The sequence below is a fragment of the Prenolepis imparis genome, unplaced genomic scaffold (assembly GCF_030444845.1).
Source record: "Prenolepis imparis isolate NDT839.2.m4 unplaced genomic scaffold, iyPreImpa1.0 SCAF_3, whole genome shotgun sequence".
Taxonomy (NCBI): Eukaryota; Metazoa; Arthropoda; class Insecta; order Hymenoptera; family Formicidae; genus Prenolepis; species Prenolepis imparis.
The window spans coordinates 7,017,084-7,161,262 of record NW_028141161.1 but is presented as its reverse complement, the minus strand read 5'-3'; the positions used below and the strand labels follow the sequence as shown (position 1 = coordinate 7,161,262).

General features: G+C 31.2%; 6 protein-coding genes across 8 annotated transcripts; 4 read left to right on the top strand and 2 right to left on the bottom strand.

Moving 5' to 3' along the window:
* Nucleotides 1-34,763: 34,763 nt before the first annotated feature.
* LOC145934329 (cell division cycle protein 20 homolog) lies at nucleotides 34,764-43,953 on the bottom strand. The gene is made up of 9 exons (XM_083034691.1): nucleotides 43,708-43,953; nucleotides 41,945-42,202; nucleotides 41,795-41,867; nucleotides 39,807-39,995; nucleotides 39,560-39,712; nucleotides 38,165-38,333; nucleotides 37,111-37,318; nucleotides 36,122-36,434; nucleotides 34,764-35,156 (listed from the first exon to the last, which is right to left on the bottom strand). The coding sequence occupies exons 1-9, from the start codon at nucleotides 43,951-43,953 to the stop codon at nucleotides 35,014-35,016; spliced, it is 1,752 nt and encodes a 583-aa protein (XP_082890817.1). The 3' UTR covers nucleotides 34,764-35,013.
* A 2,813-nt stretch (nucleotides 43,954-46,766) lies between these two features.
* Nucleotides 46,767-89,426, top strand: LOC145933549 (uncharacterized). The gene is made up of 2 exons (XM_083033346.1): nucleotides 46,767-48,010; nucleotides 89,126-89,426. Exons 1-2 carry the CDS (start codon nucleotides 47,905-47,907, stop codon nucleotides 89,347-89,349), a joined length of 330 nt encoding a protein of 109 aa, XP_082889472.1. The 5' UTR covers nucleotides 46,767-47,904; the 3' UTR covers nucleotides 89,350-89,426.
* Nucleotides 89,427-91,998: 2,572 nt separating this feature from the next.
* On the bottom strand, nucleotides 91,999-99,925 carry LOC145934511 (poly(A)-specific ribonuclease PARN). Its single transcript, XM_083034984.1, has 12 exons — nucleotides 99,544-99,925; nucleotides 99,208-99,421; nucleotides 97,872-98,150; nucleotides 97,489-97,771; nucleotides 96,952-97,073; nucleotides 96,583-96,809; nucleotides 96,235-96,304; nucleotides 96,043-96,098; nucleotides 95,637-95,723; nucleotides 95,365-95,548; nucleotides 92,345-92,427; nucleotides 91,999-92,269 (listed from the first exon to the last, which is right to left on the bottom strand). The coding sequence occupies exons 1-12, from the start codon at nucleotides 99,560-99,562 to the stop codon at nucleotides 92,181-92,183; spliced, it is 1,713 nt and encodes a 570-aa protein (XP_082891110.1). The 5' UTR covers nucleotides 99,563-99,925; the 3' UTR covers nucleotides 91,999-92,180.
* A 25-nt stretch (nucleotides 99,926-99,950) lies between these two features.
* Nucleotides 99,951-102,302, top strand: LOC145934510 (uncharacterized). Of its 3 annotated transcripts, XM_083034983.1 has the most exons (3): nucleotides 99,951-100,264; nucleotides 100,349-101,724; nucleotides 101,844-102,009. In XM_083034983.1, the coding sequence occupies exons 1-3, from the start codon at nucleotides 100,207-100,209 to the stop codon at nucleotides 101,868-101,870; spliced, it is 1,461 nt and encodes a 486-aa protein (XP_082891109.1). In that variant the 5' UTR covers nucleotides 99,951-100,206; the 3' UTR covers nucleotides 101,871-102,009. The 3 variants fall into 3 exon arrangements, with proteins under 3 accessions (XP_082891109.1, XP_082891108.1, XP_082891107.1); XM_083034982.1 differs by having other exon boundaries at nucleotides 99,952-100,264; nucleotides 100,355-102,302; XM_083034981.1 differs by having other exon boundaries at nucleotides 99,954-100,264; nucleotides 100,349-102,302.
* Nucleotides 102,303-104,784: 2,482 nt separating this feature from the next.
* On the top strand, nucleotides 104,785-123,280 carry Amon (prohormone processing protease amontillado). The gene is made up of 12 exons (XM_083034979.1): nucleotides 104,785-105,660; nucleotides 111,682-111,786; nucleotides 112,407-112,674; nucleotides 113,142-113,179; nucleotides 114,085-114,161; nucleotides 114,666-114,930; nucleotides 117,089-117,301; nucleotides 117,849-117,949; nucleotides 118,107-118,340; nucleotides 119,433-119,597; nucleotides 119,770-119,887; nucleotides 119,952-123,280. Exons 1-12 carry the CDS (start codon nucleotides 105,505-105,507, stop codon nucleotides 120,114-120,116), a joined length of 1,905 nt encoding a protein of 634 aa, XP_082891105.1. The 5' UTR covers nucleotides 104,785-105,504; the 3' UTR covers nucleotides 120,117-123,280.
* A 3,842-nt stretch (nucleotides 123,281-127,122) lies between these two features.
* On the top strand, nucleotides 127,123-140,482 carry LOC145933956 (neprilysin-1). Its single transcript, XM_083034041.1, has 15 exons — nucleotides 127,123-127,433; nucleotides 130,781-131,000; nucleotides 133,464-133,571; nucleotides 133,749-133,963; nucleotides 134,478-134,609; nucleotides 134,685-134,783; nucleotides 135,009-135,181; nucleotides 135,926-136,112; nucleotides 136,307-136,483; nucleotides 136,620-136,723; nucleotides 136,824-136,879; nucleotides 137,962-138,251; nucleotides 138,374-138,532; nucleotides 139,791-139,864; nucleotides 139,951-140,482. Exons 1-15 carry the CDS (start codon nucleotides 127,227-127,229, stop codon nucleotides 140,048-140,050), a joined length of 2,301 nt encoding a protein of 766 aa, XP_082890167.1. The 5' UTR covers nucleotides 127,123-127,226; the 3' UTR covers nucleotides 140,051-140,482.
* Nucleotides 140,483-144,179: the final 3,697 nt, after the last annotated feature.

Here is a 144,179-nt window from a genome sequence, read left to right as displayed (position 1 = left end):
TGATCGATGTCTTCTTGGTAACTAAAGGATCCTTAAAATGACGGAGAAAAATCGCTCGATCTTAAGTTGAGCGCGGTTATAAAAGACCGGTTTCTTTGCTTTACGCTTTATATACGGTTTACGTTTCATTTACAGCAGCCTAACAGAGTTCTTAAAGAGAACTATTGAGAACTTTCCATTTCAAAATAATCTTCATTGACTAACATATTATGATATCATTTTGGATGATATTGATATTTATAGGATCACATTATTAGTAATTAATAATTAATTAGTATTTATATATGTCGATAAGAAATTTTATTATTATTACTTTGCAATATATGTTTAATAAAGGATGACAGACATCATTCTCAAATCGGTCACATATATACATACATATATCTCTGTCACTCACACGGTATGTGTAGTCTTAAATACTTCAATTATCGTCGAATCTCGATATGCGAGGTCGAAAACGAGAAATAAGAATTCCATTAAGTCAACTGGAATCCGCCCTCGCCTCGGGCACAATTTCTCTCGAATGATCCAGGTCGAAGTCGACAGGAGGAAGAGGGGGAGGAGGGGGACGAAAGAAAGGAAGTCGCGGGTTCGCCTTTCGTTCAACGAAATTCGCTTATCGCTTTTTTTAATATCGCGAGCGGTAGATCAGGTTGACCCCCCTTCCCTCCCCGTGAAACTTGAGAGGGGGGAGAAAAGAAATCACACTTTAAAAATTACGCCGATCTCATTAACGTAAAAAAAAAAAAGAAAAAAAAAATCCCAGAGCCTCTCGTCGTCGTTCGCAGACCTTGCTTCGGATCTCGCCCGAGATTATCGCGAGAATAATAATAGCCATCACTATCCATCCAGCAGCGTGAGGATTTTCAAACGCGTTGCCTGGTCGCGGCGCGTCAGCGTGAAAATGCTCCTTTCACCCGGATTCTGGCGCGAGAATGTCGTCATGAGACGAACGACGAACCCGAGGAACGATATTATAGGCGCATCGGCGAGCGCTCGATTCGTTTTCTCGAATTAAAATAATCGGCGTAAGATGACACGAGTTAATTCAAACTCGAATATTCACGATATTCCACGAATTTCTTTTTTTGTTTTGAATAAACGTAAAATCGTCCTCTTTTGCCTTCCTCGACTTATCGTTTTTACTATTAACGTGATAATATGCTTGGCCATTAACGAAATTGCCTGCGTTAATTTTTAATATGTATATGTCTTGTCTGCCCCCCCCTCTCCTCTCTCTTTTTTTCTCCCCTTGTTCCCCGCTGTCGGAGAAATCCAGCCTGCCGCGAGTTAATTGGACTACTTACGTATTCCGGTCCGCAGGAATTTTTCCCCGCTCGCACGCTCACGCGAAAGGTCACGCAAACGCGGATGTAAAGGCGAGCGAACGGAGAACGGAGAACGCTCTTGGGCGCACGCGCGCGACGCCATTTTTCTCGCTTCGATCCAGAAAAATTGGATCCGGAAAGTTATTTGCGCGAGCCGAGGCGATTTCTTTCGCCTATTATATTATATTTAATTATGACATCTCGGACAGAGATATGCTCTTTCTCTCGCTTTGTCGGCGATATATCATCCTTATTAAGACACGTGGAGACATTAATGTGGTTATTTTGACAATTAAACGGATGAAGAGAGAGAACTCTGTCGGGCAATTTTAAATTTATCTCTCTCTTTTTTTATTACATATATCTCTTACTGATTTTAAAACCTCTTTGAAAGCAAAGTAAAATATGTCTCGCGTTCCAATAAATCTCGATAGAGAAGGATTATTTCAATTTTATTTTTAAAAAAATGCGGATCCAAAAAAGCATTCTAAATTTTTCTAACTTTTAATGACTACGATAACAATATCATCCTTATTAAAACATGTGGAGACATTAATGTAATTTATTTTGACAATTAAGCAGATGTAAAAGTAAAGAGAGAAAACTCTCGGACAATTTTAAATTTATCTTTCTCTTTTTTTATATGACATATATCTCTTACTGATTTTAAAACCTCTTCGAAAGGAAAGTAAAATATGTCTCGCGTTCCAATAAATTTCGATAGAGAAGGATTATTTCAATTTTATTAAAAAAAAAATGCGGATCCAAAAAAGCATTCTAAATTTTTCTAACTTTTAATGACTACGATAACAATATCATCCTTATTAAGACATGTGGAGACATTAATGCAATAAAGAGAGAAAACTCTCGGGCAATTTTAAATTTATTTCTCTCTTTTTTTATATGACATATGTATATCTCTTACTGATTTTAAAACCTCTTTGAAAGGAAAGTAAAATATGTCTCGCGTTCCAATAAATCTCGATAGAGAAGGATTATTTCAATTTTATTTTTAAAAAAATGCGGATCCAAAAAAGCATTCTAAATTTTTCTAACTTTTAATGACTACGATAACAATATCATTCTTATTAAGACATGTGGAGACGTTAATGTAATTTATTTTGACAATTAAGCAGATGTAAAAGTAAAGAGAGAAAACTCTCGGACAATTTTAAATTTATCTTTCTCTTTTTTTATATGACATATATCTCTTACTGATTTTAAAACCTCTTCGAAAGGAAAGTAAAATATGTTTCGCGTTCCAATAAATCTCGATAGAGAAGGATTATTTCAATTTTATTAAAAAAAAAATGCGGATCCAAAAAAGCATTCTAAATTTTTCTAACTTTTAATGACTACGATAACAATATCATCCTTATTAAGACATGTGGAGACATTAATGCAATAAAGAGAGAAAACTCTCGGGCAATTTTAAATTTATTTCTCTCTTTTTTTATATGACATATGTATATCTCTTACTGATTTTAAAACCTCTTTGAAAGGAAAGTAAAATATGTCTCACGTTCCAATAAATCTCGATAGAGAAGGATTATTTCAATTTTATTTTTAAAAAAATGCGGATCCAAAAAAGCATTCTAAATTTTTCTAACTTTTAATGACTACGATAACAATATCATTCTTATTAAGACATGTGGAAACGTTAATGTAATTTATTTTGACAATTATTAAGCAGATGTAAAAGTAAAGAAAGAAAACTCTCGGACAATTTTAAATTTATCTCTCTTTTTTTATATGACATATATCTCTTACTGATTTTAAAACCTCTTCGAAAGGAAAGTAAAATATGTCTCGCGTTCCAATAAATTTCGATAGAGAAGGATTATTTCAAATTTTTTTTTACATAAAATGCGGATCCAGAAAAACAAATAAATCTCGATAAAGAAGGATTATTTCAATTTTTTTTACATAAAATGCAGATCCAAAAAACATTCTATAAATTTTTCTAACTTTTAATGACTACGTTAACAATAATATGAATTTTCTTCCGCGTCATTTCCTCACTGAGAAAAATGTCCAGCAATTTTAATCGGAAAAAACCGTTCAGCACTGTATCCGATCGATTTTCAATACTTTTCGATCGGATCTAAACCTATCCGATAAGATGATATCCGATGAAAGATTATTTCCGATGAAATGTGAACGGAAAATGAGCGTCATTTATTTATCCGTTCAAATATGATCGGATTAATATACAACTTGATCGGACATTGCACTTGATCGGATAAAATTAAAGTATTTTATCCGATCAAGTTCAATATCCGATCTAATATGTTATATCCGATCAAAAATATATCCGATAAAATAATAACCTATCAAATATAATAATATCCGATCAAATATTACCGGCGCAGAACGTATTGCGCAGAGCCGTAGAGACCCGTTTCTGGCATTAATCGCCGAGTCATTGCCTGCGACATCTTGCGATCTGCAACAATTGCGTCGTGTTACGAATATAATTCCGTATAATTTCTATATTAAGCTCTGTGCTTGTGCGAGTGAAGTTTTTTCCTTTTTGCAGTACATTGATAAATATATATTAATAAAATAAGCAGTGGAGTGATGAGATAAACGCCGGATTAAAAAAAAATATATATATACATATATATATATGCATTCATTTTACATCGGACAATTTTCATCAGAAATCCGTTCACGTGATATATATATATATATATATATATATATATATATTATATATGCGGCGACTGTTATATGATTTTGCGACTCCTACACAGTTGAAAAATTTGTGTTAAATTTAACAAATATCACCTGTCCCAAACGGTCCACAGAAATTTTTGTGTTAATTTAACATAATACGGATATGTTAAATGGTGACACGAATATTGTGTTAATATTTTAACATAAAATAAATGCAAACTTCAAATAAACTTAAAATAAATTTTGTGTAAAATTAACATAATTTTAATGTAAAAATTAACTAAAAAAATTGTTAATTTTACATTTTATCACCCCCACTTATATTATAAAGTAAAATTAACATTTTTTTTCTGTAAATTTTAACAGATAAATCTTGTCACTAATAATACGGAACATATTTATTGTGTAAAATTAAAAATAGATATACATTGTGTTATTTTTACACTTTTTTTTAGTTGTTTTAATAATTTAACATTTGAGTCCAATTAACATAACAGCAATATGTTAAATTAACACATGAATGTGTTAAATATTTAACACAAAAATTTTAACGGGGACCGTTTTTAACAAGAAAACACAAATTTTCCAACTGTGTAGTTCGCGAGCAGCGTCGAAACGTCGCGTTTCCGCATATGAAAATTGTCCGATGTAAAATGAATGCATATTTTATATATATATAATAGGAAATTTCCGATCAGGACTAAGAGATCTATTAATCGGATATGATGGGATCGGATTATCCGTTCAAAAAGTAACAAACGGATCTTTCCGATTAGATGTTTTTTAATCGGATATTTCTGATCGGATGTTTGCTAATCGGAATTTTCGAATCGGATATATTTGATCGGTCATTTTAACTTTGATCGGTTTTCTTTTCCGATTAAAAAGATCGGTAATATCCGTTTGTTACCTTTTGATCGGATTATCCGATCATTTTTAATCGGAAAAATCATGGATTTTTCTCTCAGTGCTTCCATCCGGCGTGAGTCGATTTTATTTCGTTCAGTTTTATAAAAGCGACATCGAGACGCGGGAAAAGTGCAACGCTTGGCCGTCTGGAATGTAGCTCCTTTGCCTTGGCGGGGAATATAATTAATAGTGAAGAAATGACTTTCCGTCTCTCTCTGCCGCTCGAATTACACACACACATGTGCATAAGCGTGCGTAAGCGTTTATTTTTTTCCTATTTTTTGTATTATAACACGTGTCTTTAAACACGTTCAAGGTGCGAACAGAATGTAAAATTTGCCCATTTTTTTAAAAGGGATAAAAATATGCCGTTCGATCGCGCCTATAAAGATATACAGTCGCGACTGAAGGAGAATTTTAATGGGCGATTCGAAAAATCGTGCGACCAAGAGTTATCTCTATCTGTCAGTCGTGAAACGATCGCGAATTTTAGTCGCGATGCACGACTTTCATAAAAAAAAAAAGAAATACTTCTATAAAAAATTTTATCGTCCTAGAACGATAAGCGTGCAAAAAACGCCTCTATTCGGAATAAGACATCTTTCGAACTAAAACTGTATAATTATATAGGACTTTACAAGTGCGAAAAATTTTGACAGTTCATCGGGAAGATCTTTATATAGAATGACAAATATCATTAAATAATCCTAATCTAAAATAATCGTAATTGACAGCTTTTGAAAGTTTTTATCAATGTTTAAGAAATTCCATTTTTTAATTAATATAGCGATTAATATTCGCTTATATTATAATTAATATTAATATATAAGCGAATATTGTTGTGAAACTATAACTGTAACGAAAAAATATTTCATAGAAAAGTTAAAAGATTTTGAGGTGGGGAAAAGTTGAAGTTAATCTCGAATTTTAATTGAGATTAAGATTATTATTCTTATTTCGAATTAAGATATAAGATTACTTGAAAGTCAACTTATTGTTAGTTTTTTTAAATAGTATCACTCTATTTATATATATATATATATATAATAAATCGATTCCTCGCAATATTTGACATAAAATTATGAGAATATAGGATGGCCAAAAAGTGAATAATTTACGAGACATTTTATACTCTTTAATGTGACATAATTGTACATAAATTATAAAATATCTCGTAAAATATTCATATTTCTTATCTCAATACATTTATGCACAAAATAATTAAAGGAACCAATTGGTCTAAAAAAAATACCTAATTGTTTTTATAAAAAAGTATATAATTTACAACTAACACAGTTACATATTTTTTCGTAAAAATAACTATAATGTGTTTCCCTTATCCCAATTGATTCCTCTCATCATAATCAAGATAATTTTCCCACAATGAGGAGATTGCCTTTTATGAAACGTCCTGCATTACTGCTCGAGATATACTTTATACGATATAATATACATATATAATTATATCCATGTCATGTCGCGCACCAAAAACCGACGTTTTTCGCACGGTTTGGAGGCGCTGAATTCCTCTTTTTCTCTTTCTTTTCTTCATTCAGCGATCGCGCGCGATCCACGGCGGCGTTGAAATCGCTCCAAGTCCTCGCTCTCGCACGATTTCTAAATCGCGGAGCGATCGAGCGCAGTAGGTGCACTTTCTCCGTGCCTTTCTCGCGGCATTAAAGACACCATCCATCCCCGGGGCTGCCGGGGCTCTGGAGGATACTCGATCCGATCCAGGTCGATTTGAGAGAATGGTCGCGTAATTGAATTTTTCGGAGAGTCCTCCCCCTCCTCCCGAAGAACACTCTCCTCCTCGGGAGAGACAGACGCCCGCCAGGCATATCCTCTCGTCCAGACACCGGCTGTTTTCTGCGCGTTGCGAAAGCGACGCGGACGAACGATCGGGAATCGTAGAATGATTGCAAGTAAGAGTGAATAACGGTTCTTACTGTTTTACTGTTACTAACGGTACAGATATGGCGGATATTTCGCTTCATGCTGGATAACTTTAATTGTATAAATGTGTCTTACTTTCGCGCCCTTTGCTCGACTGCTCGAGACTATATATAAAATTGTATATAGTAAATATATAGTATATATTTATAGTATATAGTAAATATATAGTATAGTATATATATAGTATATATATAAAAATATATAGTAAAAAATATATAGTAAATAAAAATTGAATCTTAATAATATTATATACAATTATATATTCTCTTTCTTTCTCTATATTATAAATATACATATATATAATTATATCAAATAAGTATAATTATATCTTAATATATATAGAATATAATTGAAGAAACATATATAAGGAGCACTTTATCAAATTCTCTAGCCAACTTGGACACGATTTTTCTTCAGTGAAAATGTCGCGACACCAATAATTTTCAAATTATAAATAATTGAAAAAAGAAGGGCTTTTTCACAAATTAAACTTTGTGAAATTAAAATATTAATAAAATTAAAATTTTTATTTAAAATATTAATAAAATTTAAATTTAAAATATTAATTAATTAAAATATTAAAATATTATAATAAAATTACATTCTTCAGTCAACTTCAGGTTTACTTTAATAGAATTTTAATTTAAGACTTTTAATTACAAAGATGGCAAAAGGGGGGGGGGGAGAAAGAATATACAATATTATTAATATTATTAAGTTATATATGTATATAATATTATTAAGATTCAATTTTATTATGCAATTAGATACAATACAATATAATTGAGTCTTAAATTGGGCAAATTTCACGCTGTATACCCTGCAAAGCGTAGAAGATAGGGTAAGATATACGATAGACAGACGGGTTACGGTATACGTGTCTTCTCTAGAATCTGCTTTCGTCGAGGCTATCGTGTGTATATGTGGGTGGGAATCTAAAAACTAGGCCTCGCGTAAGAACGCGCAGGTCTATTATAACGGGTGTCTTACTTCGCACGTGATTTCAATCATCATCATCATCATCATCATCACAATCATCTTCCGTACATCCCGGGAAGGATTTAAAACTTCAATACTATATAGAATATCGTTTGCGGTTGCTCGATTCGACAATTTGTATATCTCGAAAATTATTTCGCTAATGTGAAAAAAAATCTTAAATCACGTCACGATTCTCTCCATCGATTCTCCCCTGTATACTCGAGTTTAGCTGCGCGGCAAAACCTTTGAACGCGCAATATCCTTTCTAAAGCGACTCTCCCGGAGAGTTCGGTGGCTGATGATGATGATGATGATGATGAGGGCACACGATGATGGAAATAAAGGAGGCGATAATAAAAGGAATGGAAAGGAATATACAGGGTGTATATTCAGGGTGCGTATACTGGTATTCTCAGGGAATTTTGGTTTACCTTGAAAAATCAGGGAATTTTCATGGAATTCGATTGGGATTCAGGAAATTAAAAAAAAATTGCCCTTTTGATAATTTTACTCTTATTTAGCACTTAAGAAACATATCTTTGCAATATTTAAGTTTTTTCAAAATGTGATTTTTTTAATTGAAGATCTATATTTCAAGATATCAAGATCTTATATAAGTTTTATAGAAAATTGTTCAATTTTTTTTAATAGGTTATTTTTAAATAAATTAGTACTCCTTATTTATTTAATTAATAAATAAATAATAATTTAATAAATAATGTATATAAATAAATTAATATTCTTTAAGACACTTATATTAAATTGTTTTTTGTTTCATATATTTATCTTATATTTTTGCATATATTTTTAATGTTTAGATATAATGATACTTATTGTCCAAATTAATTTTACAATTAATAAATCAGTATTAAATGCTAGAAGAACTGAATAGAAAACACATTTTATATATAGAAAACGCATACAGCAATAAGGAAACTTATTAAAAAAAAACTGCATCTACAAATTTTCTTAATTTACCCACAGTTGAAAAATTTGTGTTAAATTTAACAAATATCACATGTCCCAAACGGTCCACAGAAATTTTTGTGTTAATTTAACATAATACGGATATGTTAAATGATGACACGAATATTGTGTTAATATTTTAACAAAAAATAAATGCAAACTTCAAGTAAACTTAAAATAAATTTTGTGTTAAATTAACATAGTTTTAATGTAAAAATTAACTTAAAAAATTGTTAATTTTACATTTTATCATCCCCACTTATATTATAAAGTAAAATTAACATTTTTTTCTGTAAATTTTAACAGATAAATCTTGTCACTAATAATATCGAACATATTTATTGTGTAAAATTAAAAGTAAATACACATTGTGTTATTTTTATACTTTTTTTCAGTTATTTCAATAATTTAACATTTGAGTTCAATTAACACAACAGCAATATGTTAATTTAACACATGAATGTGTTAAATATTTAACACAAAAATTTTTACGGGGACCGTTTTTAATAAGAAAACACAAATTTTCCAACTGTGCCTGGAAGATCAGGGAATTGTCAGGGAAGTTTTTTTACAAAATTTGAGTAGACACTGATATACAGCGCAGATTCGGGTGTATGTATATGTGTGTATATTCTCATACTCTACATATCCTACATACCCTACATACTGCGCGACACTAATGGACGCACACGTGACACAAGGCCGTGCAATCACCTTGGTGAGGCCTGGCTGAGACACCGGGACGCGCTCTTTTTTGCTCGGAGCCTAGCGGAACCGCCGTTTTACAGTTAGCTCGGAGAATCTCGGATGTATACGACCTTCTCTCTATCTCTCTCTCTCTCTCTCGCTCTTCGCGGACAGCAAAATTGCGACCGACAAATGCGCGATGGATCCGCGAACAACGAGGCCGAGGAGGCGGCTCTAAATATACGTACAGGAGTCTCCGCTTTTGTTCCGCGCGGCCAATTATTCGACACGATAATAGCGATCGTATTTTACGCGATGTGTGCGTCAAGTAAAAGAGAGAGAGAGAGACGGCGACGGTTCGTTGCCGTTTGCGTTATGAAATCGACGAAAGCGAGGGAAAGTGAGAGACTCCTACGTCGTATATTACTTGTCGACAATACTTGCCGCTTAACGGAATAGGAATATTTATAAGAAGTTTGTGTAATTGTCGTGCGATTCTTTCTCTATTCAGGCCTTTAACACGTAATGCGCGTGTTAAAGTATGCAGAGCAGGGTTTGACTAAGTGGGCCCAACCCAATAAAACCCGGTGGGTTTTATTGCGTTAAACCCACTTTAAAAAACTTACTTAAAAACCCATTTATAAAACCCATCCAAAAATGCTAAAAATTTAATAATATTATAAATGAAGTCTATACAGTGTATAGACTATAGACTATAGACTATGTATTATATACGTCTATTACATTAATAAATAAAAAAAATTAAATAAAAATTAATTCATATAATAAGGAATTGTGCCAATTAAATAGCCAATTTTCTTAATCATTAGCGAATTATAAAAAATAAAATTTAAAAAATTAAAAAACCTAACAAAATCCCAAAAAACTCAATAAAACCCAAAAAAACCCAATAAACCCCAAAGAACCCGGTTTAAAAAAAACCCACTGGGCTGGGCTTTTTAAAAAAAACCCGGGTTTTTTCAAACCCTGATGCAGAGTGTCATAACGAAATATGCCATAGCATATGAAATAGATATATTTATAGATTTATAGGAATATTTATTAACAAAATAGGAATATTTATAAGAAGTTTGTGTAATACTTTTATAAAATATGCAGAAAGTGTCAGAACGAAATACTACATCGTATAATGCGGAATAGGAATATTTATAGAAATATTGATTAAAAAATGAAATGTAGGAATATTTATAAGAAGCTTGTGTAATTGGAGTATAATACTATTTTTTCTCTATTCAGTTGTTTAATGCATAATTTATGTTTAAGTATATGCAAGAATATAAGTGTCATAATGAAATATGTCGTATAATACGAAATATAAATATTTATTAAAATGAAATAAAAATATTTATAAGAAGTTTGTGGAATTGGAGTGTGATACTTTTTTCTTTCTCTATTCAAGTTTTCAAGGCGTAATTTGTGGTAAAATATACAGGAAATATCATTAACGAAATATATCATACAATATGGACTAGAAATATTTATAGAAACAATTTATAGGAATTAATATTAACGGAATAGGAATATTTATAAGAAGTTTGTATATAATTACGTGTGATACTTTTTTCTTTCTATTAAATTTTTTAACAAGTAATGTATGCTAAAGTATACAGGAAGTATCATATATACCTATATGTATAACGAAAAATATATAATCTTTTCACATATAATCTTTCAAATTAATTTACGGAATTTTTAGAAAAATAGATTAATGTTTAGCGATTTTACATATGCAATAGTTCATTAAGATTATTTTTTCATGCCATTTTACATAAAATATAATAGAAGACGATTTATTCCAAAAATCGATCTAAAGAAGATAGACTGTTGTGTAAATTCTTATTGTAATACAGTTTCATATATAGTTTGATGTAACATTTTTTTCAAGAAAATATAGGCAAGAGAAGAAGATTCTATTACAATCTCCTTTGCTTTTAAAGTTTTGCCTTTCTTCTTTAAAGAAAGATATTATTTATTAAAAATGAAAGAAATAAATAAAAACACATTTATAAAATTTAAATAATAAAAAGCACTTTAACATAAAAAAAATTATATAAATCATGTAAATCATATAAAATACCATATAAAATATAAAAATCATATAATCATATAAAAAAATCACAAATCAATAGAAAATATATATAGTTTTTTTTTTTTTTTAATATTGTGCCGCAAAATTTTTTTCCGAAAAGGAGTATTTGATAATAAACAATTGTGAAAACTTTTTCTCTTTCTTCTAAGATAAATTTGTACAAATTTTTATATAGATACCAAGTGGTTTCTGAATCGGTCTCTTGAATCGACGCGACGTTTTACTATAAATACTTTTTCCCGACACTCGGAGCAGACTGGAATCATAAAAATCGAGAGAGAACCGGAATCTATATAATATATTATACGCTATAAATATATTGTGTATAAGCGAAAATTGCATAAGTGGGATCCGGACTATTCAGCCGATGTCGCGTCGCGAGACGCGAGTGGAGGATGATAAAGAACGCTTGATGTGTTCAAACACATAACAAAACAATAAACGTTACACACAACGATTGGTCTCCTGGACCACGCGCCCTCTTCTTCCTCCTCTCCCTCCTCTCGTCGACGGCGTCGACGTTAAAAGGAGCAACACGTAGACGTCCGCGACGTCAACGTCAGCATTTCACGATGCGACCTTGCCGATTACGACACACACTTGTTAACACACGCCCGCGCATCTGTACGTATATTTACACACGTGCGCGACCGCGGCGAGGTTCGCCGCTCGCGCGAGAGAAAGAGAGAAAGAGAGAAAGAGAAACGACGAAAAAGATGGGCGCAAATATTTGATGGCGAAGCCGCGCGGAAGCGATATAAGAGACACGGGACGGGATGTCTTATTTAATGTGCGATCTGCATCCACATAAGTTAGTTGCATCGGCAAATTCACTGAGTCAACAGAAAATATTTCGATTAATTAATTAATTATCGACATTCGTGAGTCTTCTCGCTCATTCTGAGAAATGCTGATTAAAAAAATAAAATAAAATGTAGAATATAAAAAATAAAATATAAAATAAAAATGACGATTTTCTCTCTCTCTTTATGGTTTCTCTTGAGGGGTGTCTTACTGTCGCAATACATGTACATTTTTTCTGGAATTACGCATTACTTTGCATTGATTTATAAGCATAAAACAATAATAACCCAGACAAGATTAAAACATCTTAAAAAGTAAAAATGATGTTGTTATGACATTTTTTAAATATATATTTTACTAAATATTATAATTTATGAAATCATTAATATTTGATATTCAATTTGTTCAGGTCTAATCTAATTTTATTTGTATTTTGTGTGTGTTCAAGTTTGTATAAAAAAAATTTTTATTAAAAATAATTTTTTAAATTGATTTTTAAAAATTTCTGAATTTTTTAATCACGAAGTTTAAAACAAGACATTTTTTTAAACTTATAATTGGGAACACGTAACTTTTTGTTATATCTTTATTATAATTTAATATTTTAATTTAGGTATATTTGCAATATTAATTAAAAAAAAAATATTAATTTAAAATTTTTTGCATAATACATTATTGGTACTATGATTTACAATAATATCTCACAAATTTATTTTTCTTAACATTTTTTTTCATAATCATTCTAATTACATTTTTCTTACTAAATTAAACAGTACTAATATTTAAATATTGTATTTTATTTTAAAAAAAGAATTAACATAATTACACGCATTCCGTCGCATTATATAGAATTATACGACGCATTACATGGGATTACTTAGAATTTTCGGTAATTCGCAATACTTGTACAAATTTTTGATGAGTGAGACACCTCTCGAAAATATAGAATATAAAAAATAAAAAATAAAATATAAAACAAAAAATAAAATAGAAAATAAAAATGACGATTTTCTTTCTCTCTCTCTCTCTCTCTCTCTCTCTCTTTATGGTTTCTCAAAGCTTGATTATCGAGATCGAATCTCGAAAAGGCTCATTGGCTCCTTGTCCAAAGTTGCTAAATCCCGTTCCATTAACCTCTTGATCGGCGATTACGGGGGGCAAGGAAAGGGGGGAAGGAGGTCGAACAGATAATGATCGACGATTCAGCGTCTCGCTCCAACAGCTCTTGATAAGTTCATTCGCGAAATTAGTCGCGAAATGCACGCTCGGTCCCCATCGATTGTCCAGTTTTTTTTTTATTACTGTTTCATTTTTTCTCTCTTTTTTTTTCTCGCACGTACGTCATAATACTTGGCGAGAAAGATACTCGAGATATAAATCTTTCTCGCGCCGCGATCGGTGAAACTCGTTAGAAACTCTCGAGACTCGACTCGGTTCGCTTGCAACGCGAGAAAGAAAGAAAGAAAAAAAAATACATTCCCCGAGAAATATATATCGTTAATCCTAATAAAATCAGCCGTCATAAAACGCGAATGAATTCAAAACATAATTTATGAAAGTAAGTGAAAAATGGTATCATTTACGATTATATCGATTCACCTATTTGACGCTTTGTTTGGCCAAGAAAAGGATTCTCGATTCAGGTTTCTTTTGCTCTTTAAGGCTCCTGGCTCCTTGCCGACCATGTCGAAATCGTGACGTCAGAGGCGAGAAAACACACGCTAAAATTTCTTAGATCCCATTTCGAAATAAAAAAATATTTCGATGAAACAGCACTTCAGATGGATTTAGCACATTCTTAAAAAACCCCGAAAACTATCCTTTCCCCTTTATAATCAATCAACAGCTGTAAAATGTAATATTATGAAGCCCAGTCCGTCTGGTCTTTGCACATGCGCAGTCATTCCGCATGTCAAAGTCTGATATCTCGATCATTTTACAGATGTTGATTGATTATAAAGGGAAAAGGATAGTTTTCGGGGGTTTTTAAGAGTGTGCTAAAGCCATCTGAAGTGCTGTTTAATCGAAATATCTTTTCATTAAAAAATGGCATCTAAGAATTTTCAGCATGTGCTTCTCGCCTCTGACGTCATAATCCAATATGGCCGCGGTGAGCACCCAGGAGCCTTAATACCTTTGTTCTTTATACATATAGTCTCGATATGCCTCTTCTTTCAATGAAATATTTATTTATTGGAAATGGAGTGAATAGAGAGTATAAAAATTCATTAAGAAAAATTTGTGCTTATTTAATTAACAAAATATATATACTTAATTTATATAAATATATTATATAAATATAATAATTTACGAGGGCAGTTCGATAAGTCAGTGACTTTTACAAGATATGGCACTCAAATCGCAATCTAATTTTATTTCTGATATTTACCATCTTATTTAAGTATACACACCAAGTTTCAAGTAGATCTGTCAAATAGAAATTTTTTCACAGCGTTCTAAAGCGGATAAGTTTGTGTTTTTTGCTAAAATGGAAAAAAGTGAATTTCGTGTGCTAATAAAACATTACTTTTTGCGTGGAAAAACCATTAAGGAAACTGAAGAAAAACTAAAAAAGTATTATGGGGACTCTGCTCCGTCGCATGGAATGGTTCACAAGTGGTTCACTGAATTTCGTTGTGGTTTTTGGTCGATTGTGAGCAAGCGCGGCACCCATTTGGCCGACAGCTTCTTCATGCCCAAATGTTTATGCAAGATATTAAAAACACGTTCGTTTGAGATGTTTACCATCTTGGTTATCTCGCGTATCTTCACTCGACGGTCGTCCAATACAATATCATGGATTTTATTGACTGTTTCTTCAGTTGTGACCTCATTCGGACGTCCCGGGCGCTCAGCATCATTCGTGCTTGTACGACCACAACGAAATTCAGTGAACCACTTGTGAACCATTCCATGCGACGGAGCAGAGTCCCCATAATACTTTTTTAGCTTTTCTTCAGTTTCCTTAATGGTTTTTCCACGCAAAAAGTAATGTTTTATTAGCACACGAAATTCACTTTTTTCCATTTTAGCAAAAAACACAAACTTATCCGCTTTAGAACGCTGTCAAAAAATTTCTATTTGACAGATCTACTTGAAACTTGGTGTGTATACTTAAATAAGATGGTAAATATCAGAAATAAAATTAGATTGCGATTTGAGTGCCATATCTTGTAAAAGTCACTGACTTATCGAACTGCCCTCGTATATAAGTACTTAAAAAAGTTGCTTTTTCTTTTTAAAGTGCCATATTAAATTTGAAAATGAACATTGTTTCAAATCACACAAATGGTTTATAATTTTCTCAAAAGAGGGATAGTTAAATAAATTGTTTTATTTATATTAAATAAAATATTATAATAAAATAATAAAATATAAAATATAATAAATTGAAAATGCAAAGCTTTCTTCTTCCTGTACAGAGATACATTTCTTCTTCAATATTTATATGTATATATCTTTCTTGAGAAGCGACCGATTTATTTTGCGACAATATCCACTTTTATACAACCGAAAGGTGAACGATGGGGAGCAATCGGGGTCAGAGGTAATCTGTGTATGCGTATGCACTGATAAAGATGGACTCGTTTCGCAGAGAGGAGGCTTTCGTGCGCGAAAAATTTGTAATAATTGCATCTTATGCCGAATAAAATCAGCCTCTTTACTGCTGCGCGTTTCAAAGAGGTGAGAGATTAATATCTCGCGGGCTAATTACGACGTATGTATACATATGTATATAATCGCGATTCGATTCGCTCGTCGCAACTCGATACTCGAGAGAGTCTACATTTCTTATTTTAAAGCCGATTTAAACTATTATTGCTTCCCGTTTCACTTGATATCGCGCGATTAAATCTCTTCTCGAGCGTATCGAATTTAAAGAGTTACCCTACCTATGTGATTTATTTTTCCTTCCAGCGTATAATAACTTGCGCTTTCGATAAACCCCCTGTCGAAAGCGTCCACGTCGACTCTAATAAAGCAATACGCACGATCGAATCGATCGATATCAAATCAATATATGGCATGTATTTTTCCTTTAATTTTGGAGATAAGATAAAGTCGCGCGCAATCATCGAGACTCTTCATCGGAATAATCGGCCATGAATGTTTTCTTTGTCAGTTTTATCACTCCTCTCTCTCTGCTTCCTCGCGATAAACATTACGTTTTTGCTAAACGTCTCGCCGCGATTATCGCGAACGCGGCGGATAATTCAGACTCGGAATTGCGTGAATAATGAAGCATACGCGTGGAAAAGCGTGCCTCATTACACGTGCCTCGCTTTTCTTTCGTTGCACACACTTGTTCCAGGCTTATCTCGACCTCGCTCTCGATCGCGACGCATCTATATACGGGCGTCCGTATGTCGTTGTGCGTTCCAAAAAATAATTGGCCTGTATCTATAGCTATATACAGGAGGTACACACGTTTTTCTCCTCTTCTCCTTTCGAATGCCCGCATAATCCCCTCGTTAATACCAGTTTACGTTTTCCCTATACAAGAAATAATATAATAATAATATATTGTAATATATAATAATTTATTCTTACAATATTATATTATATGTATACCAGGTGTCCCATTTTAAAGGACCCACTCAAATATCTCATTGCCAGAAACACTGCGTTAAATCGAAAAATGTTTCCTACAAAAGTTGTAGGGTTTCGAGGGGGACATAACATAGTAATATTCATTTGACCTTGGGCGGCGTCTCCAAGGTTAGTGAAGGTTAACCTTAAGTGAAGGTGAGAATGAATTTTGAAGAAAATAAAAAAATGCTTCAGATAAAAGTTGTTCAAATTAATTAGTAGAAAAAGATGTTATAATAAAAAATATGGGTTTCCATTTAAAAAATTTATTCTCACCTTCACTTGACCTTGGAGACGCCGCCCAAGGTCATATGAATATTACTATGTTATGTCCCCCTCGAAACCCTACAACTTTTGTAGGAAACATTTTTTGATTTAACGCAGTGTTTCTGAGATGTTTGAGTGGGTCCTTTAAAATGGGACACCCGGTATGTGTAATATTATATAATAATAATATAGTAAAATAATTATATAATATAATATATTATAATTATATATTAATATATATATAATATAATTATATAATATATTATTACTATATAAGAAATATAATAATAATATATTATATTAATATTAACAATATTATAAAACGTAATAATTATTCTTTCTCTTGCTTCGAGTCGAATTTTTATTTCAAAATAAATTCGAAATCTCTTTATTATATAATAATATATTGTAATGTAATGTATTATTCTTATTATATTATACTATTTATTTTATTAGACATATATTATATTATATTATATGTATAATATTATATGCATAGTAATAATATAGTAATAATTATCTTATATTTCTTATATAGTATAATATATTATTACTTACACAATATAATAATAATATACATATTATATTAATAGTATATTATTATTATATTATTTCTTATTAATATATGTATAATAATAATATAATATAATAATATAGAAATAAAAATATAATAATAATATATATTATATTAATTTTAACAATATTATAATATTTTAAAACGTAATATTTATTCCTTCTGTTGCCTCGAATCGAATTTTTGTTTCAAAAATAAATTCAAAATCTTTATTTATTTAAAGTGATAATTCTCAAAGTTCTTCAAAGAAAAATCAACATCAATTTGTATATTATGTCATTAAAACTATGTTCGCAAATTAACAAAACACTCTATGTTACGTAAAAGAGTAGGTATACAATGAAGAGATTGATGTTAACAAACATGCACGTGCGACATTTTTTTCTTCATTATTTCAGCGGCATAATAAATAATGTAAACTAAAAGCAAACAAATTGCATATACATCCATTGTTCCATGTAAATTATTCACGACACAATCGTTATCTTTTACAGGTGCGAACATTAGTCGTTTGTTAATGCGTACATTTTTATTAAAAGAAAAAAAAATCCGTGCTTAAATAGAAACGGAAATTATATTCCGGTGGTACCGTATTTTTTTCCGTCATTGTACCGTTGTTTTTACCGCAGAATCGCTCGATTATTTGGCCGCGTCGACTCTCCGCGATACAAATCTATAAGTACAAAACAAACAAACTCTTATTACATATTATACGCGTTACTTAATTAACGCCGCTGATTAGCCGCTGTAAAGTCTCGCATGTTGATAGAGCACGTGTGCTTGTAATTGTTATCGATGTTCCGTTCGGTATCTAATGTCATGAAAATTAAATAAGGGGAGGGGATTTTGCAACAAAGTTTAAGCGACGAATATACGCGACGAGAATATTATTCAATATGACGAAAGTAATTCCAATATTGCTGTAATGATAAGAAAATGCGTTATTCTCTCGCTTGCAATTTTTCATACAGGGTGGGCCATTTTATTGTCCCACTAAATATGTATCTTTTTTCCCACGTCTTTTATAAAAAAAATGTTTCGCATAAAAGTTGTTTCACTTTAAGGGGGACACAAGACCGATTAATTTTGTTTACTTTCGAGAAATTCAATTATTATTCTCAACATGTTTTGCGAAACACTAATATTTCAAAATTAAAAAATTGTATAACTCACGGAAAAATCAAGTTTCGAAAAGATCTACAACTTTTGTTTAAAAAAAACATCTTGTGACAATTAGTAAATTTCTCGTGCTCCCCTTAAAGTCAAACAACTTTTGTCCGAAATATGTTTTTGTAAAAGGCGTAAAAGGAAAGATATGTTTAGGATGGAATATTAAAATGATCCACCTTGTATATAGTTTAGCCTTCTCGTTAGAGACGAGCCTTCGTAAAACACACTTTTGCTCTTCGTTATTAGCGTCACGACGCTACTACGTCTGTTATCGAAATAAATGTTTGTTCTACGAACATTTATCATTTTTTTATTTGCGTGTTTTATAATTTTAACATTTATTTGTGCTTCGTGGCAGATTAAACGTTTATCGCGCGAGAGAAAAAAAAAAACGACGACGAATAATTACATCTCGCTGGCATCGACGCTTATATGTCCTTTCTTTTTGCGAGGTGAACCGAATTTTAATAGGCTTCGCTTGCATATATACATGCGTTTCACTTGCCAGAAGCAACCAGTTTCTCTTCGATTATGCGAGAGACATATCAAAGCGATTCGTAAAAAGAGAGACGAAGAGAAGGACCGAGAAAGAGAAAGAGACAGATTATAAAACGATCGGATACGATGACATTTTCATATCGACATAGCGTATATATTATATATTTACACATGTATGCTTACAATTTGCGAAAATATCGGTCAAGGATCGGATGCAGTTTCGAGAAATTCAGCAAACATCGATCACGAAATTTCATGGAAAGGTCCTTTCGTCATCTCGCGATGCCCGTTAGATCGCAAACGTCGTTTTAACACCAGCGACTCGTTGGAGAACGTCTGTCATTTCAAGGTGAAGGACTTCCCGAGTAGGAGTGAAGGGGGGAGAGGGAAAAATGACGTGGGATTATTTCGGTTGAATTTTATTCGCCATGCGTATATACACATTCGGATTCTAGGGAATCCGGTCGTTGGCAAAAATTATGAACCGTAAAGCGCAAAAGCGTATTTCTTTCGTCATAATAAAGCGCGCGATTCGACGGAGCGTGAAATAACTTGGAGTCGCGGCGGCGCTTCGCGCGATTATTAGCCGCTCTACTCTCGTTATGCAACCTGTCCTGTATTCGGAACGGTGATATTTGCGGGTTTCCGGGTATATACGTATATTGAGTGTTGTGTTGGCGGCGCGTCTAGAAAGATAGCTCGCTTCAATAATGCCGTATCTATTCGAAGTAGCGAATTGGCGGCGCGCGGCCGAGAAGCGGAAAGAAAAAAGCCGGAAATGATTTCTCCGGCGATAAGCAATTTCGCAGGTTTTATTGTTTCGACTATAGTCGGTGTCGAAAAGTAAAATCCCGCGCGTAGAAAGCTTTCTGGAATTTATTCACTTTAATCAAATCCAGATTTCTCGTAAGAATCGTGTGGATTTTTATTTAGGAAATTTATAAAAATTTAGGGATAAACTTCCGAAAAGCCCATACCTTCGATTGTTTTGAAATTTTGTATACTATTGTATTTTGTCGCGCTGATTACGAATATGATAATGAAAATTGGCGACAAGGTCATCTTCAAGGTCAAAATGGAGGAGTCGATAGAACACTCAAAATGTTAATTTGCGTTTTTATCGTAAAGTACTGCTTTTACATCAATAGCGTATAGAACATAAAAGTTACGTTTTTAATAGAAGTACAACTTTTATTTGAAACTTTTTCTACTAGAATCAATATTTATTAAGGTAATGAAATAAAATGTACAAAAAAGCCATCTTTCCTTTATTTTGACCTTGAAGATGACCTTGTCGCCAATTTTCATTGTCATATTCGTAATAAGCGCGTCAAAATACAATAGTATACGAAATTTCAAAACAATCGGAGGTATGGGCTTTTCGGAAGTACACCCAAATTTAGATCAGGTGCTTTCTCTAATATCTTCCCAAAATTGTTTTCTCATTTTTATTTCGCATTACAAAAAATTTTTAAAAACATTTAAAATATAAAACTATAAAAATATAAAAAGTTAAAAATATAAAAATTACCTAGATATAGAAATTTGCAATTACTATAATTTATAACTATAGCATTGATCGATATTTAATTTTTTGTGTTAATCAAATGGAGGCAAAAGAAATCAATTAAATATTCCGAATGACAAACTTTAATTCTATCTTCCTTTGGAGAGATGGAGATGAAATCAGATTTTAAAATGATAAGAATAGACATCACATTTTTTATTTTTAGTAACCGTGCTGTATATATTATATGTTTCATATTATACAATTCGTGACGAAAATTTGAATACGAGACTTGATATATGCCGCATAGTGAAATAAAAAAATTGATATAGTTTTATTTTTTATTCCATTGAGGGAATAGCTAGTATACAAATTTTCTATCCGATTCCATAGAAAAATACATGAATTTTATTAAAAAAAGACGCATATTTTCATACTTTATATTTTCTTCTTCGATTTTAGATCGAAAACCGATATTTGGATTAAATATAGTATTTTTATTTATATTAGTAATATGTATACACTGAAAAAAATTATTTAATTTTTATTCAAATAAATATTTATTTCAATACTTCTTTATACATCATTTATTTGAAACTAACAATATTGATTTGCCGTGAAAAAATATTTATTTGATGTAGGTAAGAAATCTTTCTTCAAAACAGATAAATATTTACTTGTTTCAAATAAATGTGTAAAGGGACCTATTAAATTATTTATTTGAATTTAATAGTTTTTTTTGTGTATATGTGTTTGGGACAAATTTGGGAATTCTAATCAAAATTATGATGTATCTGGAAAAATTTCTAGATTCACCAGATTCAGTAATTTCGTAAATCAAAAGCAATATTTTATATCGAGAAAATATTAAAATTTACTAATTTTTTAACACATCTTATCTGGAAATAAATTAATCTGTTAGAAATTCCTTGTTGAACGAGAGGAAAAAGCTTATATATTAGATAACATTTCGATAAGAGAGCAGCTGACCGATATTCATCATGATAAACAAGCCGGTGAAATAATTTGTGACTCGTTAGCAGAGCGCGTGCTTGCATCGAGCTCTAAGGATTCATTTAAATTATGTGACGGTCGATGCTCTCCGATCGATCGCTAGATACAGATGTTATATCGTTGCGCGCGCATGCGCCCGCGGAATCTGTTATGCGAATTACATATAGTTATCTCTCGCTATCGGTTTTTTTTCCTCCCCGAAACAAGTACGGCAACTGACATTTGTCTGGCATTCAGAGTCCGGAATGCGTCATTGAAGTCGAGCGACATTAAGTATATACGGGGTGTCTCAAACCCCGATTGAAAGAGAGTAAAGGACTTTTTTCTTCTGTTCTAGTTAAAAGCTTGACAAAATTATATTTTTTATTTAATTTCGGGAGGAATTTACTTTAAGAGAATTTTAATTTTAATTTTAATTTTAATTTTAATTTCTATTTATATAAAGATATATGATGGAAAAAAATGGCGAGAAATTACGCCATTTTTGCTGAGGAAAAATCGTCTTCGAGCCAGAGAATCTTTTATTAAAAGGACATCCGATGATTTTGGGACACCCTGTATATAACGCGTTAATCGGCTTTAGCTTTGCGTTTTCTAAATATCGCGACGAATCGAAATTTAACTCTCTCTTCTATACGCTTAAAGGAGAGTGCGGCAATATATATTTTCTTCAATAAATAAAAAGAGCAAAAGTGTATTTGATCTCTCTTTTTTTTTTCGTACGATTCTTTGACGTTTTTTTTTCTTCTTAAGACGTGACGCAATTCGTATTTAGATTCGTATTTGCGGTTTATAACGCGCACGGTTGATAAACGATGCGCGATGCAATCCTGTGTTGAAGCTAATCAGTTACGAAACGGATTTCTCGTATCGGTAGCGTTCGATGACATGCGCGACTCCAGATTCTAATTTTGTAATCTTTTTACTGACTTATAAATAAAAAAATAAGCGATACAAATATCTACGTGATATGCAAAGCACAGCGTTAAAGATACATAAACACGTTTACAGCGATATAATAATTCTATGCCGCGGAGAGATATGTAAAAGTCCGAAAAAATTCTGTCGAAAAAAAACTTCATTGCGAGACAAAGATTTTTTAGATAAATATGAATAAATTTAATTAGATTTAAATTTGTTCGTATTATTTAAAAGATTAGATTTTAATGACGTTTGTTGCTCAAACAGTTTTTATAACGCAATTTAAATGAATTAAAAATTTTGTAATTATAATTGAATATTTAATTGGATTTAAATTTGTTCATATTATATCTAAAAAGTTCGATATTAATGATGTTTGTTGCGTAAGCAGTTTTTGTAATTCAATTTTATTGGATATTTAATTATGGATTAAACTTTGTTCATATTTAATCTAAAAAATTCGATTTCAATTATGTTTATCTTAAATAATTTTTTTGTAATACAATTTATACAAAATTTAAAAATGACATATATAAATGTGTCAAAACCAATAAAACTTATTCTCTTGGGAATTATCGCATCGCGAATTTCGCACAGAGAGAATTTTCTCTTGGAATTTACCCTGAAAATCATAATAATCGTGCGGGACAAAATGGTATGGGAAGAATTTTAAAAATATGTTTGATTAACTTTACCATATATACTTTTAGTAAAATTATTATTACATTATTAAAATTATTATTAAATTAAATATTACTTAAACATATTTTATATTTTATTGTGATAGATACCTATTATTATTTTTTTATTGTGATCAATATTAATCAGAGAAATTCTCATAAAATTCTTTCCATACCATATTGTTCCACGATTACCATGATTTTCAGGGTAAATTCTAAGAGAAAATTCTCTTCATGATATAACATTTACGATTTTTCTGTATAATGTTTAAATATCAAGTACACAGTCGATACACATAGTAGCAAACAAGATGTTATATTGTTTCTTTTTTATTATAAAATCTCGAGATTATCTTTTTATTTTTTAAAGTAGAATGTTAAAAATATTTAATTTAAATTAATAACTAAATTTTATGTTTTAATAATCATTCTTTATCATTAATTATATTGAATTTATTAACACATATTTTTTCTGATAGTCACTTAATTGCAATTAATTTATTGATTCGCGAAACTCATAAAAAAATTTGACAAATAACTTCTTCCATATAACATTTATGATTTTTTTGTATATTTTTAACTATCAATTATACACAGTTAGAAAATGTGTGTTTTCTTGTTAAAAACGGTCCCCGTTAAAATTTTTGTGTTAAATATTTAACACATTCATGTGTTAATTTAACCTATTGCTGTTATGTTAATTGGACTCAAATGTTAAATTATTAAAACAACTAAAAAAAAGTGTAAAAATAACACAATGTATATCTATTTTTAATTTTACACAATAAATATGTTCCGTATTATTAGTGACAAGATTTATCTGTTAAAATTTACAGAAAAAAAATGTTAATTTTTAGACTTTATAATATAAGTGGGGGTGATAAAATGTAAAATTAACAATTTTTTTAGTTAATTTTTACATTAAAACTATGTTAATTTTACACAAAATTTATTTTAAGTTTATTTGAAGTTTGCATTATTTATTTTATGTTAAAATATTAACACAATATTCGTGTCACCATTTAACATATCCGTATTATGTTAAATTAACACAAAAATTTCTGTGGACCGTTTGGGACAGGTGATATTTGTTAAATTTAACACAAATTTTTCAACTGTGTAGTCCATACATAGTTACATTATTTTTCTTTCTTATTATAAAATCTCGAGATTATCTTTCTATTTTCTGAAATAGAATGTCACGTATTTAATTTAAATTATTAATTAATTTAATTTTGTTTATTAACTTAATTATTAATTTTATTTAATTCATTAATATATATTTTTTTCTGATAGCTATACTTTTGATTGAAATAAATTTTTAATTCGCGAAATCTTGTAAAAAAAATTGACAACTCCTCCGTAAAATACAGTTTAGTAAAATTAATCAAACATATATTATATATTTTATTGTGATAGATATTAATATATTTTTTATTGTGACGAATATCAATTCTCAAGAGAAATTCTCATAAAATTCTTTCCATACTATATTGTCCCACGATTACCATGATTCTCAGAGTAAAATCTAAGAGAAAATTCTCTCGGTGCGAAATTTTGGCAAAATTTTTCAAGCCTGCGAAGAATGTAATAATAAGGCAGAGATGTGTTTGCGCTTAAACGAGCTCGGTTTTCAGTTGAAAGGACGAGGGAGCGTTTATACGGGGCGAGTTGCACAAAGTCAGAAAATTACGAGAACGAGGCTGGCGGATATCGAATAATCGTCAGTGGTCGAACCAGTTCGGTCGGCGTTGTCGATACGACGATGTCGCAATCGCTCGACCGTAAACTGGACCCACTGGGCCAGTGGTCAACCGTGAATGGTCGACCACGCCCTCCGTTGCACCTTTCACACACGAGGCTCCTTTGCATTAAATGTTCCTTTATAAATTATCTATGTATATATCTGCGAAATCAATGCGCGAGGAGAAATATTTTATATTTTATGAGAGCCATCGAGGCCGATCTTTCTGTCGCGAATAACGCGTCATCTACGACGTCGATGATTTCATAGAGAAAAAAAAAGTAGGCGCAAATATAGAGTACATTCGCGATCTTTCAAAGCGATCTGCTGAATCATCATTTTTACTTTATTGTTCGACAGATTTTAAATATTCTTTAAGATCGTCGATTCGACAAATTCTTTTATGCTTTCCTGAACGGATTTTCAATCGAGCGGCTGTTGCTAGATGACAGAGATGTAACAGAGACTCGATCGATGTTACAGAATGTAAAGGCAGTTGTTCACTCGCGCCAGGAATCGAGATGACGAATTATTTACATCCGAAGCAGTCGGCAAAGATGGTGTCTGTGCTTTATATGATGTTATTGAATTATATGTAATTAATATTAATCGAGAGAGGAGAGAATCCAAATTATAGCAGATATAGTGAGGATTTTGCGATTTTCTCAAATTATATACTTTTAGGTATTTCTCAATTAAGAATAATTAAAAATTATTAATTATATGAACATACAAAAAACACACGATCTTTTCACACAAATTGTTTATTGCATCCAAATATTTCTCAGTTAAGGATAATTAAAAATTATCAATTATGTAAACACATAAAAAACAGAATTTTCTCACACGAATTATTTATTGCATTCAAATATATTTTTCAGTTAAAAGTAATTAAAAATTATCAATTATGTAAACATACACACATACATACACTTATATATATATCATAGGCGGAATATTAAATTATACAAGTATATTTTAAATATATTAATTTTTTATTAGATTTAGATGATTAATGTATCACGGAGTTTATATTGTTATATTAAATATTTGATTCTTCGATTTCATTGTTTTACTGCATGTTTTCCGAATTATATTTAGATTGTCAAAAAAGCATCGGACAAAATATATTTGAGATATTCTATAAGTATCTTTAAAGAAATAATTATTATCCGTTAAGATCGCAGCGAAGTGATAATAATTTATAATTTAAATTTCCGTCACTTCAACTCTTACTTGATTAAATAAATAAATTACGCGAAAAATGCGTTTCGAGACTTATCGTCACAATATATTATATGTATAATTACATTAAGGCTCCTGGCTCCTTTCCGACCATGTCGAAATCGTGACGTCAGAGGCGAGAAAACACACGCTAAAATTTCTTAGATGCCATTTCGAAATAAAAAAATATTTCGATGAAACAGCACTTCAGATGGCTTTAGCACACTCTTAAAAAACCCCGAAAACTATCCTTTCCCCTTTATAATCAATCAACAGCTGTAAAATGTAATATTATGAAGCCCAGTCCGTCTGGTCTTTGCACATGCGCAGTCATTCCGCATGTCAAAGTCTGACATCTCGATCATTTTACAGATGTTGATTGATTATAAAGGGAAAAGGATAGTTTTCGGGGGTTTTTAAGAGTGTGCTAAAGCCATCTGAAGTGCTGTTTAATCGAAATATCGTTTCATTAAAAAATGGCATTTAAAAATTTTCAGCGTGTGCTTTCTCGCCTCTGACGTCACAATCCAATATGGCCGCGGTGAGCACCCAGGAGCCTTAATTATAGAAGTTTGTTATTCATTAATCACATTATCACAGTAAATAGTTTTTCGATACCGAGCGCGATTGCGTTTAGAAATTCGGCGGAGTATCTATATAATATATACATATAATATACCGCGACGATCTCAAAACGCATTTTTCGCGTGATTTTTATTCATTTAATATTTAATCCAGTAGAAATCGAAGTGACAAAAATGCAAATTATAAATTATCATTTTGTTACGATCTTTACGGACAATAATTATTTCTTTAAAGATACTTAGAGTCAAATATATTTCGTTCGACGCGGCGCTTTATCGTTCGATTTTTCGATCTAAATATAATTCGAATTGAGAACAGTAAAACAATTAAATTACAGAGTCGAATATTTAACATAACAACAAGCTCCATAATATATTAATTTTTTGTCTAATATAAATAATTAATATCATATTTTAAAATATTCATATATAATTTAATATTTCGCGTATGTACATAATTTTTATAGTTATAATATTACAAGGTAAAAAAACAGTTTGCGATATAAAAGGCAGACTGTTATAGACAGATTCTGTCTCTATTTTGTCAATTTTTTGAAAAACTTTTCTCTACTTCTCTAACTTTTATCTGTGTAAAACGAGAAATCTTGTGGAAACTCTATTCGATATATACCTAATATTAGAAAGCAATAGTTTTTTAACTAAGTAATCAGCACACTGAGAGAATTTTCTCTTAGAATTTACACTGAAAATCATGGTAATCGTGGGACAATATATGGTATGGAAAGAATTTTATGAGAATTTCTCTGATTAATATTTATCACAATAAAAATAATAATATCTATATATGTATAATAATATGATATAATAATAATAATATATTACAATAAAATAAAAAATATATGTTTGATTAATTTTACTATGCAGTTTAGTAAAATTAATCAAACATGTTTTATATTATTATTTTTATTGTGATAAATATTAATTAGAAAAATTCTCATAAAATTCTTTCCATATACCATATATTGCCCCACGATTACCATGATTTTCAGGGTAAATTCAATTCTCTTTGCGTATAAGATATAGAATGTATGGCGTCAAACATGTTTTATTGTGATAAATATTAAGGCTCCTGGGTGCTCACCGCGGCCATATTGGAATCGTGACGTCAGAGGCGAGAAATAACACGTTGAGATTTCTTAGATGCCATTTCTAAATAAAAACATATTTGCATAAAATAACACTTAAGATCTCTTTAATACACTTGTAAAAAACGCCGAAAACTATTCTTTTCCCTTGACAGTCAATCAACAACCGTAAAATGATCGAGATATCAGACTTGTTGATTGACGCTGTTGATTGATTATAAAGGGAAAAGGATAGTTTTCGGCGTTTTTTACAAGTGTATTAAAGAGATCTTAAGTGTTATTTTATGCAAATATGTTTTTATTTAGAAATATTTTTATCTAAAAATTTTTAGCGTGTGTTTTCTCGCCTCTGACGTCACGATTCCGACATGGTCGGCAAGGTACCAGGAGCCTTAATCAGAAAAGTTCTCATAAAATTCTTTTCATACCATATTATCCCGCACGATTACCATGATTTTCATGGTAAATTCTAAGAGAAAATTTTCTTTGTGTATAAGATATAGAATGTAAAATGGTGCAAAGTTATTTCTTTTTCTTATGAATAATCGTTACCAGGAAGTGAACGGACGTTCCTTTAATTATAAACGACTAGACAAAGATCGAACGAGGAACGCCAACTATGTTCCGTACTAACGAACATCGATAGACGATAGCATGGCTGGAATGTTTGCTATCGTATCTGCCATTAGCGTGTCCGATCTCGCCACGTCAGATTTCATCCCGATTGGGAGGGCTTTTTCCAGAAAAAAGAAGTTCCGCAAAACTTGAGTGAACGAAAATTAAATTGAAACTCATTTCCGCAACGAAGTCGAATCTCGATAATACTCTTTAATGTTTTCTACTCTTTTTCTTCGTAAGGGAAAATATTCTTCATGTTTCAGTAAAACTGCTGCGGTTTTTATTTTATATACATGAAATAGAACACGTACGATCAATATGAATATTTTCAAAAATATTGAGATGAACAAGTATTTGATAAAAAATTGTAGTGTTTTAGAAACACATATCTTAGTCTTCAAATTTTTTTTTTTTTTTTTCTATACGAAACAGTTAACATAATTTTGATTCAATAATTTTTTATTCATGATTTTAATAAACATTGAATAAAATGATCGACTCTATAACTTGAATGAAAAGCGTGCCTCTTTTAAAACAATATACTGCCTGATACATTTTCGGACATATTTACATATTATATGTATATTTTGTCGGGCTCCCTTTACATGCCACATGTGTACTAGATTTTAGGCATAATTTCGATATAATTTTTCTCACCAATAGCTTTCGATACATATGTTCTTAGTTCGATAAACATATAATGTCGTAAAAGAATTTGTTCGTGGTTTCCGTTCGGAAGGCTGAGAAGGGAAGGGAAGGAATTGAAGGGGTGGCGAGGCAAGGAATACGAAGAAAGAGGCATTAGCGTGCTAAGCAGATGCAGATGAAACAAATGGATTCACTCGGTGACCGTCGTAAATTCACAGTATCGCGACACGATCCCTACGCTTCTTGCACGAACGAAGGTACACGAAGGCCATGAGGCTGTGAAATTTGCTCGGTATCTAGGAAGGCAAGAATATCTTATCTACGCATATATATATAAATGTTTAAAATTTATTATTCTATATATTTTCACTTATTTATATTATATGTATATATATAGGGTGTTTCTTAAACATATGTCAAAAATACAAGGGATGATTTCTGAGGTCATTTTATGAAAATTTATACCTCTGATAATTTTTCGAAAATCGCTTTGTTTCGAAGATACAGGGCGATAAAAATTTACAAGAAATACAATATTTTTAATATATTTTTATTTTTATTAATACAATATTTTCTGGCATCACTGATAACAACAATAAAGAAGTTCTTTGAACACTACATTAATAATTTTTACAGATATTAATTATTTTCTTATAAAGTTTTATCGCCTTGTATCTTCAAAACAAAACAATTTTCAAAAAATCATCAAAGATATAAATTTATTCGTAAAATGACCCAAGAAATCATCCCTTAAATTTTTGACATATGTTTAAGAAACACCCTGTATATACATATATATATATATATATATATATATATATATATATATATATGTATAATTATACATAGAGAAAATTTTCTCTTAGAATTTACCCTGAAAATCATGGTAATCGTGGGACAATATGGTATGGAAAGAATTTTATGAGAATTTCTCTGATTAATATTGATTACAAAAAATAATAATATCTATATCACAATAAAATATAAAATATGTTTGATTAATTTTACTAAAAGTATAGTAAAATTTACTAAAGTATGGTAAAATTAATCAAATATATTTTATATATTTGATATAATGTATATACAATACATATACACAATAGAATAATAATTTTAATTTGATTTTTTATGATTATTACATATACAATTATTATATATCGATTCAAATTCCTACATTTAAGTAGAACGTAAGAATTTTAAATACACATACATGTCATATATATATTGCATTATAAACTTACACATAAGAAACTAGGTAATTCTAATTGTGAAATTTATTTATTTAATTTTTGTACCTTTTTTAACGTTTATGAATGATGAAAAATTAATTTGAAAAAAGTAATGAGCCATATTTCTCTCTCGAACGATTCAATTCGAGTACTGCGAATGATACATTGCATTTATAATAAATGACAAATTCAAGCGATACCTTACGTTATGGACAATAATAATTTGTCGATCCTTCGTGATCGATGTTACATCCGTCCAAAAGCGTTTTATATTACCAGCGCCAGAGTTTATCGGTAAGATTATTAACGACGTGAATTATTATTTGCGCCTCTTATCGCGATCTGATGTATAACATACGCGACAGGAGCCACCATTCATTTCAGGATTCATAATTTGCGAGAAGAAGAACGCGTTAGGATCTTATGTATAATTTTTTTTACATATATATACCGCGAATCGCGAGTATATAATATTTGAAAAATCAATCGCACACACGGAGAAACGCAGAAAAAATAAAATATATATAGCGCGCGAGATTTTTTCTGCCCGCGCAACGGAGAGGAGGGTACTGGCTCCCATCCGGTCATCGATTCCTGCTAAAGTCATCGACACGTGACTGCGCGACCGGTCCTGCAATCCAGTTTCCGCGGCCCAATCAGGCGGAGGGCGATCAGCCGGAGAGGACGAGTGAGCGAACGTCGATCGGCCGAGGACGAGGAGTCTCTCGATCGCTATCGTCGCGGATCAAGGACGCGCGCGTCCGCCTACACCGTAGTCTCTTCCTGCGCCGTGTACCGTTATTATCGAATTCCGGTCTCTTCTTCCCCTCCGCGGAATCGAATTCGGAAATTCCGCGGCGTCTCGCTTCTGTCTCTCTTTCTCTCTCTCGCTCTCGGTCGATCTCGTGTGTGTATCATATGTACAGGGTGTTTCAGGACGAATAGTCAGCATTTTAAGATTGTACACAAACAAAAACGTTTATATAAACACGTGTCCTAGATGCAGTGTGTTCAATTTGACAAATAAACACATTTATTAACTTAGTAGAATTATATTCTATATGAATAAAAATTACATTAATTTTCAAGCTTAATATAAATTAATAATTTAAATTAATTAGTAATTTAAATTAATTAATGATTTAAATTAATTAGTAATTTAAATTAATTAATGATTTAAATTAATTAGTAATTTAAATTAATTAATGATTTAAATTAATTAGTAATTTAAATTAATTAATGATTTAAATTAATTAGTAATTTAAATTAATTAATGATTTAAATTAATTAGTAATTTAAATTAATTAATAATTTAAATTAATTAGTAATTTAAATTAATTAGTAATTTAAATTAATTAATAATTAATAATTCGTAACTATGGTGACAGGAAACGACGCTGTATCTTTATAATCATCCAGAAGGACACGTGTCTATATAAACTTTTTTGTTTAAAATGTACGTACAATCCTACTAGAATGCTGACCATTCCTCTTGAAACACCCTGTATATGTGTGTGTTTTATGTAGCTCGACGACCCCGGCTGCTTATCCGATTCGCTCTCTCGGGGTTTCCGTCCGTTGGAATCCGGATGCCGTGCGAGCAGCGAGTGACCCGCAGCTGCTGCACTCGCGGCATTCTTCGCGCATTGCGAAATCGCGCGTCGCGCATGTCAACGTGTAGGTGCGTGCGCACGTGTGTGTGGAGCTGTCAACGTGTTGAGATAGCGAGCGCGCCTAGTCATTGATGCGCTCTCGCGCGTCACGTGTGCGTATGTCCTTAGGAAGTATAAATTATCGAGGGAGGTTCACAAGAAAAGTAGAAAGTTAAACCCGAGGGGGGGTGTCTCACTGTCGCAATACATGTACATTTTTTCTGGAATTACGCATTACTTCGGATTACTTCGCATTGATTTACAAGCATAAAACAATAATAACCCAGACAAGATTAAAACGTCTTAAAAAGTAAAAATGATGTTATGACGTTTTTTAAATATATATTTTACTTAATATTAAAATTTATGAAATCATTAATATTTGATATTTAATTTGTTCAGATCTAATCTAATTTTATTTGTATTTTGTGTGTGTTCAAGTTTATATAAAAGAAGTTTTTATTAAAAATGGTTTTTTAAATTGATTTTTAAAAATTTCTGAATTTTTTAATTACAAAGTTTAAAACAAGACATTTTTTAATTTAACTTATAATTGGGAACACGTAACTTTTTGTTATATCTTTATTATAATATAATATTTTAATTTATTAAGCGTTCCAACAACTAAATATTTGCAATATTAATTTAAAAAATATTAATTTAAAATTTTTTGCGTAATACATTGGTACTATGTATAATTTACAATAATATCTTACAAATTATAAATAATAAATATTATTTTTCTTAACATTTCTTTTTATAATCATTCTAATTACATTTTTCTTACTAAATTAAATAGTATTAATATTTAAATATTGTATTTTATTTTTAAAAAAGAATTAACATAATTATACTCATTCCGTCACATTACTTAGAATTGTACGGCGCATTACATGGAATTACTTAGAATTCTCGGTAATTCGCAATACACGTATAAATTTTTGATGAGTAAGATACCCTTCGGTTAAACCGAATGAATAATGTGCTTAAACAACAAAAAAATTCGCACTTTATAGGAGTAAATGAGATAACTTGTGTCTTTTGTGTAAATGAATATACTTAAGTGTGTAACTAATAAAGTAGAAAAGAAATTATATTTTTTTTTTATAAAAATTAAATTATTATATAATTTGATTCTTTGAATATATTAGGAATGAAGAGAACAATTGTACAATTATGCTATTTTTTTTATAATACAAAAAACATATTTATTTTAATTACAATATATAATGGTACAGTTACATTAGAGATTACATATACAGCTTGCAATATAATGTTAATTAATTAGATATAAAACGTTTAAAAGAAGATTGGTTAAATACAAATTTGAAATCTTTGATTTTTAAGTGATATTAAACAAGGTGTTTCATGTATATAAAATAAAAAAAACCGATAGTATAACAGAATATTGTCAAGAAACAATCATGTATCATACTATAGCGATCTTTTTGTGGCACACCTTGTTTATATCACTTATACATGAAAAACTGCGTATTTTATTTTACTATCTTCTTTTTTTTTATATCTATAAATTAATATTATATATTGTCAGCTGTATTCTGATATAACTACATTACTATATGTATAAATAACATAATAAATTAAAATAGAACAATATAAAATAAATATAAATTATATTAGAATATTAAAATATTAATTATAATATGAATATACAGAGAGATATATTAATTATAATAGAATATACAGTTTGCATGTAACAGCCTGTTAATTATATCATTTATTACACGAAAGACTTCATATTTTTATCTTACCATATTCTTTTCAATTTTTACTTGCAAAATTGATATTAATCATATATTGCAAGCAATATATTCTAGTATAACTATATAGTATATATATAGTATATTATTGCGCGACTTGAAAAATCCGGAAGATTGGCCAAGGAAAACCAGACGGGGTTTTTTTATAATAGCTTAAATTCTTGACGCACGAGCTTTCCGGAGATTTAGATGAAAGATAAGCTAATCATTTACAAGCGTTGCTAAATCAAATGCTAAATCGATCTAAATAAATCTTAGCGCCATTAATTTTAACGAATGGAGCAATTATCCGCTCCGTATGTTGCATTAATTGTAACAGGAATGGTTAGTTACTCCGGAACATTTTTTTCTTTTATATATATTCGATACTCGTTTATAATTTTATGCGAAACATATACCTATATGATTTTAAGATATTCGATCAACTTTTATTTATGTAATGTATAATTTTATTTGTGTAATTTATATATATGTAATATTACCCCGTAAATCATTAAGGTAATATTGTTTACTTGATAAATCACACTATCTGGCAATATGAGAATTAAACGTATTAAAAATGTAATCATTGCGGTAAAATGACGCATTTTTTCATACGTTTTGAACTTGATGTTTGGAATTGCGAGGTATTATACATTTTTTACATTATATTATAAATTTTTTTCATATATACGTATATAAGACAAACGGATAACTTATGAGCTTAAAAAAAAAGTATTTAATGCTACTACCTCAAAAACAAATTTTAAAACTTATTACTACATATTATATAAGACAAGCATATAATTATCGAATCGAATGATGGAGAATTCCTTGCCTCCGTCGTGCCGAGTTATAGAGAGGTACGTTTCGTCCGTACTTGAATTTCTCGTTGCCAAAAAAATTCCATATCCAGAAGACATGTTCATCGCCGTCCTTGCCGTACCCTACTGTAATAGATACCAACTTGAATATGATCGAAGAGAGACGCGATTTGAGAAGCATTAGACAGACTGTTTCACATTTTTATTTTTTATTTTTAATATTTTTAATATTATAATATTTTTAATTTTAATATATAATATACATTTGTTATTTCTCGATTCATCGTAAAAAATTTGGTAATTCTGATTTATATATAATTAATATTTACATTTTTAATGAAATAAAACACTTGAAAAAATTTTATTTAAGACGACGTGAGACATAAAACTTTTCTTGTGGCAGCACAAAGTTCTTTCCGGCTCTGATATAAACAAAATAGACGTTAATATCTAAATGTAATATAAATATTAGATTTAATTATAACAGAATCACATATACATCAATATTTTTAAAAGAAAATATCAAAAGTTAAAAAAACATTCAATTTTTTAAATTAAATTACCACAAATAAAATGTGGACTTTAATATCATTAAAAATAAAAAATAATTTTTTTTATAAAATTTTTACTTTCGTTTTTATTCTCCCGAAATATTAAGATCAGACACTTCTTAAAAAAGAAATCAGCAATTTTTTGAAACGTGCACAGAGAGAATTTTCTTTTAGAATTTACCTTGAAAATTATGGTAATCATGATAAAGAATTTTATAAGAATTTCTCTGATTAATATTTATCACAATAAAAATAATATTTATTACAATAAAATATAAAATATGTTTGATTAATTTTACTATGCAGTTTAGTAAAATCAAACATGTTTTATTGTGGTAGATATTATTATTTTTATTGTGACAAATATTAATCAGAGAAATTCTTATAAAATTCTTTCCATACCATATAATTGTCCCACGATTATCATGATTTTCAGGATAAATTCTGAGAGAAAATTCTCTCATTGTGTTATAATCATCTCGCGGACTCTTTTGTGCGAATTAATTCTCAAAACAGAGAAGAAAGAAAAAACTGACATACTCAGCTGTTCGTGCGTGGCGTTGAATTTCAAGAAATATAGCTGCTCCTCGAAAAGTGGCAGCTCATCGACGATTCGATCGAAACTGGCGAGCACCGCGGCGACTGTTGAGGGCCTGTCTTCATTTTGCCATCTCCAATGTACAACCAACTCTCCGCTTAACTTGTTCCAAGCGAAATTTTCCAAGCGAAATCCCTCGCTTTTAATGTACACATTGGCTACGTTTTCCTTCGTGTTGATGTTCCATAACGAGAATTCTTTGTGGCTGTCACCTATGCAAAGTGTGCCAGACACCTGCGGATGCCAGGCGATCGCCTGTCAAAAGAAAGAGAGAGGGAGAGAGTACGAATATTTTATAAAAATTATAGAGATAATTAAAAATTAAAATATAGTATAATTAGAAACTGTAGATAATCAATCTCTCTATGATTGCAAACGAAAAATTGAAAGGTAGATTGAATCCCGATATTTCACTAATATTCTAATATTCATATTAGATATATTAATATCGTATATTTTGTTTATATCAGAGCCGGAAAGCACACTTTGTTGTTATAAGGAAAATTTTATGTCTTATGTCAATTCAAATAAAAAAAGTATTTTATTGTTATAAAAATGTAAATATTAATTGTATAAATCAGAGAGAGAGACAGAGAGAGAACTATCAAAATTTTTATACACGAAGAATCGAGAAATAGTAAACGCACTATATTAGCATATTAAAGAATAAAATATCTCGAAGACAATTTATCTATCTATCTACACTGAGAGAATTTTCTCTTAGAATTTACCCTGAAAATCATGGTAATTGTGGGACAATATGGTATGAAGAGAATTTTGAGAATTTTTCTGATTAATATTTATCACAATAAAAATAACATTATTTATCACAATAAAATATAAAACATGTTTGATTAATTTTACTAAACTGCATAGTTATCATTACCATGATTTTCAGGGTAAATTCTAAGAGAAAATTCTCTCTGTGTACCTTTATGTTTATGGGAAATGCGATTTGATAAAAAGGGGTCAATTCCGGCCAGATAAACACTCCGACGGTTTTGTCCTGTGCGACCGATACGAGATACCTGAAATTTGGCGAAAATTTCAGGATCGAGATATGATCCATGTGTTTGATATCGGTGCTCACCAATTTGCCCGTATCAGATGCGTTTACTGATATTGAGCCGTGGCATCCACTATACAAGGAAGAGAGAAAGATAATATTATTTTTTATTTATTACTTTTTTTATTGTTAAATAAAATACATTTCATATATGATTATAAAATTGTTATTTATTAATTTATTTTAATCTAGTCTTTTTCGATTATCCGCACTCAGGTTATCCGATCAAATTTATTATTTTAATTTATTTAATTTATTTTAATTATTTTATAATGTAATCGATAGTTCAGGTGATAAGTATTATTGCAATTACAGCTTATAGCGATAAGAGCGATAGAGTACAGAAAGCGAAAGATCAAAGTTTGATATATCGAATTTCATTATTTGCGCCCGATTAATTTTTATGGAATTATAATAGTATGTTATTATTGAAAAACCTAACTAAATGAACAATTATTAATGATTCTAGTTATAAGCATTGCAAATCAGTAAAATCTCACTGAAAAAATTAGTTTGAACAATTACACAAGACGATAAAAAAAATACGTCTTATATTAATATATTATATATGAGATATATAAATATAGCAATATATATTTTGTTAAAAAAATATTTAAGTTATCGACCAAGAGTCTTGTTTTTTTATCTTTACCACATCTTGAGAGTAAAAAAAATATAATATTGATATAATTTTGAATTTAAATATTAGAGTTATACGTGTCACATATGTATATGTATACGGTATAGTTTCTTTCAAAAAAATAGTAATCAAAATAAATAGAGAAAGTTCTAAAAAGTACACCTTGTAAATATGTACGATTATATTACTGATTTTTCAGAAATGTTACTACCGTAATCACGTACTTTAATCAGTAACATTTTCACTTATTCAATTTAAGAGATTAAAATCGATATTTACGTAACGATGTGACGGTCGCCAGGAGACCAGCAGATGCAACGAATCTTGCAGATATTAGATATAAAGTGGTTCACCAATAAACATTTACAAGAAGTCGTCCACATAGCTTTTTTCGTCTCTAAATTGTACATTACGATCTTGGAATTTGTACATACCGCCAATTTAGTACCTAAAATGTTATATGACTCACGTTACGACTCGATATATTAAAATAGGATGCGCATCTATAATTGGTTTTCGTTTATCTTAGGCATTAAACAATAAAATAAGATTTTCCATCCCATCTCTTTTGGGATTCTCGTTAATATTCGCTACAACGACAAAAAGAAAATCATAATTCTTAAAATCATACACAGAGAGAATTTTCTCTTAGAATTTACCCTGAAAATCATGGTAATCGTGGGACAATATGGTATGGAAAGAATTTTATGATAATTTCTCTGATTAATATTTATCACAATAAAAATAATAATATCTATTACAATAAAATATAAAATATGTTTGATTAATTTTACTATACAGTTTAGTAAAATTGATCAAACATGTTTGTGATCAATATTAATCAGAGAAATTCTCATAAAATTCTTTCCATACCATATTGTCCCACGATTATCATAATTTTCAGGGTAAATTCTAAGAGAAAATTCTCTCAGTGTAAATTCTTTAAAATACATGAGTCTTTTGTACAGATTATGTACTTGTAAAAAAATATATATATACAATATACAAGGTATTTCAAAAGGAATCATCAGTATTCTAGGACATGATTGTACACATTATTTTAAACAAAAAAGTGTATTATATAAACCTGTGTCCTATTCTAGACGGTTATAAAGATGCAGCGTGTTAAATTTTAAGAACGAATACATTTATTAACTTGTTGTTTAGTAAAACTATATTCTATGAAATAATTACGTTAAATTTTAAGCTTACAATAAATTTAATAATTAATAATAATTAAAAATAATAATTTAAATTAATTAATAATAATTTTGGCATGAGTGAATATGAGGCATTTTAATTACATCAGAGCCAAAAAAGTTCAAACTAACACACGACTTATCAAACGTGATCTAAGGTTTACTATAGTAACAGGAAACGACGATAATTTAAATGTTTTATAGAATTGTAATTTGTTGTAATGTTTCATAGAAAAAGTTAATAAATGTATTCGTTCTTAAGATTGAACACGCTGTATCTTTATAATTGTCCAGAATAGGACACATATTTATATAATCTTTTCGTTTAAAAGGATATGTAAAATTATATGTCGTAAAATGTTGACCTCCTCCTGAAACACCTTGCACATAAGTGGCATCTCACGTTTATCAGTATCGAATTATTCAGGACAATGTGCGCTGACGCGATAATTTTTTTTTTACTCATATATTTTACCGTCGTTGCTCCATTTCACTTCTCTAGGACGATGCTCTTCCCGCCAAGTCGCCAATACCGAGCCGTTATCATCGTATACCATCACGGAATTTCGACCGCCTATGCTGATCATGTCTTTGGAGCTCCAATCGATCAGATCGGCGACATTGTTACCTTCGATTATATAAAAGCGAGACTTGGAATTAATAGTAAACTACTACTTTCGCGGCCGACTTGCAGAATATATCGATATCGCGATAAGTCGTACCCTCCGGAGCGACGGAATCAGGTATGCTCAACAGTTTCGCGTCTTTGATCATAGTTTTCTTCCGCGGTTTGCACTTCCAGAGTCCCTCCTCCTTGTATCCCGCACCTTGTACCCATCCTGCATACTGCGGATTCTGCGATCGCTGTATCGTTGAATTGCTGTAGTGCAGAATCTTGTTTTGATTCAGACCTAAGTCGCGGATAGATGTATCAATTCGTATATATAAGCATTTTAATTCACGCTTAGAATGGGAAATAAAAAATTCTTTTTTACATATATAAAACTTTAAAGAATTTCAAACAAGAATACTTTTTTTTACAACTAGATTTTTTTTCATTTAGAAAATAAAACAATAAATAGAGAAATTATTTATTTACACTGAGAGAATTTTCTCTTAGAATTTACCCTGAAAATCATGGTAATTGTGGGACAATATATGGTATGGAAAGAATTTTATGAGAATTTCTCTGATTAATATTTATCACAAACATGATGTTTGATTAATTTGACTAAACTGCATAGTAAAATTAATCAAACATATTTTATATTTTATTGTAATAGATATTATTTTTATTATGATAAATATTAATCAGAGAAATTTTCATAAAATTTTTTCCATATCATATTGTTCCATGATTACCACCATCATTTTCAGGGTAAATTTTAAGAGAAAATCCTCTCTGTGTAGGTTTTTTTATTTAGAAAATAAAATAATAAATAGAGAAATTATTTATTTACACAGAGAATTTTATTTTAGAATTTACCCTGAAAATCATGGTAATTGTGGGACAATATATGGTATGGAAAGAATTTAATGAGAATTTTTCTAATTAATATTTATCACAATAAAAATAATAATATCTATCACAATAAAATATAAAACATGTTTGATTAATTTTACTAAACTGCATAGTAAAATTAATCAAACATATTTTATATTTTATTGTAATAGATATTATTATTTTTATTATGATAAATATTAATCAGAGAAATTTTCATAAAATTCTTTCCATACCATATTGTTCCATCATTACCATGATTTTCAGGGTAAATTTTAAGAGAAAATCCCCTCTGTGTAGGTTTTTTATTTAGAAAATAAAATAATAAATAGAGAAATTATTTATTTACACAGAGAATTTTATTTTAGAATTTACCCTGAAAATCATGGTAATTGTGGGACAATATATGGTATGGAAAGAATTTAATGAGAATTTTTCTAATTAATATTTATCACAATAAAAATAATAATATCTATCACAATAAAATATAAAACATGTTTGATTAATTTTACTAAACTGCATAGTAAAATTAATCAAACATATTTTATATTTTATTGTAATAGATATTATTATTTTTATTATGATAAATATTAATCAGAGAAATTTTCATAAAATTTTTTCCATACCATATTGTTCCATGATTACCACCATCATTTTCAGGGTAAGTTTTAAGAGAAAATCCTCTCTGTGTAGGTTTTTTTATTTAGAAAATAAAATAATAAATAGAGAAATTATTTATTTACACAGAGAATTTTATTTTAGAATTTACCCTGAATATCATGGTAATTGTGGGACAATATATGGTATGGAAAGAATTTAATGAGAATTTTTCTAATTAATATTTATCACAATAAAAATAATAATATCTATCACAATAAAATATAAACTGCATAGTAAAATTAATCAAACATATTTTATATTTTATTGTAATAGATATTATTATTTTTATTATGATAAATATTAATCAGAGAAATTTTCATAAAATTCTTTCCATACCATATTGTTCCATGATTACCATGATTTTCAGGGTAAATTTTAAGAGAAAATCCCCTCTGTGTAGGTTTTTTATTTAGAAAATAAAATAATAAATAGAGAAATTATTTATTTATCTTTATATATCTATAAAGAGAGAGAGAAAGAGAAAGAGAGAGAACGAAATAAAAAAAATATATACATATACATGTATATTTATTATAATTTAAAGATTACCGGGTGTGACAGCCTGCTTTATCATTATTGCGTGGAAAGCTTTGCGTTCATGCCTAACTGGCAGCCAATCGAGCTGGAGAGAGTCGAAAAATGCGATTGCGTAATTGGAGGTAACACATTATTTAGATGAACAATGTTTCTTGTGTGTACCTGTGCATGAACGTCTAATATGCTGCTGTCCATCTTGTTGAAGTTTCTGCTTAACAGGTAGTGAGCCGCTTCGAAATTGTAACCACGACGGCACGGTATAAATCTGTCCCCCGAATAGATTTGTCTCGGCTTGAAGTTACACGCTCTAATTTTCCCATCGTTTAACGAAATTGAAAAGTTTTGCGTGTTACGTTCCTCAGAATTCTCCGTAAGAGTCGCCTGAAAGATAGGCGCCAGGTGCCATTTCCGTTGAGTATCCTTTGACAGACACAAACATTATATTATATACCTATATATCAATTAATATTATATATATATCAAGACAAGACGCGAAAAATGGTAGAGACAGCGTGAATATAATTTTTGTAATAATTATCGATTGAAACGAAGAGATTTTGGGAAAAATTAAGCGACAATTAAGTAGGGATCTCGTAGGTCGATAGAGATCGGTTGTTGAAGTCTAGATTTTTCACCATCTAGGAAAAGATGACGAATTTTTCGGGTTTAACTCTATTGCTTTAATCGATTGTATAATGATTGATTAAACGGTTCAATCCTGACATGATATTGCGGCTTATTCCTTAAGGAGAGAGATGATATATTCTCGAGAAAGAGATACGTATGAGAATTTTATCTTAGAATTTACCGTGAAAGTCGTGGTAATCGTGGGACAATATGGTATGGAAAGAATTTTAAAACTATGTTTGATTAATTTTACCATACTTTTAGTCAATTTTACTATACTTTTAGTAAAATTAATGAAACATATTTTATATTTTATTGTGATAGATATTATTATTTTTTATTGCGATAAAAATATTAATCAAAGAAATTCTCATAAAATTCTTTCCATATCATATTGTCCCACGATTACCATGATTTTCAGGGTAAATTCTAAGAGAAAATTCTCTCTGTGTAGAGAACGATCGTATAGTTTTATTTAAATAGCGCTTTCCTCAACGTTGTATTTAGCTCAGAAAGTTTAGGAAATTCTTATTTACCTTTTTTTAATTCTTAAATTTTTCTAAATTTTTAAAAAAATTTTCTAATTATTCCAAATACATATATATGTATATATTTTTTCAAGTATGTCCAGGATGTCCGATAATAACCATATCATCTTTTGTGTGCTTAAATCGAGTAGGAAAATTCTTTATTGTTTTTTTCCAATTTTCGTAATGATTAATGAAAAATTAATTCCATTGTTATATATTTTCGCGGATTGATTGATTTTTTAAAAATTAATTTCTCATTAATTATATTGGAAAAATCGCAAAACGGTAGAGAACTTTCTTATTCCAGTTTAATCCGCTCTATCTTACAGATGAAACGATTATTACCGACACCCTGTATATGCACATATAATATATACACATTATATATTATACATATATATAATTATGTATTATATTTATTATTAATTAAATTATTAGATTATTAATTAAATAAGAATATTAAAAAAATGTATACCTATATAATTCTTATTTAACTATATTATTTAATTATATAGGTATATTTATTATAATTATACATATATTATTAAAATACTCTTATTTAATTAATAATCTAATAATTTAATTACTAACATACAAATAATATTTTGTATGTGTACATATAGGTATATATTTTTTGAATGAGATTAAATGAGAGAAAAAATCAACGATCGAAATTAGCAAGCGCGAGAAATTAAATCAAACACGAGAATGCAAAGTAAATTGATTCTCTCTTATGTCACCGGATTCGATCGAAGTTTTCCATCTTACGTCTTCTATTCGTGAATCGCAAATGCAATTTCCGCGATCTTCGTCTTCTCTTTTACGACGCAGACGGTTGCGCTGCTTTAACAGGAAGGAGAAAGGATTCCCGACACACGCACCCCAAACGTAAAATGCCAAAAATTTTCTACGTCTGTGCGGCCGTGCGGAGGGTGCTGCTGGATAATTTCTGCTAGCGGCATTATGCACGAAGGGGTAATACCTTATACCGACCATTGTACCCCCTGCGAACATCTGGCTGTCCGGGTTAGTGATGGATGGGACAAGTTACCGAACCTGATTCCCGTAGCTGGACCAATCTCACGTATATACACTTGAAAAATGCTCCTGTGCGTTCGCGCGTGCGTCTATATGTGCTTGCGCGCCTGCCTGCGTGTCTTATAAAATTTTAATTTATAAGACTAAACGAGCTTATGAGATATCGCACACCTGCGCTGTCGCACAGCGTGAAATTTCCCCAGTCTAGAGAAATAAAAAAGGATGTATTTTATCTGCTCGCGTATACGCGAATAAATAATATTTTATTCTATATAATTCATATGTTATGATATTATAGTTTAATATTTCTCTCTCTTGGTTTATAATATTATAATTGTTGGAATTTATTTATTAGGATGTCAGTACAAATATAAAGAAAAATATATCCTCTATATTTTATAAAAATCTACACAAGAAATTTAATTAATTAATTAAATTAAATAAAAAATTGAAATAATAATAATAAAATAAATACAAAAATTAAAATAAAATAAAATAATAAAACAATTTTAAAAATAAAAAAAAAAATTAATTAAATCTAAATATTTGATCTCTCGATTTGTTCACACGCGTGCGAAAAATTAAAATCCGAAACATCCAAGCGAATTGTTTTTTTCCTGAATGTTTCGAGAATAGAGAAGTAGTTCTCTAAAGAGACGGGATATCCGATTTGTGATTTGATATTGCTATTTGAGAGCTCCATAGAAGACGCAAGCGCGCGAGATGCGACGCGACAATAATCTAAATCGCTCCTGGACCCAAGCGACTCTGTAAAGCTGCGACGATCTCCCTTCCACTTTCGACACCCGTTACGAGCGAAGGTATTAGATCGTATGTTAGACACGCGATTGGCTCCCGTCGGACGCAAAGAGGTTGGGCCAGGTGGACCATCAGGGGGCACATGATGCGATTGGCAGCAGGAATAGCCGCGAAAGAAGGGGACAAACGAGTTAGCGAATCCACAGCTTCACTATAAACGAATTATTACGCCTATTTCATCAGTTCCCTTATTTATACAAACTTGTTTCATTCAGAAAACTGTTAATTAATTAATTAACACTCGTCTCTCGATCTGATTCATGAGGTAAATACACTGGCGGATCCTGGGGGTGGTTTTAGGGTTATCCTCCCCCCCCCTCTTTCCAAATAAAAAAAAATAATTATAATCCGATTTGCGAAAATTTTTCACTATTAAACCAAATAATTTTGTAGAACTCCCCCTCCCCTCCTATTATCGACTTCAGGATCCGCTAGTGGGTAAATATTTAGGATATCACGACATCGTGATTTATAATCAGTTAAAATGACAGACTACGATTTTTGTCAAAGAGAAAAAACTGTTTACTTTATACTTCTGTCAGAATCGCTGAAAAATCCACATCAAATTAATTAGTGATAATTCATCAGTGGAAGGCGGTTTATTAGATTTAGAATTTTTTCTAAACAGTCTTTTACATGTCAATTTTATTTTATTTTATTATTTTACTAATTACAAAAAACAGGAATCTCTTGTTCAATTATTCTGTACTTAAATTATTTTACACATAGTGTGATTAATCATATGAAATCATATTGAAATTCAAAATTAATTTTAAATTCTATTAAAAAATTAATACAACTTATGAAGGACAAATTTCAATTAAATTCATTTTAAATGTATAACACTAAATAATATTACATTTTTTTTATACCATGAAAAACAGCTGACTTTAATGTAAATATATTTTCTGGAGAAAAATCCTTCGAGAGAACTTAATCTCTTTCGCGATTAATCTCTATACTTGAACGAAATAATCTTAAAATAGAATTAAGGAAGAGATGTGCGAAAACAACCGCGGATAAAAAATGCTCTTGTTCTCACTGACATCTCGCGCTTTTTGTTACGTCACACGCCGGAAGATGCGAGCAATTTTCCCGGACGTGTTAATCTTGAGGGCGCGAAATGCGTGCAAGATCAGGTGGAGAAGATCGTCTCTCGGGGGGTGAAGGGGGAGAGGGGGGCGCAGGACGCGGAATGCGCGACGTAGGACATCGCTGCAGGAGGGGGAGAGGAGGGGGACAGAGGAGTCATAGATGCCAGATTTGCAGACGCAACAGCCAAATACAGTCAGCGGAGGGGGTAGGCTGACAATGCACTGTGCGTTGCCAGCCTACCCCCTCCACCGGCTGTATTTGGCTGTTGCGTCTGCAAATCTGGCATCTATGGGGCAAGAGTCCTCGCGGAGAGCACAGCGTACCCATATCCTTCCTTCGCAGCAGCAGCAGCAGCAGCAGCGGCGGCAAAGCGACCGAACTGGTCCTGAGACACTGCAGGGGGAGGGGGGGGGGCTCGAGAGGGCCCTCGGGGCCGTGGCGTGGCGGGCCCCGTTTCTGGGCCCGCTGTCTGCAGCCCTCAGTCGCTCGCTGATGCTTGGACGAGTAGGAGTGTCGAGTGTTAGCCTAGGACAGGGTTCGCCGCGATTCCGCTCGTCGCTTTTCGTTCCTTTTTCTTTTTTTTTTTCGAGGGGGACAATGATGACGCGTTCGTGAATCGAATTATGTCGTGTATTCTCGTTCCAGTGATCAGCGGAGGGAATAGTTGGGGTATAATTGTCAGTCATCATGAATAATCATACTCGAACTGCCACTTGTAGTGATCGAAAAAGTCTGAGATGGGTTTTTTCTTTCTCTTTTTCTCTGTCCACACTTATGAGACAGCAGGGGATCGATGTGATAATTCAATAATCGCTAATCAATCTTTGAGAATCTTCTGATTCTTACGTTTTGATCCCTGATCGACGATTATTCGCGGTCTTTTAAATAATCAGCTGATCTAAGTATGACATTGACAATCTTATACGGATATTTGTCGTCTAAAAGTGTTGATTAACCAGTGGAACTTTACCTGAATTTGTATTACTATGTCATCCTTGAGATGATCAAGTTATCGACGATATTCGATAAATGAATGATGATGAGAGATACCCTTTCCCCCTCTTTCCTCTTTCCGAAGAGACGAAATAAGTTAGGCAGTCGTGTTCGTATACATACATAGTGCGTTCGAGGATTCCGACGTGCGTGCCGAGAGTTGGATTATACGCCGCGGGGGTTTTACTCTACGAAGGAAGGTGATCGAGGAAGTGGGAGTCAGAGTCAGGCTGTGATCGCCGGCGGAATCGATCGAGCGGAAAGGCAAAAAATCATTCCGGCAAACGAGGATCCCGGAGGCCTCCTCGGCGTCGTTATAAGGATCAAGGATCAATGATCTCTCCGTGCGATGATTTTTCGAATTCTTGCGGGAGATACAGTTAGGTCTTTTAACATTTGCCATCGCTCTCCTTCTCTTTCTCTCTATCTTTGTATAGATATCGCGCAAAATTGACTGTTAACTGAGTATGAAACAAGATGTTATGTGGAACGAAAATCGTACTATTTTCGGAGGAAATGAAATTCTCAATGTGAGTCTTCATACATTTTTACAACACGGAAAAAAAGATGCGCAAAAAGCGCGATCACCTATAGAAGAGAGAAGAGGAGAGGCTGATAAAAAAGGGATTTGCCAATTTTCTGCGAGTTTAGCACGTGAAAGAAAGATCACTTCACCTCGGAGCGATAAACAGATAAACTTTCCTCGACTGCGAGAGAGCATAAGATGCGTCATCGAATTTTGGACGTCCAGAAGTTCCCTGTTCTTTGACAACCCCAAAAAGAGACCTCGAAAGCATCCGATCCATCATCTATCCCTCAGTCAAGCGGAAGAATCATCTCGTGTCCCGAGAGGAATAGTTTCACATAAATCCAACACGCATGTCTTAAAGGGGAATTTAAAGTGCCTATTCGAAGAGAATTCAGGAGCGATAAAGATTCAGATGAACACACACGCGGGATGCTGCGAACCGCGGGGAACCTGGACGAGCCGGCACGAGTGAAAGAATAATAAAGTATACGATGTCGTTTCTCTCCGGAAGCAGGCGCGAACGACTTCTCGCCTCGCCTTTGCCGAGAAGAAGGAAACCTCTCGAGAGACTTCGACGCGTGCACAGGAACATCGCGGGTAAGTCACTGTGACTTGCACCAAGATGCAATTAATAATTATATGTATAATAATAATTAATCATTTTATAGAACAGTATATAATAAATTAATAACAATATACAATAAATAATACAATAAATTAATAATTATATAATAATTATAATAATGTCCCGCCCTCAATCAATTCTCAAGAAATTATCAGATCACAATTATTGGATCGGATAAATATTTATCGTACGTAGATATTTTAGTATGAATTTTTTTCGTATAAGTCGCGCAAAGATGATAATTGTAGACATTAAAACAGAGAGGTCTTTTAAAAAGACTCTTTCATTTAATAATTATACAATATATAATAATGTAATAAATTAATATAATTATATAATAATTGTAATAAATTAATACTTATAGAATAATACAATGAATTAATAATTATATATAATAATATATATAATAATGATATAATAACCTCTTTTCGGCCTCGATCAATTTTCGAGAAATCGTCAGATCAACAATTATTTGAACGATGATGAAAAATATTTTTCGTACGTATATAAATATACACATATAAATTTTTCTAGTATAAGTAAAGATATAAGTAGACATTATTAAAATAGAATGATAGAAATCTTTTAGAAACTCGAATCTTTTAATTAAATGCGTTTTCGATAGGTATTTCAATTTAAGGCTCGATTAAGTGTGATGTAATAATTTTCCGTCTTTCTTTTCTTTTAAAGTTATCTCTGGATAATTTCCAGATAATAAGAAATTCTCACACAAACCACACATTGTTTCTAATAAGCTGCGATCAACAGCGGATCAACATGATTTTATCTTATTACTTTCTGGCAAAAACTCGTTAATTATCATTATTAATTTTCTTAGAATAATGGAAAGAAGATATTTCTCATGGCTGTTATTTACAAAAACAAATTTTGTAACGTTCATCTATAACAATTTTATATAGAACTCGGTAAAAATATTAATTGCATTAAAAGTACAAAACAAGAAACCGCAAGAAACTATAAATACGAAGAAAAAGAACAAGGATGACAAAAATACAGAATTTAAATTATTTGACAGGGGCTTCATAATTTTTCTCTAGCGAAAAACTCTAGTCAAGTACACATACATAGGACAAATTTTAGACACTTTCGATACATCGCGCAGGTTTATAAGATGCGATATACAATCATTATGAGAGCATATTATCATATGACGAGTATACTTAAAAGATTTTAAACGATTCATAATTCGCGACAAGATTCAAAATAGCAGAATTCTATCGTAATTTTATTTTATATGACGACATGTATCGTGTATCTTATATGTATACATATATTTTATATACATATGTATATTTTGTTAGTCTTTTTCTTTCTTTCTCTATTGTGTATTACATGACACAAAAAATTATAAACTAAAATATAAAATTATATAATCATAAATTAATAATTATATAATAATAAGATCATGTAATATTAATTACATATATTATAATATAATTACGAATATAATATAATTACAAAATAATATCATAATAATTATATAATAAAATTGTATAATGATTATATAACAAAATAAAATATAGAATTTTGTCCCCTGAATTATATAGAGCTATATCTGTCTATAACGAGATAACTCGTTAACGTCAACGAATGGCCTAGGAGCGAAGTGAGAGAAAAATCGCGCCTTATTTTAGACGAATCGGGAATATCGCATCGAGAATTCTCTCGGAAGAAATTTTCTCGCCTCGCGCGAGCTCGCGTTATCGCGGGTTATAAGACGAAAAATATCAAACGCCAAACTCGCTCGGTTATGGAGTTTAACTGCGACAGTAATTTACTCCAAGACGACTTCGTCGTCGACTTCTCTCGGCTGACGACGACCCTAACGAGTCGTCGTAGGCAACAACCTACGCAAGAGAGGTCTACACTCGAGATTTCACAACACTCTTTCTCCACCTACTTGCGCTCCTCCTCCTCGCCGATTGTAGAGGCGCGTCTCGATTGGAGTAGCGAGGGGCCCGCGGGTCCCTCTCCTTCCCCTACGACGGGGGACCACAAGGGTCCGCGAAGCCGTGCCAGGAGCCGAGCCGCTTCGATGGGCCCAACTAGTCTCAAATACCACGATTTAGAGCATAGCTTCGAACGTTTAACTGCGCAGTAACTTTGCGCGCTTTCTACGCGCTGATAACGTATCCCCGCGTCGCTATCTTATTCCGCTTTCCGAGAGCGTTAACCCGTTTAACGGTCCGACTCGAGATCGGGTCACTCGAATCAAAGAAATTGCCCGAATTTTTATGTAGATAAAATAATATAGATATATACATTTTTATATGAATAAAAAAGAAATTTTTAAATATATATTTTTAGATAGATAAAAAATAAATGTAGATATTTATATATATAGATAAAATTATATACAGATTAACAAAAATTAATATATAGAATAAAAAATAAAAATTTACAAAATTTAAAAGAATTTTTTAAATTTAAAAAATTTTTTAATTAAAATTTGTTTAAATAATAGATAAATATAAATTATAGATCAAATTTACGTATTAAAATTATAGATAAATATAAATTATAGATAAAATAATAGATAAAATAATATATGAAATTAAAATATGCAGAATTAAATGTTACGACGCTATAACTATATTTAGACAAACACAATCAGAACGTATATCATTCTAATATTTTATGTGCCGAGCATATAATGTAATATCTCGTCCCCCCCGAATTTTGTCACGAATTATGAATCGTGTGTCTCTAGAGCGGGTTCGAGTCTCGAACTTCGAGATTGATTCTCTTGAAAAATTTCACGCCGTGATACATCATCGATGAGATGCATTTCTTCGTCGTATAGGATGTCCTCGAAAATTCCCGAAGAGTTTCATGAACGCGAGCGACAGCCTGACCCGACGATATGTCATAGACGATATGTCACGATGATCGATCTGCTGTACCAAGTTGCACAGTTATACGCGATAACGTTTCTATCGTGTCTTTGTCAAGTACATATTACATATATATGTATACATATTTCTTTTTCTCTCGCCAGAAACTTCCGATTTATATTACACAACCTTTGCGCTCATGTAATTCCTCATGCATTCATAAATTAATTAACTCTTAATTGGAAATATGTAAATCTGCAATGCGCGTGATGTTTTATTCTTTAGCAAATGTAAACTGCAGAAGTTATATGTATATATTATATTTCTTTCTTGTTATATAAAATATAAAATATCTTTTTATTTTCTGAAGAATGTCACATATTTAATTTACATTATTAATTAACTAAATTTTATATTTTGACATAATCATTCTTTATCATTAATGATATTGAAAATATATTAACATATATTTTTTTTCTGATAGCCACTTGATTGAAATGAATTTGTCGATTCGTGAAACCTCGTAGAAAATTTTAGTATCTATCCATTATTTTATCTATATAAAAATTTACATATTATTATTTTAATAATATGTAATAATATGTATATTAAATTCTAAGAGAAAATTCTGTTCGTGATATAACATTTACGATTTTTTTGTATAATGTTTAAATATCAATCACAGTCGATACACATAATAAATTGCATATGTTATATTATTTCTTTATTTTATTATAAAATCTCTCGAGATTATCTTTTAATTTTCTAAAATAGAATGTCAAATATTTAATTTAAATTCTTAACTAAATTTTGTGTTTTAATAATCATTCTTTATCATTAATTATATTGAATTTATTAACATATATTTTTTTCTGATGGTCACTTGATTGCAATTAATTTATTGATTTTCGCGAAACTCGTAAAAAAATTTGACAACTCTTCCATATAACATTTATGATTTTTTTGTATATTTTTAAATATCAATTATAGTCCGGCCATACATATTTATATTATTTTTTTTTTCTTATTATGAAATCTCGAGATTATCTTTCTATTTTCTGAAATAGAATATGTCACATATTTAATTAATTTAATTTTGTTTATTAACATAATAATTAATAATATTTAATTCATTAACATATATTTTTTTCTGATAGCCACTTTTGATTGAAATAAATTTTTCGATTCGCGAAATCTTGTAAAAAAAAATTGACAACTCCTCCGTAAAACACATTTATGATTTTTTTTGTACATCATTTATAAATGTCGCTTTCCTCGTCAAAAGAAAGATGGATTATTTTGTTCTATATACATGCAATGTATTATACATTCGCGCCAAGATTTTTCTAATGTCGAAAGGGGATATACATATACATATTATTCTCTCTGTCGCGGATCGCATCATTTCTACGCGTCGTCCTGAAATAATGGCCAAGAACTCGCGTCGAGCTCGCGTGAGCGCGGGATTGATACAAGTTCATTGCGCCATTACGCGTGAAATCGTGCATTAAAGCGCAGGTATATACGCGCTATGCATTCCAGTGGCTCGATATGCACGCGATCGAGTAAGCTTTACGGTCCCATTCGTTCGAGTCTTTCGCCATTTGTCCCGCTATATCCCCCCCCCCCCCCCCGTGGAAATAAAACAACTCACAATATTACAATTTCTTCTTTCTTCCTTTATACATAATATCGAATATTATAAGAGCGCAATCTCGTATTCCGTTTCCAAGTGAAAAAAGGGCGGGTAGAGAGCATTTATTATTAATAATTACATCGAAGGCGAGTTGAAAAAGAGAAAAAGCTGCCCCCTTTTCCCCCCCCAAATCAATTCGATTAATCGCATTAAGCGACAACCATCGATAATAGCTGTTGCTCAATCGCGGATCGTTCGCGGTTTCACCGACTTTGCCTTCCATCTCCATCAATATAAGCACCTGTCGGACCCGCTGTGTGTATACATATATCGGCCTCACGTGAACGAGGTACCACCATGTTGCGCCTCCATTCATGGGACCGATCGCGGAATAATAATAGCCGAGGGAATCGAATGAAATGCCTGAACACATCGTTACATATATGACATATGACCAGGGTTTGACTAAGTGGGCCCAACCCAATAAAACCCGGTGGGTTTTATTGGGTTAAACCCACTTTAAAAAACTTACTTAAAAACCCATTTATAAAACCCATCTAAAAATGCTAAAAATTTAATAATATTATAAATGAAGTCTATACAGTGTATAGACTATAGACTATAGACTATGTATTATATACGTTTATTACATTAATAAATAAAAAAAATTAAATAAAAATTAATTCATATAATAAGGAATTGTGCCAATTAAATAGCCAATTTTCTTAATCATTAGCGAATTATAAAAAATAAAATTAAAAAAATTAAAAAACCCAACAAAATCCCCAAAAACTCAATAAAACCCAAAAAAAATTAATAAAGCCCAAAAAACCCGGTTTAAAAAAAAACCCACTGGGTTGGGCTTTTTAAAAAAAACCCGGGTTTTTTCAAACCCTGCATATGACACACGTCAAAGCGAGAAGGATTGAAATCTACCACCTTCCGGGGAGGATATAATTCACACTGATGATCACTGACCCCGAATTTCTTTTGTCGCGATACATCGCGCTCTCTAAAGCCTGTATTCGTTGCCAATTCGAACATGTCGACATCGTTCGTTAAGCGCGATGTGGGAAGGATCGTGACCGTTTCTCCAAATTCCATCGATAAACGGGCCTTATGCAATTACGGTCCGTTATGCGCGTTTAGATGCGCATAACGGGGGAAACTGTGTCCGGGACACGCCCGGAATATAAGCGATAAGATGCAATTATTCCAGATAAATTCGCCGTATATAGGAGAGAATTCCTCCCGAGAGGAAAATCTTATTATAAAAAATTGATTCTCTCTCAAGATATATATGTGTATGTATATATATTTCTCTCTATACGCGAAGATAGATAAGTAGATATAGGGAGATGATGGCTGTATAATAGATGATCCGACGACCGCAACATTGTGCGAACGCGAGTTCGCTCCGAAGGAGGCAGCGTATCGTGTTAAGGTAGCCGCACCGAAGCGCGAGAGAAGACGATTCGATCGACCTTAGAAGAATGCTCGATAGTAGATTGGCATGGTGAGATAGAAACCCGACGAAGGTCGGAGAAAAGGGAGGGAAAATAGGAAAGGAGGAAGAAGACGAGGGGGACCAACGAGAAGAAGAAGAAGAAGAAGAAGAAGAAGACTAAGAAGAAGACTAAGAAGAACAAGAAGAAGCGGAGAGAAGGAAGGAGAAGGTGGAAGGCCCTCGGGAGGTGAACGTACGATTATGTGATCACTGGAGGATGCACACTCCTCCTCTCTTTACCCGTCTCACAAAACTAGTTTACACCGAGACTGGAACTGGAAGAGGCGCGGGGAAAAAAGCCCCCCTCCTCCCTCCTCGTCGACAGCCGATCTGATTGGATTTATCAGAGTTTTTTCTTCCTTTTCCTTCTTCTTTCAGCGTCGATATAGATTAAATCGAATGCCCTCTCCGGAGAGGCACATCCTGGCAATATGATGCGTGGCGAGGATTAGTGAAATAAAACGGTTCCCTCTCCGTAATCTGCGACGTAATCGAGAGATGAGAGTTAATTATATATACGGGCTTCTTAAGACGTGACGCGATGACGCCGGCAGGTTTGAGACGCGGGGCACAAAAGGCGCGTTTCATCGCGGATCTAAAAATAATTTCGTTCCTCGATCGAGCGGCCTGAGTCTCTGAAGGATGAGGAACACGTCCAGGCATGGTACTATCATTAGAATACGTCATGTCGCAGTGTTTTCTCGAGAGGGAGAAAGAGAGAGAGAGAGAAAGAGGAAGCGCTTGGGGGAGAGATGAGGGGGAAAAAGCAGGCACCCCCTGGGGAGCCTGAGGAGCCACCCAAGAAGCGGGCTTCGCGATAGTTGGCGTAGGACATAGCCGCAAATACCGTGTCGCGATATATACAAGATGATTCTCAGAGAATGAGAATATATCGTCCCGTATATATAACAGGAAGTATACCTACTCCCGGGAAGAACCTTGAAAACCTGATGGTATTTTCGGGGAATTTTGTTTGACCTTGGAAAATCAGGGAATTCTCATGGAATTTGATTGGGATTCAGGAAATTTTTTTAAAAATTGCCCTTTTGATATAATTTTATTCTTATTTAGCACTTAAGAAACATATAACTACTATAGAAATATTTAAGTTTTTTTAAAATGTGATTTTTTAAATTGAAGATCTATTTTTCAAGATATCAAGATCTTATGTAAGTTTCATAGAAAATTGTTCAATTTTTTTTAATAGATAATATTTAAATAAATACGAATTTATTTAGAAAAGTAACTTATTTAGAGTAGAGTAAGTTATTTAGAGAAGAGTACTAACTCTTTATTTCCTTCTGGACTGCGAAAGCGGACCGACGTTATAATATTTAATATTGTTATTGCATGGACCGGTATTCCGCAGTGGAAAATACTGGTCGGCGGGCGTCGCAAAAGGTTCAATAAATTTTGCAGAACCGGCCGACCGACGAAAAACACGGCGATATATATTTTAATTTTCACCTCACTCTCGCAGCTTGCTTTACTACTGCTAATATAAATTACAGCGATTACGGTTTTATCGCGCGCCGGATACCGGTTGCTAATAAACTGCGCGAAGTACTCGTCGCCATGTTTGAATATTTATATTTGCGTATCTCGTACTCTCTTATATGATGATACTTTTGCAGAGTCTCTATCTACGAGATGAAGAAGATCGCGCGATTTTTCGATTTGAAGAAAGAGCTTAAGGCTCCTGGCACCTTGTCGACCATGTCGGAATCGTGACGTCAGAGGCGAGAAAACACACGCTAAAAATTTTTAGATGCCATTTCTAAATAAAAACATATTTGCATAAAATAACACTTAAGATCTCTTTAATACACTTGTAAAAAACGCCGAAAACTATCCTTTTCCCTTTATAATCAATCAACAGCTGTAAAATGTAATATTATGAGGCCCAGTCCGTCTGGTCTTTGCACATGCGCGGTCATTCCGCATGTCAAAGTCTGATATCTCGATCATTTTACGGTTGTTGATTGACTGTCAAGGGAAAAGAATAGTTTTCGGCGTTTTTTACAAGTGTATTAAAGAGATCTTAAGTGTTATTTTATGCAAATATATTTTTATTTAGAAATGGCATCTAAGAAATCTCAACGTGTTATTTCTCGCCTCTGACGTCACGATTCCAATATGGCCGCGGTGAGCACCCAGGAGCCTTGAGAATATGTGCGAAATAAACATTCTCTTAAATTGAATCAGTATATTATCACTGATAAATGGTGAAGAGTCATTAATGGCCTTAATTATAAGTACAGAAATGCAAATCAGTGAAGTCTTATGGAATCAGTTCGTATTTTAATCAATGCTATTTTAAATGTCATAGTATTAGTATTGTGGTAATATATATATATGTATAGTAAAATAAATAATAGTAATAGTGAGGACATTTTTTTATAGCAATATTTTTGTCACAGAAATAACTAAGGTTTTTTTTTAGCCAAAAGAGTTTTATTTATTTTTTGTTTATCACATCTTAAAAAGTAAAAAAAAAACACATTTAAAAATAATATGTGTACATACACACATAATTCTCAATTTTTAGTTCATATAATTTTGATAATATAATTACATAATATATAATAATATACATATAATATATAATATATATAATTCTGAATATTAGTTTTACATATATTGCTTTATATTCCAGATATGTGTGTATTGAAACTTCTCTCAAAAATAGTAAAATAAATTAAAAAAGCCTTAAAAGTTATACATTTTGCAAATATAATATAAAACACTATTATTGATTTTTATATATAACATTGTTATTGACTTTTTAGTGAAATCTTTCATAATTAATGACACAAGATAGAGAAATAAAGTATAAATGTTCTCTTACTGAAAATCAGAAATATATACTCATAATTTTTGGTGAAATCTTGCATGACTGCTTTGATCAATGACATTTTCACTGATTCAATTTAAAGGAGCTTTTTTGTTATTATAGGCGCTTTTTAAAATCAATGCTACGATTCGAATTTTATCGACGAATGCAATCTCAGATTTTTGATGCAGGTATTTGCTCAATATTACTATTTCTATAAAATGACAAAACATTGCCATTTTATTATATTAAATCCTTTTCAAAACCCTACAAATTTTTATTCCAAGCATTTTTTTTTTCTAGAACTAATTTTTTTAATATATAAATTAAAAAAGGGGAATTTATATGAAATTATAATATCCTTTCATATATATATTTCACTTTGATAGACAATTTTTATTGTATACGATCGTTAATAGAACATAAGAAAAACGGGGAAGATTTTTCCACGCGCGATCGCGTCCTCAAGTCAATTAACGATATGACAACGAAAGTCGCATCACGATCGAAGGGATCGATGGGTCGCGATTTCGACGCCGCTTAAGGCGAGACCTCGAATCCTGTTTATCGCTCCTCGCCTCGTACTTGTTCGAGGGATCGGCCTTGTACGACCACGTCACGACAGGTGCAAGCTCGATCTTTTTCTCTCTTGCGCCTTTTTTTTTCCGCATCCACCGGTTTCGTGTTGCCCCACAGGCGCAACGAACAGCTGAGCACCGGCCCGGGATTCGGACCAGCCTTGGCCGAATCCGTTATAAAAATGGACCCGCGAGATGTTATAGTGGCCCGAGCGACACGTCACGGATCGCGCGAGATCGAAAGGGTTATCTATCTCGATTATTGCCTCCTTATCGCGAGTTCATACCTTGCATTACAGAAAGATTGATTTGCAAAGAGGGATGTTCCTCAATTAACATATACTTATTATTTTATATATATAATATAATTTATTTAATATATATAATACATAATTATTTATGTTCTTAAGGCTCCTGGGTGCTCACCATATTGAATTGTGACGTCAGAGGCGAGAAAGCACACGCTGAAAATTCTTAGATGCCATTTTTTAATGAAAAGATATTTCGATTAAACAGCACTTCAGATGGCTTTAGCACACTCTTAAAAACCCCCGAAAACTATCCTTTTCCCTTTATAATCAATCAACATCTGTAAAATGATCGAGATATCAGACTTTGACATGCGGAATGACTGCGCATGTGCAAAGACCAGACGGACTGGGCTTCATAATATTACATTTTACAGCTGTTGATTGATTATAAAGGGGAAAGGATAGTTTTCGGGGTTTTTTAAGAGTGTGCTAAAGCCATCTGAAGTGCTGTTTCATCGAAATATTTTTTTATTTCGAAATGGCATCTAAGAAATTTTAGCGTGTGTTTTCTCGCCTCTGACGTCACGATTTCGACATGGTCGAAAAGGAGCCAGGAGCCTTAAATTATATATTTATATATAATTAATAATACACATAATATATATATTTATAATTTAAAAAAATATGTAAAAAATTATAAATATGTATATATTATTAATTAATATTATTATTTTATTATATATTTAATGAAGATCTATCTGGAAACATCATTTGTCTAAAAATCTTTATCACAATTAAAATCATCTGTATATCTCTACAAATATTTATCTGATATTTTTCCTAAAGATAATAGATACATAATGAAAGGCTTGATTAGCTGGATAAAAATCACTCGAGACAGATCAATTTTCCTTGAAGTTACACGAGCGCGAGCAGGATTTGATGGATTCGCGGGCTGTCTCTCTGCTTTCGACCTTCTGTCCGATATCACGGGAAGCTGCGTTATATGTTACATAGTTAAGTGATGTGCCGCGTTGAAAAAGTCGCACGCCGATCACGAAACTCTCGACTGATAACGAGTTATCCGCTTTTTTAAATAACGAACCGGTCCGCGCGTCGACCACGAAGAAAACCAGTCGATGGACGCTAATAACGCAGGCCCGACAACACGCAGAATTACGGCCGGCAAGTTACTCGTTCACGAAGTTTAGTTGCAGTAGCGCGACTGATAAAAATGCAAGCGATGCAACCGACTCTCTCTCCGGCAGTCACGCGATATCTTCCGCCCTTCCAACCAAAGTTGCGTTATTATATTAATAACAACGATCGCGAACGGAGCGAAGTCTGACTTTTCGGCCGAACAATTCATATAATGCAATGAGAGAAACTTCAAGAGTAACATTTAATTATTATTAAATATTTATATTATACTTTTTTATTATTAATTATTATTATAATTATATATATTTTTACTATTTATGTTAAATTTTAAAATTAAAAAAAGATTCATAAAAATTATTAATAAAATTTAGAAAATGTACTTGATTATACATATATATAAATTTTTAAAAAATTATACTGTATAAATATCATAGCTTATAATACACAAATTATTAAATCAAATAAATTATAAATGTAATAAAATTTGAAATTATTTTTATTATTTATTATCATTAATGATGATATTTCAAAGATTTAGATATATTAAATATAATATGTATATGTAATATTTTATAAATAATAATATAATCAATTTTAATAAAATTAAAAATTTTTTATAATGATTAAAAATTTTTTATATAAAAAGATAATCAAATAAAATAATCAAAAGAAGAAGACTTCTAAATTTTAAATATGAATATTAGAATGATATAGGTGATTAATTTCTCTCATATCAAATCAATCAATCAAGTTGACCTGTACCAATTTGATACATCTTAACAGAATGTTCAAATTAATTAAAGCTTTTTTCTGACCGTTTTGACTTACTTTAATCTTATTGTTAGCGTACGTCCAACAGTTAATCGACGTTCCTCTCTGATGAGCGATCGTAATTGAATTATCGAGACGATCGTACAGGATAAGCGATCAAAGGCGCATTTGCCTGATAATTTCTCGGACAAACAACGAGCCACTCGTAAAAGTCAGGCCTCTCGTTTTATGCGTTACGGCTTCATCAGAGGTTCGTCGAAGAGCGTCGTGAATGTCGTATATGCATAGTACTTCTTCCTTTACTTTACATCAGTGGCATATGTTAGAAAAGATAAAAATTTTATATTTTAAAAAGATTTAATTTTATAATATAATAAATTTAAAAAAAACGATTATTTTATTATTTATATAAAATTAAATATTTTTACTCCAAACGCATGTATATAAATTGTTTTTAAACTACACAGTCTCTCAGTTTAGTAATATAAGATTACCTTTTTATTTTCCCATTTTTATAAATTGTGTCAATATTGTTAATGTAATTAAAAACATATTTTTGAATTATACGTATAGCATACTTTTATTGATAATATTTAATGAATCTATTTCTGAAAAGTGTGACAATAATGACATATTATATAGCCCTGTAGTTGGTGTTAGTGTGCGAATGTTAGTACTTATAAAGATATGTAATATTACAAAAGTGTAATTTAAGGCTCCTGGGTGCATGCGGCCATATTGGATTGTGACGTCAGAAGCGAGAAAGCACACGCTGAAAATTCTTAGATGCCATTTTTTAATGAAAAGATATTTCAATTAAACAGCACTTCAGATGGCTTTAGCACACTCTTAAAAAACCCCGAAAACTATCCTTTCCCCTTTATAATCAATCAACAGCTATAAAATGATCGAGATATCAGACTTTGACATGCGGAATGACTGCGCATGTGCAAAGACCGGACTGGGCTTCATAATATTACATTTTACAGCTGTTGATTGATTATAAAGGGGAAAGGATAGTTTTCGGGGTTTTTTAAGAGTGTGCCAAAGCCATCTGAAGTGCTGTTTCATCGAAATATATTTTTATTTCGAAATGGCATCTAAGAAATTTTAGCGTGTGTTTTCTCGCCTCTGACGTCACGATTTCAACATGGTCGACAAGGAGCCAGGAGCCTTAATATATTTTTTTGATAAAATTGTCAATGGTATTAATTTTACGTGATTAATTATTAGTGTGTATTACTTTTTTTCATTGTTATTTTAAATATTAAAATCAAAATAATGATATTCTTGCTGATATTTTTTAGAATAATTTTAAGAAATTATCAAATATAAAAAACAATTATTTTGTGAAATAGTGACAGAGAAAAGACCTTCCATCCAAAGCAATTGCAAAAGTTGGAGACTTAATTATTTTATAAAAATTCAATAAATATAAATTTAAAAAATCATTCGTTATGATATTAATATTAAGATGGTTATAAATTAATAAGGGACTATGTATAAGATGATATAATCGATAATACGCAAATTTTATAAAATCGTAGATATAATCTTTGAAAAAAAAATTGTTCTGTGGAAAGAGGATGAGTTTGCCTTGAGTTGTAAGTAACGCGAATTAACAAATGATTTTTCTCGCAAATCAATAGGTATATTTTTATTAATTAAAAAATAGAATATAATAATAAATCTTCTTTTTTAAATAATTTTTTTATTTATCAAGCTTGTTTTTTAATTCGCGATAGAGGTAACGTATATAGGACTCTGTCATTTTGACATTTAGCCAACGGTGCTAATTGCCCCGATTTAATAGATAACCGTAACATTGGTGTCACCAAGAGCGCAAGCTTTCGACGAAGATATTCTCTCTCTCTTACTCAAAAAAATTGCCACGAGATTTTATTTCGATTCGTTATCCATATGGAATTCAATCTCGAATTTCCTCGGTATAGGTACACGTGGCAAACGCCATGAAAGATTCAGAGAGCGTGTACTACACGTATTTCGGATCAATACTACGAGCGGGTTTCGCGATTCTTTTCTCCCCGCCCTCGTCATCTCGGAGAAGAATTAAGCAAAAATGCTCATATCTATACGTGATATATTTTATATTCGCGCTCCGAGAGTCTCCTATACGTGAGTACGAAATATATCATTTGTTCCGAGTTAATATCGTCGACGGTTAAGGGAATATTCGCGTCACGGGATTCAGACTGCCTTCTGCGATGTGTAGGAAGTTGCCGGGCGTAGTCTGGGTCTCGGTTAAAAGCCGAGGTTAATCACGAAGGAACTCTGTGCGCGGCGAAGCGCGCAGCCATAAGTTCACTCGCTCTGTCTCCGGTTTTATAAAATCGTAAAACATTGCACGAAAATTATAAAAATTGTTCAAAATTATAAAATTGTAAAAATATGAAAAAAAAAAACATTACAGAATTAAATGAGCAATAAGTATAATACTCGTTATCGATTTTACACTTATAAGTGTAATATCATGTGTAATAACGTAAGATCACGTAAATAATTTTACATATTTTCTTATAGTATTATATTTATGTAAATAATTTTACATATTTTCTTATAGTATTCATGTAAATAATTTTACATATTTTACACACACGCGTATTTTCTTATAATATAGCCATTCGATGAATAAATGTAAACGACGATGTAGATTATTTTAACGCAATGTTACATTTTCAAATCAATTTACAACGAGAGTGTGCGTGCACTACTTCTTCTGATAACCAGCATCATTAAATTAATCTCGAACCGCTTTGTAAAAAAATGGTAAAAATTGTAAAATTGTAAAAAATAGCAAAAATTGTAAAGTAAAAATTGTAAAAAGGAATATTACAGAATTACATGAATAATAAGTGTAATATTCATTATCAATTTTATATTTATAAATGTAATAGCATATAAATTGATGTAAAAGTTCATGTAAACAATTTTACATACATATATTTTCTCATATCGTTTATGTAAATAATTTTACATATTTTACATATTTTACATATTTTACATATTTTACATACATTCTTATAGTGTAGCCATCCGGCGTTTAGCACAAATATATGTAAATGACGATGCAGATTATTTAAGTGCGCGATGTGACATTTTACGCGTGATTTACGACATGGATCTCGTTTGATAACCGGCATCATTAAATTAATCTCGAACCGCTTTGTAAAAAAATGGTAAAAATTGTAAAATTGTAAAAAATAGCAAAAATTGTAAAGTAAAAATTGTAAAAAGGAATATTACACAATTACATGAATAATAAGTGTAATATTCATTATCAATTTTATATTTATAAATGTAATAGCATATAAATTGATGTAAAAGTTCATGTAAACAATTTTACATACATATATTTTCTCATAGCATTTATGTAAATAATTTTACATATTTTACATATTTTACATATTTTACATATTTTACATATTTTACATACATTCTTATAGTGTAGCCATCCGGCGTTTAGCACAAATATATGTAAATGACGATGCAGATTATTTAAGTGCGCGATGTGACATTTTACGCGTGATTTACGACATGGATCTCGTTTGATAACCGGCATCATTAAATTAATCTCGAACCGCTTTGCTTCAGCGATTTTCATCATCATGCTGAAAACGAGAAAGATATTCTCCAATCAGCGAGGGTCGAGAGAAGGACTAATTAGATTTTTCTATTTTTAACAATCCGGCAAAATTGATCATTTTTGACTAATTGATAACTTTTGACTTCTGCTTTTTTAGGATTTTTATTTGACGCGAACGATTCACGCGATTTCACGATAAAATCTCTTGGAAAGTATATATTTATTATACACGCAACCTTTCTCTTTGAGAGAATTGTTTAATGAAGGAGAGAAACGCGGGAAAACCTATCAATATTCCGCGCAATAAGTTTGATCGAATATACAGTTAACCGTTTGCGATAATGAACCGTTGTCCATGCAAGCTCATTAAGTGTTTGCCGTAACGAATAGACTTACGATCGTGTCACCGCGATTCTTAATTGCTAATTGCTCTCGCACCCGAATGCACACGCGGTTTCGTTCCGCTTGAATGACGAGAGATCTAAGGAACGCGATACCGTTTCTCGGCTTCAATAAGTAAACGTATACTTGTATTTGCGTGAAACCAACGCAAAATCTTAATCTTTTGGCTTTCGTTCAAAATAAAAATATTGCATAAAAAAATTTTTGTAATATTGTACTAAACAACAATTGTTTTATTGCGTAATTAATAAATTAATTCATGTTATATTTATAAAGACATAAATTATTAAATAATTACTAAATAATTATTAAATATTTACTAATTATAAATAAAATAATTATTAAATAAAAAAATAATTATTAAATATTTATTAAATAATTATTAAATAAAAAATAATTATTAAATATTTATTAAATAATTATTAAATAAAAAAATAATTATTAAATAATTATTAAATAAAAAATAATTATTAAATATTTATTAAATATAATTACTAAATAATTTATTTAATATATATATATATATATTAAAGAGATAAATTTTAAAGATAAATTTTACTTTATACGGCACTGGAATTTCTCACATGCATTTACGCGCATTGAAGAGTGTCGAAATACACTTTTGTATATCTTTATGGGGTATGTTTTTTGCGTGACAAGTGTTGAATGGCTAGAACTTAAGAAGATCGTGATTTTAATATACACTTTTACAGTAACACATATATAAGGCAGACACACAACGACTTGCTTCGTCTCCCCCATTCGAAAGATTTCTCGGCTTCTCGTTTCGCCGTAATTTATCGCCGTAATAAAACTCGGTCTGAAAAACAGAAAGAGAGATGAGGGGGCTACCGGTCATCTGCATGACGAGTAAATAGGTTCGCATTACTCGCGCCAACGCGGCACTTTATATCGGGTGATGGCCAGATAAGCTTCCAAGTGGTCGCGTTAACATTATTCGCGAAAGGCTTATTGCAACACTTGGTGCATGAAATTGCAACGAGTTTGAAACTCGAAATCTTGACGCACTTATCTAGGATGCTTCTAGACTGTCTGTCACGATTTAATCTCGACTGTATCGAAGAGATTACGCGGATCGATGCTTTTTTGAAGAAAAAATAAAAAAGGAATTATTCTACAAAAGAAGGTCCTATATAGAAAGGATACACCTGGTATTCCTTGTCAAAATAAACAAAATTTTTTTTCAAAATGAAGATTTTTGGAAATCCAAATGATATTTTTTAGATATCTCTCATTTTTTATTATTAAAAAAATTAGACTTAATTATAACGAGATTATCAAAATTTTTGTAAATCTTGCATCGTTTTCGAGATATCTTACTTTTTACTTTATTAATACAGTGCATTTGCTAATTCTTCATATACAAATTTTGATAATTTTATTATAATCAGGTCTAATTTATATTTTTTGTTATTAAAAAAATTAATTAGAAAATAGAAATATAAAACTCGCGGATCGATGCTTTTTTGAAGAAAAAATAAAAAAGGAATTATTCTACAAAAGAAGGTCCTATATAGAAAGGATACACCTGGTATTCCTTGTCAAAATAAACAAAATTTTTTTTCAAAATGAAGATTTTTGGAAATCCAAATGATATTTTTTAGATATCTCTCATTTTTTATTATTAAAAAAATTAGACTTAATTATAACGAGATTATCAAAATTTTTGTAAATCTTGCATCGTTTTCGAGATATCTTACTTTTTACTTTATTAATACAGTGCATTTGCTAATTCTTCATATACAAATTTTGATAATTTTATTATAATCAGGTCTAATTTATATTTTTTGTTATTAAAAAAATTAATTAGAAAATAGAAATATAAAACTCTTTTGATACTTTCGTTATAATCAAAATTTTCATAAATACATCGTTTTCGAGATATCTCATTTTTTACTTTATCAATACAATGCATTTGCTGATTCTTCGTGTAAAAATTTTGATAATTTTGTTATACTCAAGTTTAATTTATATTTTTTAAATAAATTTTTAAAATAAATTAAATATAAATTAGATTTGATTATAATAAAATTATCAAAATTTTTACAAAAAGAATCAGCAAATTCATTGTAATTGTAGCAAATGTATTGATAAAGTAAAAAATGAGATACCTCGAAAACGATTTATAAAAATTTTGATTATAACGAAATTATAAATTTTTTTATATTTCTAATTTCTAATTTATATTTTTTTAATAACAAAAAATGTAAATTAGACCTGATTATAATAAAATTATCAAAATTTGTACACGAAGAATTAGCACAATACACTGTATTAATAAAATAAAAAATGAGATCTCGAAAACGATGCATTTTTGAGATTGCTAAAAGAAAAAAGATGCTTATTTTTTGACAAAACTGGTCTATATGGAACACCCTATATGTAAAATAGCGCATTTTACACAGAGCTATTTATTCTCTGGCAACAGGGTACTTTATAATAGTGTAACTAAGCAGATACGAAACACACACAGATTACACAGAAGAGACAACTCTGGTAATAAGGTGGTAATTAATTGCATAATTAATGACGCCAGCATCGCAGTGCACTTGGCTGTGATATTTGTTTACTGTATCAGGTATCGTCTCGATTTCCAATATCGTGCGTGTTGCATGAACGTAAAAGAGCTCAGAGAGCGACGCACATTTCGATATTTTATAATAATTATTACAAACGAATTTTTCACATAGACGAGATATAATTTCTTTTGCAACATATTTAAAGAATAAATTTTTTTAACTACTTCAGATAAAGTTATTTCCGCGATGACGAAGAAAATGAAGGGAGCATTATATGTATATGTGTTAAAGAGGGAGAAAAAAAGACATTTATCAGGATGTTTACTCAAATTTTGTAAACAATTTCTTTGATAATTCCCTGATCTTCCAGATATTTTTGTTTAAAATTCCAGGTAAAATAAGAAAATTTGTAGATGCAGCTTTTTAAAATAAGTTTCTTTGCTGTATGCGCTTTCTATATATAATGTTTTCTATTCTTACGATTCCAAAGTTATCAAGAGTGCAGTTTTTTTTAGCATTTAATATTGATTTATTAAGGCTCCTGGGTGCTCACCGCGGCCATATTGGATTGTGACGTCAGAGGCGAGAAAGCACACGCTGAAAATTCTTAGATGCCATTTTTTAATGAAAAGATATTTCGATTAAACAGCACTTCAGATGGCTTTAGCACACTCTTAAAAACCCCCGAAAACTATCCTTTTCCCTTTATAATCAATCAACATCTGTAAAATGATCGAGATATCAGACTTTGACATGCGGAATGACTGCGCATGTGCAAAGACCAGACGGACTGGGCTTCATAATATTACATTTTACAGCTGTTGATTGATTATAAAGGGGAAAGGATAGTTTTCGGGGTTTTTTAAGAGTGTGCTAAAGCCATCTGAAGTGCTGTTTCATCGAAATATTTTTTTATTTCGAAATGGCATCTAAGAAATTTTAGCGTGTGTTTTCTCGCCTCTGACGTCACGATTTCGACATGGTCGGAAAGGAGCCAGGAGCCTTAATTGTAAAATTAATTTGGACAATAAAGTACGATATATCACTATATCTAAACACTAAAAATATATACAAAAATATAAGATAAATATATAAAACAAAAAATAATTTAGTATCAATTTATTTAAATAAATTATTTATTTATTTATTAAATAAATAAGAAATAATTTATTTAAATATTACCTATTTTAAAAAAATTGAACAATTTTCTATGAAACTTACATAAGATCTTGATATCTTGAAAAATAGATCTTCAATTAAAAAAAATCACATTTAAAAAAAAACTTAAATATTGCAAAGATATATGTTTCAGAAGGGCAATTTTTTAAAAAACTTTCCCAATCAAATTGCATGAGAATTCCCTGATTTTACAAAGTAAAACAAAATTCCCTGAGAATACTAGGTTTTCAAGGTTTTTCTACGAGTATACACCCTGTTTACGTCAAATCCCGTTTGTCTTTCATTCGATCAATGCATTGAACGGTTCGATTACTACGTCAAACTCTTCCAGGGGGTTCTTTCTATTAAGCGGGAGGAGGAAAAGGGGAGTCTCGAGGTTGAGTCGACGAACGGTCAATGTCAGGAATCAATCTAACGTGATTTCGCCAGATTATACGTCTCGTGTCTCTACTTCAGGAAAAGGGGGAAGTTGTTGAACAACCAACTCCATCTTGTCAGGCGTGCCTGCGCGAAAGGCACCCTAGGGCTGCCTTACAATCATCCTTCGATCCTATAACTATTCTCTCTGATTATGCGATAGGTATACCGTCATCCGAGTGTCATAGGGCAACGAGCGTTTCACGGCTGCGAGATTCCGTCTTCTTGATCTCCAGCCATTTTTCTCCCACTTCTCGTATACTTCCGATCTCTCAATTCTCAATTTAACACCTCCTATATTACTTTAACCTTTCGGTCAATGCATAATTTTTCACCTTTTTATCAATGTATGGGTACCAATTGCGTGTTTTCGACACATTGCACTGCGATAATTTTTTGTAACAGTTGCTGGAAATCAAACATTCTTTCCATTTTAGGTTCTGATTAAATATGAAGGCTCTTTGTATTTTGTTTTAGGTGGAGAAAAGTTCCAAAACACATTTTTGACATTTAAAATTGCTTTGAGTACCCGGATACCCGTTCATTGACAGAAAGATTGAGGAGTCAGCTGACTCTTTCAAGACCATTTAATCAATAATTTTTCTCTAAACTTCCAAGTATCTCGAAATCCTCTAGAATCCATAAATGTGAAAAAATTAAAGTTGAAAAAGTAGGAGAAAAATTTTTTCTCTCGCATCGAGATTATTAAAATAGAGGATTATTTGTAAAGAGTAAGTTTCTTCATTTTAAGTTGTCTTTCTAAAATTTCTATAAAATAATGTTCGTCACAATTTTATTTGTATACAATTCAGAGTTAATACGCCGACATATGCTCGCTGAGAAAAGATCACGGTCAATAATAATTATGACAAACTCCGTCCCGCTTGTCTGTCACAGCCCGTATATAGGTCCTCCACGGTTAACCGGATTAAGGTACGCCAAGACGACTCGTCTGGGCCTCTCTTGTGACCTCTCGGTCCAACGCGTTGCATTGCGTCGTGTCGCTGATTTTGATATATGGCTGCCGTGTACGTTATTATGGCAACCTACAGCTTCCTCCTCAAGTTAATAACCTCCTACGAATATCTGAAATTTGCAAGATTCGCTAAAATGAGACATGCGAAGATTTCGCAATATTTTAATCTTTTTCCCAAATAAGTGTATCGAAGACGGCAGTCTTCCCGAATCAAAATTTTGCTCCTATTTTTACAACCTTAATTTTCTTATATTTATGGATTTTAGAGGATTTTTAGATACTTGGAAGTTTAGTAAAAATTAAATAGTAATTAAGTACTAATTAAATAAAAATTAAATGCTAATTAAATAATTTCGAAAGAAAGTCAGCTGATTGCTACCCTTCTGCGTATGAACAGAGTCTTCCCGAGTTAAAAGTTTATTCCTACTTTAATTTTCTCACGTTTATGGATTCTAGGGGATTTTGAAATACTTGGAAGTTTAGGAAAAATATTATATATATACATATATTATTGATTAAATATTTTCGATGGAGAATCAGCTGATTGCTACTCTTCTATTAATGAACAGAGTTTTCCGGAGTTAAAATTTTATTTCTATTTTTACAATCTCAATTTTCTTACATTTATGGATTTGAGAGCATTTTGAGATACTTAAAAGTTTGGGAAAAATCGAATATTACTGATTAAATAGTTTCGAAGGAGAGTCAGCTGATTGCTTAACTCTTCTGTCAGTGAATGGATACTCGGGTACCCAAAGCAACTTTAAATGTCAAAAATGTATCTTAGAACTTTTCTCCACCCGAAACAAAATGCAAAAAATCATTGTATTAATTCGGAAACCTCTTAAAATATAACGAGCAAAATGTTTGATGTCGAAAACACAGTTGTTACCCAAGTACCTACATTGAAGAAAAGATGAAAAGTTTGACAGAAGAGTTAAAGTATCAAAGTAGGGATGTCAGATTAAAAATTGCTTGATCGAAAGTGGGAGAAAAATTTCAGCTCGGAAAGGGAGATCATCAAGAAGGATTGAAGGCGACTCCGAGAGATTAAATCACGATAAAATGCTCCAGTGTTAAGGCTCCTGGTACCTTGCCGACCATGTCGGAATCGTGACGTCAGAGGCGAGAAAATACACGCTATTTTTTTTAGATACCATTTCTAAATAAAAACATATTTGCATAAAATAACACTTAAGATCTCTTTAATACACTTGTAAAAAACGCCGAAAACTATCCTTTTCCCTTTATAATCAATCGACAGATGTAAAATGTAATATTATGAGGCCCAGTCCTTCTGGTCTTTGCACATGCGCAGTCATTCCGCACGTCAAAGTCTTATATCTCGATCATTTTAGGGTTGTTGATCGACTGTCAAGGGAAAATAATAGTTTTCGGCGTTTTTTACAAGTGTATTAAAGAGATCTTAAGTGTTATTTTAAGCAAATATGTTTTTATTTAGAAATGGCATCTAAAAAAAAATAGCGTGTGTTTTCTCGCCTCTGACGTCACGATTCCAATATGGCCGCGGTGAGCACCCAGGAGCCTTAAATTGAAAGGATCCTCTCTAGGAGAGGAAGTGCGTTGTGTCACTTAAGAGCCGCGAGCGCGCCTTAATGGCGCACGTGTGGATTCTGGTATGCGCTTATAATTCACCTGGAGCGGTCATAATTCACGGACGCGGCTTCCACACGGTAGATGCAGCCAAGAAGCATGGGCGGAGCCCTCTTGCCCATTTATCGCCCCTCGATACACACGCGATGCACCTGAACCCGGCGAATACTCCGCGAATAAAGCTGCGCGTTTCATTTAACTTAATTATCGTCCGCGTTTATATCCTCGTTTTCGCGCCCTATTAGATGGAAGAATGCAAAGGGATGTTTCCAGGAACAATTATTTGTTTCGTACATTTATTCGCAATTGTTTGTGCGTACATTGCATTCATATTCGTAGGATATAATGTACGTTCTCTCTTGCGCTGCTGGTTTAAGTGTTACCCTTAGAAATGTATCGCGAGAGAAAGAGAAGACGCACAAATATACTGATGATGGATGGTCAAGATAAGATGATAGCTGAGATGACGATATCCTCGCGGTTGGTCAGAGAGAGAGAAGAGAAGAGTGCGTTTTTCTCTTCTCTATAGTCATGTACACTTATGTTGCCCTCTCCTGCGCTTGTAACGCATCCAGAAGCTGCGTGTCGCCCTTGTCAAGTTTAAGATCCATTAGAGAGCTTCGATATTCCTTACATGCGAGTGCTATGAAATGCAGTTGCTTTTGCATAATAATGAAATTTTGTTGAGTGCAAACGAAAAGCATAGCATAGAACAAAAATATAAATTAAAAAATAGCTATACATCAATAAGCGCGAAATATCAGCAATAATACTGTTTTTATATATGCTTAAATCTCTATTATATTTTATTTAATTTCTAATCATATTTATTATTATATGCTATTATAATTAATTTGTTAAATGTAGTAAATATTAGTTAATTTGTTAAATAAATTTAAATATAAATTTGTCCCAAAAAAAAACTATATAAAAATTGAGTATTCTAGATTCTAGATAATAGTGCAAATATAAAATATACTTATATAAAATATATAATATTAAATATACAACATATGAATGTATGAATGCATTTGAAAATAATAGAAAAGGATAGTAAGATAATTCTAATAGTAAATACAAAATAAAGATAACGGAAATATAAAATTGATTAGATTCGCAATATCAATTGAAATAAGAAACAATACTTATAGAGAGAAACAGCTGATTTGAAAGATGAGAATGAGGAAGAGAAGCGAACGGATGTCGTAAAGCAGCGAATTAATTTTATCAGTGGCTCTCTCGACCAGCATTGATTCGACCAACCCAAGATTTTATTTAAAAAATCGATGATACCACGAGAGTAAAGAGAGAAACCGGTCGGAGAACGAAGCAGTTGCAACAGAATGTAAAGAGCGCGAAAGATCCCGCTATCGGAGATACCGGATAACTCTCATTACTATAAACAATACTCTCTTAAATTGGATTAGTATGAAAATGTTACTAAAATAATGATACAAACATTTCATTGAAGATTATTAAATATTTCATTGATCTTAAGGCTCCTGGGTGCTCACCGCGGCCATATTGGAATCGTGACGTCAGAGGCGAGAAATAACACGTTGAGATTTCTTAGATGCCATTTCTAAATAAAAACATATTTGCATAAAATAACACTTACTCTTTAATACACTTCTAAAAAACGCCGAAAACTATCCTTTTCCCTTTATAATCAATCAACAGCTGTAAAATGTAATATTATGAGGTCCAGTCCGTCTGGTCTTTGCACATGCGCAGTCATTCCGCATGTCAAAGTCTGATATCTCGATCATTTTACGGTTGTTGATTGACTATCAAGGGAAAAGAATAGTTTTCGGCGTTTTTTAGAAGTGTATTAAAGAGATCTTAAGTGTTATTTTATGCAAATATGTTTTTATTTAGAAATGGCATCTAAGAAATCTTAACGTGTTATTTCTCGCCTCTGACGTCACGATTCCAATATGGCCGCAGTGAGCACCCAGGAGCCTTAAGTGAAAACATATTTGCTCCTTCGTTTTATGTTTTATGTCCTGCTCATTATGACTGTAAGAAATTTTATTATAAAAAAAAAACAATAATAATTATACATATTTGCAAGATTAGTAATTTTTAAAGCTTTTTCTTTTGAATTGCTATTTTTTGGAAGAAGCCCTCATACACATGTATATCTGGAATAAAACATATACAACTAGTAATCATAAATTCATTACCAGTCAAATTATATTATATATGTATACATATTACACTTTTTTACTCTCAAGATGTGATAAACTCACAAAAAATAATCAAGAATACCCTCAGCAAAAGCTCCAATATTTTTTTAAAAATATATTGTTATGATATTTTATCTCATAATAATAAATCTCATATATAATATTACAATATAAGATATGCATTTAAAAATATCACTGATTGAAACTACATATATCTGATAATTGTATAAAAAATTATATTTAAAAAACTATAATTATATCACTAAGTAATTCTTTCGATGAGATTTGCAGTCTTATACTTGAATATAACTAAGATCATCAAGTGACTATTCATCGCTTTGCAGTGATAATATATAACTGATATATCCATTTAAGAGAGAACTGCATCTCTCGATGCAGTCGATGAATCCTGGAAAGTGCAACGTTCCGATCGTCGCAGGTGCGCGCAGGATTCTAGTGGGAATCCTTGAGAGAACTTGATCGGAATAGCCGTCACGATACTATGTACTCTGGGATATTGCATTCGGATGTTAGATATTGAATGAATACACGTTTTATCGCCCCGAGAGTATTTCATCCGTAACGCAATCATCGAGAGAGAGAGAGAGAGAGAGAGCGCGGAGGAGAATTTATATGCGATATTATATATATTAGATCATCCTGCAATTTTATATAAACGATTTTTAATTGATTTCCGAAGAAGCAATCATTTTGCGCAAGAATCTGCATTTTTCGTATTTTTCGAAATAGGAAACGCGCTATCCGAATCGAAAATCTGTATCTATTTTTAGCTTTACCTTTTTTCATGTTTTATTTTATTCTAAGGAATCTTGAGATAGAGAATATTAAGGCTCCTGGGTGCTCACCGCGGCCATATTGGAATCGTGACGTCAGAGGCGAGAAAACACACGCTATTTTTTTTTAGATGCCATTTCTAAATAAAAACATATTTGCATAAAATAACACTTAAGATCTCTTTAATACACTTGTAAAAAACGCCGAAAACTATCCTTTTCCCTTTATAATCAATCAACAGCTGTAAAATGTAATATTACGAGGCCCAGTCCGTCTGGTCTTTGCACATGCGCAGTCATTCCGCATGTCAAAGTCTGATATCTCGATCATTTTACGGTTGTTGATTGACTGTCAAGGGAAAAGAATAGTTTTCGGCGTTTTTTACAAGTGTATTAAAGAGATCTTAAGTGTTATTTTCTGCAAATATGTTTTTATTTAGAAATGGCATCTAAAAAAAAATAGCGTGTATTTTCTCGCCTCTGACGTCACGATTCCGACATGGTCGGCAAGGTACCAGGAGCCTTAATTTATTTTGTACATATATTACGATTAAGTTTCTATTTTCTGTACCTCAAATATATAGGCAATAAACAAATAATTTCCCATTTCGAGATTTAAAAGAAAAGCTTTCGACAAAAAATTAAATAATTTAAAAAAATGATAATTTCTAGTTAAAAAATAAATTCAGAATAAAAATATTGGGAGATGAAAGATTTCGATTCGAAGAAGAAACTTCTTTTTTCGTAATTAAACGTCGGAGATGTTTTTTCAGGGAAAAAAATCAAAAAATTTTATAACCCCGAAGTCATAAGACTTTGCATATTTCTTTACATTTTTCTCGTGTTGATATTCAGCCGATATGATCTTACACGAGATCATAAGAGGTACGTATCGTTTAAGCGCGACCGATCCGGTAAGCAGTTGACCGGTAGGTCGAACCTGTTCGTGCACAGCAAAATATTGCATTATTATTTATTAATTCAGAGCATACTAGATGCGTATCTCTCTCTCGTACTCTGCGTTACTCTCGGGATCACGACTCTCTTATCTCGAGAAGCGTGCAGTGGTTCTCGACTCGCTCGATCTTTCTTTTCTTGCACAACGAAAAGGCGATAAAGTAGCGAAAATTCATCCTTTAAATGATCTATAATTCGTGACAAAATTCTATTTAAAATTTCACGTGTGTCGCGCAATACAGGAAACCCTTGAATTAAAATATACACACACATATGTATAAAATACATGTGAGAGTACACACTTGAGAATATGCGGTTAAAATTATAAATAAAATATAAATATAAATATGAAAAATTAAATTAAATATAAATATAAAAAACAAAATTATAAATAGATTAAAAATTATAATAAAATTATAATAAAATTCGGAGTTCTCGGAACAAAATTCGGAAAAACAAATTCTGAGTTTAGAAATTAATTTTAATCAAAATGTAAGTCAGGAGTGAAGTTTCTGTGATATATATACGAAAAATATAGCACTTAAAATTAAAGTGATAATATTTCGTTGAACGTAAATTTTATTGGCCCAAAATAAAAATTTTACTCTATTTTCAATCTCAATTTTCTATTTTTTGGATTCTAAAGAACTTGGATAGGTTTAATATTAAGTTTAATTATAATAAATTTTATAATTATATTTTATAATAATAAATTTTATATAAAAATTGAACTCTTCCTTTATACTTCAATGTAGTTTTCTATTTAGAACTTTAAAAGAAGAGATCTTTCGGGCAAAACTAAAAATTAAACAGTTTCAAAACAATAATCTGTTTAAAATATCAAGGTATTAAATCGAAAATTGAGATAAAAAAATAGACAAATTTCGACTCAAAAGCATTCTTCAAATATTTATTTATGATACTTGTTAGATATATTTGTCTATAAAAAGACAAATAATCAAAAGAAAAGATCTATTAATAGATGATGGACTATTATATCAATCCTTGGTGCGTCGAATTTTTTTTCGCCGATCGAATCGCAATCTTCATTATAAAATTTATTCGTGTATTGCAGGGCGAGAAATATGCGTGTAAGATAAGTTCAATTCTAGCTCGAGACGAAGATCCAAGGTGAGATACCGTGACTAGCGATGGGATTAAGTATCTTACAAGATTTGAATTTGTTTGCATGGTTTCAAACTCTCTATGACTACTTCGAAAAAAAAAATAGTATTTTCAAGTAGACTCGAATCTGGACCAGATAGATTTAAAGGCCCGTATTATGAGCTCACATTTATCTCTAGATGTACCTCTAAAGCTAGAGGTGTCTCTAAAGTTAGAGAGGCCCGTATTATGAGCTCACATCTATCTCTAGATGTGTCTCTAAACGTGTCACGATAAATGTGGCGATATGGTATTTATATGTATATAGAGACTTTGGCCCGTATTATGAACTCGCATCTATCTCTAGATGTACCTCTAAAGTTAGAGGCGCCTCTAAAGTTAGAGGCGCAGATAAATGTACATCTAAAATCAATCATATATTTATCGCACATTTAGAGCTTACATCTATCTCTAGATGTGTCTCTAAACGTGTCACGATAAATGTGGCGATATTATGAGCGCACATTTAGCGGCGCATCTAGAGGAAATCGCCTAAAAAACCTATTTTGTACCACATTTATAGCACATTTATGCTACTCTCGATAAATGTGCCCTTGGGTACATTTATTTGCGCCTCTAACTTTAGAGGCACATCTAAGAGATAGATGCGTGCCTCTAAAGTTAGAGACGCAGATGAATGTATGACTAAAGTCAGTTTATCTGCGTCTCTAACTTTAGAGACACATCTAAGAGATAGATGTAAGCTCTAAATGTGCGATAAATATATGATTGATTTTAGATGTACATTTATCTACGCCTCTAATTTTAGAGGCGCCTCTAACTTTAGAGGTACATCTAGAGATAGATGCGAGCTCATAATACGGGCCAAAGTCTCTATATACATATAAATACCATTAAAACAAGAACAGTATTTTTAAGTACATTCGAACCTGGATCAAGTATTATATGTTTGAATCTTTTATAAATACTTATGAGAAATTATGGGATTAGATTAATAGTGTGTAAATAGGAGTATGCATGTGTGGATGTGTGTGTGTGTAGCAAGTATCATAAATAAATTTTTTTATCTTAAAGTTCGAGTACTACTTGTAAAAAATTCGATTCTTTACAATAGAAAGTACTTTATACTATTTCAAATCTTGCAAGGTACTCAGGCTAAATTTCGATAACTGTTCTAAATTCGATTACTTTCCCAAGAATACAATATATGAAATATTATTCTTACACAGAGAGAATTTTCTCTTAGAATTTACCCTGAAAATCATGGTAATCGTGGGACAATATGAAAGAATTTTATGAGAATTTCTTTGATTAATATTTATCACAATAAAAATAATAATATTTATTACAATAAAATTTAAAATATGTTTGATTAATTTGACTATGCAGTTTAGTAAAATATTAATCAAACATATGTTTTATATTTTATTGTGATAGATATTATTATTTTTATTGTGATAAATATCAATCAGAGAAATTCTCATAAAATTCTTCGTCTGTATGCGGTTTTGAAATTTTGTTTTTCCACTCGTTGCAGACTTTTTCGTTGACACTTGCGCTCTCGCCACACAATTTTCGGAATCTAATATTATGTCGCCTTTTAAACTTGCCAAGCCATTACTTGCTCTAAAATCTTGATGTCCTAAAGACTTGGCGAAAAGCATAGCATTTTCTTTTAGTACTGATCCCCCTAAACTCAAATTATTTTCTCTGCATTGTTTGAACCACTTGATCAAATATTCTTCGACATCAGGAAATTCGGTAACTCTTCTTCTCTTGCGACCTAAGTTTTCTGAAGATCCTTGCTCGAGTATTGAATCTTGATTCTTCAAAATCGTTGACAGTGTACTTTGCGAAATACCATATTCTTCTTTTTGCCTTCACAATTAACGGCTTTTATAATATTTATTTTTTCGGCGACTGTCAACGTTTTGTTTTTACGTTTTTCACTCATTGTAGAATATGTGTGCACCGCGAAAGACAACGAAAAACAGTTTTCGTGCGCCTATAGAAGCTCACTAAATCAAAGCATTTTTGAAAATTCGAATTACAAAAATTGCTCCAAAAATTTCGAGTTAATTTCATTTTTTTCCGATTTACAAAGGTTTTCTCAAGGGAAACGAACATTGTTTCGATTTGTGGAGGTTTTCGAATTAGCAAGGTTCGAATTAACGAGGTTCGACTGTATTCTAAATTATAGTTTCTCTTAATTGTTGAATAGATTTTAGAAAAATTCAATCGAATTAGTAGTTTTTACAAAAAATATATACAGATCAAAAATATGAGTTTTAAAGATTTTGATGCCATTCTTATATGTTCAAATTTTTTCAGGGACTTAGGATTTTCTGAAATATATCCAAAAATAATGTTATATAGCTCAATATTATCTACTTTTTTTTTAAATAAAAGTTTTAATACATATGTTTTTAAGAGAGTGTATCCATTCTTATATAAAATTATATATTATATCTATATAATTATAAATATAAAATATATATAAAATTATATAAATCGAAAAATTTGTCACGAATTATAGAATAAAGAATTTTCATCTATACAATAAAGGACTTTCATCATATAAATGAAGCTTGTTTTCAAAAATATAAATGCAAGTGTAATGAAGCCGTTGTGCGATACATAATATGGTAAAAATATGTTTGATTAATTTTACTATGCAATTTAGTAAAATTAATTAAACATGTTTTATATTTTATTGCGATAGATATTATTTTTATTGTGATAAATATTAATCAGAGAAATTCTCATAAAATTCTTTCTATATCATATTGTCCCACGATTACCATGATTTTCAGGGTAAATTCTAAGAGATAATTCTCTCAATGTACGCTTATTATCTATTTCTATTAAATTATTATCTACTTTTTTAAAAATAAAAGTATATAATATTGATTTTCTATATATTTTTTTTCAAGAGTGTATCCACTCTTGCAAAATAATAAAAATAAAAAATTATATATTACATATTGAACTTGATCCCATCCCTAATCGCGGGCGCTGGATAGTGTCCACTTGGAGATGAGGTACCTTTCTTCTTGCACGGCCACAATCTCGTGTGGCATCGGTCTGACCTTTCGGTAACCGGCGGCTACCGTTCTGTGATTACCATGATAATTCGTCCGACTCTCGCTCTGCTCCCTCTGGCACGCCGGAGATAATACGCGATACATGGTGCGGCTTGACGCTCAACGATCGCAACTGCAACTGGTACATCAGCATAACTATTGTCTCTAACCACCGGCGATCTCGCGGCATCTCTCGCGAAACGAATCGCCGCGAATGCGATGAAAAAAAAAAAAAAAAGAAAGAACCGAGCTGTGAGCTACGGTGAACGCGCGGGGCAAATGGAATGGAATCTGTCCAAACGTTTGCACGCGAGATCCTGATGGACGGTTTAACCCCCGTTCAGTACGATGAACCAGTTCCAGTATGTAGACTTGCAAATCGCGGTTTGTGTAATCGTACTACCTCGATAGCTAGGTGGATCGAATATCGCGAAGTCTCTTTGTACTTGTCACAAGTATTGTCAGTATATGTATGCCGCACATGGCTTCATTACACTTTGTGTTTTTTGAAAGTTATATAATGAAAGTCTTTTATTAATCTATATAATTCATATTATGTAATTTTATGTATATTTTATATTTATATTTATAATTGAAAAATATATAATATATCAATTTTATTAGAGTGGACACTTAAAAAAATATATCAAAATTTTTATTTATAAAAAGTAGATAATAATTTAATAAAAATAGATAATATCGCATGGTAAAAATGAATAATTAATAAAATAGATAACGTTGCATTTGTATCGTATTTGTGTTTTTGAAATGTATGTATTTTATATATTGAAAGTCCTTCATTGATTTCTATAATTTATGACAAATTTCTATTTACTTATATATAATTTTATATACATTTTATATTTATACTTATAATTTTATATAACTTTATATTTATAATTGTATAATAATATATAATTTTATAAGAATGAATATACCTACTTGATAGTATATATTTTTTTTTCTTAAAAAAATGAATAATAAGTGCAATATATACATATATCACACAATTTTATTACACTCTCGCATTTGTGTTTTTGAAGGTTTATATATATATATATATATATATATATATATATATATAATGAAAGAGTCCTTTATTTATTTATAATTCGTGATAAATTTCTATTTATATAATTTTATATATTTTTTATATTTATATTTTACATTTATAATTATATTTATATATAATATACAGTTTTATAAGAATGGATACACGCTTAAAAAAATAACTTTTATTAAAAAAATGATAATAATTTAATAAAAGTAACTATATCTCGGCTTTATTACACTCGCATTTGTGTTTTTGAAAGTATGCTGTATAATGAAAGTCTTTTATTGATCTCTATAATTCGATCGTGATTATTTATATAATTTTATATATATAATTATATTATAATATATAAATTTTATAAGAGTAGATATACACTTGAAAAAATATATATCAAAACTTTTATTTAAAAAGAGTAGATAATGTTGAGCTATATTATTAAAATTATTTTTAGATATATTTAAGAAAATCCTAAGTGTCTAAAAAAATTTTGAACATATAAGAATGGCATCAAAATCTTTGATACGCTCTCCTGTAAAATTATATTTTTTTATCTTTATATATGTTTTTTCTAAAAACTACTAATCCGATTGATTTTTCAAAAAATGTTATAATATTATATAACACAAAAATCTAACAATGTAATATAATTTATATAACAAAAAATATTATAATTAAAAATGTTACATAACTTTTTAGAAATATATTCGACACAAAAAATTCTAATTTAATCGTTCAAAAAAAATCGTAAATCATAATTTAAATCGTTAACTATTAAAAATCACAATCAAAGTTACTAAAAAAGTTGATTTTATTCAAACCATAATTAAAACAGAAAGAGCTTACTCAGCAAAAAGCATCGATCAATATGCTGCTGAACACATGAGAAAGAAAAAAAATTATTCGGATATGTTGAACCTAGTGATAAGAAAAAAAGAAGAATATAAAGATACATAGATTTTTATAATTTCGTAACTCTTTTTACACTTAAAATACACACAGCACGCAAAATTATAGATATATTTCTTTCTTGAATTTTGTCTCGAGTTATAGAAGACATATCTAAAGCGGGCTTGTGACTTTATAATTTATATTTTGTAATTTAAGCGAAATTATTTTTTTTCAATGCGATTGCATGGAAAAAAACGGAATTGCATTGTTTTTTTTTTTTACATTTAAAGAAAATATAATTTATTGAAATATTAAATATGTGTGGAATTCTCAAATATTTTATAATTAATTTATAATTAAATAATTTCTCAAATAATTTTAAAAGCCATTATTATAAAGGAATAAATGGCAGCAATTTCGATGTCTTTGAATAGAAACATACATAAAATTTTATACTGTATACATTCCGAAAATTTGTTGGTTTATTTTATATTATTGTCTAGAAAAGGATCGATTGGTCTAATCATATGAGCGTTACTCTTTCAGTAGCCAGGAATTAGCACTCACATGTTCGAATTTTTGAAATATTTTTCTCGTGAAAAATGTGTGCAATTTACATCTCTCTGTATCGCAATAATTACTGTCTTGTTAGGAGTGTTTCAATCGAACAAAAGAAAAGTAAAATAATAAATTGAAAAGGCTCTGATATATGTATAAATATAAAATTAGGTATAAAGAAGGGCTGTTAAAAGCCCTTTAAGGCGCAGATGTTGATTTTAATTTTTAATTATTTTGAGAAGTATAATTATAACATATACAATTATAATTATAATATACAAGTATAATTATAATAACAAAATAATCAAAGAGTAAGTTATCAATTTTGTTGCGCCTAATACCTGGCTTTTATTAGCCCTTTTTCATATCTGAAAAGATCTTGTTCAACCCTTAGAAAAAAAAACATTCTACGAAACGCATATTTCAGAAAATGCTTGCTGCAAAAAAATTATCGCTAATTAATATTCAACGCAATTAATATTCGTCTTGCTTCTCGCGTGAAAATTTTCAAATAAATGTATTTATTGACTGAAATTGCGTACAGAGGAGCGAGAGAGAGAGAGAGAGAGAGAGAGAGAGAGAGAGAGAGAGAGAGAGAGAGAGAGAGAGAGAGAGAGAGAGAGAGAGAGAGAGAGAGAAAGATAACAAATTCGATCGCTTATGTTGTACGAGAAGTGACTCTCGATAGAAGTACGTTTATTTTTTTCAACACAATAATTCTTAAAAATAAAATAAATAAATAAAAATAAAAATAAAAAAGCATTGCCGAACGCACGTTTATTAGAAGCCTCTTTCAGAATTCGATCCCTCGGGCTAGTGTTTTTCCAGTTGCGCGTCCTCCTGTACGCAGTAAAAAAAAAAAAAACCTTTCTTTCGAAATCCCTCCTTTTCGGCAAACAACGATATACTTTCGATCGGAGCGGAAGATTACGCGGGGGGAAAAAGAAGGGGGTTAATCTCCGGCCCCACCGTCTTTCTTCCCCTTTTATCCGCGCCGTAACCATGCCTCCTCCGGTTCTTCAACCCCCTGTTCAGCCACGAGGCGTCCGCGCGGCGTGAATTCACAAACAAAAGGGCGAAGGGTCCACCCTTAGGTACGGAAAGACGAAGCCTGACTGGTCGGTCGATCGGCAAAGCGTCACGATAGGTCGTAGGGTGTGGTCCACCGCCGGCTTTTCTGCTATCGAGGCACGGTAAAAGAAGAAGGGTCGTAGCTCGATCGATTTTCCGCTCTCTCCCTCCTCTCTTTCTCTCTCTCATCCAGGGGAGAGGTCGAAAAAAGAGAGACGGACAGTACGCACGCACGCACGCACGCACGCGGCGGTGCGTGTGACGCAAAAATATATTGCGTGATGCGACGCGGCGTCGAAAAAGTCCCCGGCCCCGGACCAGTGGTGTGCGTGTCTCTCCGCAAGAAGAAACCGTATCCTCTCTCGCGCGTCCAGGATTTTATATATATGTATACATATATATATTCGCGAGTTTCTTCCCCCTCCCCCCCGAGGGGAGGAGGGGGCCACTTCCGCGGCGGCTTCTTTTTCCTTCATCTCGCGCGACGTCGCGGGAACGTCGAGCGTCGAGCAACGACGACGAAATGAGAGCTCGGTGATGCGCACCTCGCACCTGCGTACAAGACGCAGGAGCACGTCGATGCATCGCACGTGCACGCGCAGCCGGAAGAGGAGAGGAGAGGAGAGCGAGAGTGAGTACAGAGACGCGACAAACGCATCGGAACTGGTCGAGAGTCATTTAGCCTGAAAAAGACTTAAGATGCTTAGAAGTTAAGTGAATCACTTGATACGATGGACACTATTAAAAAGCGAGCTTACTGTTTTCCGCCATTTTGTGGCTCTAATTTGTGGCACGACTTATATATTAACCCTTCTGTCAATGCATGTAATTTTTCCACCTTTCCATCAATGGGTTTGTTCTTTATCGCTGCACTGGTGAACTAGTGTAGTAAGTTAGAGTGAAACAAAGGGTTTGTTCTTTATCGCTGCACTGGTGAACTAGTGCAGTAAGTTAGAGTGAAACAAAATATATTTGTCTCACTAACTTATTGCACCAGTGTGCACTAGTTCATCAGTGCAGCGATAAAAAACAAACCCAAAATGTATTTGTCTCATACTTTAACTTATTGCACCAGTGTGCACTAGTTCATCAGTGCAGCGATAAAGAACAAACCCAATGTATGGATACCCGGGTATCCAATTGCAGATCTTTGACACATTGTAATTGTGATAATTTTTTTATAACAGCTGTTGGACATTGAACATTCTTTCAGATTACATTTTAGAAGGTTTCCGAAGCAACTCAAAGATCCATGGAATTTTGTTTTAAGTGAGAACAATTTTAGCGCATATTTTTAATACATTTAAAGTTACTCTAAGTACCCGGGTACCCCTTCATTGATAGAAGGGTTAACGCGAGAACATTGATCCGCGATACTCTCACTTAGGCCTATGACGCCGATTCATCATCACCATGATGCCATAATACAGGCCTACATGGTTTTGATGTTTGACAGTGGTTTCCCACGTAATTTATTGTGCGCTGAATACAAATCTGGCTTCAGAATTTGCTCGTCCGAGATAAATGAGATTAAATGTGTCAAAAATGACAATTTTGATCAACTTGATGCATTTTTATATTTTAGAGACCAAATATTCTAAATTTAGAACCCAAAAATCCCAATATCCCAAAAACACAATAAGCCAATACAAAAAGTAAGCATTTGTAATTCTAATATCTTTAAAGTGATATATCTTGAGAACAAAATATCGTACGAGATCGATTAAAAATAGATTTTAAAGGGGAAGACTTATACTATGCGACGAGACATCAGAAATATTTAAACAAAATTTGATGTCTCTAAAATAAATACATATTTGGCCAAAATCATTTGACACCTTTAACTTATTTATCTCAGAAACTTGACGTGATTCTGAGGTCAGATTCGGATCAACGCACAAAATTACCTACGAAACACTTCGTTTGCTCAAACATGTGTTATAAGATCCTTTATTATGCAGGTCTGTGTAATTCACGCACAATTTTTTGCTCGTCAAACGTCAAAGATCGCGCGAGATCGTCCCGATGGACCCGGCTTATTGAACATCACTTTGCGCTTAGGGTTGTCGCTTATTAGATCGAAATCGTATTACCGCTGATAATCAATTGCAACAACGCCAGCTTGTATTCTCTCGAGGATAGCGATTCCGCCGGACTAATTCCGGTTTCCGAAGCCACTCGTCCTGTAGTGCGCGTGTCGTGTAAATTGAATTGTAAATGCGCGAGAGTGAGTCGTAGCCTACACTAGTATAGCCTACGTGGACATATAATATTATGCGCGCGCGACCCTTTTTATTCGGGCGAGACATCCACGCGAATCACTCGGCGCCGATTATTATCCGTCAGGGAATGCGGACCGACATTGATTTATTATCGTCCCATTTACACACTGATTTCGGAATTCGATCGTAAAAGACACGCGCGATGTCAGAAATTAACCGCTTCACTCATCCGCCTGATGCTTTCAATTACACACAGAGAGACTTTTCTCTTAAAATTTACCCTGAAAATCATGCTAATCGTGGGACAATATGATATGGAAAGAGTTTTATGAGAATTTCTCTGATTAATATTTATCACAATAAAAATAATAATATCTATCACAATAAAATATAAAATATGTTTGATTAATTTTACTATGTAGTTTAGTAAAAGTAATCAAACATGTTTTATATTCTATCAATATTATTATTTTTATTGTAATAGTGATAAATATTAATCGGAGAAATTCTCATAAAACTCTTTCCATACCATATTGTCCCACGATTATCATGATTTTCAGGGTAAATTTTAAGAGAAAATTCTCTCAGTGCACTCATATACAGGGTGTCTGATAATTAACTGACCAACTCTTAAGGGTAGATTCCTGGGATGAGCGAAAATGTCGAGGCACCAATAATTTTCGAGTTATAAGCGATTGAAAATAAAGGGTTTTTCGCAAATTAAGCCTTGTGGAAATAAAATATTAACAAAATCACATTCTTCAATTAATTTCAAGTAGAGTTGGTAATAGAATTTTTTAATAGAATTTTTACTTAAGGCTTAGTTGCAAAAATACATGATGGCAAAAATTGGAAACATGCAAAAAATGATGGCTTCTCTCGACATTTTCGCTGAGGAAAAATCGTCTCCAAATGATTCCAGAAATCTACCCTTAAGTGTTGGTCAGTTAATTACCAGACATCCTGTATAACTCGAATGTATCTCGAATATTTTCTAATTGTAAGAAATTTATTTGATTTAACCCTTCTGTCAGTGAATGGCCACCCGGGTATCACAACTTTAAACGTCAAAATGTCAAAAATGTGTGCTGGAATTTTTCTCCGCCAAAAACAAAATACAAAGGATCTTTGTATTAATTCGGAAATTTCCTAAAATATAATGGGAAAGAATGTTCGATGTCCAACACTGTTATAAAAAAAATTGTCACAATTATAATGTGTCGAAAACCCGCAATTGATACCCGAGTATCCATATATTGATGGAAAGATGGAAAAATTACATGCATTGACAGAAGGGTTAAGAATAAGCTGCCACAAATTTAGGCCACAAAATGATGGAAAACATCAAGCTCATTTTAATTGTGCTCATTAGAATATTGCCATTGATCGTATCAAATGATTCACTTAATTACAGCATCTTAAATATTTTTTAGGATTTAAAAATTTTTTTATTACGAATTTATTGGTATAAATCGAAAGTGCATAAAAGCACGTACGTTTTATATATCGTTATTGAAAAATCATTATCTTATAAACTCATTAAAGCGATAGTCTGCACATTACTTTAACTCTTGTCAATACTTCGAAATTTAACAAAAAAATTTCTATAGATCTTGGCGAAAGTCTGTTAAACGTTTTCAGATCCCTATACTCTTAAGGTTCCTGGCTCCTTTCCGACCATGTCGAAATCGTGACGTCAGAGGCGAGAAAACACACGCTAAAATTTCTTAGATGCCATTTCGAAATAAAAAAATATTTCGATGAAACAGCACTTCAGATGGCTTTAGCACACTCTTAAAAAACCCCGAAAACTATCCTTTCCCCTTTATAATCAATCAACAGCTGTAAAATGTAATATTATGAGGCCCAGTCCTTCTGGTCTTTGCACATGCGCAGTCATTCCGCATGTCAAAGTCTGATATCTCGATCATTTTACAGATGTTGATTGATTATAAAGGGAAAAGGATAGTTTTCGGGGGTTTTTAAGAGTGTGCTAAAGCCATCTGAAGTGCTGTTTAATCGAAATATCTTTTCATTAAAAAATGGCATCTAAGAATTTTCAGCGTGTGCTTTCTCGCCTCTGACGTCACAATCCAATATGGCCGCGGTGCGAGCACCCAGGAGCCTTAATTATATAATTATTTTATGTAGATTAACATGTATCGATTTAAAATTTTAATTTAAAACGTTTACAAGGATTTTAAACACAATATATTGGTTTACTCAATAACAGTAGGTGTCTGGCTTTTGTTTCAGCTTCTGTTGTCTCTTTCTTGCATATCGAACGATAATTTCAATACATATGGATATAGGTAATTCAAATGAAATACAGAAATACGCTGAGCTAAATAGATGACAATTGATTGATAAATGAATTTATGATATAAATATATAAATAGTGAATCATAAATTTAAAAATAAATATATAATTTTAAAAAATATATATATGTAATTAATATAAATATATAATTAAAATATATATAAATATATATAATAAAAATATTTAATAAAATTGCATAGATAAGTAGAAAAAAATTTGAGAAAATGTGTATAAATTGTTATTTTTTTAATTGATATGCAGAAGATTCAAAATGTATTAAGTATCTGGATATTCTTTAGAAATAGGTACTTCGTTTCGTTTATTACACAAACGATCGCGAATATCTCGCGTGCATCTTCACGCAGTCACTTTTTATCTCCTTTTCTCGACAACACTTCCGGCACACCCGTTATTTTGTGGCGTGCATAAAATCATTGAGGATGACTAGGTGCACTTCTGGTACTTAACGTAATGAAAGAGGCGAACAGAATCTCGGGGTCGACAGACGGTTATTAAACGCTTCCGACATATTTGAATACATAGTAAATCAGCAAAAACGTCGCGCTTCGTGGAAGTGAAAAGAAGATGGCGTTAAAAAAGAGAACGGTTCGATTTTTCACTCTAAAGATTTTTCAAGATAATTTTATAGATGCTTAATAAAATTATGTGACTTATACATTTTATATTAAATAACATATGTTATGGAATATATTAAATATTATATATAACTAGATATATACATATTTATATAGAAAAATTAATAATATATAATATAAATGGTATCAAATTTTCAAACAAATGTTTATAAAATTTGGAGTAATAATTCTATAATTATATAATTATATTATGTATATATACAGAATGTCTCAAAACTACCGGATGTTCTTTTAATAACAGATTCTCTGGTCAATTTCCAGATGATTTTTTTGTCAGCGAAAATATCGAGGCATCAAGAATTTTCGAGTTATAAATAAAATAGAAAAAGAAAAGTTTTTCTCTCTTACAAACCAAATTTTGTTAAAAGATTTTAGAAATTAAAAGATTAACGAAACTCTACATTCGCAGTTAATTTCAAGTGGACTTTAATAGAATTTTAATTTAAAACTTGGTTACAAAGATATATAATAAGAAAAAATGAAAACTTACAAAAATTAACTTTGCTCGACATTTTCGTTGAGGAAAAGTCATATTAAAATTATCCAAAGAATCTGTTATTAAAAAGACATCCGGTTGTTTTCAGACACCTCGTATATATAAAATAAATACAATATATATTGTATATATGTATATGTGCGTGTGTAAAATGATGGGTGATGATTAGAAAGTTGCTGAAATTATTCGGCTATTATTTGAAGTAAATGGGCGGAATTGAAAAAAATTAAACGGTTTTGAAAGAAACGATTTATAAACAACCTGTAAATTTTATTAGCATACAGTACAAAAATTATATAAAACAATTTAATAATCAAATTTTGCCTTCTATCGTTTTTACACTTTTTTGAAATACAAAATTTGATTATATCAAATTGTTTCATATAATTTTTGTATTGTACGTTAATAAAATCGACAGATTTATTTTGTATTTAAAACAATTTGATTTTTTTAATTCTACCCATTTGATCTTAAATATCAGTCGAATAGTTTCGATATTTCTCTCTTGTCATCTTGTATATAGTTTCAATATTTCTTAATATTATTGTAACACATATTTTATATATATGTGTATTTATGTTGTTATATATATGCGTATTTATATGTTGTATATATAATTTTCATTATATATATATGTAAAATATAAAATTATATATATATGTATATATATATATTGTAATTAATCGACAAATTTCTTGTACTTGAGGCTCCTGGCTCCTTGCCGACCATGTCGAAATCGTGACGTCAGAGGCGAGAAAACACACGCTAAAATTTCTTAGATGCTATTTCGAAATAAAAAAATATTTCGATGAAACAGCACTTCAGATGGCTTTAGCACATTCTTAAAAAACCTCGAAAACTATCCTTTCTCTTTTATAATCAATCAACAGCTGTAAAATGTAATATTATGAAGCCCAGTCCGTCTGGTCTTTGCACATGCGCAGTCATTCCGCATGTCAAAGTCTGATATCTCGATCATTTTACAGATGTTGATTGATTATAAAGGGAAAAGGATAGTTTTCGGGGGTTTTTAAGAGTGTGCTAAAGCCATCTGAAGTGCTGTTTAATCAAAATATCTTTTCATTAAAAAATGGCATCTAAGAATTTTCAGCGTGTGCTTTCTCGCCTCTGACGTCACAATCCAATATGGCCGCGGTGAGCACCCAGAAGCCTTAAAACAATTTGATTTTTCTACTTTTATATATATATATATATATATATATATATATAATTTTTATTAATTATTTTTATTAATTAAAGCTGTATGAAAAAATGTAATAAAATCCCTAAAAATATTTTGCGAATAGCAAAAAATGAGCGATAAATAATTGCTTTTGGAATATTTTTCAGATGCCACGTCTCGCGCGGAGGACATAAGACCGGAAAATGTTGGGGATGATTTGGGCCTTAGTGGTCCTGTGGTGGCTGCGTTTGAATCCTACTGGCCTGCTAAGTCCCAAGTTATTCCCGGCTTAAACGGGGATGATGCATCTCTCTCCCGCCGATCGAGAGGAAACATCGACGGGATATTCGATTTACTTTTAAAGCGAGACATCCATCTCTCTGAGAGATGAACAACGGTAACTTATAAGCCTTTTAATTACGTAATAAATATACATTCGCCTCTATAGGCTATTAAAGTCGCTCTCTCTCGTGTCACGTGTCGCATCTTGGGAATGAGAGTGTCATAATTGAGAAAGAGATATCCATTTTGAATTTTTATCATCATACGAATGATTTGTCTTTGAAGAGTGCCGCACTCTATCTGTGTCTTCATTTATAAAACATTAATTTAATAAAACTCACGATGAATTGTAACGAAATGTAGAATATAAAATAAAATGTTATACTTTTAAATTTAAATTAAATTTTATATTATTATATAATACAATGAAGGCTCTTATTGTCATTTTTTTACTTTTTGAAAATTTTATAATAAATGATAATAATATAAAGTATGCATAAAAAAAATTAAACATATCAGAGAAGAGTCATATATATGATATTAATTTTATGATTCTTAATTAATTAAATAATTAGTCTCTCATCTCTCTTGATGGCTAGATTCAACCATCATTTCTTAGTATATGTGTACGTTTAATCATACATATGTATATACATAATCGATCACTTACAGCGATTACAGCCGATTAAAGGTAAAATATTGATCAATACAATAAATTTCATAATTAATAATTCACGCAGCAATTATTATTAACCGTCAGTCCTTGCGTTTCCTAATCGTCCTGTTCGGGTTTGTCGATTTTTTACACTCTTATTTCTCCAAAATAAAATCGAATTTTCTTTTACGAAACAAAAATGCGCAAGGATCAAGTTTAAATCACTTTGAATTAACAAATCGCGAATTTATTGACAATGATGGATTATTAAAATTGGCGAAATCGTAATTACACGCTTTTAATATGGTTTTAATTATTAAAAAAAAACAAGGAAGCTCGAGATAAATCCAATTATTATTATCGTTATACTAATCAGGGATAATTAAAATTGTACATTCGCTTTTTAAATGTAATTTAAAATTGTATAGTTTTAATTTTCACATTTCATGTAAATTACTTTTTATTATTAGGCTACAGTGCAATGTATAAAATTTAATTTAGATTTAAAAGTATAAAATTTGATTACTTTACGTCATAATAACGCGTAAGAAAATTTACCAGAAAATTAAGCACATTCAGAATATCGATATAAAAATGTATAGCGAAATATGAAACGCAGACTAATTTGTTGAGGCAGCTTTGGGGTTTCTATGCGGCATGTGCCTCGATAAGGAATGAACGCAATGCCCTTGGAAATCCCAAAGGAGTCCAACGCATCACATCAGTCTGGAGGGAGGATTTTCGAGGAAGATGGACTCACCGGTTTTGCATTATTCAGTTCAGTTCTGCGAAATCTCGGGTGATATCCACGCAAAGGGGTATCGCTGGGTGCATTCTCGTGATTCTGCTCTTCGAAATCCAGCAATCTACTCATCTTTCTATAAACGTAAAACGAGTCTATGTTACTAATTGAATTTCAACTTCTATTAGTTAGTTAAAATCAGAAGAAAATATAAAAAATATTTGACAAAAAATATTACGTGTTATATTGCAATAGATACTGAACCTCTCCCTCCCCGGAAAGATATATTAATTGCCATATTATAATATTTATATTAACATAATTCGTATTAGATTCGAAGATGTTAATTTAAATCCATAACATTCATTTATGTTCCAAGTTATTTATTATCTGCTCATATAATTCTTTATAAGTTAATATAATTAATAATATAATATAATACTATAATTTAGTACAATAGTTTAATACAATTCGCACAAAACTATTAATTTATAAATTCTTTTAAAAAATACATCTCTAAAACTTAAATTAATTTCAAACATTTTGTGATTATAATTGAAAAATTCAGATTTTTAATTAAATTTTACATTTAACGAACAGACTTAATTTCTTTTCTACGCGCGAAGAAAAATTCCAAATGACTAAAAAAAATTCTTAAACAGCATTTTACTTTTGCATACATAATGTCACGCTGTTTCTATTTCTTTTTTTAAAGCTATTACATACCTTATGACTTTGACCGAACGACGTACACCACATTAATTCTGTTTACGTACTGAAGTGTCTTAACAAAAACTTATGTATTGTTGAACGTCAACTGGGCCAAACGCTAGTTGAAAAACTGTCAATACATTATTTAAAATTATCAGTTAAAATGTTACTAGCTGTTACAACATACAGTATTATAATATTAAGGTTGAACTGCGAAACCAATGAGATAATTTTGTAAACTCAAGAAAAATACAAACTTAGGCATAATTAATATACATATATATGTGAAAATTTATACACAAGTATAACAGTTTTTGTAATTGTTAGATCTTGTAAAGGGAAATGATAAGGAATCCATGAACAATTGTGAACTATATATAGAGCAAATGATTTTCTCTTTCAACTATGAATATGAAACTATGAATATATAAAACGAGAAATGTGTAGTATATTAATATTACAGTAATATTACAATAAACTATAATTTTATAATTTTTAATATTAAACTTATTTAAAAAAAATTGTTAAAGAATTAAAGTATATTAATAATTATATGTATAATATAGTATATTAATATATTATATATATTAATATAGATAAAGGTGCACATGTGACACGTTATCAGATAAATAAATGATTTATTAATATCTTTTTTTTATTTATAAATATTTCCACGGTACACATGGGTGATTGACGTTTGTCTAATTAACACGAAGATCTTTCGATGAAGAAATTCGAAATGTTTTTTTTTATAATGTGCACATCTCGGTATTTTTTTAAATTTCTGTATATACGTCATCTTCTTAATTATATAGTCCAAATGCTCCTGCAACTAATTCCAAGAATTATCCTCTTCGAAAGCTTTTTTGTCGGTTGTGCCACCTGCTACCGCTTGATCCTTGCGTTTCTTGCGCCTTTTACCTTTTATTAAACATTATATTAAAACGAGAATCGGGAATATTAATTAATGTAAAGATAAAAAAATAAAGAACTTACCAGTGGCAACTTTCCATCCTTTGTCTTCGGGCGTATTCGCTCCGTTGGTAGTTGATTTTTCATTATCTTTCACGGCCACATTCCTAAAAAAAAAAAAATAATTTTTTTATATCGCAGGAGAATAAATTTCATTAAAGGTAAATATGTAACCACGCATTTCACACACGATGAATCAATTTGTAGACGTCAATTGTCAACGCGCGCGACAAACTTGGCTCTAACATATTCACGGAGACTATCCTGAGAGCTTTTTTCATTGCGATCGGTTCTATATTTAATGAGTTTACACACGTGTATACACGTATGCACAGACGAGATGCTGCATATTCATAAGTTGCGAGACGGTTCCGTGAACTCGGACACGAGTAAATTTCCTTTGGAGAATAATGTATGATGGAGTCAATAATGCACAACCGATCGAAGGCTTTCTATTTCCCGATTACATTTGCTCTCGCCCAGATACCAAAGATTTTCGTTCCTCGTTAGATTTAAATTTATTTCGCTCCTCTCGAGCTGAAATGTATTTTATTCCTCAAGCTGAAGAATAATATATACTTTAAACAGCTTCCTTTCCGGAATTGGTTTCAAAAGAGATTCTAATATTTGTTTTAAAAAGGTTTTACATTTTTATTAATTTTTTATAATTTCATTTAAATAATTAATTTAATTTTTTTTTTTTTTTTAATTAGTTTATTGTAATATTACAAATGATATAGATATTATTATAATTTGTTATTTAATAATATTTTTATATACACACATACAAACATACATATAAAGTTAAAGAAAAATGTATACTTTAAAAACGATTTTTTTTCCAGAATAATTGATTTAAAAAGATTCTAATATTTGTTTTAAAAAAGTTTTGCATTTTTATTAATTCTTTAACAAATTTATTAAAAATGATATAGTTTATTTATTTTAATTTATGTTAATTATTAATTTATGTTATTAGATATTATAAATTTTAGATTTATATCGGCGAATTTACGTGTCGATTTAAATCAGTGTAATATAAATTGTGCACCCTTAAAATGAGACACTATTCCGTTATTCCTAGAAATATCATTTGTCTCAAGTGATCACACGCAGCTTCTTATCATCCGACATTCGTATCGCATGAAAACGCATGCGACAGAGTAAGGAGAATTTACGAGCGCGGTAATTACGAGCACACACGGGTGATTCATTAATATCGTGTTATCCGACGAGACCGAACAACGTTGTAAATTGTAACATATACAATGCGGTCGCGAAGACTGTAAATCGGTTACGGAAAATGAAAAAAAATACGCGCCATGTTCAGTAGACGAAGAGACTAACGACAGCTGATTGGAACATGTTCCTGGGTATAATATTGATCACTTCGGCCACACAGTTATCTCGTTAAAGATTTTCACTCATAAACGCCGCTTTAAACACACGATTAACTACTTACTGCTGTTTGAAAGCTATGTATCATCAAGAATAATTTTTTTTCCAGAAAATCCTACGAATACGATTTTAGTAACTGATATCCTTTCAAACTTTTCATTAATTTCCAAACATTGTTTAATAAGTTTCGTATTGATCAGAAATTTTTAAACGAATAAAAATAATTGCGATTTAAAAGTTCTCTATATTAATTTAATAATTAATAATTTATTAATATATTTTATATAATTAATAATAATATAATTATATATATAATAATAATTATTATATAATTATTTATATTAATAATAATTCTTTATACATTAATAAATAATATAATTATATATAATTTATCTCTTAATATATAAAATCAATGAGTGAATTAAAATGAAATAATTAAATGGAGCAGAAAAATATAAATAAAAAAAGTGTTAAACGACTCGGACTTTGTGCATCGTTTAAGGCTCCTGGGTGCTCACCGCGGCCATATTGGATTGTGACGTCAGAGGCGAGAAAGCACACGCTGAAAATTCTTAGATGCCATTTTTTAATGAAAAGATATTTCGATTAAACAGCACTTCAGATGGCTTTAGCACACTCTTAAAAACCCCCGAAAACTATCCTTTTCCCTTTATAATCAATCAACATCTGTAAAATGATCGAGATATCAGACTTTGACATGCGGAATGACTGCGCATGTGCAAAGACCAGACGGACTGGGCTTCATAATATTACATTTTACAGCTGTTGATTGATTATAAAAGGGAAAGGATAGTTTTCGGGGTTTTTTAAGAATGCGCTAAAGCCATCTGAAGTGCTGTTTCATCGAAATATTTTTTTATTTCGAAATGGCATCTAAGAAATTTTAGCGTGTGTTTTCTCGCCTCTGACGTCACGATTTCGACATGGTCGGAAAGGAGCCAGGAGCCTTAATGCAATTTCCATAAAAAGATATCAGTTACTCGCAGGACGGCGGTACAAACCGGACCAGAGAGAAAGAGGAGGAAGAGGTAGGAAGGGAAGCAGAAAGGGGGGAAAGGGAAAAGGAGGAGAGCAAGAAGAGACGAGATAGGCCTGTAGCGAGCATCGCGTGCATTAATTCAGAACAAGGTCTTTTACAGCCCTATGCAAATTTCTCGTGTACTGAAAATCCTAGGAGAGGCCGCCTAGGGTCTTATCCCTTTCTCTCTCTTTTTCGTCCTGAGAAGATCATACTGGAGCTATATAACGCATTATTCATCCGTGCGTTTAATATATCTCGCACTGAGCGTGATAGCTCGCGGCAGAAAGTAAATTACGATGGAGAGACTATATATCCATTTTTGTTCCGATGCGTGCGATTTTCGAGACACTGCACCTTTCGTAAATGTACACATTTATTTTATAATTATATATAAATTAATATTTTTTAAACATTAGAAAGTGTTAACTGCAACCCCGAGCAATTTAGAGCAATTTAGGAGCGGAAAGGGAGTTGCATTTAAAAATGTTTAATTTTGTTCGATAAAACTACCCCGATATATTCATGGAAGGAACCGATTGAATTCATCGTGTCTCAATCATTTTGTATTAAAATCTATATGATGTAATATATCGTTGTAACTCACTCGGACGATGACAATTTCCGTTTACGGTCCTCGAAAGTTTGCAAGGAGGCCTGATGGCTCGAATATTTTTGTACTTTGCAGACAGTCTCCTTGGCTAAACTCTGCATCACGGCGCTGGCTTGTTCCCGACGATATAAACCTATGTACGCGGATGTATCCGATAACCATGAAACGTAACCACCGCCTGTAAAAAAAAATTATCATGTAGTACTACAGATACAAACATCGTTTGTGATGCGTCAATTCCGGTTTGTTATCGATGCAATACTCACCAAATGGACTGAAAAATTGACTTATATCCGTATGTTTCCACTCCTTAGGGAATGTTATGTGAAACACGTGATCTCTGCTAGGATTTGCTAGAAAAAAAAAAAGAAAAAATATGTCAACTATTACTATTTACTCAGATAGAATATAAAGATATCCCTTTCCTCTCTCCTTGATTTTATTAATTTAAATAATTATACTAATTATACTAATTATTTAAATCAATAAAATATATATTTTATATATTTTATAATTATTTAAATCAATATATAAATATATATTTTATTTATATATAAAATATATATTTTTATTTATTTATATATTTTGATTTGAATAATAATGAGGATATGCATACAATAATATTCTAAAATAATGTTTTTTTTTAATGATATACTTACGAGATATACTTACGATCTTTTCCTACTAAATTCACATACGGAAAGTCTTTCAATCTTGCAATTGGAAGTCTGCAAAAAGAAGAAACAAGGATAATTAAATTATAAGTAAATAAATATCTAACCAATAAAAGTAATTTATATAAAATTTTTAAGAATAAAAGTATAAAACATTATATTCAGAGCTTCCGATACATGTAATACTCACTTATTAAGAAAAGGATTAAGCAAAGGAGAGTTTGCTAGTACCGTGACATTTTCAGATTTCTGCAATGTACCTAAAAAGATATAATAGCTTAACATATATAGTATATAATATAGCTTAACATATATTGACAAAAGTCAAGAAACACACAAAGCAATTATTCATAAATATTACGAGTAATACATTTATTTACTCATGTATATAATTTGATATAAGAAACATATATTGTCTACTCTACAAAATATACTCCTTCTACTTGATACGATTATTTTCGCAAATGAGCAATAATATCGACGAAAAAAATATTACTCATCGTAATTCGTGATATTTGTACCTGACTTAATTACTGACCAAGATAATTGGATAATGCAATAAAGCATAATCCAGTAATGTACGCATCGTATCCTGCTTCATGTGACTTTTCCGTTGATGCCGAATAACTACGTCCTTCCACAGGCTCTACATCGGGAATAGAGAATGGAGATTTGCTCATAATGTCTAATAATACGCTCAAATTCGACGATGTTACGTGCTCTTTAAATTGCTGTGATTGGCAGATGACTTTTGTATCCAATAAACTTAAAGAAGAAGAAAAGGTAAGTTCCTGTGATAAATTTCACACACATACATCTCTAAATATTAAAAACTAGCAATAATATTTGAAGAGTTAAAACATTTTTTTTCTGTGATGTAATAAGAATATAAATACTTGCATCTTACCGAGGAAATAAACCATGAATCAAAGTCTTGAATTCTAGATAATCATTTGGCAAATGTGCAAAAAATTGATGTACAATGTGACACAGATCTAGTAACATGTTGTGACCTACTATTGTCTTTTCCTGAAATAAAGAAATTAAATAAAATTACAAAAGAAAAATATTATATATATAATTTACATCTCTTTTAAGCATCTTTGTTTTTTTTGAAGAAATATGTAAAATGTTGTAGATATAAAAAGTTGTAATTTTCTCCCCAAAAATGATGTAGTAATTCTAATGTAATTTTTTTGTAAATGGATATGTCTGCAGTATGTCTAATTTAAAAATATGGATAATTATTTCGTAAGCAATTAAGATACGAAAAAATTATAATAAAAAAAGTTGTTCTGTACAAAACTAATCATATATAACATCACTTTATAAATGAAACAACTTTTATGACTTTATATGAACAATTTTTTTATTAATTACTTACAAAATAATTCCGCATATCCACTTATCTCTAAAATCAGATATACTATATATATATACTTACAGATTCTACAATCTTCTTCAAAAGATAACTGAGTCCTACAGCCTGTTTTATTTCCAATTCCTTTTTCTTGCGTTTTTGATTATCTTTCTCTTCCTCTTGCTCTTTAGTGCCTGTTTTTTGTATGGAAAGACAGTGCCAAGTATTTTCAACTTTACCTTCGACTCTCACTTTGTTGGGCCACCTAATTCTAGCCTCCTGGTATACGAGTCTTCTCATAAAAGCATTACATTTGTCTATCGTTATTTCTTCTGCATCCGAAGCAAGAAAATCCTCTATTCTAGAACTGAAATTTACATATAAGTACTTATTTAAGTACTCACTGATACACGATTGTAATTTTAGTATCATATATTTTTTTAAATTAAATTGAAAAAGACAATTACCATATTTCCTCTATTTGAGGTTTGTCAGTGTCCGATATCAGAATCAAGTCTTGATTGTTCTCTTCTTTGATTCTTTGTTGCTCTTCCAGGCGTTTGGCAAGTTTCTCTTCTTCATTCGCACTCAGATATGGTATGCCATATTTGAAAAGTTTGTTGAAGTCAAAGTCTTGATTCGCCAGAAAGACTATCGAGGATGTCTGACACATGAATCTGCAATCCGGTGCGTGACGATTCAACGGTTTGGGAAACGCGTAAAAATTATAAGAACGCTGAGAATATCTGAAAGAAGAAAGACATTTGTTCATCGATATTTAATCCACCCCTACGAGGGCAGTTCGATAAGTCAGTGACTTTTACAAGATATGGCACTCAAATCGCAATCTAATTTTATTTCTGATATTTACCATCTTATTTAAGTATACACACCAAGTTTCAAGTTTCAAGTATCTGTCAAATAGAAATTTTTTAACAGCGTTCTAAAGCGGATAAGTTTGTGTTTTTTGCTAAAATGGAAAAAAGTGAATTTCGTGTGCTAATAAAACATTACTTTTTGCGTGGAAAAACCATTAAGGAAACTGAAGAAAAGCTAAAAAAGTATTATGGGGACTCTGCTCCGTCGCATGGAATGGTTCACAAGTGGTTCACTGAATTTCGTTGTGGTCGTACAAGCACGAATGATGCTGAGCGCCCGGGACGTCCGAATGAGGTCACAACTGAAGAAACAGTCAATAAAATCCATGATATTGTATTGGACGACCGTCGAGTGAAGATACGCGAGATAGCCAAGATGGTAAACATCTCAAACGAACGTGTTTTTAATATCTTGCATAAACATTTGGGCATAAAGAAGCTGTCGGCCAGATGGGTGCCGCGCTTGCTCACAATCGACCAAAAACCACAACGAAATTCAGTGAACCACTTGTGAACCATTCCATGCGATGGAGCAGAGTCCCCATAATACTTTTTTAGCTTTTCTTCAGTTTCCTTAATGGTTTTTCCACGCAAAAAGTAATGTTTTATTAGCACACGAAATTCACTTTTTTCCATTTTAGCAAAAAACACAAACTTATCCGCTTTAGAACGCTGTCAAAAAATTTCTATTTGACAGATCTACTTGAAACTTGGTGTGTATACTTAAATAAGATGGTAAATATCAGAAATAAAATTAGATTGCGATTTGAGTGCCATATCTTGTAAAAGTCACTGACTTATCGAACTGCCCTCGTATATATAATATTTTTCTTGTAGACTGCGTACTCCTTTAATTCAATTATCAGCAGTTTAATTAGCAATATTCAAAATAAGTAAATAAATTAATTAATAAATAATATCCTACTTGTCAGTTTGTGAGTCGTACGTGAAGACGGACAAACCAAACTGTACCAGCAGGAAATCCATCGATCCTGCTCGGAGTTTGCCGTAATACTGAGCCGGCGTGTCGAAGGGGCCAGCATCCGGACCCGAATTAAGGCCGGTGAATTCACCATCGATGCTGAGAAAAGTAGCATTATCTATAACGCTTTCTAATTCGGACAGCGCGTCCTGAAAGTCTGAAAAATCGAAGATTGCAGGTTGAATTAAGAAAGAAGGAGCGGAAAAATAATTTCACAAACATTCATCAGCAGCTTATTCATTTGAAGAGATGAGGCTCAAATATTATTGCATTACTTACTCAAGCAAGTCACTTCCATTATTTATCGTCGCTTATTTATGCGCACATTAATGCACACACACGCGAGATTTAAAATATATATGGAACTTTATTTATTGTGAAATCTCACACGCGTACATAACCTATACGCAATCCTATATTTACACGTATATGTGTAAACAGACAAACGTGCGTACCGCGATTGAATTTGTGATGTCAATTTACATCTGTCGTACGTCGGAGATTATCGATTGGCTGTCGGATCTAGGGAATATCTACCGGCGACCAATCAGCGGCGTCCGACGAGGCCGGCGTTTTCGCGCATGTGCGGCGCAGAAATAGGCTGGACGAATAGGCGTTCGCGCTACTGCGCATGCGCGAAATTCCCTCCCTATCGCAACATTTATCTTTGTTATATGTCAAGTACTGTCGAATAAAAATACGCCCGTCTCCGTTCCTTAAACATGTACAAGCGAAATTAATTAAATACTCATGTAAATAAAGTGAACTGTCATCGAGCTACATTTATTAAATTTATGAAAAGAGATTCTTCGTTTAAAGAAAGTTCCTGTCAGTCTTTGTGTCGCTGTAGGTTACAACGCAGGTTAGGATTGATGATCTAATATTGCACAAGGAATTTCATCGATGTGAAATTCAAAAGTTATAGCCTCGAGAAGAGAATCGATGATGAGATGTGTAAGATTTCAAAGCGGCAAGAAACCGCATTGGAATGTGAAAGAAGGTAATTTTGAAATAATTGTTTTTTTTTTTTTTTTTTTTTTTTTTTCATATATATTCTTAATCAAAGTGTACATGATTCATATAGTTGCAGAAAACATGACAGCGAATGAGAAAGTGGATACGAATAATGACATCTCTTCTGAAAAGTATGACGAATGTGCAGTCTCCAATCATGGCACGCCAGTTACGGGCAGACAAAATGCAAACAATGTTGAAGAGTCGCTGGAGCCTGAGCATCACTACTCGAGTAGTCCAGTCTTGCCTCCATGTACGCAGGAGGGTGGTAATGAGGTTGCGTGGGATTGGCATAATTCTCTGAGCAAGACTCCTGAGAACAGAAATGCAAAACAAAACGTCCACTGCGAGACACCTAAGGGAACTAAGCTGTTGCAGAAGAAAAGGAACTCGGATTCGCCTTTATTGTACAAACCGATCAAAAGAAAGACTATTAATATGGAAAACATAGAGAACATAGGACAATTTGCAGCTGAGTTGCAAGCATTAACCAAAAAGATGAGCGATATAAAGCATAATGACCAGAATCATTCAGATAATCAAGTCGAAAAAGAAGTGTCGATTTTAGAAGACACAAGCAGCAAAGAAGAAATGCCAATGATTGAAGATAAGCAGAATTGCATTGGAGAGATCAACGATCATAAAGAAAACGATCATATTAGTAAGAAAGAAGCAAATTATGATGATTTATTTGATGATTCGATAGATGACGATATGATTAGATGCACTCAAGAGATAGAGGAGAAATTGAAATCGATCGCGGACAAAGAAAATTCTACGCATTCAGAGCCAAGTGTTAAGAAGGAAGAATTGTATGAAAAACCCGGTGTAAATAATGCATCCGATAAAGATGCCGTACAATCTACTTCCAATGAAAGTTTTAGAGAATTGTCAGCTGAACATATTTTCCACAGAGGTGCAAACAATAACACATTGAAGACTTACTCAAAGTTATCGAAGAGGGATTCAGACTCTAGTATATACATTGCAGAACGGACGGATAAAAATCTATATAAATCGTGTCAGAGCAACAATAACACGATACATTCCAATATTAGAAGCACGTATGACAATAAAAAGATGTTGTTGAAGACTAAAGCTACAAAATCATTCGATTTCCCTGACGATTCTTTCGACGATTGTTTAGCAGCCTGCATCGAAGACGAGAAATCTTGGAGGTTCGAAGCTAGTTACGAACGTTTGACTCGTGCACCCTTAAAATTGGAAGCCAATTCCCTCAAGGGAGTCCCTCAATTTTCCTTTACGAAGGGCCAAGTGTCCAGCGCCAGCTCGTCGACCGATAAAAAGTTTTTCAAGACCAAGAGTCTGTCCGATCACTACCTTAATCAGAGCGCGAGCAAATCGAGCACGATGAGGCCCATGTTACACCTGAATCCAGCGGCCAAAAGCTCGACGATAACGTGTAGAAATGTCACGCGTACCTCCGTAAGTACAAATCCGATTGTTACAACTACAACAGGTGACTGTAAGGTCACAGAAAATAATGCAGCAATTTCGTTAACGCGCGGCGCGGATCGAACGCCTGGGTCCGATGATGTTAACAGGTGCGCAATAAAAGGAAGAGATGGTGATCGTTTCGTTAGGCACCATTCCACCGGTAACATAAGAAACGATACGAAAGAAGTGTCGAAGACTGCTTCGCAGCCGACTCGATGTACCCCGGAAGAGATCGAAAGGAAGAGACAGCAGGCTCTGATGAGGCTCGAAGCGAAGAGAAAGCTGTACGCCGAAATGAAGATTACGAATAACGTTAATAGGTGAAGAATACGAGTGCCTTAATCCTCTACTGCCTACTCATTGTGCCGAAAAAGTAATATTATACTGACTTTCTTAATTAATTACGTATATAATACTGTATATTGTTTCGTCGACGAAACTCGATATTTTCATTCTGTGATCGTCATTGTTATCATTATTGTCATATTCATCGTAATCATCATTGTTACATTGTACAAAAATATTTTTTAAAAAGAGTTGCACAAATATATTTATAATTATAACGAGATAGTTTATAATTTGTAAAAAATACATTTCAGCTTTACATATATCATACATATATATATATTTACTATATATTTACTATATACTTAACTATATATTTTATTATATATTTAAATATATAGGATTTCAGAGATACATGTTTCTTAAAAACGTCTAGATTTTATTCCTCAATTTCGCGACCGCGATAGCTTTTAGCATCATTAATAATCAAATTGAAAATTATATATTTGTATTATACGATTGTAAATACAGATATGAATAAGAACAAAATATTTTGTTTCTGAAAATATGTAGAAAAAAGGAGTAAGTTTTTTTATAACTTCAATTTTTTATTTTTAATCATTTTTTTATGATAGAATATCGATCTTTTTTATTTTGACTGTATATGTGATTTCGCCAACGTTATAACTGATAATGGATTAGTTTTCACACTTATATCTGATATATCAATATTACGTTATAAATGAATTATTTTAGAATTTTATTTTAGAAAATTTGTTGTAATTACATTTTATGATCATACGATGTGATAGATGTATATATAATATCAAATAAAAACTATACACTTACATTTTATAAAGTAAAAGTAAAAAAATTATATATATACATATAACATATAGTTTAAGAAAAATTAATTTTTTATCGAACACAAGAAAGAGAGTAATCATTTTCCATAGTTTTTGAAATATTAAATACGATTCCAAATTGCTCAATCACGTCACAATTTTGAGAATTTTACAATTAAAATTGCAAAAAAGTTATTTCCAAATATATTTTATGTCGCAACATAGTATGATTGGAGATGTTTTGTTGCAATATACACAAAATTAATATCGTTAGGACTTTCAGGAAAAGGAATTTATTACGTAAAGGAATTTATTACCCGTAAAAGGAATTTATTACGTTGATTATGATTAATAAAGCTCTTCTTCGTGATTAAATATAGAGTTTTATTGTAAAAATGTTTCGAATTAAATTTCATTGAGGTTCATCAAATAATTTTTAATTGTGTTTATTTAAACTCAAGAATTTTTTTAAATTGTTAAATATAAATCTGATATCAAAATTGATAAATCCAAAATATAAATGTTTTCATGTATATAAATTTTTATAACATTTTTAATTTGACATCCGCCATATTAATTCTATCATTTTCAATTTTAAAATAAAATTCATATTCAGTGAATATTCTAAAAAAATTTTAAATTTGAAGAAACATGATTGAAAGTTATATAATTATAATTAAATTAATACTAATATTTATAAATTCTTATAATGATCGAATTTGCGACTTTTCCGAAATTTATTTGACAATAATTGTCTTATATTAATTATAATCGACATAACATTCTTATTGAGTGTTGAAAGTTCTAACATACTTATTAATTTTGATTGCAACAAAATTTCTGCGAACGTCACATATAGTTATAACAAATTAAAATAGCCCATTTTCGCAATTTTAGTCGTAAATTTCTCAAAATTGTGTAATTAAAAAGATTTCTCTTTTTCTTGTGTTTTTTTTAAATTGTGTAATTGACCTTATATACATTTATATATTATACACTGCATAGAAATTGTGTGTAAAAATGCGCCATCTTGTCGGTAATAGCGTTATAGCGTTATTATACGTACAGCGTATTAGAGCTTTTTTATGCTCAACCATTACCTTTTATGTTTACGACACTCGCGATTATTAGATTTATTTTATAAGGACTCTTATAACGCGTCTAAACATATATATATAAATATATATATATTAAGGTTTAAATTCTCTCTTTTTTCTCTTATCCATTTATCTTCCTCTCTTGTTGTGAAAGATAAGTTTCTGACCACATCTCCACACATGTTTTACATCATTAATTTTAATAATTGACTTATATCCAGATGTATGTGTATTTTGTAATATATTATAAACTTTTACTATAATTTGTCATTTTTATTAAAACTTTTTTAGATATATTTGCTAAATAAAAAACAGAATATATTAATATTTAAACATATGAAAAGAAATATATTTATTTTTTAAATAATTCGTGGAAGAAAATATTATATATGTATATATAATATTTAAAAAATTATAATATTATATATATATATATATTTAATTATTATATTATAATATATATAATAAATATATATAAATTCTATATATGTATATATATGTATATATATGGGGCATATATGTAATATATATAATTAAATTTTTTAGAGCGTAACACTACTAAATTTTTTCACACAAGACACTACAAAGTTATAGATAAAATGACGCGTTTGAAAACAAAAAAATACAGAGAAATCTATAACCGCGTATTTATTATTTATTATCATTTAAGTGGATCGCCGTGTCCAGCTGTCCAGTTTTTCTCGTAAAACACCGAATTGTCAGGCCGATATATAGCCTTAGGTGATTATCCTTGAGACTCGCGCACGCGCGACTTGTCTCGAATTTGTCGCTCTCGCTACGTCACTTTAATCAATATATCGGATGACGTCACGTAAAGGGTTTTCACCTACCCGCTTCGCGTTGTTCTACGTGACACGGCTATATACACACTTCGAATCTCTCTCTCTCCTTTGGCTACTTTTTTCTCGACAGTTAGATATACAACTTCGTTCTCTCGAATAACTCTCTCTCACGTGTGACAATAATAAAAAAAACTTTATCTATACGAAAGAAGAGAAAAATCCTTCCCTTCGCGAATTTTCTTTCTCTGCGCGTCTGCATAAACATCAATTTTTTTCCTCAATTTTTTACGTGTGATTACTCGCGGTATCTGCTTATAATTACTCTCCGCACGAGCGATATGGATTCAGTGGCTCCTGTCAAACGTCTGCAGTGTCACGTGTTCCTCCTCCTGTCAAACAAATCTGCCGCGTTGTAGCGTCGAGAGAGACTCCGTTCTTCAACGTCATCGTCATCATCATCAGCCGCTGTCGGAGAAACACGTTGAAGGAGAAGAGAGGGAGGCTCCGCTCCTCTCCTCATCCGCGCCTCATCCGTGAGCCGACTGCCACCTCCACTTCCATCGACGCCGACGCCGACGCCGCCGCGAGGAGGATATCATAGTACACCCTCATCCCTCATAGTGCATGCACACCCCCGAGTAACCGAGTCGTACGCGGTCCAGTATCCCCGAATTCGCGAATGCGAAGTACCGCTACCTGGACTACGTGTCTCGCCGGCCGCATCATCCCCTCGTCACGATGCTACCGCTCGCGGTGATCGCGCTCTTCCTCCTCGCCGGCACCAGCACCGCCGAGGTCTTTACCAATGAGTTCCTGGTGAGGATGCGCCAGCCAACGGAGAGGCACGTAGCCGATCGCGTAGCGCTGAGAAATGGCTTCCTCAATCTCGGACCGGTGAGTCTGACCAGGAAAAGTTTACCTATTTATTCGATTCCCCGATGTCCAAGAGGCGTCGCCACCCCGAATCCTCCCCCGAGACGTTGTTCCTTCCAACTGCACTGCTATTCAGTTTTCTGGTTTTTTTTCTTAAAAAAATGTCTATTATATATTATATAGTATATAATATAATATAATTTAATATATATGTATAATAAATATAATATAATTTAATATAATTTAAATACTATATTAGAATTATATATTAAATCATATATATTATAATTTATGTTATATATTTTTATATATAATTAATAATTAAATAATAAATAATATATAATAATTCAATAATAAAAATAAATAATAAAATATAATATATAATAATAATAATAAATAATATATATAATAATTAGTTAAATATATAAAATATATAAAATAATTGAATAATATATTATATAAATGATATATTATTTTTTATTTTAACGAAACAAACCTTAGGTCTCCTTCATTATTATTGACCAAATATTCGCGCACACAGAGATTCAAGTGAATATACATGTAAGAATATGCGTAACGATCGAATCGCGGTGACCAGCAACATTTTATCGCGTCGGCTTATTTATTCAACGCTCATAAATCATCGAGTAGAAAGTTTCTTTTACTCTCGAAATGTCATGTCTGTTTTACGCGATTAAAACTTTTTTTTCTTATAATTTTTCAGGTTCCTACGAATGTGTGTCGCGCAAAAATTTTATGTCTCAGTACAGTAAATAAAAAAGATAAAGAGAAAATTTACTAAAATTTTTCATAATTTAATTAAAGTAATTAATAATGTAATAATTAATGGCTTTAAGTTTGACACGTGAACGTTTTCGATTCAAGAGGTAGTGCTGTGCTTATTCAGAGAGACTATACTTCGATTGTATCTCTGAAATTTGCCGTGTGATGTCGGGTAATAATAGATATTCATTACAAAGATAATTGTGTGAAATAGGTTCTTCGATAGATATCCCCTTTATACGCTCAATTTACAGATAAATCTACAGAATATTATAATATTATCGTCGGCTTTGATAACAATATTAATGATATCGTTTCATTAGATCTGCTTAATTGTCTGATTAATTGATGTACGCAAAAACGTCATAGAGGATAAGACGGAAATTATTTTTGTTTGTTTGCAAATTGTAAGATCGTTAATTTCATTGCAATTAATTAAATCTATAACATAGATTTGAATTTTCAGTTTTATTTTCCAGCAGGTCACTTGATAGATCGTTTATTGGCCAATTTATACATAATATTAGCTTTTTTTGCATTTTCTAGAAATTTCAGATTAATAGATTAAATGCATCAAACTGAATATATTATTTCTTGTAAATAATTATAAAAATTGTAAAATTAAAATCGGAGAAGCTATATATTTAATTTGATATATTTATGACATTTCAATTATAGATTAAAAGAAATAAATATAATCAAATTAAAGATAGTTTTTCTCCGATTTTAATTTTTATAATTATTCACAAAAGAAATATTACTGATATTATTTATCATATAAAAATAATATATGCACAATGTGTAAAAATAATACGCATATGTTTCTTATTGTTAATTTTTTTAATTGCTAATGCCGTATATATCTTTCTCGTGAAAATTCTAAAAATATTCGTGGAAGCAAATTAGAGAGCTTTTAAGCGCAGTATGTTATTGTTGTTTCTCGCCGATGTGAATAAATCCAACGAAATACGTAAATCACGCGGATCGCGATGAATCTCTGAATATTTCACTCGTATTTCAAAATCGCATTTCACACGCGTGCCGCGCTATTAAAGAATTCAACATTTCGAGAATTACAATCTCTCTCTGGCAGTGTTGTTCTTAGATGATTTTAAAATTAGCTAGATAAAGATGAGATGAAAATATGTAAATTTATCTTACAATTAGATATAAGATGAAGATGATTTTGTTTTAAATATAAATTATATGGCGATCATCTAGATAACTTCCAGATAATATTATTTTTAAGACCGCTTATGTAAACACTGTTATTAAAAAAATGTAAATTATAAAAGGAATATAAAAATATATTCATATCTTTATTTATAAATTTTTATCGCTTACTGCTTAAGTTCTGCTACTTAAGTATTTTTATGTGCTCTAAACCAAATTATCTGAACATTCATCTAGATAATTTAATAAAGATAACACTTTTTTTTCATCTTAGATGCAGATATAAATAGTACATATTTTTATTATCTATATATAAAGATAAGATGATACCAAAATTTCATCTAGATGATCATCTATGTAATTTTATTTAGATGATCATCTAGATGCGCGCCACGCGTCAGATTCTCAGCGCCACGTCTGCCTATGCGTTGACGTATTTCACTGAACGTGAAACAACACCGCGATTGAGCTAAATGAGAAAAACGAGGGAAGCGTAAAAATTTTTTTGAAGGTTTCTGTTTCGCAAACGATGAATCGAAACGAAATCACAGGTTGCGCTCTCTCTTTTGTTTATAAACAAAGGGCATAGAAACAAGAGAATTTAAGTTGCACGAAAAATTTGTCGACAAAAAGAATACATTAATTGAAATTACATTTATTCGACTGATTTATCATTTATAAAAGAGTTTTTTTTGCCGAGTTTTTTTTTAACTATCCAATAAACATTTTTTAAAATGTTTTTTTTTTTAATTTTCTCAGGTTTCTATTTACGTATATCGTGGAAAAATTGCATGTCAGTGTACGAAATAAAAAGAAAATTGCTAACATTTTTTATAATATAATTATTGATTGAAAAAATTATAAAGGATAATTTATTAATTGCGTCAATCTAAAAATTAATCATAAATCAATGGCGAACTGCTACTGATGCCAAGTTTATTTGAACTTTGTAAGATAGCCTTAGTCCGCAGAGACACGAGGCGTAAGGCTACTATAAGATCAATACTCGGGAAAATGATGAGATTGGTCTTAAAAATCGCAGCACGCAAGAAACTCGATACAAATATATACGGGGTAAAAAGTTATCGATGGTACAATCAAGAAAGTGATAATTTTAGACGAAGAAGTATCGCGAAAAATATGGAATACAATTTTTTTTATTCCTTTTCGAATAATTTTGAAATCGGGATTTTACATCATTTTTAAGAGTCTGACTAATTTTTTACCATCTTGTGGCTTTTAAATCCAATGTATTTCAATAGCGGCTGTTAAAGTGTAACTAAAATACTTCATATTTTAATTTAAAAAAATAACGAGAGATAATTAAAGTCAGCGAAAACAAAATCATCTTTTTATTTCCTAAAATAATAAAAAAATATTTTTATCCTCATAATCATTTATAGAGAGTCACTGTTGAATATAAATTCATCGATTGCTGATCTTTGACAATTTCTCGAAAATAAAAAAACGCAATTTCGTTTAAACAGATTTTATCTTCTCGATTAAAATTTTTTTAGAGAATATAAAGTCAGATTGGTATAGAGATTGATATAGTTTGATCGCTAAACAAAATTGGATAAATTGAGAAGGGGAGATGCAATTTTGCTGCCTATAGAAGAAATTGATATCCCGTAAGCGCTATTTATCGTATAGCGTGACGTAGTTTCTTCCGATTAAAACTGTTTCCTGCCCGTCTCGTACGATTAACCGCCATGGGACATGAGGCTAAATTATCGGCGATCGATCGATCGTCTCTGCTGCGACGCGATTAATTCCGCCATACATTGGCAGCAGGGTTTGAAAAAATCCGGGTTTTTTTTAAAAAGCCCAGCCCAGTGGGTTTTTTTTTAAACCGGGTTTTTTGGGGTTTATTGGGTTTTTTTGGATTTTATTGAGTTTTTTGGGATTTTGTTGGGTTTTTAAATTTTTTTAATTTAATTTTTTATAATTCGCTAATGATTAAGAAAATTGGCTATTTAATTGGCACAATTTCTTATTATGAATTAATTTTTATTTAATTTTTTTTATTTATTAATGTAATAGACCTTCTATTACATTAATAAATAAAAGAAAAATTAAATAAAAATTAATTAATATTAAATACTTCATTTATAATATTATTAAATTTTTAGCATTTTGGATGGGTTTTATAAAGTGGGTTTAACCCAATAAAACCCACCGGGTTTTATTGGGTTGGGCCCACTTAGTCAAACCCTGATTGGCAGTGACTGATTTTATCTTAGCTAACGCGGTAACAGCTGATGCGATAGATTAAGAGATCTTCCTGTCATTTAACAAGAATTACCGGATCCTTCTCTTTCTCTTTTTCTTTCCCTCGTTTCGCGAATTATGTCGCGAAAATATATGACAATCAGTGTTTGCTGTTATCTAAATAAAATTATCTAGATGATCATCTTTTTGATCTAGATGATTATCTAGATAACATTTTTGCATTATCTTCTCTTTATATTGATATAGATAATAAAAATATGTATTATCTATATCTGCATCTTACTAGATGAAAAAAGTGTTATCTTTACTAAATTATCTAGAATAATGTTCAGATAATTTGGTTTAGAGTCATTAGAACTTAAGCCTTCAGCGATAAAAACTTATAAATAAAAATATGAATATATTTTTATATTTCTTTTATAATTTACATTTTTCTTATAACTGTGTTTGCATAAGAGAGAAGGTCTTAAAAATAATATTATTATCTAGAAGTTATCTAGATATGAATCGCCATATAATTTTATCTTTTATCCAGATATATTTAAAAACAAAATCATCTTAAATTCATCTTGTAAGATGAATTTACATATTTTCATTTCAACTTTATCTAGCTAATTTTAAAATCATCTAAGTACAACACTGATGACAGTTCATTTCGTATAGATGGATAAATGTGTTCAAATATTTGAGGAGAAAAAAAAGGGAACCGGCGTAAAAAAACGCGAGAAAAGTTGTTTGAGATGAAAAACGACGCACTTTGACTTTTTCCCTCTGTTTTTTTTTATTTCGCGGAACAATTGTGTAAAGGGAAAGTAAACCGCAACGAGGATTTATGCAGATGACTCTTATACCGACAATCCTCATTATTCGTGTAACGGCCCGGAAAATTAATTATTTTATCTCAATATCCTCTATTTATCAGGTGTAGGCGTATCGGGGGAAACTCGAGATTAATCCACGAAATGGCGTAGATAGCCATGCGCACATTACCTGGAGTAAATTTTGACCCTCTAACGTAATCTCTTTTCTCCGAATAAAGTTCTTTCGCACATTGGATTTTATTTTTATTATACGTAAAATATTATATCGATATTTTTTTCAAAAAATGCTTGTTTGTGTGTGAAACGATGATGATTGAAAGAGAAGAAAATATTTTTAACAGATATCTATATATTTTTTAAATAAAAAAAAATAAATTGTATGTTTATTTTAAATTCACACATTGGATTTTATTTTTATTGTACGTAAAATATTATATAAATTTTTTTCTTTTCAAAAAATATTTAAAAATATATCAAACAAATTTGAAAATGCTTGTTTGATGATTGAAGGAAAAGGAAATATTTTCAAGAAACATCTATATATTTTTAAAATAAAAAAGAATACAAGTTATATATTTATTTTAATTCTGCGATCGCGTAAGCTTTATAAAACAATTTTTGAGATATGGGTCATATATATGTGATGACCCAGCGTCGTTAAAGATACATCGTTCATCGGGTTTTTAATCTATATATTGATAGAAATTCCGCGCTCTTTCAGAGATTGTTTTTCTCTCTCGCGTTTGCTTTTCTCTCTTTTTTCTATTTCTACCGAGAGAGGAGAGAAAGGTAATATTAAGTTTACTTTATTCTATTCTTCTCTATTTCGCGTGTTCCGTCGTTATTCTTCTATTATTCTACCTTGGGAATTAATATGCTAGTTATTATTACATTTGCATCCGAAGCTCGAGAAATATTTATATTCTCTCTTTTTCTCGAGAGGTAAAATTTTAACATCGCGAAAACGAGATCGCAAAAAGGAAAATAAGGTTTCTCCTCGTTAAATTCACAAACTCTGCTCCTTTTGTTAAAGGTTTTGAACAGTCAGATGGAGTATCATTTCGTACATACAGCTCTACCTCATGTACGAAGCAAACGATCCGTTGCACACACGCGAAGATTAAAGGTCGACCCTCTGGTAAGTTGATATCTTCCTCGTGAGATCTACGCGTTGATCGTCATTATGTACGGGAAAGAGGAAAACCATTTATGAAAATGTTGATTCCGGGTCCGCGTCATTTTTATACGAAAAAAAATTATTTATATTTGAAAGAAAAAATGAAACTTGAAAATTTTAATGAGGCAAAAGAATATATTTTAAATCTGTCTCTTATTTATAGTAATATTCAGAATATTTTATAAAATCGCGTTTATAAAAATACTGGTACCTCTAAATGATTTATAATTTATGACAAAATCCGAAACAAAATTTTTTCTAATTTTATACGTAATGTATAATACAAGAAATATTTGAAATAAAATACATGTAAAAATACAGATACCTCTGAATGATTTATAATTTGTGATAAAAAACGAAACAAATATTTATTCCTAATTTTATACGTATGTTATAATACAAGAATTATTTGAAGAATACTAAATATGTGTTAGAACATGTACACATATATAATAAAATTATTTATGACTAATAGCAGATTTTCGATGATTTAAAAAAAAAAAGAGAGATACGGAAGTTATGAAAAATGCAATAATAAAAAACTCAAAATAATAAATAATAATAAATAATAAATAACTCAGGTGGCCACGGCGATACAGCAGCCTGGTTTCAAGAGGGTGAAGAGGGGCTACAAACCCCTGAGTGTGGACAACTTGGTACCGCTGTACGAGATAAAGAATCCGACAAATTCCGGAAGCAAAGACCCGACAGATCCCTTCTTCAAATATCAGTGGTACTTGAAGAATGTCGGACAGAACGGTGGTAAACCGAAATTGGATCTTAACGTCGAAGCTGCGTGGGCTCAGGGTGTCACGGGGAAAAACGTGACGACGGCCATCATGGATGACGGTGCGTAAACAGAATCTTTTCTTTTTTTTAATAAACGAGACCAGGGGTTATTCCGAAGTCAAAACAGCGTTAAATTACACACGCTTGAACGCAAGTTTGCGAACCATCAGCGGCGGTTTAAATCGATATCGCTGAGGGAGGACGAGTTACGCAACGCTCTCTCATTTCACTGACAATGAGTGAGAAACGAGATGTATTTTCATCCGGACTCGTCTGCGGAAACTGTATTTGCAGTTTCTCGACGAGAAAGAGAAGTGCAATAAGATCCTTGTAACCGGGTTCTCTTTTAACGATTCGACTTAACGAGGGAACGAAATTGCCAGTTTGTGCCGTTTCTTTCTTTTTTTTCGAGGAACTTACGCACGATGCACGCAATAGGGTGCACAAAGGTCGCAGCTCTTCGTCACAGCTGACGTAAATTCATTCGTAACATATGCACGCACTAATTACAACGTTTTACATTGCAGGTGTCGATTATATGCATCCGGATCTCAAGTATAATTACGTAAGTGTTCCTATTCGTTCTAGTATTAAGCTGGAAAATATTATTAAAAATAGTATTAAGATGCAAAAAATATTATATTATTTTTTTTTTGTATTTGTTACTTCTGTTATTTTTGTATTTTTTGTATTTGTTATTTTTCTTATTTTTGCATTTTTTATATTTATTTTTATATTTTAAATAAAATCGAATAATCAGTGTTTAAAAAAAATGAAAAAAATTTTGTTTAAAAGTGATCGTTTTCTGATCGATAAAAAGTTTGACTCTGATATTGTAATTTTGTTTCCACAAAGACGACAAATCTTTTGCCCCGAACCCAATTGAGATTGTACGTATATTAAATTAATATTTATTTTAACGATGACGAAGAAAATTACATGAAAATGGTACATGGCAAAATTAAAATATGTCAGTAGTAGTATAATATTTTTTTTACTAAATTTTCTGTAAGTGTAATTCAGTATTAATAACATTTACGTCATAACTAACGAACGAGAGAGAATTTCAAATATTCCTTTTCGCATAGATGACATTCTTGGCGCAGCTTACATGCAAGTATGTCAGGAATTCAAAACCAGAAAATGAACCACGAGACGAGCGGACAGAAATTAGTAATTATGGTATTCGGGAGAGAGAGAGAGAGAGAGAGAGAGAAAAAATCTCCAGTTATCCAGCTCTTTGCAGGAGTTTAAATTTATGTAACAAATATTTTATATAAAACTTATCAAAATATTTTTTTTCATTACAGTTTTCATCATTTAATTTAGATTAATAAAATGAGTTTTGTGATTAAATTGATTCCTATTTTTAACGACGAGACCACACAATTTCGCAAACTCTAAGTAAGCAATTAGATACTTGATTAGCGATCATGAATCATTAATGTTTATACCTATATTCGGTTTCAGAACGCTAAAGCTTCTTACGACTTCAGCAGCAATGATCCTTATCCGTATCCGAGATACACCGACGATTGGTTTAACAGGTAAAAGCGTGTGATAAAATAAAATTGAATCTCGGAAAAATTAATATTAAACGAGATGAATAATAAATCGAGTCGTTTGAGCGAAAGTGCTCTGCTTAATACAAGATAAAAAAAACAGAAGCGTTTGTCCAAAAGTAGATGAAAACTTAAATGCAGAGAAAAATTTAATAAAATTCAATTAATTGATCAAATTCAAACAAAACTATTTATTCGAAAGTAAAATAATAAAGAAAAAAATTCAAACGAGAAAAGTTAAAATCAACTTGAACGAGATTATTTTAGAAAAAAGTGCGCGATAAATAAATGGAGAAAAGTTAATTAAATTAAAATGCGAGATGAGGGATAAACAATGAGCGAAAGTTAAACAATCGCTCTTAACACAAGGTAGAGACAAAGGCTTATTGTTAGTTGAAAAGTTGAGACAAAAGCGCGTCCTACATTTCGCTCGCGCAACGATGGCGGAAATTATGGGGGTTGAAAATAATTCTTTTTTTCATCGAAAAGCCACGGCACGAGATGCGCGGGGGAGGTCGCGGCTGCTCGCGATAATGGAGTCTGCGGCGTCGGGGTGGCTTACGACTCCATGATCGCCGGGATCCGGATGCTGGATCAGCCCTACATGACCGATCTGATCGAGGCGAACAGCATGGGTCACGAACCCAATCGCATAGACATTTACAGCGCCTCCTGGGGACCCACGGACGACGGGAAGACGGTGGATGGACCGCGAAACGCGACCATGAGGGCCATCGTTCGCGGCGTTAATGAGGTACGCTTATTGTTAGTTTTTAACAGAGTGCAGAGTTGTGCTTATATAAATGAATTTAAAATTAGCTAGATAAAGATGAGAAAATATGTAAATTTATCTTAGATAAGATGAAGATGATTTTGTTTTAAATATATCTAGATAAAAGATAAAAATATATGGCAATTATCTAGATAACTTCCAGATAATATTATTTTTTGACCGCTTATGTAAACAGTTATAAAAAAATGTTAATTATAAAAGGGATATAAAAATATATTCATATTTTTATTTGTAAGTTTTTATCGGCTACTGCTTAAGTTCTACTACTTAAGTATTTTTATATGCTATGACTCTAGACCAAGTTATCTGAACATTATTCTAGATAATTTAGTAAAGATAACATTTTTTTTATCTAAAATATAGATAATACATACTTTTATTATCTATATATATATATATACAGGGTGTCCGGTAATAGTCGCATCAACCGTCGTGTGCAGATTCCTGGGATCATTTGGAGACGATTTTTCCTCAGCAAAAATGTCGAGACACCAATAATTTTCGAGTTATAAGCGATTGAAAATAAAGAGTTTTTCGCAAACTAAGCCTTGTGGAAATAAAATAATAATAAATTCACATTCTTCAGTTAATTTTAGGTAGAGTTTACTTTAATAGAATTTTAATTTAAGGCTTAGTTACAAAGATACATGATGGCAAAAATTGAAAACATGCAAAAAATAATGACCTCCCTCGACATTTTCGCTGAGGAAAAATCGTCTCCAAATGATCCCAGGAATCTGCACACGACGGTTGATGCGACTATTACCGGACACCCTGTATATATAAAGATAAGATGATGCAAAAATTGTTATCTAGATGATCATCTATATAATTTTATTTAGATAACATTGACAAGGTGTATATTCCCGGGAAAACCCTTAAAAACCTAATATTTTCAGAGAATTTCGTTCAGTCTTGAAAAATCAGGGAATTCTCATGGAATTTGATAAGGATTGAGGGAATTTTTTAAAAAATTGTGCGTCCTTTGATAATTTTACTGTTATTTAGCACTTAAGAAACATATATTTAACATATTTTTGCAATAGTTAAATTTTTATTAAAATTTTATGTGATTTTTTATTTGACGATCTGTTTAGTATCAAGATCTTATGTAAGTTTAAAAAATTGTTCAATTCTTTAATAAGTAATATTTAAATAAATTAGTATTTCTTATTTATTTAATAAATAATTTAATAAATAATTAATTTAAATAAATTAGTATTTTTTAAGATGTTTATAATAAATTATTTGTTTTATATTTTTGTTTTATATTTTGGCATATATTTTTAACGTTTAGATATAGTGATATATCAAACTTTGTTATTGTCCAAATTAATTTAAAATTAATTTTACAATTAATATTAAATACTAGAAGAACTATACTCTTGATAACTTTGCAATCGTATGAATAGGAAACGCATTAGAAAGCGCATACAATAAAAAAACTTATTTTAACTTATTAAAAAGCTGCATCTATATACAAATTGTCTTATTTTCCCACTATATACCTTAAAGTTTCTTATTTTACCTGGAATTTGAATGAAAATACCTGAAAGATCAGGGAACTCTCAGGGAATTTTTTTACAAGATTTGAGTAGACATCCTGTTTATTAATTACTCGTATGCATGAAGAATGCATAGTAAAGGTTATTAGAATTATTAACTGTAGTATCTTCTTCTCTTTAGCAGCAAAATTGATCGTTATATTGAATCAGAGAGAGAGCTTTGTTTTTTTTCTGTGTTATTAAATACAAAGAGGGGTTGTTTAGGTTTTTTTTATGAAGCAGAAAGATAAATAAATAGAGGGGAAAAATATATATATTGAAACAGAGGCGCGATAAACGTGAGAAATAAAAAATATTTTTAACTCTATTCAAAATATTTTTTATTGCGAAATATTTTTAACTTTGTTTTTATTAAAGAGAGTTAGATTGTTTCAAAAAAGGAAATAAATAGAGAGAATAAAATATAGATATTGAAACGATGAGAAATACCAATAATGCGAGGAATAAAAGATATTTTTAACACTATTTGTCGATTCATTATTGGAAAAATTAGAAAAATTGAAAAACCGTCGTGATATCGGTATTAAAAAAAGATAATATACTTACCCACACAGGGCAGGAACGGTCTGGGTAACATTTACGTCTGGGCTTCCGGGGACGGCGGAGAGGAGGATGATTGCAATTGTGACGGATACGCGGCTAGTATGTGGACCATCAGCATCAACAGTGCCATCAACGACGGCCAGAATGCCCATTACGACGAGAGTTGTTCCAGTACCTTAGCCTCTACCTTCAGCAACGGTGCCAAAGACCCTAACACAGGAGTAGTAAGTGGTCATTTTAAATTAAAGAGAGAGAAAGAATTAGCTAAGTCGTTTTCTTGGAGTGATTTTGGAACAGTAGGTTGATTCCTTTCAAGTGAGGTGAGATCACACAATTTCGCGATTTCTAAATAATGATAATAACTGATTTTATTTGTGAAGATGCACACGTTGCTGTAACATTTGATGTACTAAATAAGTTAAAAGAAAAAATTATTTTCAGACAGAGAAAGTCGCTTTGTTTAGCAAGGGTGCCAAAAATTCTATCATAGGAGTAGTAAGTGGTTATTTATTTGGATTAGAAGAAGAATTAGCTACATCTTTCTTGGAGTAATTTTATTCAAGAAGAGACACACGTTGCTGTAATATTGCATGTATTAATTAAAAAATATATATATTATTATAAATTAATATAAATTAAAAGAAAAAAATATTCTCAGACAAAGGAAGACGCTTTATTTAGCGATGTTTTTCTCTTCTATGTAGAATTATGTTTAGAAAAAGCAAAATGAGTGACTATGTTTTTTATTTACTATACGTTCTTCTTATACAGGCTACTACGGATCTGTATGGGAAATGCACGACTACTCATAGCGGGACTTCCGCCGCGGCACCGGAAGCCGCGGGAGTTTTCGCGCTTGCTCTAGAAGCCAAGTAAGTACATTCCAGTATTTCGCTTCAACGTCAGAAACATGCATGAAAATTTCAAGCTTAAGTCATCGATGCCTCTAAAGTTCGGATCAACTGAAATATCCTCTTCCATTAATAATTCCATATACGTCAGTTATATAGGAATAACTTTTGTTTCTAGCTCGCAACTAACCTGGAGAGATATTCAGCACCTGACCGTCCTAACTTCGAAAAGGAATTCTTTGTTTGACGCGAAGGACAGATTTCATTGGACCATGAACGGTGTCGGGCTCGAGTTCAATCATCTTTTCGGATACGGCGTCTTGGATGCGGGTGCTATGGTGGCTCTGGCTAAAAAGTGGAAGACGGTACCACCGAGGTATCACTGCGAAGCTGGGTCTACGACTGAAACACAGTAAGTAATTGTCTCGTCTCAACGATTAATGAAATTGAGAATCTATCGCAATTTGCGAAATTAATCCCTCTGTTCATTAATCCCATCAATGAAGGGTACTTGGGTACTTCTATACTGATAAAAATATATATGCATTGACAGAATTTTATTTTAATATTTCTAGACTCTATACATCTCTATATATAATATACAGGGTGTCCCAAAAAGTCCCGCAACAGTTAAATATTTCGAAAACAAAGGTTTTTTGAGAAAAATGTTTCAATTAAAAGTTATAGGGCGCATTAAGTAGTAATATTGGTGTGACTATAAATAGCATTGTTAAAGTCACATAAAATTCACTTTGAAATTTTTTAATGGAAACTCCTATTTTTGATTACTTATTCATATATCTTAAGAGCTTTTCAAAACACTACAATAAAGTTTTTTCCGTTAAGTATTTTTCGAGTTATGAGACTTGAAAGATACAGTATTTTGACATAAAATACAAAATATCTTGCAAAATTTAGTTTTCGGTAATCTTACCTTAGTACTTTTATGCACAGAATAACGAGACCAATTAATTGGTACAAAGAAAACGCATAATTGTTTTTAAGAAAAAATATGTTATAAATAGTATACATTTTTTTTAAAATAACTATGCATTTTCTTTACACCAATTGATTTGTCTAATTATTTTATGCATAAAAGTATTAAGGTAAGATTATCGAAAACTAAATATTTTACAAGATATTTTGTATTTTATGTCAAAAAATACTGTAAAAAACTTCAAACATTATAATTCGAAACGCACTGAATGAAAAAATACTTTATTATAGTGTTTATAGGGGTTTTCATTTAAAAAATTCAGTAAATTTTATATGCTTGCCTCAATAATGCTATTTATAGTCACACTAACATTATTATTTAATGCGCCACTTTTATTGGAAACATTTTTTTCAAAAAGCCATTATTTTCAAGATATGATTGTCGCAGGACTTTTGAGACATCCTATATAATATTCTCTGGACAATTTAGAAAATCGATCCTTTTCCTGAAGAAAAAATCTGAATCCTGAATCGTCGATCCATTTCCTCGAGCTGTTTGATTTTCCAGGGAAGTCACGAGCGATCGATCCATCCTCGTGAAGATTAAGACCGATGCTTGTGCCGGGACAGAGTACGCCGTTAATTATTTGGAACATGTACAAGCCGTCATTACTGTTAATGCGACTCGACGAGGTGATCTCGAGCTGTTTCTCACGTCTCCGATGGGTACGAGGTACGTAAATAAATAAATACAATAATGTATTTTCCCAAAGTAGCAAACTGACGTCATTAAACGTCAAAATGGCGTACTCTTGCTAGGTAGCAGGGTTTAAATATCCCTTTTTCTCAATTCAATTGGACCAACCAATTGGATTATAAAAAACAATATCCCTAATTTTTTTCAGATCCATGATCCTGAGTCGCAGAGTGAACGATGACGATCATAGGGACGGGTTTACAAAGTGGCCGTTTATGACGACGCACACGTGGGGCGAGTATCCTCAGGGAACTTGGCTGCTAGAGGTAAAAAAAGCTTTGCTTGCACCAAGTGAGACCTGAACTGAAATTAACCTGGGATCTCTTTCAGGTAAGCTTCAACACGCAGACGCCCCAACACGGATGGCTGAAGGAGTGGACGTTGATGCTCCACGGCACCAGGGAACCACCATACACGGGATTATCAGCGGCGGATCCTCACTCGAAATTAGCGATTGTCAAAAAGGCCCACGAGGAGCGACTGAGCGCGATCTAACGACACTCACGACGGTCCAACGCGATTATCGCCGATATCCAGGCGAGGAAAAATTGGGAATATTCCGATCGAAAGATGTTTACGCGTGCGCTTGCCCTTTCCGCTTCTCTGATTTTGCGCCGCGCGGCTGAAGGAAAAGAAATGTATATCCCGATACTTATGTCCAGTTGCGCGACGATCGCATCATTTCGTGCCAATCCTCGTCATCGTTCGTTATTTTAACCCTTCTGTCGTCGTTCGTTATTTTCTTACCCTTCCGTCAATGCATAATCTTTCACCTTTCCATCAACGTTGGTATATCAACTGTGTTTTGCACTGTAACAATTTTTTTATAGCAGCTGCTGGGATCAAACATTCTTTCCCGTTATATTTTAGGGGTTTCCGAATACAAAAAAAGGTTCTTTGAATTTTGTTTCGGGCGGCGAAAAGTTCCAAGACACATTTTTCACATTTAAAATTGTTTTTGGGTACTCGTTCATTGATAGAAGGGTTATTGAATCACGAGATCATTGAAGAGAAGTAGATTCACTACCTCTTCCTCTTCTTCTGGAACCGCGTTTGTCTAATTACGGTGTCAACTATAATTACATATCATGTTGTTTCTAGCATAACTTACATCATTAAGAATGTAGATTTCTCTGTGTAATCTTTTTTTTTTTTAATGTTCCGCTACCGAGAAAATATTCACCTATTTAGATCCAGGGACAATTTTGTTTATACCCTTCTGAAAAATTCTAGTCAAAAATGCGACATGTGTCAATATTCCCCTTGCAAAATTAGATTAATTGTAAGTTACGCATTTTAATAGTTTAATCTGCACGCATCTTTTACGATTTCCCAAAATCTTTGTTCTATCTAATTAAATACTGAGCAGAAATAATTAGAAAGAGAAATTAATTTACGTACATATGTAATGACTTGAAAAAATCCTTGTTAAGATGTTTCAATTTCGTTATTATTTTATATTTATAATTTCATTTATTTATTTATTTAGTTATTTATTTTTATTATTTATTATTATTTATTTGTACTATTATTGCTATTATTACGAAGCTTAGACAACATTTGACGTAATTGCGAAAAGTATCATTTCGTCAAAATTGTGTCCGCGTTGACAGCTTTCCGAAGAGTTCTCAAATCGACGATCGGAAACTAGACGATTCGGGGGAACAACAAGGAGAAGGAAGTTTACTATGTATTACTCAATAGCGGAATAAAAAATTACTTATATGACGGTGAAAAAAACTCGCAGAGAGGCATTAACATATACGTTAACAGGACGTTATCGAATCGATAACGGCCTGCGAAAAGAGTATTTCCGGGAACAAGAGTTTCGTGTCGATCATCGTCGTCCTCGCAAATCCGGAATTTGGAATCTCTGTATTAACACCTTTTCAACAGCATCCTAATATCGCAAAGTCTACGAATGACAATATATATTCTTCTTTTTCTCCTTTATTTTTTTCACGTATCATTTCGTATTTGAACGATAAATATTTAGGATAGAGATGTCATCTTGCGGATTTTATCTCTGAACATCACCTGGATGACGAAGAATATCTCGCTGCTGATCAGGGTTTGAAAAAACCCGGGTTTTTTTTAAAAAGCCCAGCCCAGTGGGTTTTTTTTTAAAAACCGGGTTTTTTGGGGTTTATTGGGTTTTTTGGGGTTTTATTGAGTTTTTTGGGATTTTGTTGGGTTTTTAAATTTTTTTAATTTAATTTTTTATAATTCGCTAATGATTAAGAAAATTGGCTATTTAATTGGCACAATTCCTTATTATGAATTAATTTTTATTTAATTTTTTTTATTTATTAATGTAATAAACCTTCTATTACATTAATAAATAAGAAAAATTAAATAAAAATTAATTAATATTAAATACTTCATTTATAATATTATTAAATTTTTAGCATTTTTGGATGGGTTTTATAAATGGGTTTTTAAGTAAGTTTTTTAAAGTGGGTTTAACCCAATAAAACCCACCGGGTTTTATTGGGTTGGGCCCACTTAGTCAAACCCTGCTGCTGATGCTTAACCCTTCTGTTTGCATAATTTATATTACCTTCCCATCAATGTATGGGTATTCGGATACTGAATTTTTTAACGCATTGTATTGCGACAATTTTTTTATAACAACTACTAACAATAAGTATCGAACAATTTTTCCTTTATATTTTAGAAGGTTTTCGAATACAAAGTCCCTTTGTATTTTTTTCTTTCGAGCGGAGAAAAGTTCCAAGACGCATTTTTGACATTTAAAGTTGCTTTGGATATTCAGGTATCCGTTCATTGATAAAAGGATTAAAAATATAAATATCTTTATTTGTTCCCTTATTTAAAAAATTAATTATTCAAAATTAATGGAAAGAAACAAACGCGAGGACGTCCGTGAAATGAACACGAGAAATACGGATGCTACAGAATCCGCATGTGTAGATGATGTACCTTAGAAGCCGTAGCGGACAGAGTTTGAATATTACATTAAAGAAAAAATTATATAAATATAAATGCATATATATATATATAAATTAAATATGCGTATATGTATATGTATATGTGTGTATAGAAAGGGTATCCCCTCTGTCGCGTATTATTATTCAGCCACGGATTTCTTGAACCATTTTTTTCAAACGAAGATCCTACGATAAATATACGAAAAAAAATGTTAGGAATTTTTTCAGACTACAAACTGATTATAAACAATATTAGACAATTATAGCAGCTAAAGAATTGTAATTTCGATCTCCTCTCATTCGAGAAGGTATACATATTGTAACTCGGTACATTTTTTTCGTATATTATCTTCGTTTCTCCAGATTGTCTGAGGAATCCGCCGTCGAGAATTGATGCGAGAAGCGACGAACTATAAATATATATACATACATCTTATACGTATATGTTATATACAGAGCGGAATCCTCTTTTAATCTTATGACGCAGATTATTTCTCTCGTTTGAGACATTTTTCTCGATAATTATGCGTGCACAGTAAAAATAATCCGCGTCATAAAGTCAAAACATCCTACGCTCTGTATATTTTATATATATATATCTCATTACATATATATACATATATATCTTACAGTTGAAAAAATGGATTTAATCGACTTTATTGTGTATGCGTTATAGGTGGATGAATAAAATCTGTATTTTTTGGCTGGGATCGTTTTTATCTAGTGTACCCCTTTGATCATCATTTATATACTACTGAATGTCAATCATCATTTTTATTTTTTTCATTATCCTGATCGCTAGGACATGGAACACTACTGTGAGAGTCACCATTAAAAAAAATTTTAATTCTTTGAAGCGATACTTTTTTTTTCGATTGATGTGCAACAAAGATATATTGGAAATTTGCACATTACTTCTTCACTATTTTATTTCGCTCATTGAGCTTCATTTGAGCAAGCTGGTTTTTCAACTTTGGTTTTTCTACTTAAAATGATACTCTATTCATGCAAAAATTTCTGATATCTTAAAATTTATGAAAGCAATCAAATACATTTCTTTAAAAAATTTCATATAAATTTCATAAAAAATGAACCTCTTCACCGATCCTTGTCAAAATAAATAACAATCATCTTTTAATGATGCTCTATTTATGTAAAATAATTTAGTTTGATATTCCAAAATTTATGGAAGTTAAAGCAACTATACAAACATTTTTTGAAAAATTAAAATTGCATTAAAATCTAAAACACTGTATACATTTTTATAAAAATGATAGTAAATAAAAATGTTGTATTATTTTATTTGTATGGAACGCTATAGCTCGCAAACAATTCTTGACTTATAGATGTTTAAATTTTCGGAAAAGTGGGTACATACATATACAGGGTGTTAAAAAATTAGACCGACAAACTTTGAAGCGAAGAAGAAGACTTCAAAATAAATATTTTTGGTTAATACTAATTTTCTCTACGTTTAGTTTTAATACTACATAGAGATATGAGTTTGTGATTTTTGAGTTCGTCACTTTTGTATTGAAGTTAATGGAGTAATTTTTGAGCATTTATTACTGTAAAAATAGTGAATCATTTTTTTGTATTTGTTTTGTTTTTTTGTTCAAGATTAAGATACAATTTTTCTACTTATATGTTGGTTTATTGTTTAAGTCATAAACTCTTATTTCATACATGTAATATTAAAACAAAACATAGAGAAAAATAGTATTAACAAAAAATATTTATTTTGAAGTCTTCTATTTCTCTTCAAAAGATTTATTGGTCTAATTTTTTAACACCCGCCTAAATATATAAACACATTTTTTAAATGTAATTTTTCGAAAAATTCTTTTAAATGTGTTTTGGGACATTTTAAACAGGTATTTGGTATAAAATGTTAGTAAAACCTAAAAAAAAATTTTACAAAAACAAAGCTTTCTCTATTAGGAAGCAAAATCTCTAGGCGTGATAAAAAAGTGAAGACATTTCATAGATTTCGTCCGAATATCTTGGAGAAGCGCGCGCTCGTGGGGTGCATGCGTGTTAAACGCGCGAAATTAAACGTCAGACGCGCGGAAGAGGATGAACGCGGAAGAAAAAACCGGCGAAGAAGGGGTAGAAAGAGAGAGAGAGAGAAAGAGAGAGAAACGGGGGTGGTTTTAGAGCGCGAGCGACTGTGTCCGAGTTCAGTCTGACAGGCCGCGTGTTACTTGTCGGCTCTCTCTGTCGGAAAGAAGGAGAGCCTCGCGTTCTTTGATCAGTCAGGGCCGCATAGTATATTTCGCAAGAGAGAGGATATATTCGTCGATTATTATTATTATTATTCCTTTGAACGACGCGTCTTCGAGCACGTCATGTGCATGTCTCGTTCTTACGAATCCTCGTGCGCGATTTTAATAAGTGAAGTGCGAAGAAATACGGTCTACGAAATTGCGAATCTAGCGTCTCGGAACGTCCGAGCCTCGTTAAAAATTCACGTGAGTTTACTTAAAAAGTGTATTTGCTCTAGAAAATATTTATATATACAGCGAATGAAAGTTCATGCAAAATATTTGACTTATAAAACAAGAAGAGATAAAAAATACTGGAAGAGAATATACATATATAAAATTAAATTTCAAAGTGATATATTTTTAAGTTCTTTACAAAAAAATTTCAATTAATAATTTTGTTTAAAATTTAATTTAATCGCAAGAGAAAAGAATTCCTTGGAACAACTTAACAAATAATTACTTTGTCTCACAGACTTCTTTTCGATTTGATCGATTCTGTCAATAAACTGCATGCATGCAACTGCATGTAAGTCGCGCTTGAGAGATTTGCGTTTTAACTTTTTCACGTTTTTATAGATTCTCTTTGCGAAATTTCTTACGTAAAACAAATTTTTTTCTCTACTAGTTAATATACAAATCAGTTCGCCTACAAGTTTATTATTCGTAACTTTATTATGCATAGTTCTGACGTAATCTCATGATGACAAATTTATAATATTGCAAAATATTTTTTTAATTGAGTCAAAAGTGCTTCTTCTCATGTTTATTTTGCATGAAAGATGCATGATAGAATATGTAAGCAAAAGTTTACTTAAATAAAGATTGTTTTCAAAATCACTAGGTGCCTTTTTAAGTAGACAGTTTTTTTTTTGATCAGCTAGAAAACGAATTTTTCTTCATAAAAATATCGACAAAGCTCTTAGTTTTTGCCTTTTCAATCTTTGACATTACTTGTATATATATGTTTATGAGATTCGAATTAACTTTTCTCTTCCAAGACTATTTTATTATTTATTACTCTCTCTCGAGGCCCATTATTTTTAATCATTAACCTTTCTGACAATAAACTAGCACCTGAGTACCCAAAGCAACTTTAAATATTAAAAATGTATCGGAACTTTTCTCTGTTTGAAACAAAATACAAAGAGTCTTTCGGAAACCTTCTAAAATATATAACGAGAAAGAATATTCTCGAGTTGCCCAGCAACTGACATAAAAAAACTGTCGCAATGTGTCAAAAACGCAGTTGGTACCCGGGTACCAATCAGTGTTTACTGTTATCTAAATAAAATTATATAGATGATCATCTAGATAAAATTTTTGCATCATCTTATCTTTATATAGATAATACAAATATGTATTATCTATATCTGCATCTTAGATAAAAAAAATGTTATCTTTATTAAATTATCTAGAATAATGTTCAGATAATTTGATTTAGAGTTTCATAGCATATAAAAATACTTAAGTAGTAGAACTTAAGCAGTAAGCGATAAAAACTTACAAATAAAAATATATATATTTCTATATTCCTTTTAAAATTTACATTTTTTTATAACTGTTTACATAAGCGGTCAAAAAATAAGATTATCTGGAAGTTATCTAGATGAATCGCCATATAATTTTATCTTTTATCTAGATATATTTAAAACAAAATCATCTTCATCTTATCTAAGATAAATTTACATATTTTTATCTCATCTTTATCTAGCTAATTTTAAAATCATCTAAGCACCACACTGGTACCAATATACATTGATGAAAAATTATGTATTGACAGAAGGATTAATCAAAATTAATTCGAAAATTCTCGTCGAGGAAGTCCATTTCACGTGGACCAAAGAAATAATCTGTAGCAAAAATCTATGTAATTTTCTGTCGAAATCGAACAATATAAAAAAAATCACGTATCTCCCTAATCTCTCAAATAACTTTCGAAGACGCAATTTCCCGCATAACTTAGCATCCGATATTTCAGCTCGAGCTGATGCTTACTAGGTGAGAAAAATTGGTACCGCACCTTCGTGCCGTCGAGGAGGGTTGATAGGGCGGGAAGGGGGGCGAAGAGGGGGCGCGAGGGAACGACGATCGGGGAGATTTAGAGACAGGACGTACGACGGGATTCGGCAAATGTGGCTCTGTGCACGGTGAGCCGGGGTTACGGGGCCCGGGGGGCCCGTCGTGCCGGTGGTGCTGGTGTTGGGGGTGGCGGGGGTGGCAGGGGATTGGGACGGGGGGAGGCGAGCGCGCGGCTGCCCTTGAGCCCCCGCAATTTATGCGCTTCCGGGGCCGCCGGTTCACGCGGCCCCGGGGTGCACGGGGCGACCCTGGCTGCCACCGGGGGCGGCATCGCGGAGGACACTGGTACCGGGCTACCGGACGAGCCGATGATCCACGTGGAGAGATCGACGCACCACCAGGGCACATGGATATGCTGCGCGCCCTGTTACTGGTTGAGAAGGAGCAAGGCCGTGCACAAGGCGCTCCTCACCTTCGCCATGCTGCTGGTCACCAGTCTCCTGGTCACCAGCCCGGTGCTCTTCCTCATCACGACCCTCCCGGAGGGCGAGCAACCCCGTAATTGCGCGTCGTTGGTGGGTATTTTATTTCTTCTATCTCTCCCTTTTTCTCTCTCTCTCTCTCTCTCTCTCTCTCTCTCTCTCTCTCTCTCTTTATATATGTATATAAAATTACTTCTTTAATTATTTCTAATGTCTTATTCTTGTTTCTCGTCTCATGTGTAAAATTAATATATTCCTAATTTATTAATATATATATTAATAAATTAGAAATATATTAATTAATATAATTACTTACTTTAATTAATTATTTTGTTGATTATTTCTAATTTCTGATTCTTGTCTCCCGTCTCATGCAAGATATTAATCTTATATTTCTAATTTATTATTAATAAATTTGAAATATATTTAGGCCCTGCACACAATAGAAAAAAATATAAGGAATAAATATTAAATATTAAGAATAGGAATTTTAAAATAATAAAATCGAAAAGACTAATATAAAAATTCTTCAAACTCGGGTATAAAGGGCTCTTACTTAGCTTATTAGCCTTTACTAGTATTTATATCTGAATTTGTAGTTTTATATCAAAGTCTTTTTGATTTTATTATTTTAAAATAATTTCTATTCTTAATATTTAATATTTATTCCTAATACTTTCTTTGTTGTACGCCTTAATCTTACATATGAGACGGGAAACAAGAATAAGAAATTAGAAGTAATTAAAGAAGTAATTAATTAAAGTATTTAAAGAATTAAAAATTAAAAGAAATTAAAGAAAGAAACATATAATTTTTTATAAAGTTGCATCTACATCTTATTTTTATTATAATTAATAAATTAGATATTTTTATCATATATATATATATATATATATATATATATATATATATACAGGGTGTTAAAAAATTATACAGTCAAATTTTGAAGGAAAATAGAAGATTTCAAAATAAACATTTTTTGTTAATACTATTTTTCTCTACGACGTTTTTAGTTTTATACTACATGGTATATAAAATAGGAGTTTATATTAAACAATATAAACAAACATATAAGTGGAAAAATTAAATTGTATTTTAATCTTGAACAAAACACAGAACAAATATATAAAAGTAATTTACTCATTTTACAGTTAAATGCGAAAAAATTTCTCGATTAACTTTAATACAAAGCGTGACAAACTGAAAAGTCACAAAAACTCATATCTCATATCATGTATTACTAAAACTAAACGTTGTAGAGAAAATTAGTATTAAGAAAAAATATTTATTTTGAAGTCTTCTTTCTCCCTTCAAAGTTTGTCAATCTAATTTTTTAACACCCTGTATATATAGTTACTGATATAATTACTGATGATTTTTATATAAAGGCCATTTTTTGAATTTGAAGATAATTAATTCGGAGAAAATTAATTATGGCAAATATTCCATTAGACAGAACATTGCATATCGCGTTCTAATATATATATATATATATATATATATATATATATATAACAAATTATATATTTATTATACATATATATAATAAATTCCAAATGGCTAATTTGAATTTTTTATTTTATTCGCGTGCGAAAAATCGCAAAACTACACCTAATATATATATATTATTAGGACGCGATATTATTGTGTACATACATATATATATATATATATATATATAATCTTTGTGACATTGAATATAATACACGGGATAGCTTGTGCAAATGTGCAGAGCGTATGACGTGACGCGAATAAGTAATCGTCTTACTTATACGATATGAAACATTAAATAGCTTGGAAACATTAAGTTGCTTGGAAGTCATGAGTAATTTATATCGATCGTTAGGCTTAGTTCGAGGTGAAAAAGGTAAGAAAGTCGGATGTTTAACGAGACTTCGACCGAGCTGAATTCTTGCGATCGACACTTAATCTTAAGCGCGGCGAATTTAGTTAAACTTTATTACGGTAGAAGAGAAAGAGAGAGACAATCTCGAGTTAACAAGAAAAGGAAAGAAAGATTTTTTTAAATTATAAATGGCCAATTTGAATATTTTATTTTATTCGCGCGCGAAAAATCGCGAAATTACACCCAAAAACAGCTGGCCGCGCTTACGATTATTCGCGATATACGTCGTAATATATACCAACGCAAAGCGAAGCCGTATCAGTAGGTAAGGTTTCGAGACGAGTACGTAAAGCTCATCCTCGGTTGAGGTCAGGGTCTTACACATTATCCTGACCTTTAGATTTTTTATTTCTCCTATTCGTGTGTTTGCTTGATAATAAATTTTAATAATTTAAATATATACTATATATAAGAATAATATATTAATATAAAGTAGAGGGAGAATATATTAATGCATATGAGACGGGAAACAATAATAATAGGAATTAAAAGAAATTTAAAAAAAGGAACATATATTTTTTTTATGAAATCGAATCTACGTCTTATTATTATTAAAATGAGCAACTTAGATATTTTTATCATAAAAACATGGAAAATTATTTTTTAAATTTATTTAGATACATGTACATTTAATTTTATGTATATATATTGTTATATATATAATTAATTATATATATATATTGTTAATTATATATAATTAAGTACTATATATATATATATATAAACTATAAAATTATATATATAATTAACTATACAACTATATATATTAATATAATAAAACTATCAGTGTTTACTGTTATCTAAATAAAATTATATAGATGATCATCTAGATGACATTTTGGCGTTATCTTATCTTTATATAGATAATTAAAAAATGTATTATCTATATCTGCATCTTAGATAAAAAAAAAGTGTTATCTTTACTAAATTATCTAAAATAATATTCAGATAATTTGATTTAGAGTTTCATAGCACATGAAAATATTTTAAGTATAGTAGAACTTGAGTAGTAAACGATAAAAACTTATAAATAAAAAACTATGAATATATTTTTATATCTCTTTTATAATTTCCATTTTTTTTATTTTACATTTTTCTTTATTTAGATTTTTTAACTGTTTACATAAGCGAGTTTAAAAATAATATTATCTGGAAGTTATCTAGATGAATCGTCATATAATTTTATCTTTTATCTAGATATATTTAAAACAAAATCATCTTCATCTTATCTAAGATGAATTTACATATTTTTATCTCATCTTTATCTAGCTAATTTTAAAATCATCTAAGCACAACACTGAAAACTATATATATGTATATAATTAAATTATTGAAATTAATTCTTTGATATATCAGTATCGGTCGAAAGAAATTAAAATTAAAATACAAGACATAATATAGAATAAAAAAAGTATTCGCAAACATATCTTGCATTCTTCTTTTAAATACTCGAGCAATAAATTGAGATAATCCAAAAAGTCAATATCAACGTTTTATGAGAGAAGATCATATCTGAAGCAAGGCTGAATTTCAGGATGAAGCTTGTGTCAGAGAGCGAGATGGGCCTGATGGTGTCTGCAATACTGACACTTGCGTGGAAGCTTCAAGGAGAATCTTAGCATCCATGAAACGAGGTGTTGATCCTTGCAAGGATTTTTATAAATTCGCCTGCGGCGGCTTTCGCGATCAACGACCCTATCAACCTAGTGCGAGTTTCAATCTACTTCAAGCACAGACCGACGAATATATACACAGTGAGTGTTTTATATTTACAACTCTTATTACGGAAAATCTTGATCATTTCGTTTAAATGAAGAAAATATGTTCCGTAAGAGACCAGAGCCTGGTTTCATTTTTCATAACATTATATTTCTAACATAACACAATCTATTTATACGGTCCCATCAACCCTTCTGTCAATGAACGGATATCCAAAGCAACTTTAAATGTTGAAAATGTGTCGGAACTTTTCTCCACCCGAAACAAGATACAAAAAACTGTTGTACTCGGAAATTCCTAAAATACAGGATGTAACAAAAATGTGGGCTGCTATTTCAGGAACTTAATCTACTCATCTAAATGAGCAGAAAAAGTTCATATAAAATATATATGTCCAAACAATGCGTCGTTTTCACGTTACATATGTTTGAGTTGAAACTTAAAATTATTACAGAGCGTATTATTTTATTCCCAGTGATATAAAACAGTGGAAAATAATTTTCGTGTCTTAAAGTAATTCATTCTCAAGTAAAATGGGCAAATTGTAAAATTATTCGTAAGCACCTGTCAAGCGTCCTGGCAGAACAAAGAGGGCCAATTAAAAAATTATTTTTGGACATATGTTTATATAAAATTTTTTGCTGATTTCGATGAGTATAATATGCTATTGAAGTAGTAATCCACATTTTTGTTACACTCTGTACGGGAAAGAATTTTCGATGTCCAGTAGCTGCTATAAAGAAATTGTCGCAATGTAATGTATTGAAAACACGCAGTTGGTATCCGGGTACATTGATGAAAAGATGAACAATTATGTATTGGCAGAAGGATTAAAACGCGAAATGGTACTTATGTACAGCTATATAGCAGATCTGCAATAGAGAATAATGGTATCTATAAATAGTTTTGAAGTACAGCATTTCTCTAACGAGAGAAATAAAAACGTATCTTTATAAATAGATATATCCGCTTATAATCTAATTCATGACTAATGATATAAATGAAAGAAATTAATTTTTCACGTCCAAAAAGAAATCGAATTTAAATAAGGGTCAAAGAACCGTACAATGATAGACTTGAAGGGAAATTTGTACACAAATCAATATAACTTTAAATCTCTTTATGTATTGTTTGTAGAAAATTTATTCTCAAAAACGAGATGACGTCCTAAAAATCATTCTAAAAAAATCGAATAATCAAGTATTGATAATGTTTTATCGCTTTCTTTTACATTCTCTCTTTCATTGAAGACGGGGGGGGGGGAGAAGAGAACCGAATAATTTGCGCATGAGATATGAGCTGCAATATATTATTAACCTTCAACGACAGAGAAACACAAAGAGGGACAGAGAATGGACAGACAGAGAACACGACCTCGATTTGGTCGAAGAATCTATCGTGGACACACTTTGGGATGGGAGGGGGTCGACGGGGGGGAATGGGGGGATGGGGTGTCGCCAGCGTGGCTGGCGCCGAGCGACTGGCACCAACTATACTCGCGTGTATAGATCGCCGCCGGAAATAATATAACTGAGTTTGGGGGATCGAAACTCTTAAAGCGGACCTGGATAAATATCGGCAAGGGTTGGAAGCATAGATGCCAGATTTGCAGACGCAACAGCCAAATACAGCCAGTGGATGGGATAGGCTGGCAATGCACAGTTGCTAGAATCCCTAATAGAAGATAGAGTCTGGCCTAGAAGATAAAGATGAAGTGACCAAACTCTTTCGTTGGTTCAGCTCGCAAACCCCTCAAAATAGGGTACATATATATGTATATATATTTGTACTGTGATTTTGAGGGGTCATTTTGAGGGGTTTGCGAGCTGAACCAATAAAAATAGATACGATGAGTGGCCAGACTCTATTTTCTAGGGACTCTATGAGTTGCCAGCCTACCCTCTTTACTGGCTGTATTTGGCTATTGCGTCTGCAAATCTGGCATCTATGGTTGGAAGGTGGTCTGGTCTCCCGATCGCGATTCCGGGGGATTAAATCGATGAAATGAAGGGAGCGCTCCCTTATGTGTAGTCTGCGCCACGTGTTCGCTCAAATGTCATCCAGATTTCGATACCTGGACGGGACGGAAGTGGTTTTTTTTTTCGACTTTCGATGAAAAGTTATCGCTCTTTGATGCTGAAGGAGAAATCGAACGGCCGACTTTGCCGTAACTATAAATAATGCAACGTTAATCGATATGCTATATATATATATATGTGTGTGTTACGCGAGTTGCCTCTATTACTCGCTAGAACACCTACTCCTAACTCTTTAGCGTTTTACGCAACCTTCGAAATACTATTCGCGTGATTCAAGGTCGGCAATTATGCTTGCTTACTAATCAGATCAGATTTAGGAGTGCGATCTTTACCCACTTTGCTTTACGGTTTAACGTATAGCTTTCTTCGCGGTGAAAAAAAAATAGCAACGTGTTTTTCTCTCTTTGAGGTAAAATCACCGGTCGTAAATGTACGTATGTATATATCGTTGTGTTTTAGAAACGTTGGCGAACGAGACAGGACAGATGGTAGCCGCCTTCGAGAAGCTCGGACAATTTTATAACGCTTGTCGAGGGTTCAGGAAGAGACCCGTAAATTTTACACTCGGTGAGTCATTATTTATTATCGATATTTTGAGATAATTGAACGAGAGAAGCTTGACAAATTTGCTAATAAAAAATCGTCTCGTTATTTCGATTGAGAAACTTTTAAATGGGAAATCTTCCAATTAATTTATACGAAGAGGAATAAGAAAAAAAAATCTTTTAATGATATCTGTTCCAGTTTATAAGCTCTTAGACGAACTAGGTGGTTATTTATCGCCGAAAAGCGCGATACCGAACGATATCACTCCTCTGATCTCCGTGTTGCTAAAAGTAAACGGCGCGCCCCTCTTCGACTTATACGTCGACGTAGATCTTTACGATCGCACAAAGTCATCCGTATACCTTGATCTCCCTACCAAGCAACAAAGTCACGAGTTTCTCACAGAGGATCAGGTGAACATTATTCGACGATAGCTTGACTCGAACTTATACAGGGTGTTTCTTAAACAACATGTCAAAAATTCAAGGGGTGATTCCTAGGGTCATTTTATGAAAATTTATAATGTAGCGTTCAAAGAACTTTTTTGTTGTTACCAGTGATGCCAGAATAAAAATATTGTATTAATAAAAATAAAAATATAATAAAAATATTGTATTTCTTTTGTAAATTTTTATCGCTCTGTATCTTCGAAACAAAGCGATTTTCGAAAAATCATCAGAGATATATAAAATGACCCAAGGAATCACCCCTTGAATTTTTAACATATATTTAAGAAACACCCTGTAAAGTTTATTACTAAAAAAAAGAGTTAATATAAAGAGTTACCAATTTTGTTTTTTAATTATTTATTCTCGAAAACATACAATTATTATTTTTTTTTTATTTTTATTTTTGTTTTTTATTTTTTTATTTTAATTTTTTTATTATAAATGTGATTTTTTATTATTATTATTTTTTTTTTTTTAGAAAAACGGAGACGTACAAAGATTGGGTAGAATTCAAGAGATTGTTCGAGAATTCTTGCCGAAAAACACAAGTCTCATAGATCAATCGGCGGAGACGAATCTGCTTTTGCAGTTTTGCTTATCGCTAGAGAAGGTGAGAAGAAAATAAAAGAAAGCTTTATAGCCTGCGTATGAATAAATTAAATATCGTGCAAATTCGTCGTTTCAGATTTATCCGAAGCACAAAGACTTGTACAACTGGGTGGACGTTGATCAGAGGGTGTACGTTGCTTATAACGTGTCTTATCTTCAGGAAAACTTTAGTTACGTATGTACATATATACTGATTTAATAAGTATTTTAATTTTTTTAACCGCGTTAATAGTGACGAATTAAAAAACGAAAGCAATTTTATCACATATATACGATAAAAAAGTCTCATTAAAAAACGTAATAAGACACTTATCGAGGCACATTTGCCTATATTTGGCTTAGAATAATTTTTTCTTGAAGGGAAACGATTTTATTTGATTTATTCTATTCCCGAATATAGATAAGATGGAAATCGTTGCTGAATACAACGTTACGCCGACGTATCGATCCGCACGATGATAATAACGACACGAATCACGGACCGACATCCGAGGATCAGCAGATCTATGTCTACGTCACGACCCCACGTTATTTACGTAGTCTCGGCAAATTATTGAATCGCTCCTCCAAACGGTACGATATTTTCTCACCCCCGTAAAATAAGCACATAATTTATCAAATTAATTTGTATAAAAATGTCCTGAGAATAATTATTAATTAAATCAATTAAAAATATATATTAATATTTAAAATTAAACCTAAATTAATTAACTTAAACATAATTAAATAAGTATTTATATTTAATTATAAACATAATTTAAAAACGCAATTAATTATATAAACATAATAAAATTAAACTTAAATTAATTAATTAAAAACATAATAAAATATATATTTATATTTAAATATGAAAAACGCAATTAATTATTATAAACATAATGAAATTAAACTTAAATTAATTAATTAAAAACAATTAAATAGATATTTATATTTTAATTAATTTATATTTAATTAAAAACAATTAAAAAGGCAATTAATTACAAGCATAATGAAATAAAACTTAAATTAATTAATAAAAACATAATAAAATTTTTAAAAAATTTAATTAATTATAAACATAATAAAATTTAAAAAAACTTAATTAATTATAAACATAATTAAACATATATTTAAATTAAAATTAAATTAGAGATTAAATATAACTCTCTCAATGCTAGTGAGCTTAGCTATTAATTAGTATTGAAAAAAATCGATAACAACACGTGCGTTATACTTTTAATATAATAATTATATATCTCGTAAAATATATATATTTTATATATATATTTATTTAAATATATATGTTTATTTTGATTGATTTGATTATAAATTGCGAAGGATTATTCATAACGGATTGCTGTTACTCTACGCTGTGGACACGTTGCACGATATCATGAACGTTAGCGTTATTAAAGATTGGGAAGCTTCCTGCTACATATTAACCAAAAGCGTCTTTAGCGAAGCGATCAGTGCGCTTTACGTGCGACAGTACGCGCCAAGATATTTGGAGACTTTGGTTAACAGGGTAATTTTTCTATCTCGATTTAATTTACTTTTAATTGCTTAAATTTCTCAATGAACTTACAACGAACACTTATATACGTCTATATTCTTCGTAGTATTTAACAGTATTTAAAATACGATATTTAAAGACTTAATGATTTTCTTCTCCTTTTTTTTATCATGCAACTGTCGTTTTAATGTCAAAATCATCTGCAGGTGGCCGTATTGTTCGAACGCGTGAAAGAAACGATAGCCGAACGTATATTGGTGAAGTCGTGGCTCGACGATGAGACCAGAGCACAAGCTTTGCTAAAACTGAACTCCTTACGGGGTCGATTTCAAGTATCGCCAGCTTTCTACAACGATACCTTGCTGAATCGCGAGATGGCTGAGGTGAGAGATTTTTTTTTTTTTTAGAAATAGTCGTGAGTTGAAAGAACGATCACTCATCTTCGATCGTGTGATTGATTGCTTACGATATAAATAATAACCTTCTCTATTATAAGCAGATATTGTCTTCTGTCTACAGGTCGTGATTGATTCGAATGATTTTATTGCCACCGTCCTGAGAAGGTTTCGTCAAATTCGGAGACCAGAGGAGCAAAGTCCCTTACGAAGAAATGCGATAGAAAGGTGAAGAAAAGTCTCTCACTTTTCCCTCTCCCTCCCCATAAGTTACAAAATTAAACTTGTTAAAGGTTTCTCTGTATAAATCATGGATTTAAATTTTCAGACGCCATTATCCTTACTCTGTGCACGCCTATTACGAATCTTCAACAAATACGATCAGTAAGTGTTATTATTAAACAGATAAATACATACATACATGTACACGGAAAAAATTTTCTCTTAAAAATTATACCCTAAAAATCGTAGTAAACGTGGAGACACAAAAATATGGCATTTCAAAGTATTTTATATAATTTTTTAAATTTATTAATATATGTTCTATATAATAGAATATTAAATGCATTTGGTTAAATCTTATTAAAGTAATGCTTGCAAAATTTTAATAATTTATTAATAATTAATGATAATTAATTCAATAATTTATTATTAATTTTCAAAATGTTAAAGAATTATAGATGTTAATAAAGTTTCATTTTTTAAAGAGAAAAAATGCAAAGTAATAGAAATATAAAATACAGGATGTTAAAAAATTAGACCGACAAACTTTAAAGGAAAAAAGAAGACTTCAAAATAAACATTTTTTGTTAATATATACTAATTTTCATACTACATACTAATTTTTCTCTACAACGTTTAGTTTTAATACTACCTAATATGAGATATGAGTTTGTGACTTTTCAGTTTGTCACCTTTGTATTGAAGTTAATAGAGGGTTTTTTGAGTTTTTGAGGTTTTTTACTGTAAAAAGGGTGAATTACTTTTATGTATTTATTCCGTGTTTTGTTCAAGATTAAAATACAATTTAATTTTTCCACTTATATGTTTGTTTACTATTTAAGTTACAAACTCCTATTTTATATATACCATGTAGTATAAAACTAAAAATATCGTAGAGAAAAAATATTTAGTATTAATAAAAAATGTTTATTTCAAAGTCTTCTATTTCCCTTCAAAATTTATCGGTCTAATTTTTGAACACCCTGTATATTGTATAAATTTTATAAATGCAATGTACGAAATTTCTTATTAATAATATTTTTTTTAAATACAGTCTATATTTATAAGGAAATACGTATAGAAATTTTACCATGCAGCCACCATTACGTAATATTTACGTATATGCTGAGTCCCAAGGTTACTAAAACTATGAGAAAATTAATAACAAAATTTACGTAAAAATTTACGGAAAAATTTTCTCCGTGTAGTGTCGAGCAATTTTAATAAAATTGTCCTTATTAAAGGAATTCCTTTGGTTATGATGATATCGTGGACATGGTCATGGGACGGTGGACCGGCTTATGCGGTTCACGCTACGCTAGGATCAGTGATCGCTCACGAGATTCTCCACGCCTTTGATTTTCACCGTCGTAAATCGCCCGTAGATCCAGATAATCTAAATATTGACGAATGGCTCTGGATCACGCCGGACTCTTGGAAGCGATTGGAGACTAGGATAGAGTGCGTCGCGAGATTTTACGCCCGAGGTTTCTGGCGTAAGGTTCAGTCTTACGGAAGTGACGTTGCTGTACAGGTGCGTTAATTTAACGTAATTAAATTTAATGTAACGTAAATTTAAAAGAAAGCACAAAGATGCTGCTCGTGACGATATAAATAAAATAAAAGTGTATTGTTTGAATTTACGATTTTGCGCAGTTTGATTGGAATATGACGAGAAATGAGATTGTCGCGGATATCGGGGCTCTACAAATTTCTCACAGAACTTGGCACACTTTGACAAATGGGAAGGATCGAAGTCTCCCTAAACTAGAAGGGCTCCGTCCAAGCCAACTTTTTTTCATAAGTGCCGCTCAGGTAAAAATTCTCTCTTTTTTACATATTTTCTTCTATTTTCTTCTTTTTATTTCTATATTTCATCTTTTTCATGAATAAAAAAAAGACGTCTTCTCTATCGTGTGTGTGAACTTATTATGAGAATATATGATCTCATATTTCTAAAAACTCTTTCTAATAAAAAGTATTCAAAACTTCATATAAAGCAAAAAATAAAAATTTTTTAAATAGTAGAATATAGAGTAGAATACAAAAAATATTACTTTTATAAATATATAAATTATTACAATTTATTATATATATATATATATATATATATATATATATATATTATAAGTTTATGTAAATTTTTACAATTTCTTCGCAATTTATTTGTTTATATTATATACAAGGTGGGTCATTTTAATCAATCCACTGAAGTATTTCAGAGCTCTTAAGTTTAAGATAAAAATGTTTCAAATAAAAGTTATTTGGTGTTGAGGGGGTCATTTGATAGTGATTTGACTTTGAATCGAAGTCCAGAGGGTTATTTCAAGGTTAACTTTATTGTTTTAAATGGAACTACTATCATTTTTTTTTAAATCGATTCCTTACAATATTTGGCATAAAAAGTTATAAGGGTGAGACCAAAAAATGAATAGTTTATGAGATATTTTGTAATTTAATGTGACATAATTTTACATAAACTACGAAATATCTTGTAAAACATTCATTTTCCAATACTCTTATCTTAATACTTTTATGCAAAATAATGAGAAGAATTAATTAATGCAAAGAAAACACATTGTTTTTAAGAAAAAAAATATGTAACTGCTAGTTGCAATTTACATATTTTTTCTTAAAAACAACTGTATATTTTTTTACACCAATTGATTACTTTGTGCATTATTTTGCGCATAAAAGTATTGAAATAAAATCATCAATAAATGAACCCACTCTTAATTTTTTATGCCAAATATTGCAAGGAATCGATTTAAATAAAAAAATTAGTGATTCCATTAAAAAAAATCAAGTTGACCTTGAAATAACCCTCTGGATTTTGATTCAAAGTCAAATAAAAATTATCATCAGATGACCCCTTCAACACCAAATAATTTTTACTTGAAACATTTTTGTCTTAAACTTAAGAACTCTGAAATATTCCAGTGGATTGATTAAAATGGCCCACCCTGTATATATGGCATCGAGATTCTACTGCGTCTTTTTTTGTTAGCTACATTTCTTTTTTCTAAAATAATATCAAACATTAAATATCAACATGAAAAAATAATACTTTTAGGTGTACTGTGTTAACATGACTGCCGAGGCCTATGTCTCTTCCGTTGAATCCGACTATCGTCTACCTCCAGAAAGGTATATATATGTTTTTTTCGCTTCTAATTTTTTTATCGAAATCGAATAAAGTATAAATAACAATTGATTTGTACATTTTTTTTCAGGATCAACGGTATAATGATGAATTCTCAAGCATTTGCGGAGGCGTTTCGCTGTCCACTTGGAGCAAAAATGAACCCCCCTAATAAATGCACCGTCTGGTGATAATTATACACATATATTCGTCAATATGTGAGTACATGTCGCGTCAATTTTGCAATAAACCGCCTACACTTTGCTTCTTGTTCCGTAATTAAAACGAATCGCGCAGATTGTTTCAGAATTAGTACTATATAGGAATAAATATTTGTCTCTCTTTCTCTACGTGGAAATTAATAAAACTTAACTCATTAAAGGTTGCAATTATAATATAAAAAATTTTAATCATGAATCATAATAATTGTTTTTCTCTTAAAAAGATCTCAGATTAATATTAAAATTATTAAATGGACAGCTCTTGCCTTGTATCTGAACATTTTTTGGTTGTTTTTTACTATTTATTACAAATTAAATTACTTAATTTTTAGAAATAAGTAGAAATTATTTCTCGCAATCTTTATTTTTTTTTAATCTTTAAAAAGTATAAAAATATATATATAGACACAGGAATTTTAATAAAAATTAAAAATTAAAAATATTATTATTAATTCAATTATATAATAAAATAATAATACAATTTATTTTTGAAAAATTATTTTAAATAAATTAACATTTATTTTCAAGATAAAGCAATTCATTGTTATTTGTTTACATTGCGTAATAAGTTATATATATGTTTATAAAGTAAAAAAAGGGCTGTTAATAAACAAATTTTCGAAGATTGATGAAAAATATCGTAGAATAAACTTGTTCCGAGATAATTGTCGCTTTTTTAAAGCTAAATTTTTATAGAATTCTCATATAAGAATTATCAAATAAATATTTAAAAATTATTATCCACCCGTGAAGCAAATGTCAAAGAGAATAAATTCAAATCGATTATACATTGCAATGAATTGCGAGAAATTGTAAAGATTTACATCGACTTATAATTATACAATAAATTGTAATGATTTATATAAGATATAAACATATATAGCAAATATAAATCGGCAATGTCTAATGATATGAGCACGTTATCAACAAAAATTGAGTTCATAGCATAAATATATATGATAAGCAATTATATAATGCAATAAATTATTTATTAATATATAAATAATTAATAGATAAAATAAATATTGTTATATTACGGTGCTCTAAAAAATATAAATAGAAGTATAATATGTAATATAATAGAAATCTGTGATACATCTCGAATATTTTTTTAAATTCTTGGCAAATTCATTTTTTGTTGATAACGTCAGATGCTACCGATATAAGAAAAAAGTAAGTTTGCTACATACTTAATATACTTTTAAGCATTCTCTCTGCTTTAGCTTTAGCTACAGAGAAAAAATACTTATATTCGATTGAAATGTTCATAAATTTGCCTTATGTAAACTATATATATATACATAAACCAAACGTGCTTTAACGTAATTTCTTTGATTAAAAATGTATATCGATTTTTCTTCATCAACATTATTCGTTTGATCTTTTTTCATATATGTATAATTTTCTAGATATTAGATATTTCAATAATTGAATTATAAATTAAAGTTATTAAGTCTATTTAAAAAACTGAATAAAATCCAGATTTTGTTACTAATTCAAAATTTTAATATTATTTAAAAGCTATAAATTTACACAAAGTATACGAGATGAGTGTAGAAATCGATTGTAATAATTGATTGATTAATATTTTAGATCGGAATCTTTGAAAGTAAATTATTATCATTAAGCATACAAATCTCACTCAATTTATTTTAATTAAAATGACGCCAACGAAATAAAATCTTGCCTTAAACGCCTTAAATAATTTTTTTTGCAATAGCATGGGATAATATATATATATTTCCAGACATATAGTCTGTTATACTGTTTGAGAAATATTTTAGAAATTGTGTGATGTATGTTGTAAGCTATTATACGGATTACACTGTTTTAAGGATTACGCTATTTATATTTCCTATCACAATTCGTAAATATTGCTTAATATAATTAGATAATTCTAGTATACATATACGATTTGTAAAACTTTCGGCTCGAAACGTGTTCGTAGATATGTTTCAAAAATATGATAATATATATTTTTCCTCTCGTAGAAAAAAAGATGCAAAAAAATAGAAGCGTGAAAAAAAATATATATATATGATTTTAGATATATGCGGTGTTACAATTAAATATACGAGTTTTATCGTCTAAAACGAGATATTGAAAGAAGTAATGCTTCTCTCCTTTAATATTCTTGTATTTTAATTTGTTTCAATTTCTATATAGTTAATTCATTATAAAATTTGTAGATTATAACAAATATGTGTTACGCGGAATGAATGAAAAACTGCATGTATAAGAAATTATAACTTTAAATACAAAAAATATTTATATAGCAACATAAAAGTTTTGATTTTATTAAAAAATAAACTAATTTAATATATAATTTCCAAATATTCTAAATATTCTTTTGAATGTTTGTATAATTTGTTCTAGACGTTATTATTGATAATAGTGTTATCGATAATATATATAAATAATAAGTTCGCATGATGAATTGCTGGGATGATTCGGGAATTTGAATTAACATAATCGATAATAAATATCACAAAATAATTAATGTTTTTTTTTTGTTAAAAAAATTAACTGTGGATTTAACATTAAAACAATAATGATGTGTTTGATTTGATATATAGATGAGATATACAATGGAAAAAAATCTCTATACAAGATATTTCTATAAAATGTCGACATTTTCAAATATGAAAATGTAAAAAAGTAACAGTTTTTTTATATTAATTATTAAATAAAATGCATGAAATTATACCCACAATAGTATTATTTTTGGTAAATATTGACAAAAGGGGACCCAGCCCCAATCACCTTGACCTTGACATATGTTGTCAAGGTCATAGGCCTGAGTAACCTCCAACAAATTTTAGCCATCGCTCCTTCTTAAGAAGAAAGTTATTAACAAAAAAAAGATTTGTAAAAATTAAAATTTGTACGTAATCTAACATTGAAAAACTTGATGACAGATTGAAAAGTAAGATCTAACAACCTTTCACTTGGACGAATCAAACAAGACTGTCTCAACATGAAAATTCACAAATACAGAACATAAAAAATAAACACGAGAAAACTTCGCAATGCATCCCCTACCGGCGGGGAGGGTGCGGGAGGGGGGCCAAAGGCCCCCTTGCACCCCCCCCCCCCGTGTGTGTGTGTGTATACGTTTGTGATATTTTAAATTTTCTTTGCAATTTTTTTTATTAATAACTTTTTATTAAACAACAAGCGACGGCTAAAATTTGTTGGAGATTACTCAGTTTTATGACCTTGACAACATATGTCAAGGTCAAGGTGATTGGGGCTGGGTCCCCTTTTGTCAATATTTACCTTATTTTTTTTTAATATATATATACAATATAATAATTCGAGAATATTATTTTTATTGCACACACAATATGCAGAAATAAGTATATATTATAATATCGATGGTACTATAATTATACAAACAATATATGCAACATACCTGGCAATGATTGTGCGACAATTGATCTATCTTTTTCCCGTACTTTGATTAGGAAGATAACTTGAAAGTGTGGGAGGACTTCGATTCTGAATATATACGAAAGTTCGATTGTACACGTTTTAATGCATCGTAGGCGAACTGATATACTGTATAAAAACGCTCGTGATAACTTTTTAAGATTCACTTTTCGACACTATAATAATACGTTAAAAATACACAACGTTCCAACGTGAACGTATGTAGACTTGTAGACTTGTAGACTTGTAGAGTTATCGAATAAAGCAAGTTGGATCGATTCGAGATCGATTAATGACGTGACTGACCAATCACAGCCATTAATTCAGAGAAATGGCTGTGATTGGTCAATGACGTCATTGATCGATCTCAGGTCGATCAAACCCGCTTTATTTGAAAACGCTATTAATATTGGCTATATATGTATATATTTGTCTCTAAGAAAGAAAGAAAATTGCAAATTATTTTCATTTATTTCCTTTACGTTAGTAAAGGATAGAGATACAATAAAATCGAAGTATCAAAATAATCGGAGCAGCGAATTTTTTATAATTAATAAATGGCTCAACATAGAATAATTTTAAAATATATCAAACTAGTACGAGAGAAAATAAAATTCAATTTATATTATTTATTCTTATAAATTCTCTAAATTCAAACAAAAAAACC

What these genes read in the sequence shown, in the direction of transcription:
- LOC145934329 (XM_083034691.1), bottom strand. Translation starts at nt 43,953, where the DNA reads ATGTTCGCAGGGGGTACAATGGTCGGTATAAGGTATTACCCCTTCGTG. An exon ending in AAAGCAGGCTGTCACACCCG is followed by an intron (nt 39,996 to 41,794) that starts GTAATCTTTAAA and finishes TCCGCGACTTAG; the next exon opens with GTCTGAATCAAAACAAGATT. An exon ending in TGATTCCGTCGCTCCGGAGG is followed by an intron (nt 39,713 to 39,806) that starts GTACGACTTATC and finishes ATATAATCGAAG; the next exon opens with GTAACAATGTCGCCGATCTG.
- LOC145933549 (XM_083033346.1), top strand. Translation starts at nt 47,905, where the DNA reads ATGTCGTTTCTCTCCGGAAGCAGGCGCGAACGACTTCTCGCCTCGCCT. An exon ending in CGTGCACAGGAACATCGCGG is followed by an intron (nt 48,011 to 89,125) that starts GTAAGTCACTGT and finishes AATATTTTTCAG; the next exon opens with ATGCCACGTCTCGCGCGGAG.
- LOC145934511 (XM_083034984.1), bottom strand. An exon ending in TACGACTCACAAACTGACAA is followed by an intron (nt 98,151 to 99,207) that starts GTAGGATATTAT and finishes TTCTTCTTTCAG; the next exon opens with ATATTCTCAGCGTTCTTATA. An exon ending in TCAATTTTTCAGTCCATTTG is followed by an intron (nt 95,549 to 95,636) that starts GTGAGTATTGCA and finishes TTTTTTTTACAG; the next exon opens with GCGGTGGTTACGTTTCATGG.
- LOC145934510 (XM_083034981.1), top strand. Translation starts at nt 100,207, where the DNA reads ATGATGAGATGTGTAAGATTTCAAAGCGGCAAGAAACCGCATTGGAAT. An exon ending in GCATTGGAATGTGAAAGAAG is followed by an intron (nt 100,265 to 100,348) that starts GTAATTTTGAAA and finishes TGATTCATATAG; the next exon opens with TTGCAGAAAACATGACAGCG.
- Amon (XM_083034979.1), top strand. Translation starts at nt 105,505, where the DNA reads ATGCTACCGCTCGCGGTGATCGCGCTCTTCCTCCTCGCCGGCACCAGC. An exon ending in GCTTCCTCAATCTCGGACCG is followed by an intron (nt 105,661 to 111,681) that starts GTGAGTCTGACC and finishes CTTTTGTTAAAG; the next exon opens with GTTTTGAACAGTCAGATGGA. An exon ending in GCGCTTGCTCTAGAAGCCAA is followed by an intron (nt 117,950 to 118,106) that starts GTAAGTACATTC and finishes TTTTGTTTCTAG; the next exon opens with CTCGCAACTAACCTGGAGAG.
- LOC145933956 (XM_083034041.1), top strand. Translation starts at nt 127,227, where the DNA reads ATGATCCACGTGGAGAGATCGACGCACCACCAGGGCACATGGATATGC. An exon ending in TTTGCTTATCGCTAGAGAAG is followed by an intron (nt 134,610 to 134,684) that starts GTGAGAAGAAAA and finishes TCGTCGTTTCAG; the next exon opens with ATTTATCCGAAGCACAAAGA. An exon ending in TGGAGACTTTGGTTAACAGG is followed by an intron (nt 136,113 to 136,306) that starts GTAATTTTTCTA and finishes AATCATCTGCAG; the next exon opens with GTGGCCGTATTGTTCGAACG.